The sequence below is a fragment of the Eumetopias jubatus genome, unplaced genomic scaffold (assembly GCF_037043125.1).
Source record: "Eumetopias jubatus isolate StellerSeaLion01/CBP00866 unplaced genomic scaffold, mEumJub1_p1.0 scaffold_10, whole genome shotgun sequence".
NCBI lineage: Eukaryota > Metazoa > Chordata > Mammalia > Carnivora > Otariidae > Eumetopias > Eumetopias jubatus.
In genome coordinates this window covers 53035383-53142774 of record NW_028274816.1, presented here as the reverse complement: position 1 = coordinate 53142774, position 107392 = coordinate 53035383, and the positions used below count along the sequence as shown (strand labels likewise).

General features: G+C 57.9%; 6 protein-coding genes across 13 annotated transcripts; 2 read left to right on the top strand and 4 right to left on the bottom strand.

Annotated features, from left to right (window-relative positions):
* Positions 1–22931: 22931 nt before the first annotated feature.
* DEDD2 (death effector domain containing 2) lies at positions 22932–38472 on the bottom strand. Its single transcript, XM_028087887.2, has 5 exons — positions 38365–38472; positions 37380–37749; positions 35748–35870; positions 32369–32509; positions 22932–24138 (listed from the first exon to the last, which is right to left on the bottom strand). Exons 2-5 carry the CDS (start codon positions 37705–37707, stop codon positions 23747–23749), a joined length of 984 nt encoding a protein of 327 aa, XP_027943688.1. The 5' UTR covers positions 37708–37749; positions 38365–38472; the 3' UTR covers positions 22932–23746.
* A 1696-nt stretch (positions 38473–40168) lies between these two features.
* On the top strand, positions 40169–45013 carry ZNF526 (zinc finger protein 526). Of its 3 annotated transcripts, XM_028088161.2 has the most exons (3): positions 40169–40253; positions 42145–42244; positions 42346–45013. In XM_028088161.2, exon 3 carries the CDS (start codon positions 42363–42365, stop codon positions 44382–44384), a length of 2022 nt encoding a protein of 673 aa, XP_027943962.1. In that variant the 5' UTR covers positions 40169–40253; positions 42145–42244; positions 42346–42362; the 3' UTR covers positions 44385–45013. The 3 variants fall into 3 exon arrangements, with proteins under 3 accessions (XP_027943962.1, XP_027943964.1, XP_027943963.1); XM_028088163.2 differs by lacking the exon at positions 42145–42244 and having other exon boundaries at positions 40175–40253; XM_028088162.2 differs by lacking the exon at positions 40169–40253 and having other exon boundaries at positions 40335–42244.
* Positions 45014–47276: 2263 nt separating this feature from the next.
* On the bottom strand, positions 47277–56815 carry GSK3A (glycogen synthase kinase 3 alpha). Its single transcript, XM_028087999.2, has 11 exons — positions 56430–56815; positions 54372–54559; positions 52893–52976; positions 52625–52735; positions 50923–51053; positions 50715–50821; positions 49641–49738; positions 49471–49566; positions 48934–49120; positions 48518–48610; positions 47277–47966 (listed from the first exon to the last, which is right to left on the bottom strand). Exons 1-11 carry the CDS (start codon positions 56710–56712, stop codon positions 47893–47895), a joined length of 1452 nt encoding a protein of 483 aa, XP_027943800.1. The 5' UTR covers positions 56713–56815; the 3' UTR covers positions 47277–47892.
* Positions 56816–61447: 4632 nt separating this feature from the next.
* ERF (ETS2 repressor factor) lies at positions 61448–71901 on the bottom strand. 2 transcript variants are annotated; one of them, XM_028088146.2, is made up of 4 exons: positions 71736–71901; positions 63572–63806; positions 63074–63189; positions 61448–62965 (listed from the first exon to the last, which is right to left on the bottom strand). In XM_028088146.2, the coding sequence occupies exons 2-4, from the start codon at positions 63601–63603 to the stop codon at positions 61680–61682; spliced, it is 1434 nt and encodes a 477-aa protein (XP_027943947.1). In that variant the 5' UTR covers positions 63604–63806; positions 71736–71901; the 3' UTR covers positions 61448–61679. The 2 variants fall into 2 exon arrangements, with proteins under 2 accessions (XP_027943947.1, XP_027943946.1); XM_028088145.2 differs by lacking the exon at positions 71736–71901 and adding an exon at positions 68209–68353.
* Positions 71902–76769: 4868 nt separating this feature from the next.
* CIC (capicua transcriptional repressor) lies at positions 76770–103383 on the top strand. Of its 5 annotated transcripts, none has more exons than XM_028087910.1 (21): positions 76770–76825; positions 80007–82820; positions 94418–94567; positions 94651–94885; positions 94979–95108; positions 95191–95373; positions 95462–95627; positions 96447–96649; positions 96732–96957; positions 97375–97478; positions 97727–98969; positions 99056–99243; positions 99619–99740; positions 99846–100012; positions 100119–100409; positions 100509–100831; positions 101147–101430; positions 101531–101685; positions 101770–101901; positions 102174–102305; positions 102389–103383. In XM_028087910.1, exons 2-21 carry the CDS (start codon positions 80018–80020, stop codon positions 102754–102756), a joined length of 7605 nt encoding a protein of 2534 aa, XP_027943711.1. In that variant the 5' UTR covers positions 76770–76825; positions 80007–80017; the 3' UTR covers positions 102757–103383. The 5 variants fall into 5 exon arrangements, with proteins under 5 accessions (XP_027943711.1, XP_027943712.1, XP_027943710.1 ...); XM_028087911.2 differs by lacking the exon at positions 76770–76825 and adding an exon at positions 77513–77611 and having other exon boundaries at positions 101534–101685; XM_028087909.2 differs by lacking the exon at positions 76770–76825 and adding an exon at positions 77513–77611.
* Positions 103384–104309: 926 nt separating this feature from the next.
* On the bottom strand, positions 104310–106699 carry PAFAH1B3 (platelet activating factor acetylhydrolase 1b catalytic subunit 3). Its single transcript, XM_028087987.2, has 5 exons — positions 106415–106699; positions 106143–106232; positions 105412–105528; positions 105211–105333; positions 104310–104634 (listed from the first exon to the last, which is right to left on the bottom strand). Exons 1-5 carry the CDS (start codon positions 106490–106492, stop codon positions 104347–104349), a joined length of 696 nt encoding a protein of 231 aa, XP_027943788.1. The 5' UTR covers positions 106493–106699; the 3' UTR covers positions 104310–104346.
* Between the last annotated feature and the right edge of the window lie 693 nt (positions 106700–107392).

The window sequence follows — 107392 nt, the reverse complement described above, 5'->3', positions numbered from 1 at the left end:
AGATATTCCAACTCTGGAGCAGGCAAGCACACAAGCCCACGCCCGCCCATATCCAGACAGAGGCTCAAGCGGATGCACAAAGACAGCCTCGTGAGCCACCAGATACACAGATAGCTGGGAGCCCAGAGCCAGACCCACAGCCTTTCTTCCTCACCAACCCATCACCCCAATGCCAAAAAAATACAAGCCCACAAGAGTGCAGAGCATCTCACAATAAGAAAAGTCCCCAAGCACTCAACCAACACACGCACACTTGAGCACAAAGGTGCACGGGGCCCAACGAGAAAGGTGCCCGGACACTTTGTGGATGTGCATGTACACACACAAGCAGGTGGACACACAAAGGTGCGCACACAAATGCATACCAAGAGTCCTGAAGACACAAAGTTCTATGCAGGTAGATGCACACTGACAGTCGCAGATAAACGCGCGTGCGCACACACACACATCCACAAGCACACGCTCATGCGCGCACACAAACACATACAAAGACCCCAAAACCCACACACCAGGCAAGACGCGTGGCGAAGCCAGGCTGGGAAACCCACCCTGCTGCGGCACAGCCCGCACTGGCCCTTTCCCCACTGAGGTGAGAATGGCCACCTGGTCTCGGGTCTCTGGCCCCCTGGCCAGCTCCAGCCAAATGCGCCATCATTTGTCCAGCCCGGATCACATCAATTGTTGAGCGTCCCCTCCTCGCTGACCAGCCATCTCGGCCATCAGCGGCCTCGGCCATTAGCCGGCTCCCGCCTCTGGCCTGAATGTGTTGAATCTCCCTTACCTGGCAGACCCGTCCAGACCAATGGAGCCCTTCCAGGGTGGTCTCCCTGACCCTTTCCTCAAGGGAGGCTGAGGTCCCTGTTGTGTGACCCACGGCCCCTGGCTCAGCGCGACCCCCCCCTCGGCACACTGCTCATGCTGTCATTCTTCAATGACTGCTGGCCACGGTGGTTCTGGTGGATCGGGAGGCTGTGTGTTTGAGTGTGTGTGTGAGAGTCCGCTTGCAGGCATGTGTGTATGGGTGATGGGATGGTTACAGCTGTGCTTTAAGTCAAAAGGAGTGTGTGTGCGTGCATGCGTGCGTGTGTGTGTGAGTGTGTGAGTAAGGGGTTAGGACACCAGCAGCTGTGCTTAAAGTCAAAGAGTGTCTGAGTGTGGTTGTGCATATGGGGAGTTGGGACGTCAGGGGCCAGGCTTCACATGTGTGCACACGCATGTGCGCACGGGTGTGTGCTTTAATGCAGGGAGTGACTCTGTGGATAGGGCTAGCCTTGGCACGGGGGGCCAAGAGGGGCTGTCTTGGGCACGGGGGGCAGCACAGCACAGGGGTCTGCTTCTCAAGCGCTTGGGAGCAAGTGGAGTATGTCTCTCTCAGACTCCGTTGCCTGTGTTTGTGAAAGTGACAGATGCTGCCTCCCTGGCCTCACTGCAGCGGATTAAGTCTGTGAATGCCACATGAGTCCGCACCCCAGTGGGGGAGGGTCCCCCGCCTGCTCTTCCGCGCAAATGTGTGGCCACAGCCCTGGACAGTATAGGATCCTGGAGAAAAGGGCTAAAGTTGGTTGCTGCGAGGGAAACTGTGTCTGCATGGATGCCAGGGCAAAGGGCTCTGCGTGTGTGTGCGGGCGCCTGCGCTCATGCTCACGTATGAGTCCACGTTGTCCAAGACACATTGTCGCGAGACACACACATGTGCCTGGGATCGCACTAGCGCTAGCTCTTCACAGCTGGCCAGATCAAGTCCAAACTTCCCAGAGCCTCCACAGAGGGGCCCTGCAACGCTTGTGCCAACCTCTGCTCCTTGGGCCACACGCCCAACCTGGGCTGTGTCCTCCCAGGTCCCCTCGGCCAGCGTTCTGTCCTCCCACCTCTCCCACTTCCTTCGTGCCTGAGCATCCTCAAAGACCCACCTCCCTGTTTAAACCCATGCCTCCCTCCTTGTCCAGATTCCCAGTGGCCTGGAAACTCCCTCCAATCTCACAATCCAGGCACCAGAATCTTGTCTGAGGCTGGGATGGAGTCCACTTCAGAGTCTATGGTTGGTGTCCAATAATTGCTTGGAGGAAGGAATGATGGTACCATCATCACCTGAATCCCCCAGGGAACTGTACTTCATTTTCTCAGTGACTCACACTGCTCAATAAATACCCATCGAATGAGAGGACCTAGTATGTGGGGCCACCACCTCCAGCCTCCTTCTGACTGTGTCAGAGCTGGAAAAGCTGCCTGCTCTGAGTCTCTAATGAAAGTGGGGCTGTGGGCAAGTTAGGGAAGGTGCACCTGCCTTGTAAGGCCACCATGTGCATCAGGAAGGTAAGTGTGCAGCCTGGGGCTCACCAGCAGGGGTTGAGGGGGCAGTTAAGCTCATCTGTACCCAGGCCCAGCCCCAAACTGTCACCAACAGAATGGGCTCTTGACCTTGCTCATTTGCCAACTTTCCCTTCAGGATACAAAGCAAGACCCAGGTCCTCGACGCCCTCACTGAGCCACGTAAGGCATCCATCCACCTGACAGGTCCTGGGAGACAGGTCTGTGGATGGACGTCTCAGCTGGCAGGGAGTAAGCGGGGAAGGGGCTGAACCCAAGAAAGGACATGGTGCTGGCACAGCTAAAGGGAGGGGGACAGACCTCTAAGGACAGACCAAGTTTGGTACCAGGAGTCCAAAGGCCTCGGTGCTAGCACTGCTTGGTAGCTTACAGACAGTAGGACGGTATGGACTGCAAACCCTCATCTGTGAAAGGGGCACCACCAGGGTTGCTATAAGAGCTAGGTGGATGTAAGAGCCATATCATCATCATCATCATCATCATCATCATTATTAGATCAGGAGGTGTTGGGCCCAAGGGGAAAATGATGAATGATATATATATTTAGAAGAAAGAACAGACCCCAGTCTGAGGAGAGCCCACACTCACTCTCTCCTCGAACAATTCTCCATACCTGGGTTTCTCAAGCATTTCAATCCTGAAAAGAAATCCTGGAAATTAACCAACACATCAGACACGGAAACTGCTCCTTTTCCCCCATCGAGGTCCAAGCAGCCCCTGGCGTGGCCACCAGGCCTGCATCATGCCCCCCACATTAGGATTATAAGCCTGGGCTCTGACAAGCCCTAGCCAGTGGGGAGCTGAATTTGAGGCCCCTAGCTTGGCTGTCACACTAGGAGGAGAAGAGGTTCTGGCCTGTGGCCCCTATGCATAAGGAGCTACTGTGTATGAGCCCGAATGGAGGTGGCCTGAGGTGGCCACTGATGGATCCACTGGAAAAAAAATCTGGCCAGCATGCTGTCTAGGATATATAGGCTAACCTCTATGACACACACAGCATGGGTGTGGGCACGCACACCACACACACACACACACACACACACACACACACACACACACTGTGGCCAAGTTCTTTCCCTACCACGGCCCCTGTCGCAGACACCCTCCATTTTCCCTGCAAAGACTGACAGAGGGTAGTGAGGGTAACCAAGGCCCTCAAGAACGGCACTGCAACCAACCAGAGGGTTGGCCAGTAGCTCAGGGGAAATGAGGATGGGGATCTGGACCTCTCGATGGACACAAATGGGCCTCTGTCCAGCGTCACCCAGAAATCAGGAAGTAGACACAGAACTGCATTAGCAGCAACTAGAGATGCAGACTGCAGCCTTGATCTGCTTCCCTTCTGGCCTGCCTGCCACCCCCTTACACGGGACGCTTTGTTACCAGGGAAGAGCCAGGGAAGATTTCTGTGGGCTGGCTGACTTCTGGGAGGGGGCATCTTTTCTTGTTTGTTTTCTTGAACCCAGCTTCAAGGTTGCTATGCAAGCATGCCAAGCCCACCCATACGCCTGTGACCTCTGCACGCATCTTTCATCACTGTACCCAGACCCTGCTTCGTAAGCCCACCCTCTCCCTGACCCAGGACCCACAGAGACACCTAACAAAAACAACAGTAATAATAACAATAATAATAACAGCTCTGTCCAGCAACAGTACTTTCACATGTGACTTTATTTAACACGGATCCTCGTGTGCACGCACCACCTTCGGACCTAGTACACACACGCAGAACCTCTACTCCAACCACGCTGCGCGTACGCGCTGACGCACCCACTGCCAATGGCAGACTTGGCACACAGAGCTGCACACGCGTGGATGGCTGCCGTGCACAGAGCCAGCGAGTGCCTCCCAAGTGCACACTCAGCAAGGGGCCCCTGAATGTCCAGACAAGGGAAGAACTATGATAAATGCATATACTGCCCACAATGGGGACCCCCGGTACCCAGCTCCCTGCTGAACACACATGTCGTGATTCTACACCTTTGGCTCCTCACTCTGCCCAGGCTCCCGAGCCCTGCACATAGTCAGTCCAACCACACGGGCCTTGTACACACACACACACACACACACACACACACACACACGCAGCCGCCATGGTCTGAGTCCATACACACCAGCCCCCCATTGCGCAATGACGCTATAGTCTCATGCCCTGGGGGAGGGGGGCAAATTCACCACACAAGATGGCAAGAGACTAAAATCTACGGACTTAAGCAGCTCATGGGTTTTTTCTCTAAATCTAGGACTTGCTCCCCAACTCCGCAGGCCCCAGGAGCTAGGGAGAAAGTGGGGAGTGGTCAGCAGGCCAGAGGCTTTCTCTTAGGACCTTTTACTTGGGACTCAGAAGCTCTAAAGACCCTCTCAGATGGTCCACCCCACCTCAATTTTCTCCCCTTTTCACTTCCCACTAGCCATCCGTGTAATTTTCTTCTCTGTCCACACCCTTCTCTCTCAGTGGGGCTGAGTCCACAGCCATGAGCCCTCACTTAGGGACTTCTCTGGGAAGCCAGAGGAAATAGGGGGTGGCGCTAGAACCCCAGGGCAGACCCAGGCCCCCAGCAGGGAAAAAAGACAGGAGAAATACCTGGGGGGTATGGAATGGGGTTAGACCGTGGTGGGAACTCAGGGGATTGTCTTTGCACAGGGCCCCTCTCCCTGGCACCCAGCTCAAGGCCAACGCTACCAAAGTGATGCACAAATGAAACTGAGGGGGGGGCACAGAAAGGACAGGGCAACAGGGAGAATGAGTGGCAGGGAGGAAGAATGAAAGAAAAGCGGAAAGGGGGGAGGGAAAAGGGAGAGAAAAAGAAAGGAAGGGGTGGAGAGAAAGAAGATAAGGAAAAAAGAAAAACTGAGTGGGGAGGAGAAAGCTTTTATTGAGAGGAGGAAGAGACAAACTGGAAAACAGGGAGAAAGAGAACCGGCAAGGAGATGGGGGGAAAGCAGGCAGAGAGAGGACAGGAGAGGAAGAAAAGAGAAGGGGGCACAGAGGCAGCAGGAGGCCGCCAGAGGGGTTCCCCAAGTTACAGACTTTGCCCAGAGAGCTGAGGGGTGCACCCTAGCTCCCCAACATCACTCCGTGGCCCTGGAGCTCCGCTCCCACCTCTCCTCCTACCAGAAACGCCGCCGCCTCTCCGCGCCCCATCCCAGCTGCTCCCTCTCCCATCTTCCACCCTGCCGGCAGTCCAGCGCACCCCGTTTCCTTCTCTCGCCCCTCCTTTCCACCCCCAGCCCGTTCTGGTCCCCCATGCCCTCTTACCTCACCCCCCCATGCACCCTGCTTGCTTCGGAGCTTCAGACAGCATCAGCAACCAATATCCTCACCATCATCACACTAAACCGGCCCCCACACCCCCAGGAAAGGAAAAAAAAAAAAAAAAGAAAAGAAAAGAAAGCAGGCGGTACCACCACCAGCCCTGACCCCCTCTCGCCTCATTTTCTCCACAGTCGCCCCTTCCCCAAATGCAGGGTCAAAAATGGGGATCCCGCCCAGCCTGGGGAGCCTCTCCAAAGCGCCCAAGCCAGCCAGGAGCGGATGCCACCTCGCCTCTCTTCTCTGCACTCGCTCCTTTTTGTATACGACGGCCCCGGCTGCGATGTGTTTTATTTTCATCGGCTTTTTATTGGTATTAGTGTTTTTCTCTTTTTCTTTATTTTTTGCCTGGAGGCGGTAGCGACGAAGCGCCCACCGCCTGGTCTCCGTCGCCAGCTCCCGGCCGTCGGCTCTTTCTCTCTCTCGGCGCTGCTCTCGCCTCCCTCCTTTCTCTTCTCTGTCTCCGCTCGCTCCTTCGTCCTCTCGGCTCCGTCCTCAGTCACTGGGCTCTCTCCTCTCTACGGCCTCCCGCCTCACGCCTCTCCTTTCCCGATCCTTCTTGCCCCTTCTCCCCTTTTTCTCTCCCTCTTCACCTCCTCTCCGTCCCCATTTCTTCCCATCCCTCCCCCCCCCCCACCAACCACCCACATCTCCTTTGGTTCCCTCGCCGCCACCGACAGCAAGCCACCCCCCTCGCCCCCAAATAATAAAAATATCCAGCCGGGGGCAAAGCCCCGACGCCGGGCGCCCGGAGGGAGGTGAGAGGGCCGGGGCCGCAGCGGCGGCGGGCAGACCGAGCGCGGTGCGGAGCGAGAGGCGCCCGCCCGGCTCCCGCCCGGAGAGCTCTCTGCAATAGGCCGAGCCGGCTGCATTAAGCTTCTTGCAATCAATAAAGCGCGGGTCAGATTATGCAAAGCGCAGATATTAATATGCAAAGTTTTAAAGATTTTTAAATGGAAGGGCGAGCGCGGCGCGGGCGGGCGGGCAGGGGCTGCGAGGGGAGAGGGAGGAAGGGAGGGCGGGCGGGCGGGCGCGCAGGCGAGCTGGGGAGAGGAGGAGGCTGCCCGCCGCCCGCCCGCCCGCCCGCCCGCCCGGCTGCGCCGCGCCGCCTTGCCTTACCGCTGCTCCCATCGGTAGGCGCCGCTGTCTTCGCCATGCGCGTCAGCTGCACGGCTCCGAGGGGATGGCCGAGGAGGAGCCGCCGCCGCCAACGCTACCCCCGCTCCCGCTCCCGCTCCCGCGCCCGCTCGCTGCCTGCTGCTGGCGCTGCTCTGGCCGCTGCTCCTCGCCTGAGCTGCCGGCGCGAGCCCAGGCGCGCGCCATCCCCGGCTCCCACCTTGTCCCCATGGCAACCCCGGGCCCAAGGATGCTCAGAGAGAGAGCGCGAGCGAGAGAGCGAGGGGGGAGAGAGGGAGAGGGAGAGGGCGGGGAGCGCAGGGGACACGGAGGCAGGGAGAGGCCCGAGACCCACAGAGACACAGAGACACGCAGAGACGGAGCGACTCAGAGATACGCAGAGATGGGCTGAGACAGACAGAGACGCAGTGACAGAGAGAGGGGAGACGGGCAGGGAGCAGAGGGGGACACCGAGACAAGGAGAAGCCCAGAGACGCACAGAGATACACAGAGACACAACAGAGACACAGAAAGAGACAGAGGGGAAAGGGAGAGGGCGGGGAGCAGAGGGGGACTCAAAGGCAGAGAGAGACCCTGAGGCACAGAGACACCCACGGATTGAGAGACATCCAGAGACAGAGATAAAAGGGAGAGGGAAGAGGGCCAGGAGCACAGAGGACACAGAGGCAGGGAAAGACTCATAGAGACAAAGAGATGCCCAGAGACAGAGACACAGAGACACACAGAGACACACAGAAACATATAGACCCAGGGACAGAGAGAGAGGGATGCGGAGCAGAGAGAGACTCAAAGGCAGGGAGAGGCTTCAAAGAGACCCCAAAGAGACACAGGAGACACAGAGACAGGGAGGAAAGCAAGAGGGGAGAGACAGTGGTACAGGAGACATGGAGGCAGGCAGAGACTAACAGAGGCAGAGAGATGTCAGAGATACACGGAAACATAGACACAGGCTCAGTGCAGGGGGTGAGAAAGAGAGGTGGGGAGCGGCAAACGGGGGCACGAAAGCAGAGAGGCACCAGGAATTACAGAGACACTCAGAGACAAAGAGATAAGGAGAAGAGGTCCATGCAGAGAGAAAAGAGATGAAGGACCAGAAAGACACCACAGAGAAGCAGACACACAGACAGGAGATAGAGTTATATATCTATATCTATAGACACAGACATATAAAGAAAGAGTCAAAGAGATAGATGCAGAGATAAGAGACCCAGACATGCAAGAATCAGAGATAGGAGAAAGAGCTGCACTCAGAGTTGGAGAGATACAGAGACAGGAAGACAGAGACAGAGAGACAGACACGGAGATAAGAGAGACATGCAGAATCAGGGAGTATGAAGACAGAGCCTTTGGGGGGATGAGCAAAGCCAGAAAGACATGGGCAGAGACCGAAAGATACAGGGATAGAGGCAGGGAAGAAGGCACAGAGACAGAGACACAGAGACACAGAGGCAGACAAGAGACAGATTAGTGAGAGGTGGGCAGAAACACAGAGAAATAGGGATTTTGAAAGAGAAACTAAGAAACAGAAATAAAGAAGGAAATGTGCAAAAAGAGACACAGAGGCCAAGACAGAAAAACAGACAGAGACAGTGAGAGACAGAAAGCAAAGACAGAGATTTTGAGAGTCAAAGTGCTGAGCAGAGAAACACTGACAGACAGGGACAGAGGCTGCAGGAGACAGGGAAGGAGACACCAAAGGAGGCAGAGAAATGGTGACACGGAGACAGACAGACACCAGAAGAGGCTCTCTGGTGGACAGAGATCCATGGGGAGATACAAGACAGAGACAGCAAGAGACAAATGAAGAATCAGAAATTGAAACTAAGACCTGGAAGAGGAGGGGGGACAAAGAGACAGAGCCTAGGGAAGGCAGAATGGGGCAGGCTGGGGGGAGAGCAGAGACCAGGAGAGTGACAACTGGGTCTAGAGGAGCACCCACAGGGAGGGGGGGGAACCCATGAGAACAGGGGGGATAAAGAGGGGAGGGGAGGACGGAGGGCAGTATTCGCTCAGTGAGCACCTCCCCTGTGCCAGGCACAGTAAGGCCCAGAGGGAGAGGAAGGAAAGGGGGACTGAGGGGTAAGGAACCCTGGGCAAGGGAAGGTCGGCTCTGGGTCTGGGGAGGGCACGTGGCTCCCGCCCCAAGTCAGAGGGGGGCGCTGTGCTGCGGGGAGGAGGATGGGGCTGCGAGTGGTACCTAGACCTGACGGGGCTTGGGGGAGGGAGGAGGAGGAGGAGCATCGCGGAGTCTCGGCTCCGCGGCCGCAGCTGCCCGACGCTGCTTTGTTACCCACCCTGCTGCTGCCCCGCGAGGACTGCGTGGGCACGCGGGACCCTGGTGACATGTGTGTGAGAGAAACACGAGAATCACTAACTGCCCACGTGTACAGAGAAGGCTCCAGGGACCTACACTGCAAGCGCAGAACAGAAATAAATACAGGAAACACCTACCCCGCGGGCGTACAAAGTAAGTACACGGGACATGTGCGGCGCAGAACAGACTCGGAACTACCTCCTAACCCCCATACTCCGCAGCCTCTTGGGACCCACACTGTGTGAACAACACAGGTAAATGCAAGAAATACCTATCCCGTGTGCATACAAAGTAGGCACGGGGACTTAGGCAGAACATGCATGAGCAGTGGAACCACTTAATAATATCCCCAGACAGAGCAGGGCCCCAGACTCCACATGCTTGTGCACAACACAAATCAATACAGGAAACGCCTGTCCCACCTGACAAACTAGGCACACAGGACCTATAGGGCATGAACATAAGGGACATGGAACCACATAACAAGCAACTGCCCGGGACCCACACTGTGTGTGCACCACGTAAATAAACACAGGAAGTAGCCTATGGCTTGTGCCTAGAAAGTAGGCGCACACCTAAATATTAGGACCTCCCTGGTGTGAACATGACAGACACCATGAGCAGGTTCTGGAGACCCACAGAGTGCATAGTACACAAATAAATATAACAAATACCCATCCTGTTTGCCTACAAAGGCACAGGGGCCCCACTAATGAGGAGGGAACTCAAAAGGGGTGTGTGTAATGATAACACAGGAGCAGCCCACCCTGGAAGGACCAAGAAGGACCAGTGGAGCCTGCGATGAGTGTACCCAACAGAGTCCGGAGCACCCCATTGTGTGTGCACGGACACCCCAACGCCTGTTAGAAGGGAAGCTCTGGGCCAGGAGTAAGGCCAAGGAGATCCCGTTCTCTAGCTCACCCCCAGCACCTAAAAGGACCCGAACGTGGTGGGAGCTTCTCCCCTCCAAGAATGAGCAAGTAGGCAATAATTATATATATGATGAGTTCACATTAAAGTACTGATGTTAATGATCCAAAAACGTTGACTGGATACATGTGAAGTCCTTATCAGACGCTTACTGGACAGTATGCCGAGCGAGGGTGGTCTGCTGCCGATATATGAAAGGCACCTTTTAATTATCCAGAATACCCCTATGAAGCAGCGGACGCCGCTGACACACCACAGGCAGATCCAGAAGGAGTCTCAAGTGAGCCATGGGGGCAGGTTGCCCTAACTGCTCTCAAGGGTTCCACACGCAGCTCTAAGTCAGGACCCCACAAGGCTTGAGGCAGCCACCAAGCACACACAAAGATGTACACAGTACACTGCACACAACACGGGGAGAATGTGCATATTCTCCCTGCTTCTGAAGGAGCCCCAATTCCAGAAGTACTGGATTCCTGTGAGGACCGTGCGGGCATGTGGGTCTAGGTGAGGCCATATCTGGGGATGGGTGTGCAGCATGTGTACAAATAACAGTACCTGGTGTATACTAAGTGCAATATATTGTAAGCTATCGGGGCGCCTGGGTGGCTCCATCGGTTAAGCGTCTGCCTTTGGCTCAGGTCATGATCGTGGGGTCCTGGGATCAAGACCCATGTCGGGCTCCCTGCCCAGTGGGGAGCTTGCTTCTCCCTCTCCCTCTGCACCTGTTCCTTCCCTCTCTCACTCTCTCTCACTCTCAAATAAAATCTTAAAAAATATATTGTAAGCTATGGATACTCTTAATCGTGTGTGTACATCTGAATGCACGTCTAGATGGATGCACGTGTTCACTCATGCAATGTGTCTGTCCATGCGTCTGTGGCCACCTCTCTGTGTGAGTTTGCGTGTGTAGACATCTTTGTGTCTGGGTACCCAGTCTTGCATCTCCCTTACAACCTGAGGATAAAGGGGGTAAGGTAAGGGAAATTGAGGCACACAGAGGGGGAGGAGCACACTGGGAGAAGGAGGAGGGAAGTGGACAAGAAGAGGGAAAGAAAAAAAAGACTCAGCGCTGTAATAGGGCCTAGGGAACGAGGAAAGGGGGCCCAAGGATGGAAGCAGTGGGAGAGGGTATGTGAGGAAGGAGGAGAATGGGTTGGGAGGAAGAGGGAGACCGGCAGAAGGAGAAAGGGAGGCGAGTGGGACCCACTGGAGAAAGAAGAAGAATACGGAGGAAGGTGCCCAGAAAAGGAAGGGGCCCAGGGATGGAGGGAGGGAGGCAAGGGAAGGAAATAAGAGAGAGAGGTTTTTCTGGTCTGTACAAAATTTAGAGATTCCCCCAAGGGTATCTCAGGGAAGGTGTCTGAGTGGGGGATGAAGGGGAATGGCAGGAAACGGAGGAGGAAAGGGAAGAGAAACCATATGTAGCTCCCTAGAATGGGACAGCCAGCTGCCACCAGCATCCTAAAAGGCGCTCAGGAGAGAGGGGCCCCTGAGGCCCAGAGAAAGAGGTACACAGAACATGTCAGGCCAAGGCTTAGAGGCATCTGAAGGGGGTGGGTCCCACAGGAGGTGGGAGGAGAGTTGAGGGGCTGGCAGACTCAGGGAGGCCAGGGCTCAATGGTGGAGACTTCCAAAGGCCAGAAGAAAGCTGGGGTGGGCAGGAGAGGGGGACAGAGGACCAGGTGGAGGCACGAAGCAAGGGGCAGAGGAGCAAGGACTTATAGACTAGAAAAGCCTAGGGCAAGTGGAGGAGCAGCTGGAGGGCAACTTGAAGACCAGAAGGCCACGGACACCTGGCAGATGAGCCCTGCCTTATGTGCATCCAAGGTCCAGAGGCTCTCCTAGGTGGTCTCTCCCGGAACATTCGATTGAGTTCCATTTAAGAAAACATCTACCAAGTGCTCGTGTGTCCTAGTACTCTACTGTGAGTTGAAGATACAGAGATGACCGAGGCACAACTCTGCCTCACAGAGACCTGGTCTGGGGGGAGATAGACAATAAACGTGCAGTTACCAATAGAGGCAGCAACACAGATAAATCCCAGAGCAAAGGGAGAGAAGCTGGACACAGAGGAGTACATACTGTAGGATCCCAGAAATTCTACCCAGAGCAAAACTATAGCAACCAAAAAGCAGATCAGTGGTTGGAAATGCTGCGAGTAGGGGGGGACTTATGGGGTAATGGGCAGTTTTGCATCACGACTGTGGTAGTGGTTACATGACTGTGTGTGTGTGTGTGTGTGTGTGTGTGTGTGTGTGTGTGTGTGTTGGGCGGTGGGGAGGGGGGCTCATCATACACTCAGAACTAGTCAATGCTGTATTTAAATTATACCGCAATAAAACTGGCCAAAAATAAGTAAATAAATAAGTAATTATAAGCCAGAACATTAAGACTCAAGATAGGGAACACTCAGTACTCTGCAGGAACCAAGAGAAGCTAGAGGGGGCAGTGAGAGAGGGCTTCCAGGAGGAGGTGATGCCTAAGACCTGAAGGATAGCAGTGAGTGGCGAGACATTTCCATGGAGGAGGGACTTTCACATGAAAGCAGGTGAGAACTGGAAAAAGTTCAGTATGTCCTTTTTTTTTTTTTTTAAGATTCTTTTTTTAAGTAATCTCTACACCCGACGTGGGGCTCAAACTCACAACCTGGCGTTCGAGAATCATGCGCTCCACGGACTGCGCCAGCCGGGAGTCCCAAAACTTCGGTATGTCTTCAGCCCAGAATGCAAAGTGGAACTAATGAGAGTAGAGAAAATCGAGGTCCCAAATACAAACCCCACGACTGCTGGGAGTTGAATAAGCTCCCCTGGAGCCCCAAAGGCCCACAAGAGGGAAACTGCAACACAGGACTGGGGATTGTGAATCTGCCGGTCTACCTCACAAAAAGGACTTCCTTCCTCTGCCCTTCCAGAACTTCTTTCCTACTCCCTTCACATCAGGACCTCCCTCCTCCTAGGAAACAGCCTCTGCAATGGGTCAACCCCCTAATCTCTGCCACAGCCCACAACAACCCCACAAGCTGGCTGGTCACAGTAAATCGCTCCAACCGGGATTCCGTGTGGCCACTGCCCCCTGGTGGCTAGAGCCATGCATTACTGAGGATGAAGGGACAGTCCCAAAGCCAGGCCTAGTCTCTGCCCCTCCAGGGCCCATCCAGGCCACTCCCATCCACTCCCTTCACTGTCCCCTTCCCTGACTGCCTCCTTAGTAAATCCAACAGGCGCTTCTCAGTCAGTCCTATATGACTTGCCTTGTCCACAGCACATGGGCACAACCGTCTTTTAAAAATCCTCTTTTCATCTAAGAAACCTCACTCTCTTGGTTCTCCTGCTCTGTCGCAGCTGCTCTCTCAGGGTGAATCTTCCCCTCCCACAACTGCCTTCTCTAAGCTGGTAAACCCAAATATTTCTCCATCTTATCCTTCTTGCCTAAGCTTCAGACCCAGATATCCAGCCACCTCCTGGAGGTCTCAAAGGCACCTCAAAATCAAAATGTCCAACCTGAACACACAGCCTTCCCCACCATGCCCCACCCCCACCCTCATGTGGTTTTCCTCTCCCCATACTTGCACCTCCATCCGATCCAGCAATCAAGTCAGAAAAATGGCCCCCAGCCTTGACAGCCTCTTTGTCACGTTCACCTCCAAGTCAGACTCAAAGTCCCATCCAGTTCATTTACCTTCTTAATATTAAGATGAGCCATATAAAAATTGCCAGTAGTCAATACTGGCTTTTTCTTACAAAACAGCAATTTCGTAGGTTTCAACCTATTTCTCAAATCTATCCCCTCTTCTCTTCCAGTGACCCCCGCCTCCAGGTCCTCATTCAGGCCTCCACGACTCCTCCTCGGCCCGATGCACCTGCTTCCCACCTGGCCTCCCAGCCTCCAGTCCTGCCCTTTCTAGTCCATCTTCCACAACTGGCCACTGGGGCGATCTTTCTACAACACGGCTTTGATGAAATCACTCCCTGCTTCAAACTCTTTCAGGGCTCCCTGTTGCCAACAGGATGAAAGCCAAAACCTTCCTAAGCCAGTTTTTCAGGGCTCCCCTCCTGCTCCAGTCAGCACCCACTACGCACTGTATACGCCAACCAAACCAGACCAGCACCACTTCCTTGAATTGGCTTCCTCCAACTTCCTACCCTTTGCACATTCAGTTCTCTGTGACTGGAATGTCCTTCCCCCTCTTCTCCCCGTGGCTAACTTCAATTTGACTTCAAGAACCATTTCATAGGGGGTGCCTGGCTGGCTCAGCCGGTAGAGCATGCGACTCTTGATCTCCGAGTTCAAGCCCACGTTGGGTGTACAGGATTACTTTTAAAAAATAACGCTTTTTTTTTTTTAGAAAGAACCATTTCATATATCCTAGGCTATCGTAAGTCTCCCGTTTATACATTCATGCATTTAATACACACAGCTGGAGTACCAATATAAGTACGACCTCCATGGAAGGTGCTAGGGAGCCAAGGGGGAAAGAATACAATTCCTGCCCTCAAGAGTTCATGGTCCAGTAGGAGAGACAAGCACATCAATAAATCAAAACAATGTGGTGTGCTGGGACACAATACCAGCCTGGGAAATTTTTCTTGAGTCTTAAAGGGGAAATAGTTCTCCTGAAGTTGGAGGGGCATTAAAATCAGATAGGACAGTATGAGCAAAAGCCTGCATGTGAGGAAGAGCAGGTGGTATGCAGGCAGGCAGTGGGTTTGCTAACGTATAAACTGTGACAGAAAGATGCTGCTGGAAAGGCTGGATGGGGCCCTATCATTGAGCATCTTTTGATCTCAGAGGCCATGGGGGTTTTCATCAAGGGCAGCTCTGTGTTTTTGAGAGGGCAAGAGTAGAGGCAAGAAACACCAGGAAGCTGTTGCAATAACCGAAGCAAGAGGAGCTAAAGGCTGATATTGTGACATTGTTATTAGCAATACAGAGCAGGTGACTGGTTTGAAAAACCTTGAGGTAAATCAAGTCAGCAAGGCTTTATGTTTGGATGCGAGGGGGAGGGAGAGGGTGGTGTCAAGGGTGATGGCCATGTTTCTCCCCTGGATGACTGGGTGGATGGAGGTGCCATTCATTGAGACAGGAGAAAATACGAGGAGGCACAGAGCTTATTCAAAAAGGTTCTTTTCAGAACCTCTGATGTCTGAGGTGCCCATGGGACATGTGCTGGATCCAGCAGTCTCTATTGGCTCTGCAGTCGATATTAGGATATATTCATGTGCAGTATCACGGAGAGAGCCTGGGCTGAAGGTTTGGACATCATCAGCATACTGGTGATAGCTAAAATCATGTGGGTGGATGATGTCTCTCAGGAAGACCGTGCAGAATGAGAAGAGCTATGGGCCAAGAAAGGAGCCTGGGGAAGAGCCACATTTCAAAGATGTGCAGAGGAAGAGGAGTCCCTATACGGACCAGAGAAGAAGCAGTCAGGGAGGAAGAAGAACAACGAATATGCTAGGTCATGGAAGCTGTGGTAGGCAGCCTCTAAGAGGCACCCAGTGACCCCTGACTCCTGCCTTGTGTTATCCCCTCCCCGTGAGTGAGGCCTGGACTTAGCGACTCACTTCTCATGAACAGACTATGGCAGAAGTGATGGGTTGTAACTTCCAAGATTAGGTTATAAAAAGACCACAACTTCTGTGCGTGCTTGCACATCTTTTTTCCCTTCTCTCTTCTCTCTCTCCTTCCCTTCCCTAATCCCTTTGTTGGATCACCCACCCTGGGGAAACTATGGCATGCTATATCCCCCCACACACACAACCCGAGCCTTCAGACAAGATCACTACCCCTCCGCTAAGCCGCTCACGGATTCCGGACACACAGAAACTATGAGATAATAAATGTCTGTCGTTCTTGAAACACTAAGTTTTGCAGATCGATTTGTTACACAGAAGCCAAGGGAGGAAAGATTTTCCAAGAGAGAGGTACTGGTCAGTGGAGTCAGATAAAGACTGAAAAATGTCCTTGGATTTGGCAAAAGGAGGTCACCCACAAGCTCAGTGCAAATGGTTTCAGTGAGTTAAGGCTCAGATAGGAGATGAAGGGTGGGCTGGTGAGCAGGAGTGCTCCTCATCGCAGACATCCATTGTTTCTGCCTGCCCAGCATCCATTTCCCCCTCGTCTATGACAGCTCCCTGATCTTTCTCTGAGTAACCACCCTTGGCCTCCCAGATACGATTCCATCAGACTGTCCGTCAGGATGCCCAGCTGTCCACAGGCCAAGAGGAGGCCACGTGACTCAAGCCGCACCAATCAGAGGCTCTCCCTGGAATTTGAATCGTGAGCTTACGTGACCTGCTGCTGGAACCTGGTTGGAGCTGATTCATGCGGCAGCCAGGGCCCTGAGGAAACTGTTATTCCTTCCTGCTGTCTCCATCCCTGCCACTGCCCTGGTTCAAGTCCTTTCAGAAGCGGGGCTCTTCAGTCTCTCCCTCCATCTTGTGAGCCACCCTCATTTCCTTCTAATCAATTTCTTTCTTGCTTAAGATCACAAGTCAGTCTCTGTTGCTTGCAGCCAAAGAACCCTAACTCATACATATCTTTTCAAGAATTTTGGATGGGATGAGGAGGAGAAAAAAGGACAAGCACTAGAGGTAGAAGGAGGTAGAGGCTCTTTGTTAGTTTTTAAGGCAGTAGAAACTTGGACATATGAATAGGCAAAGAGGGAAGAGAGAGCAGGAAGGACTGTCGAAACAGAGAAGGGAAGGATGATGGAGTGATGCTCTGGGAGTCATGATGGGCTGGGCGATGCATGGGTGGAGAGGCCGGCCTGCAACACAGCCTGGAGAAGTGAAGTAAATCTGGGTGTGGATACCTATAGGTTTGAATAGGAAGCTGCAGGAAATCACGACTGATTCGCCTTAACTGTATTTGTTGAGACTGAAAAGGTAGTGTCAGGGGTTCCTTGTGGGAGAGTGGTGACAGAGAGAGGCTGGCCAAGAAGTTGGCCTACTTTGCCACCATCCTTCTCTGAACAGGTCACAACCACCTGGACTGAGGCTAGGGATATGCTGCTAGATGAGGCAGAAGGCCCCCACGTAAAGCAGTCAAGAGTGTGCTGGTCATTTTCCCTTTGCCCTTCCAGGTCCACTCTCCACCCTTCTCTACCCATATGGACAACATCCTCTGGGGTCCCTTGCCCTCTGACATCTAGCTGGGACCTCCACAGAGGCACCAGCAAGATGTTAAGAGTGGGAGAAGAAAGCACCGTTCTGGATATTTCTTCTTCTACTCCCAGCTCTGTGTCAGTACCGTGGTTCTGGCCGTAGCTGTACCTTTCACAACTTCAGTGCCTCTCAGGCATGTCCCATGGCTCTTGCTGGGCTCCAGTAGTACCATTTCCTTTCCTCACCCCTGCAGACCTAAGGGTGGTCACAGCTTCCTGTTGCTTTCACCTCCCTTGTTGGTTCCCTCAACCCTGCCCACACCTCTGCAAATAGTTCCTTCATTAAATTATCTTCGAAATCCCAGCTGTGATGCCCTCTGTTTCCTGCTGGGACCCTAACTATTAGAGAGCTAGCAAGAAAGATCAGATAGTCTAATATGAAGCTCTGGCTGGGCAGGGAAGGGAGAGAAGCCAGGAGGGGTCTGGCCAACTGGCCCCATAATCTACAGGTGTGATGGCAGTGGGGGCCTGGAAGGCAGGTGCTGGGATCAGAGTGCAAGATACTGGATTTCAGGCATGGAAATAGTAATGGGTTGTGGTTAAAACAAGGGCTTTTTTTGTTTTGTTTTAAAGATTTTATTTGTTTTTAAGTAATCTCCACATCCAACCATGGGGCTTGAACTTACAACCCCAAGATCAAGAGTCATATGTTCTACCAACTGAGCCAGCCAGGCACCCCTAAAACCAGGGCTTTTTAATGTGAGACCCAGAGAATCCTGTGTAGCATCCTAGCCCTGCCGCTTCACTGTGCGTCAGCCGGGGAAGTGACTTCACCTTCCTTAGTGTGCATCCTCACCTTTAAAATGAGGCTACTAATACCAACCTTGCAGGTTTTTGTGAGGGTAAACCCATGTAAACCATTTGGCGCTGTGCCTGACATGTGGTATGAATGCTCAGCAAATGTTTGCTATGTGCGCTGCACTTCCAAGTAATGACTAAGTCCAAGGTGTGGTCACGGGAATGAATGGCTAGAGTGGGATGAAGGTCAACAGAGATGAGGTGGAAGGAGACCAAGAGGCTAGATAATTGGAAGACTGAGTCATCAACCTCCCTCCAACCAGGGAGGTTAAGTATTTCAGTAGGACAGTGGAATGGGATGCAGTCTGTGAGGAGGTGCTAGAGTCTTCAGGAATGAGGGCAAGTGACCAGAGAGTCAACAGATGTCAATGAGGAAGTGGCATTGAGGGTTGTAGAACCTGAAGACATAAGCCTCAAGGAAGCCCGAGTTCCGTGAAGCCAGATTAGAGTCAGTGTGTGCCCCTTCTGAGCTTCCACAGCCCCTTGTATGTCCCTTTGAGATGCCCCCAGTGATCATGTCCCCCACCAAGCCAGAGCCTGTCAAGGGAGGGGTTGGATCTGACCCATCCTGTAGTAGCCAGAACAGACGACGGGCAAATGATTGTTGAATGATTTGGGAGGTCAGGAAAGGAGCACAGTTCCGGGTGACATTTAGTAAAGTGGTAGGGCCAGGATGCTAATGCAGGACTCTCTGGGTCCCAAATCAAAAAGCCCTGGTTTTAACCACAACCCATTACTGTTTTGCGAGCTCAAAATCCGGTATCTTGAGCTCTGATCCCAGCACCTGCCTTCCAGGCCCCCAGGTCCCCACTGCCATCACACCTGTAGATTAGCTCACAGAGAGCTCCACTCCCCTGATCTCTCTGTTTGGGGCCAGTTGGCCAGACCCCTCCTGGCTTCTCTCCCTTCCCTACCCAGCCAGAGCCTCATATTGGACCATCTTATTTAGGTTTGACTTTGTCCCATTTATCTCTCTGCATTCTCTTTTAATAACCTAGTGCCTTAAAAAAGACCTCTTATTCAATTTAAACAAATGTTCCCTGAGGGGGACCTGGGTGGCTCAGTTGGTTGAACATCCGACTCTTGATTTCGGCTCAGGTCATGATCTCAGGGTCAAGATCGAGCCCCACATCGGGCTCCGCACTGGGTGTCTCCCCTCTCCCTTTGCCTCCACCCCTCACTCGCTCTCTCAAATAAGAAAAGAAACAAAACGAAAAGAAAAGAAGACAAGGGGCACCTGGGTGGCTCAGCTGTTAAGCGTCTGCCTTCGGCTCAGGTCATGGTCCCAGGGTCCTGGGATCGAGCCCCACATCGGGCTCCCTGCTCAGTGGGGAGCCTGCTTCTCCCTCTCCCACTCCCCCTATTTGTGCTCTCTCTCTTGCTGTGTCTCTCTCTGTCAAATAAATAAATAAACTCTTTAAAAAAAAAAAGACAAATGTTCCCTGAGATCTCATACATTCTATTCCACCTATCTGTAATACCCTTGCCCATTCTATCCACCCAAAGACTTCCTACTCGTCATTCAAGAATGAGCAGAAATTAATCATCAGGGAGAAGAAAAATAAACCACAATGATACCACACATTCATCAGATTGGCAAAATTAGTGTCTGACAATACCAAGTGTTGATGACGATGTGTAAAGAGAGGTTGCAAAAAGAATTCTCATTCAGTGCTGGTGGGAGAGTAACCTGGTACACTTTAGAAAAATAGTTTGGCAATGTGGCAGTCTGCAAAATGTCCCCCAAAAGGTGTCTACGGCTTAATCCCTGGAATCTGTGAATGTGATCATGGATGGCAAAAAAAAAAACTCTGCAGATGTGGTTAAAGTAAGGATTTTGAGATGAGGAGATTATTCTGATTATTCGGGTGGTCCCTAAATGCCATCACATGCATCCTTATAAGAGGGAGGTCGACAAAGGAGATGTGACTCAGTCAGAAGAGGAGGCAATGTGATCACAGAGGCAGAGATTGGAGGGATGTGGCTGCAAGCCAAGGGATGCTGGCAGCCACCAGAAGTTGGAAGAGGCAAAAAGCAAAATCTTCCCTAGAGCCTCTGGAGGGAGTGTGGGTCTGCTGACACCTTGATTCTAGCCCAGGGAAATTTTTAGATTTCTGGCCTTCAGAACTACAGAGAATACGTTTCTTTTGTATTAAGCCATCAAATTTGTGGTAATTTATTACATCAGCCACAGGAAAGTAACATAGGCAGTATCTACCTGAACATATGCATGTCCACCAGTTTCCCTTCCAGGTATATCCCAACAGAAATGTAGGCATTCATTCACCAAAAACCGTGCACAACAATGATCGCAGCAGCCTTATTTATAACAGCCGCAAACTGGAAACAACCTAAATGTCCACCAACAGTGCAATGCGTGAAGTATTTGGGGGATGTTCATAAAAATGAGTTAACTACTAACAGACATGTGGAGGAACCTCACAAACACACCACTGAGCAAAAGAAAGCAGACACAACAGAAGATATATTGTACGATTCCATTTATATCAAGCGCAAGAAGAGAAAAAATGAACTACATCATTGAGGAACATAAAACTAGCAAAAAAAAAAAAAAAGCAAGGAATTATTACTGTAAAATGTGGGATAGTGTTCCCAGCTAGGGGAAGCAGTGGTGGGGGGGGGAGGGGGCTGTGGTCAGGAGGGAGCACATGACAGCCAGGTGTGGGGTGGTGAGGGGCTTCTGGGGTGTGGTAAGGTATTAATGTGGGAGGCACAGGTGTTTCACAACGCACTAACACCATCTATCCGTTGTCCGAACTTTTCGGAATGTTCTATTTCGCAGTTGAAACGTACGATGGTGGTGTTGATTCTAAACAGAATGAACAGGGGTCCGATCCACGAGGCCTTCCTGGGGCCCTCCATTCATGTCCTCTGGGCTCCCCCAGCCTCTGCTGCTTCTTCAGGCACCGCCCACCCCGGGCTGAGACCCGCGGGGGGCCCGGGGGCCCGGCGTCGCCCGCCAGCACAGGAGCTGCGGACCCGGGGCCCGCCTCACTCTACCACCTTCTAGCGTAATCGTACTGTCACTGTCATCGTGGCCAGCCCGAGGGGGGGGGCAGATGGCCGCTGTGCCAACGAGGGGGTGTCTGACTCCGCACCGCCACTTACCTCTGACTCTGCCTGTCCATCCGTCTCTCTGCACCCCGTTCGGTCACGTTCCCTAAGGCCTTCCAGGGAGCCGTTCTCTCTGCTGGAGGACCCCCTCTCTGTCACTCTGTTGAACTCCTACTCATCCTTCAAGAGCCAGCTCGGGGCTCCTCTCCTCTGTGAAACCTGCCTTCCCCTAAGCTCCCACAGGCCCCCAGTTCGCCTGGCCGCAGCCTGTCCATGCCCGGCCCCACAGAATCCTTCTCGACTCCTGAAGCTCTTGGATCTCCCTGGCTTGTCCTCATGGCTTGGGTCTGACCCACTTCTGGGCCTCAGGAGTGTGTCGGTCACCTCGGTGTCCGGCGCGGGCTCTGGCAAGTCCAGGCCAGCTCCACAGCGCACGCGCTCACGGAGGCTCTGGAGGCGAGAGACATCTCCTCAAGGTTCCCGCCACAGCCGACTCCTGGCACGCACTGCGCCTGCGCGGGATCCGCTGCCTCGCGGTTAGGCGTCTCCACTTCCGGCACGCGCGTGCCGGCAAGAGACGCCGACCCCCTGCTGAAGAGGGCGGGGTGGGCGAGGCGGGCGGGGCCTCGAGGATGGGGGAGGGCGGGCCATGGGCGGGGCCCGTGTCACGGAACTGACGCGAGGACAGGGCCTGAATCTCTCCCCGCAAGGGGGCGGGGCCCCTCATTCATAAGGGGCGGAGAGACAAGCCTCAAAGCCTGAGGATGAGGCCGACTCCGCAATTCAGCCCGGCGGAGGCAGGACCAGCAGCAGCTCCCACCCCCAAGGATGGAAAGCCCCAAACCTTGAAGAGAAAACCTACTCCCGCCCAGACCAATCTCCCCAATCGGAGGGAAGGGGCGTGGAAACCCCCCACCTGCCTCCCCAACCTGCGTCCACTAGGGGAGAGAGGCTCTGGAGCTCAGTGCTGCTCTATCCACCAGGCAAGTCACCTCCCCCCTCTGAAGCCCATTTCCTGTCAAAAATGGGGGTAGAATCCCTACTTCACACAAGCTAAGCATTAAATAGATCTTGAGGAGGTGCCCAGCGGACCTTAGCTCCCCTCCAGAGAGAGTAAAGGTATAGTCTGAAGTCAAAAGCAACTAGCTAGACCAGGTCTTGACTCCAGTACAGGACTCAACCCCTAGACTTGCCACAGTGTCCCTCTACACCAACACCGGCCAGGGGTCTAGGTTCCCAGATGTGGGCAGGAACACCCGGAAAGGCCAAAGTCCCTGCCCACCCCCTCTCACCCACCTCCATTCCCCAGCCCGGCTCTCTTCCCCCACAGGAAGGAAAACCTTGGTTATTGTGTAAGAAACCTGAGTTCCTAAGCCCTTAAACAAGGGGTGGGGAAAGGGGCCACAACCTCCGGTAGCCACAAGGCAGCGGGAAGCAGTGTTGGGCTCGGGAGGAAGAATGCAGGTCCAGATTTAAGACGTGACTGTCCAGAAGGCATGAGGAGCCATCTGGGGAGGGATTCCAGGCAGAGAACTGTGGCTCATGACCAGTGTGGTTTCCAAAGCTTTGGGCTAGACAGCTGGCACCTCAGGGAATAAAATCAAAACACTAGTACTCTCAAGAACCTAACAAGAGCAAAGTATGTGCAAATGGGGTTGGGACAGGTTATGACTCCAAGGCAGTATTTCAACAGATGAGGAAACTGAGGCCCAGAGAGGAGGGGAGGCCTGTGGTAGCAGTGGCAGATGATGCTCCAGCATCCTGCCCTTCCTCTAGCCGGATACTGGGCCAGGAACCCCAGGATTGGTAATGGGCCCAGGTCATCAGATCCTTCCTCCAGCCCATAAAGAGAGAGTCCTAGGGAGCCTTAATGCCCACCCTAAGCCCCAATCCAGGGCCGTTTTATTGGCGCCACTTATAAAAGACCTTTCTCATCAGCCCCAAGCCTTTGCCTTCCCTTTCCGAGAAGGAAGTTGGTTTCTGATCCTGGCCCCATGGGCAACAACACACTTGGTCTGATGCTGCTGCAATGCACGTGTGACACTCCGGGTGCAGGTCCTTGTGCAAGTCTGTGTCCAACCGTGGAGAGCAGGAGAATGTGGAGAGCCAGGTCTGTGTATGGAAGCTGGGCAGAGAGCCCTGGCTGGCTAGAGAGATGAGTGGGCAAGGTGAGCAGGCCCCGTGTGCACCCTAGCCCCAGTGCCCAGCGTGGCTGAGGTCCAGGGTTGGGGGAAGTAAAATCAGAGATCCTGAGAGAGAAGCCCTTAGGCCAAAGACATGTGTGGAGCAGGCCAGGGCAGGAGCCCAGGGCAGATTCCAGGGGGGGCAGTGTGCATGTGTGCACGCAGCCCACAGTCAGGAACACGGTGTGCAGGGGGCCTTTGGTGAATGTGTAGCTATGCCTCCCTCCCGTTCTGATCTGCATGCCTGAGTCCCTGGCCTCCTGAAGCTGAGGGAACACACCAGAGGGTAGGGTTGGGAGGAGGCTGGGAAGGAAACTCAGGTGGAAGTGGTTTGGGCCTCAGAGCCCACATCCTGTGGCAGAGTCTGTCAAGGGGCCAGGACATCTGTCCCAGTCCTCAGGGCTGCTGGAGTGACAGTCTTCTAGGGGCAGAGATGGATGTCCTCCGGGGGGAAAAAGTGGCCCGGAGGCTAGGAGGTGGGTTCAGTCCTGCCAGGTCCGGAATCAGGAGGCCTCAGTTGGGCGTCGTCCTCCCTCCTCCTCCATCAGCAGCAGGCGGCGCCGGCCAGCCTCGTAGTCGGCCTCGTCCACACTGACCAGCAGGCGGACAGCCTCCCGGCCCACGGCCTCGCGAAGGGCCTCAGTCAGGAACACGCCCCGCAGGGCCTGCAGCAGGGCGCCACTCAGGTAGTCGCCCCAGAAGGCGTCCAGATAGGAGAGCTCGGAGAACTTGATGTCGCACACCACGGAGCCCAGGTCCCGGGAGCGCAGCACCGCCGTGGCCTGCCCAAACACGTCCAGCTGCCGGGCCAGCGCCTGGGGCCGCCGGGAGGCCACACCCTGCTCCAAGGCAGGCCCGTGCTCACAGTACTCTGCTCGCACCCTGAGCCGGATGTCTGCGGAGAAGGAGGGACTGGTCAGGGAGGGGCCAGCACTCCACACACGGCGGCGCAAGGGACCGGCGCAAGGGACCAGGGCCCGCAACCCCTTCCTCCCAGCCCGAGCGTCCTCCCACAGGCTCCTCCCCCTGCCCCATGGGTTGCACTGCACCTACCCACATCCTTCCCCCTTGTGGTAACCACACCCAAGTACAGTGACACCCTCCCGTGGCTTCTCTCCTGGGGCCTGGTCTCTGTTACCTCCTGACCCGGCGACCTTGGCGACCTCCTCTCCCCTCACGTGCTGCCCTCCAGCCTCAGCACCCTGCTGCACCCCTACCCACCAGGCAGGTTCTGCTCAGCCCTGCCTCTCCTTCAGCTGGGGATGCTCTGGCCCGCCCCGCAGCACTTGCTCCCTCACTTCCTCCAAATGCCACCTTCCTAATGAGGCCTCCCCTAACCTCCCGATTTAAAACGTCACCACCACCACCCCAGCCCCCGGCACTCCCAGTCCCCCAGACCCTGCTCCCTTTCTTCCCAGGGCACTTACCACCTTCTAATCTCGGTGCTTTCCCTTATACTGTCAGGCTTATCACCTGTCTCCCTGGGTGAGCCCCCTGAAGGGACTGTTTTATTCAGTGGCGTAGCCCTGTGGCACACAGTAGGCGCTCGATATATATTTGTGCAAGAACCCATGCCTGGACTGATGGACTTGCCTTGTGGCAACCAGGCTCCTCGTCCTGCCCTCAGTGAGACTCCTGTGGGGCCACCACACCCAGCACGCGAGCGCCGCCCAGGGGTCTCAAGGCTGGGACCAGGCCAGCTCTGCTGGCAGCAGGTGCCCTCTTCCCTCAGAGGTCGCTAAGATGATGGACCCTAAGCCCGGAGCTGCTGGGGGCACTTGGCCACCAAGAGGGGAGAGCATGAGGCCTACCCGGAGTCAAGACAGAGAGGAAAAAAATGAAGTTCCTCACACGAGCCCTGGAACATCCAGATTCTCAGCCAAGATCAATTCCCTTTTTGCTCAGGCCAGTCTGAGCTGAGTTTCTGCTACTTACGACCCTGCCCACACCTGCCCAAATGAGGGGGCAGCTCTGCACAGGGCACAGGACCCAGGACTTCCTAGACTGTCCCTGTAAGTGTGACCTCGGGCGGATCACCTCCGTGTGGGATTACTAAAGCTCCACCTGTGACTCAGGCTAACAGAACCTCCTCTCAACACCACACCGGCTGTGAGGGTCAGCTACAAGCTGGAAAGGACAACAGACACTACCCACATATGAACTCATTTAATCCACGACCGCCCCGTCAGACAGGCCCTACTATCACCCCAATTTACAGGTGAGCAAATGGAGGCAAAGAGAAGGGAAGGGATCTGCCCAAGGTTGCGCGGTCAGGGTGTGGTGAAGCTCCACAGACGTCACTGAGCGTCCTGTGCCCCAGGGGGCAGCTTTGGGCCAGTGGAGACGATTCTAACCCAGGAGACTTTGGGCACTGCTGTGTGACCTGGCACAAGTCAGCACCTCTCTGAGCCCAGGTTCTTGCTGGAACCTGGGAATTCCACTCTGAAAGGCTGTTGAAAGGATTAAAGCGAGAGCAATGGACGGAAAAGACGTGGCTAGCACTGCAAACAGCGCCCAATGGGTGCTCCAAGAAGGGCCGCCGCCAACAGCTCCGATGTGCCAAATGCTTCACCCCCGCCATTCAGCCAGACCAGCCCTGAGGGGGCGGGGGCCACAAGCAACCCAGTGGACAGATGAGGAAACAAGCTCGGGAAGGGGAAGTGCCAAGTGCCTGACTCCCTTTGCCTTCCACACACGGTGTCAGCAGCAGAGCACAAGGTGGAAGGCAGGTCCCCACTCTCCCAGATGACTTCTCAGTACCACCCACTTCCTCCTCCCACCCCAAACCCTTCCTCTTTCTGCGAGGGAACCTCACCCTCTCCACTTGAGGCCCAGGGAACCCAACCTGGCCTTGGTGCCCAGGACTTCCCGTGGCACTCAGGCCTGGCTCCCTTCGTGTTAGGAACTACACAAGACCTTCAGGCCCACAGCCTAGACTCCCCTGAGTGTCTGACCATGCCCTCAAGTGGTGTGGACCAGGGAGCAGGGAATTGGGAGGGGCAGCACCTGTCCAAGGCCACACGGGGCAGCTCAGTGGCAGAGGCACAGAGCCAGGTGGCGGAGTCCGACAGACCTTGAGGCGAGTCCCGGCTCTGCCACTCTCTAGCTGTGGGGCCTTGGGCATGTGACCTCACCTCTCTGAGCCTCAGTTTCCCCATCTGAAAAACATAAACAGACAAACAAGAGGTCCCTGCTGCATGGTGCGGTCATGAGAATTCAAAAAAGCAACTCATGAAGCACTCGCCAGGTCCTAGGACACAGAAGGCACCCAGAAACAGGAACTGCGATTTAGACACCCATCTCTCTACCCCATGGCCCCTGCCCAGGCCTGACCCTCTCTCACTTGGGCCCCTGAGTCAACCTCCTCCCTCAGTCCCGGCTGCGTTCTCCCCTGCCCTGCCTCCAGTCACAAGGGCAGCACCCCCAGCACAAGCCTTACTCACTCACACGATGACCTGTCCACCTCCTCTGTCCAGAGCAGCCCCACTCAGTCACCAAGGCCCAGCTCACAGGACCACACAGCCCGAGCGGGTGAAACCCCCCCCAGATGGCCTTCCTCCTCGGCACAGGTAGGTACTCAACCTGTGGCAGAAACTGTTCAGAGCCTACCCCCAACATGGGGGTGGAAGAACGAAAGGACCAGAATGGACTGGTGTGTGTCCCATCCATTCTTTCATCTAACAGATCTATTTACGAGGTGCCAGGAATGTGGGGTGACATGCGTGCCCCGCCACCAGTGGGCCTGCAATATACGGAACCCCAGTTAGGGAACACCTCTCATGGGCTAGGCCCTACCCAAGGGCTCTCCCGACCTTCGGCCCTAAATCCCCACAGCACTTTCCTTATCCCCATCGACAAATGAGGAACTCCTTCCCCAGACCACAGTCCAACCTCGGGTCGGGAACACAACAGCGTGGCATACACAGAAAGAGCAAGGAACTCCGTGAGGGAAGAGGAGAAGACCTGTGTTACTTGAAGCCACCCCGCCACCCCTGGCCAGGAATCAGGGGCACCAAGCCCCATCTCTCCTTTAGTCCTCAACAAAATGACCAAAGAATAGGTGACAGATATAGAGTATTTACTGGAGACTGGCACACACGTCACATTTATTGACCCCTTGATTCTCCCTGCAACCTTCTAAGGCAATGCTATTACCTCCTTTCTGCAGATGGGGAAACTGAGGCACAGGATGAGTCACCTGCCCAAGGGCACACAGGCAGGAAATGGCAGAGGTGGAATTCCAACCGGGGTGCCTGGCTCCCCCATCCTGTTTGCTGCCTGTCACACACACAATCACAGAAACCTATCATTAAAAGAAATCCCAAGGGCCACAGGAGAAAATTAGAGACAGCGAGGTGTAATTTAGATTTCAACGATGAGACGGAACCTCTCTAGGAATGACACTGGAAGTAAAATGTGAAGAACAAGTAGGTCGAAAGAGAAAAACAAGAAGGAAGAGCAGCCTTCCCAGAAAAGAGAACAGCCCGCATGGAAGTCCAGAAGTAGAAAATGAACTTGAGGCATTCACAGGCTAGGGGCCAGGGTGGCCGGACCACGTGGAGGAGAAGGGCATCAGGGGATGACTGGAGGTACAGGGCCTCACGAGGCAACCACACCCCCGCCCCCGCACCTCAACAGCCTCCTTCGTAAAACCTCACCCCAGGACCTGCTCTCAAGGGGTCACTTTGGGGATTACACCGCTGGCTGCAAGTAAAGAGCAAAGGCCAGTGCCTGGCATATAACGAGCCCTCCGAGGGCCTCAGGAAGGACGTGAGCTCATGCCGAGGTGACTCGGGCTGCACGGCGGAAGCGGCAAGGCGGCAGGAACAGAGTCAAGGCAGGGGTCAGGGAAGGTCAAGGGGCCAGGACAGATGCAGCAAACATGGAGACAAGTGGACGGACTGGCCCACGTGTGTCCGTGAGGAGCAAGGCGGGAAGAGCGTCTGGCCCCCGTGTGACCCGGGCTGGGGGCTGGCTGAACTGCTTCCTCTGGCCAGGAACACCAAGCATTTAGCAACAGTCCCTCCTCCACCTGGGCAGCTGTGTGGAAAGGCTCCCTGTCCCCAGGACATAGGGTTTGGCGATGCCTTCCTAGTGAGGACAGCTGTTCTTGCTCCTGCACGCAGTTCGGCCCCAGCACCCTCTTGTGCCCCAACCCCACACACCTCATCCCTCTCTCTTCTAGGGCAGAATGAGAGGCAGAGGGAAATGGGCAGGGGTCCCCAGTGGGGGGTCAGGGAAGGGACAGGGACAGGCACAAGGGGAAGAGAGGCAGCCAGAATGCTCTGACGGAAAGACCCCTGCCCCTCCAGGGCCAGCACCACCCTCCTCTGGACAACAGCGGCACCCAACCCCTGCTTTAGTCTCTTCCCCGGGACGCGGCCAGCGTCGTCATGTCAAATATAAGGTTCGACTGAACTAAAAGATAGAGGCAAAGAGGAGACGCTGCCACCAACGTCAGAGAAAAATAAGCAGCCACTCGCTACCTGCTTCCCGATGGAAAGCCACAATACCACCTGGGAAGTGAGCTTGAAAATAAAACATCACACCAGAATCTGATCAAGCCTCTCCAGACCAACCACTGATTTTCAGGAAACATGGATAATAGGGGACCATATCAATCAACTTGACTGTAGGATGCAATTGGCAAAATCAGTTTTTAGGAAACGCTACATGGGGCGCCTGGGTGGCTCAGCCGTTAAGCGTCTGCCTTCGGCTCAGGTCATGATCCTGGGGTCCTGGGATCGAGTCCCGCATGGGGCGCACTGCTCCGCGGGAAGCCTGCTTCTCCCTCTCCCACTCCCCTTGCTTGTGTCCCCTCTCTCGCTGTGTCTCCCTCTGTCAGATAAATAAATAAAATCTTAAAATAAAAACTACAGGACAACTACTTTCAACAAATACAAAGCCACGGGGATAGGGGAAGGAGAGCCGACATGGCGGGGGAAATCTCAGAGATCAGGAGACTTACGAGAGCCAGCACTGCGGAGCGTGGGTGGCTCAGTCAGTTAAGCGTCAGACTTCCACTCAGGTCATGATTCCAGGACCCGGGGATCAAGCCCAGCATTGGGCTCCTTACTCAGCGGAGAGTCTGCTTGTTCCTTTACCCCTCCCCCTGCTCGTGCACTTTCTCTCTCCCTCTCAAATAAATTTAAAAAGAGAGAGCCAGCACTTTTTTTTTAAGTTAATTTCTTTTTTATTCTTTTTCTTTAAAGATTTTATTTATTTGACACAGAGAAAAAAAGAGAGCATGCACAAGCAGGGGGAGCAGCAGTCAGAGGAAGAGGGAGAAGCAGGCTCCCCGAGGAGCAGAGAGCCTGACCCACCCCAGGACCCAGGGATCATGCCCTGAGCCGAAGGCAGATGCTTAACTGACTGAGCCACCCAGGCGCCCCATAGAGAGCCAGCACTTCTGAGACAATGGGACAACATTAGAGCATTAACTGGACATTTGACAGGAAGAACTTAATGTTTTCAGTGCGGTAATTTTTCCAAGAATTCTGATCTTTTAGAGGTACACAGTGAAAAATCCACAGACGACATAACAGGATCCCTGAAAGTGACTCCAAGACACCGTGGATGGTCCAACAGGATCACCCACAAGCTGCCAAGGGCTGAGGCACAGTGAAGGGGGGACCGGGTCATCACGCTGGTGTGCCTGCCTCTGTCCCTCCTCCAGAGAAACAAGGAGAAAAGCAAAGCTCATCCTGTCACTCAAATCCTCTGGCTGCTTTCCGTCACGTAAAGCAGTGAAAGCCCTGGTCCCCCGGCCCACAGGACGGGCCCCCCACCTCTCCTGCGCTCACCTCCCAGCAGCCCCCTTGCTCGGCCAGCTTCCTCACCAGCCCTTCATCACCACTGGCTCACTCCTACTTGACCTTGGCAGCTGCTGTCCCCAGATCTAGAACACTCTTCCCCAGCCAACCACACACTTGTTCTGTCTCTTCCAAGAGGGCTTCTGAGACCACTCTACCTTGAAAATACATCCAAAACTGCATTTTCCCTCACTCCCTCCCCCCTTGCCCTGCCTTCTCTTCTCAGCTGCCCTCTGAAGTTTCTGTCCACTTTCTCCTCCCACCAAAACACCTGCTCCGTGAGGACAAGCGTCTCCCATCCCTGCTGTGCCTAGCGCATAGTAAGCGCTCTAAGAACACGCGTGGAGTAACAGCATGAACCAAGCCTGCCACTCTGCACAGTGGGGGCTGTCACCCCTACCTCAGGGCTGTCTTGAAAACTCTGGGCCAGGCGAGTAGTGTGCCCAGCACAGGGCCCGGTGGATGGCCCTGAAAGGGATGGGGAAACTCAAGAGGCCCTGTGTCCAAACCCGGGGTACTCCGGACACCCTTCCCCTTCGGAAACCCAGAGTTTGGTCCAATTCTTCCCCTCTGGGGAGGGCAGTTGACTAGGGGTTAAGCCCCACAGCTATCACACACGAGGGAGCAAGAATGGCAGGTCACTCCGGTCTGAAGGAGCCTCCTTCCACCTCTGGTCTTGGGCCTCATCAAAGGTGAGGCATCCTGGCTTTCAGAGGGAACCACCAGGGCCCTACTGGGGAGAGCCTCCCTCCAGCCCCACCCTGCCTAGTGAGTCAGCAGTCAGACCTGCTTACAGTCCTCCCAGCAAGACCCAGGCACACCCTGCGTAACAACCTCCCTGCCACAGCCCTGCCCTCGGGGAAGAGACCTGAAGCCTCCACAGGCAACAAGACCCCTCCCCAGCCTCAGCTCAGCAGGCTCCCTAGGGAGGCAGGGACTCCCTCTGCTGCCCAGCCAGCCCCGTGGCTCTGCTCATGACTGCCTGCCTGGGGGAGAGTCACACCGGGCAGCTGAGGGTTGTCAGAGGACATCTGCCGGCCCTATTGGTCTGTTCCTCCCGGCAGCACCAAGCGGCTATCTGCAGCCTCATTGGTGGAGTGGATGGGACACTCAGAGGAGAGGGAGCCAAAGAGGTGTGGGCTGAGTGAGAGTGCACCCACCCATGCCCGTCTATGACCCTCAGGGCCACGTGGAATTTCCCAAAGGCAAGGTCAAAGCACGAATCTCTAAAGCAGAGCCCACAATCCACCTGGCCTACCACACGTGCAGGCCCAGGCAGCCCTGTTAGTCCCCACCTTCTCCCCAACAGAACTTTCCCGGGCCAGACCTCCAGCCTCTCCTGCTCGGGCTGTCCAGCCTCTTCGCTCCGTTCCCCGCTTCCTTTTTGTTTACTTACACACACACCAGGCATGGCACATACTACATAAATACATATACCTAGCGCAGTTCTACGTACTTTATAAATCATCATTAACTAATTTTCCAGATGAAGTCAGAGTTCCATCAAAAGCAGGTGTCAGATCAACCTTGTTCCCCTGCTGAAAACCCGAGGTAACACTTGCCATATGGAATAAAATCCACGCTCCCATCCACTCCAAGGTCTGCCAGGCCCAGTGGTTTGGCTCCTGCCGGGCTCCTCCACCCACTCCCCACCCTCTGTTCATGGCACTATCTAAAGCGAGCTTCAGTTTCACTGATCTGTCACCCTACTAGAAGGTCGCCGCCTCCCCAAGGGCAGGGCCCCCACTGCTATTCCTGTCCCAAGCACACTGCACAGTAACAGCAAGAAGACGCACCAACTGGTACGTAGCACATAGCATAGGCCTCAGGCCAGGCACTGGGGCAAACATATTACCAGGCTAATTCATTTTCTCTCTCAACAACCCCACGTGGGACGCGCCCTATCAGCCTCCTTTTACACCAGAAGGGTTCAGTCACCTGCCCAAGGTCAGACAACCTATCTAAATGCCAAGGCTAAGGGGTGAATCTGGCAGCCTGCCCCAGGATCCTCGTTTTTTACCCACACGTTACTCCACTACAGAGTAAGTAAACCTATAAAAACGTTTACTGAAAAAAATAGACAAAACTGAGAGCAAGAAGTCATCAGGAAAAGCTTCCTGGAGGAGGTCGCACACGTGATCCTTCCACGACACGCAGGACGGAGACAAGCAAGAGAGGATGATGAATGGAAGCTGCCGCCTCCCCACTGGGTGTGCCACACTGCGCGCACGAGTGTCCGCGTCTGCCCCCCTCAGGCTCAGCAGCCGGCTGCGGGCACCATCCAGGCATTCGCTGAGGCCCACAGACACCTACCACAGGTCACTTTGCCTTCTGAGGCAGGTCTGGCTGGCTCCTGCGGCTGCTGGGGGGCGGCGGGGGCCCCTCTCCGCCGCCGTCGGGCACCACCACTCGGCCGGCCCCGACTCCGCCGCTGCCGCTTGGTCGGTGGGGAGCCTGAGGAGAGAAAGATGGGGCACACTGAGGACCAGGATAACAGGTAGAGCACGGAGGCAGGGGCCTGCAGAAGAGCTCAAGGCTGGTCCCCATGCCATGAGACCTGGGTGAGCCCCTCTGCTTCCTGGGCCTCAGTGGCCTGGTCCATAGGATGAGTGGTGAGTAGAACCTAGCGTCATCTAGAAGAGCACACCCCACCACCCAGCAGCCCCACTCCCAGGTCTGACCCTGAAGAAAGCCCTGCACAGCCACGCCAGGAAACAAGCATGACAACAGACCACTGGGGCATTGTTCATAACTGTCTAAATGTGAACACAATGTAAATACCTGGCAAGCAGTACACAGGGTAATTCCCAGAGTAGACTGTTTAGTGAAGTAAAAGCAAGGTGCAAAACAAGTGTCTATGATTTGCTACATCTTGCGTTAAAAAAAAAAGAATATATACAAACTTGCTATTTTTGCAAGACAAAACACTGTAAAGACAAATAGGAAATGAACGAAATTAGTTACCTACTCACTAGGGATTGGGGACCAGTGGAAATGATCCTTCTAAGAACATCCTTCTTACATATGGTAGTTTTGACTTTTGAGTCATAAAACTGCTTTACATACTCAAAAAATTAAAGAGACAAAAAAACACACCAACTATAGAATTAAACAGAAACAAACGAACCTAGCTGTATATAAAATTGGTAACGCGAACTAGAGAAGAATTATTTCAAGTAACTTGGAAGAACATTCTGACTGTAAACTCTCGGTGGGATACACCCCTAGGACAGGAAGAACCACAAATAAATGGTATGCTTCATTCAGTAGATAGTCGGCAGCGGTACTGAACTTTCAAAGCTACAACTGTCATAAAACGAAGCAAATAAATCTGTTATCTCAAAATTTTTAATAAACGTTTTTAGTGTACAAGAAACACATCTTTGTATATTAATTTTGAAAACACTAAGACGAATTTTTTTTGGGGGGGGGATAGAGGAAGTGCGTGCAAGAGCAGGAAGGACAGAGGGAGAAGGCTCAAGAGAATCCCAAGCAAGCTCCACGCCCAGCACAGAGCCCGACACGGGGCTTGATCGGAGATCATGAGATGAGAAAGATGGGGCACAATGAGATTACGACCTAAGCTGAAATCAAGAGTTGGATACTTAACCAACTGAGCCACCCAGGTGCCCCAAAAAACTAATATGAATTTTTTTAAAGCAATTTCTAGGTCTGTTCACTAAAAGAGCTCAGGAACCACACACATGCAGCACCCAGAGCTTGGTCTCTAAATGTCAGTGCCTCTAAAAGGAACCAGGCTTCCTCTGGAAATAGCTGATTCCAGGGCTGGGGAAGGAAAAGTACAAGTTGAGTGCAGGACATCTTGCAGTGCCCCAGAGCAGGAAGCCCAAAGAATGATGGAGCCACATCAAAAAGACAGTAGGAGCTAGTCAATTCGAACCTCAGGAAGAATGACTAATGGATTCTAACACAGTAAATAAATAATTATACAGGAATCCATAGTGCTGCTCCCCCTCCTCCCAAGGAGAGAGAGGGAAAAAAAAGAAAAGTCTCGAAAGAATGCCAGCTAATAGACACTGGAAAAGAATAAGAAAATCACCATTTTGTGAACACCAATGTCATCACTGGTTCAGGAAGAGATGACCGATGCCTGCTAAACCCACTGGGGATGCTGTTGGGGAACAGTACGTGCCAAGTGTCATCCCACAGATTGACTAACCATTAAAGGAGGAAATGTCCCTTTACGGAGGACAAATATGGCAGACACCACCTTAACCAAGTGTTCAAACTTGCCCACTCACAGCAAGAAAACGAGACCGTCAGCCTCTTGATGTGCTCCAATGCGAAGCACACAGCATCAACCAAGGAACATTCCTGCCAAAACATGTAACCTGAATCTCATCAAACCTCCTGACCCACTTTTTATTGTACCTTACTCTACTTCACTCAACTCTCAGTCCTGGAAATTACTCTCTTCTGGCCACACGTTTACAGGGTTTTTGAGTTTCGAGTCATAAATTAGAAACAACACCCAGTGGCTGCTACCGTGCTTGTCTCTTAGGGTGAGGGTGTGGGGGCTCCCCACTTCACGGGAGATACACCCATTCCAGGACCCCATGAGGAAATGATCGGACACTTCCAAAACAATCGTGACATTCTACAAAACAAGTGGCCCGACAGAGTCAATAAGTCAACGTCATGGTAAGAAAAGAAACAAATTTGGGGCAGGGGAGGAGTTTGGGTTCTCAAGTAAGAGGTTAAGGAGACATAATAAATGAACACAGGAATGCTGGGTGGCTCAGTCGGTTAAGCATCTCCCTTCGGCTCAGGTCATGATCCCAGGATCCTGGGATCGAGTCCCACGTTGGACTCCTTGCTAGGCGGGGAGCCCACTTCTCCCTCTCCCTCTGCCTGCCACTTCCCCTGCTTGTGCTCTCTCTCTCAGACAAGTAAATAAATAAAATCTTTTTAAAAAAACCAAGATGCAGAGAAACTCAACTATGAGTGGATCCTGAGAGTGGAGACCATCTTGGGGAAACGTGAAAATGAAGCGTTAGGGTATCAGAGGATTAGTATTCATTTTCTTAGGTATGATAATGGTCTGGAGATGATCTAGGAGAATCTTCTCATTCTCAGGAAATGCCTGATGATTTAGGGATAAAGTATCCTGATGGGTGTAACTTACTTTCAAAGAGTTCAACCGAAAATCCATTGTTACATATACGCACACAAGTAACAACCAAAAATCCATTGTTAAGTACATACACAGTAAAGCAAAAGTGGCAAAATGTTAAAATTACTGAATCAAGGTGGAAAATAGGAGCATGCTCACTGCACTTATCTTTCAACTGCTCTGTATGTTTGAAATTATGTTTGAATAATTTAGGAACTAGGGACAAGAAAACAGCCTAAATGAACTGGCAGGGCAATTAAAAGAAACAAATTAAAGGTACCTGACGTGAATAAATCTCAGAAACGTGTCCAGCAAAGCCAGCCACGTGAAGACTACCCACCGTGTGATGTCATTCAGATGCCCTATAAAACCACCACAAACAATTCCATTCGTTGCTTCCGGACACATGCTTTTGTAGAATAAACACCACACATAAAGGAATGTGGACACAGAATAACCCCTCAGGCCCCTTCCTTGATGGGCCGGGATGGAGAGGGTTCATCAGGGCTCAGGAGGAAGAAAGGGACGCTGCCATCACGCCCACGCAGCGAGGCTCACCTGTCTCCCACTGACCCTGCTGCGTGTCTGAAGTACTGCTTGACTGCCGGCGGCGGCGGCGACTGCCTTCAGTCCTTTTGGAAGAAGAGCTGGAGGTGCCGTAGTTGTAGCGTTCCGGAGACACTTCAGAAGGAGAAAAACGGAAAGAAGTATTCCCAGCCTCCAGCCCCTCCCCAGCCCAGCCTCAATTCCCAGCTGGAGATGGACTCCGGCCCCACTAGGTGCCCGAGTTCCCCAGAGCCCAGAGCCCAGATAGCTGCTCTCTCTCAAACGCCTCCTGCCCAATGGTGGTTGTATGCCTACAGAGAGATAGGGACTTGTGACCTCCTGGGGCTGTCCAAACCATGTCTACAGCAGCTCCAACTGTCAGGATTGGAGTCTGTAAGCCGAGTCATGGTCAGGATCCCTGCAATGTTGCCCACCCCCCAACCCCGGCCGCCTCGAACTGCCCCCAACGCTCCCTGAGCCCCCAAGGGGTAAGCAGGCTCCCCCAAACCTCCCTTCCATAGCCTAACCTCCACGTATATTCTTCCAAAAACACGGCCGGTTCTTCTCTAGTGATGCCCCTCTCCTGGTTATCCAATTGCCAAGGGCTTCCTCTGGGCAAGGGAAGTTCGGAATCCCCCTCCAAAACCAGCCACTGCACCACTAATGACCCAGCCAAGGCCTCAACAGCTCGAGGCCTAAGCACGCACAGGATTCCTGTCCCTTAAACCCCGGGGTTCCTCACCTCAGAACTGCTCCCCCAGGAGTACTTCCCTCACAGGACTAGGGGCATCAGCTCGGAGCCAAACTTTCTACCTGGGTCATCTGCAAGCCCCTGTGTGAAGTGGCTTCTTACCTCCCTCTCTGCTCTTGCTTTGTCAGTCTCCCCTGCTCCTGCCACACTGGTCTCTGATGATACCAAACTCATTACTGACTCAGGGCTCGAAAAGCTTGTCTTTCCCTCTGCCTGGCATTTTCTCCGCTGAGATCTATGCACAGCAGGAGTAGAACCTCCGTTTAAACATGGCTTTTTCAGAAAGGTTTTGACTGGTTATCCAATGGGGGGGGGGTTCCTTCACTATGAAGCGCTCCCTACTCTCTGTATTCTCTTAACTTTGCTTTAGTCTTTCTATAACCCTATACAAAAGTAAGCTATCTGCCCCAATGGCTACGTCCTCCCCACTAAACATAAGCTTCATGAACAAACACTCTGTCAATCCCAACACCTTGTATCTCCTGTGAGCAACACGCAAGATTCAGTTCTTACGTGTGGACAAGCTGCTTAACTTCTCTTAACCCTATTCTTTTCCCTGTAAGATGAGAACACTAACAGGACTACCTCACAGGATTACTGGGAAGATATAAGGCGACAGTTCACACGAAGGGCTTACCGCTGTGCCTCACATGAAATAAGCCCTCCATAAACAGTGGCCACAAACACCACTGATGTGGCCAAATTCCACAAGCTCACCTCTCCCAAAGCCATGCCTCCTCCCTGTTGTGTTCCTCATTGATACTGAGAGAAGGGGAGGAGCGAGTTGGGACACAGGCTGATACGGTGCTGTCTGTATCAGGCCACCATGGAGGCCCAGCCAGGACAAGGCCCCGTCCCCACCGGAAGTCTGTCACCCTCCCATTCAACCATACCTGGCCGGCGCCTCTTGCGCGCCAGGTGCGGCAGCAGGTCGTGGCGTGCCAGCACGCGCAGGAGTTGCCCCAGCAGCCGAAGGTTGCTCTCGTCGCACTGCCCGCGGCGCTCCAGCTCCAGCAGCAGCTCCAGGCCGCTTCGCGCGCGAGCCAGACCGCCGGCCGCGCCGGGGGCCTCGTCGAGCAGGAAGGCCAGCAGCTCCAGCTCGCACTCGGTCAGCTGCCCGCCCACCACCTCGAACATACGGTGAAGCGACAGCATCCCGTAGTAGTCCAGGCATTCATCCTCCTCCCAGCTCGGGGCCGGGGTCAACCCGGACAGCGCCATACCCAGGGGAGGGAGGGGGCGGCACAAGCTCTGAACCAGGGCCTAGAACCCACACAGCGGGGAGGGGGCAATGGTCAGTGACGCGGGGACCCGGACCCCGCCCCCGCCGGTGCGTCTCCCCCGCCCCGTCCTGCCGGGCAGGGCCACCTTCGCACCCCAGGCTTCTCTGCCTCTCCCCTTCCCTCAAAAAGGAATGGTACCGCCCGAGGTCCCCTAGTAACAGGTCGAGACGCTAGACCCCGTTCGTCCTCCCAAGAGTCGGGCCGACCCAGCCCGAACGCCCCTCCCCAGGTGGTATGCCCCGAACCAGCCTCCGGACCCGACCAAGTGATTCGGTCCGAACCAGCGTGGGGGCCCGTCCCGGGGAACCCTGCCAACTGCCCTCTGACTCTGGGCAGCACTGACCGGACGTGCCCCTTGGCTCCGTCCACTGGTACTGTCCGATCAGCGCCGCGGCTCCACCCAAATGGTAGCGTCCGAAAGTGACCCTCTGCCCCCCACAAGTGGAACCGACCAAAGCAGCCCGTCGCCCCACACAGGTGGTGCTGTCCGATCCCGACCCCCTCGCCCTGTTAGGGCGGTACCGCCCTCCCCCCAACACCCAAGTGGTTCCGTCTACCCGCCACCAGCCGCCCTCAGGCCTCTCTGGATCCTCACCGGATTCCGGCGTCTGACGACTCCTGGGCGACGGCCGCAGCCACTTGTTTTGGATCTTTCTGGCACCTTCTCTATTATTACGCCTGCGTCACCTCGCCCCTCCTCCTTCCCCCAACTCGCGCAGGTGCGACCGCCACGCCCCTTAGGCGCAAGCGCAGAGTGAAGCTTCCAAGCCCCACCCCTCCGGGCCCGCCCCCAACCGTAGCGTCTTGCCCGCCAGTGCTGCGCCTGCGCAAAGCGAGAGTGATTTCCGCGTCTGAGTTGGATCTGTTACCTGGTGGCATGCAGGGTTGCTTCTGTCCGCCCGTGACTTAAGCCGCTGGATCCTTGTTGCCGCACGTCAAGCCCTGTTGGAAATACTCATCTCATGGACTACAGCCCCATCCTAGACATGATTTAGACGCCCACATTACCACTGCTCCCAGCTGCCCAAGGCAAAGGACCACAATAGCAACCGTCCTGGCTTCAAATAGCTCCCAGACCCCTTATGATCGGGACTTGGACGCTCCTCCGTCAGCCTGCCCCTTACTCCTCATGGCAACCAGGAACCTACGTCACAACCGTGCCATCTCATGACCCCAACTGGAATCTCCTTTCACCCAACAGAAGCCCCATCTCTAAGTTCCTTCCCCTGATCAAGACCAGGAAGCTCCCCCATCTCATGTTAGGAACCAATACCTCCTTCCCGATTGCAATAGGCCCCTCCATCCTGACTGTTCACTACCTGATGGCATCCATCACAGTCTCCTATTACAGACAGCCTCTTCCTGTCTCAAATGCCCCCCACCCACCCAACAACCCTTTCCAATCTCTGCCCTCCAAAGTCAAGGAGCCTCCCAATACCCCCTCTCTAACCTGCACCTACAAGTTTTCATTCTTGCGAGGGCAGGTCCCTATCAAGAGAGCTGGAGCCCAGGCTGCGTATCTGAGCAGCTCCCCTGAGGCGGAGCCTTGGGCATGGTGGCCACCCCCCCCAACACACACACTTAGGTGACTCAAGGTCAGGGCTCGCACATACCTTGAAACAAGTCTCCCCGGAGTGGTTCCCACCCTTGAATTATCTCCCCTTGAAAGGTGGGGGGGACCTAGGTCCTGCTTGGCACTGCCTCAGCACTGGCTCTGCCTCAGCACTGGCTCTGCTTGGGCTGCAGCAGTGACCTTGGAAGACTCCCTCTCTCTAATGTCAATTGTCACCTATTGAGACCTACTCCTGGGCCAGACACACAGTAGGCGCCCGATACGTGATTACCGTTAAATCAAGTGAAGAGTGGGAGGGAAGGGAAAGCAATTTTACAAACTGGGAAGGACTACGTCCATGTTAGATGGTTTATAGTGAGCATCCACAGTGTATCAGTGCTGAGCGCTTTTACGTGTCTGATTTCATTCAATCCCCTCAACAGCCTTCGAGATGGATGTGATTCAAGCCCATTTTACACAGGAGTAAAAGGCCCTGAGAGAAGTACCCCAAGTATGTCTGGCTCCAAAGCTATTCTCTCAGAGATGCTCAGCCTTTTCAGCTACAAAATAACACCTCCGTCAAGGCCTCCCGCCACCCAGTTCACTCCTCGCCTTCCAAAGATGCCCACTTCTCACCACTTAACTCATGTTTGGCAGGGCAGCCCAGAAGAACTGCGCAGGCGCTTGCCTGAGCCGCACCCCCAAGCTCCGCCCACAGGGAACAGTTGTGTGCGTGGAGAAACTCGCCGAGCCCCGCCTGAGCGTCAACACGCAGGCGCAAGGGCGCGTGCCCTTCGCTGACGGCTCTGATTGGCTGCCACGGGTAAGGGCAACGCCCAATGGGAGGCGTGGATAGTGAGGGGTCCCGCACGCCTGGAGCAGAGAGGGTCTGTGTCAAGAGCGGCGGGGGCTGCAGGAGGCGAGAGAGACGGGTGAGGGCGCCGCGGGGCGGGCGGGGGAAGAGAGCGCTGGGCGTAGGGAGAGGGCGGAGGGAGAACGAAGGGGACACCGGGGGACGAAGAGCCCTGGGGCCTGCGCTAGGGCGGGAGCGGCGTGGAGTGGGAGGAGAGCGCTCCTTCCTCTGTGCCCTAGAGCATTGATTGCACTCGTGCGGCGTGCAGGACTCTACCCTGGAGCCCGCCGCCCCCACCCCTTGCAGGGTGCTCTAATGCAGCGGAGTTGCTAAGTCTGGTCGGTGAAAAGGGACGTGTAGCGGAAAAGTTGAACTTCCAGGCCCCTGGTGGGTTCTTTCCTGGAAGGATTTATTGGTCTACCGTGTAAAAAGCCCCTATCTCCTCCCCACCAATGGTACACAATCCCACAATTGGGAAAGGAGGAATGTAGACAAAAAGTCCAAATTTTAGATTGCCTGGGTCACCTTCCAGAGGGACATATACTGGGTGCCTACTTTGTGTGTAAGCCTTACACCAGGCCTTGGGCCTCGCCCGATGGGAGTTCTGTTTGGAGTGCGGCTGTAAACAAGAAAAAACTGAACTCTGGGGATCCGGGCTGACTCCTTCTAGGAAGATCCTTTATTGGGTGGCTGTTGTGTGCAGGGCCATGGCAATTCAAATATTAGTGAGGGAGTAGGAATAGGTAGTTAGGAAAAGGTAAGTCCTGGGCTTTTAGTAAATCATTTATTCAGGGAGCATGTATCGGGCATCATGAAAACAAGGTCATGTGCTGGGCTGTGTTATTGTGGGAGTTCACTGTCCATGGGGAAAGTTGGTCTGGTGGGAGAAGTGGAATGGGCACAGGGAGAGTTAGACTCTCATGGCCTCACTTCCTGGAGGGAGCATTTTTCATTCACAGCATATCTACTGAGTACCTGTTGTGGGCTAATCATTGTTCTTGGTGCTAGAAATATATCAGTGATGAAAAAACTAACTTCCCTGCTCTCTGGGAGCTTAGTATGAGCAACTTTGCCTGCCTGGATGTAAGCTGAGCTCCACCTGCCCTCTGGCACTAACAGATGAGTTAAAAAAGAGATGGAGACAGTGGAAGTTGGATTCAGAGACTAGGTTGTAAGGGGTGCAGTTGTTTGCTCAAGTGGCTCAGAGGCCTGGGTTGTGTTGAGCCCACACATGTAGAAAGGGAGATGGGGGCATGTAGAGGGAAGTTCAGAAGTTTTAAGATCCCCGTCCCAGGTCCGTGGTTTTGTTGGTGACATCAGCACCTACAGTGAATCAGACCTGCCATGCCTGCATGCTCAGTCTGAAGAGGAGCACAGACTGCATCCCAGGCTCGTGATATTGGCTTTGCCAGAGGTGGCACAGATTACCATAGGAACCCCAAGGAGGCAGGAGTGGACATCCCCCTGAGGATGTAGAGATGTTGTCAGAAAAGGCTTCACAAAGGAAATGCTGGGTACGGTTTTGCTAGACCAGAAAAGGAGAGAACTTTCTCGGCAGAAGGAATAGCAACAGGAAAGACTTTGGGCTCGGGAACAACATTTCTGGAGAACCACAAGTCATGGTTCTGTCTGACCTTTCTCGGGCACCGGGGCCTTCGTGGTCAGCACTACTTTTACTCCCTTTCACGGGTGACAAAACAATGTCAGAGAGAGGAAGTTAATAACGTGCTGGTGCTCAGATTCAAGCCAAGGGCAGTCTCGTCCAGAAGCCTGTGCTCTTGAACCCTTTGCTGCTCTGTATGTGTCCATATAGTAGGAGGAAAGGTGGTGCCCAGTGAGGAAACCATCCAGGCAAATGTCAAGAGGCATAAAGAGACACATGTTCTTAGAAAGGGTGCGGGTGGACCTCTGGGTAAGGAGGGATGGTAGCATCGGGGGCCAGACGGAAGGGGGATGTCGCTGTCTTACAGATGTCTGGCACCATGGGGCATGCATCCGCTTCGGAGTCACATGTTCATTGAAAACTGAGGCACCAGCACTTGATCCAGGCTTGCTGATTGATAGAGGCTGGTGAGTGAGGGGACGAGCGGGGAAGCTCCTGAGCCGCCCCCCACCCCGCCACCACGCCCCTGGGTTCCTGATGTCTCACCAGCTCCCCCTTCTTTTTCCAGGCACTGCCCCCCCCACCATGGCAGAGGTGGCGGCTGAGGTGGCTGAGCTGCCCGCACAGATGTCGCCAGGGGCGGTGGAGATGTCAACACCGATGTTCGGGGAGATGTCAACAGAGGTGACCGAGATGACACCTGGGGAGGCGCTGGCCTCATCCCTTTTCTTCCAGCATCACCAGTTCATGTGCTCTGAGTGTGGCAGCCTCTACAACACGCTGGAGGAAGTCCTCTCGCACCAGGAACAGCATGTGCCCACTGTCACCGAGGATGAGGCACTGGCCGCCCAGGATCCTGGCCTGGAGCCAGAGCTCATGGCAGGGCCTGAGGAAGGGCCTTTCCAGTGTGGGGAGTGCAACCAGCTCATCCTGTCCCCCGGCGAGCTCCTGGCCCACCAGGACGCCCACCTCCGGGAGTCTGCAAGCCAGATCCAGTACCAGTGCGGGGACTGCCAGGAGCTCTTCCCCTCGCCTGAGCTGTGGGTGGCTCATCGCAAGGCCCGGCACCTTTCTGCTGCAGCCACCGAGCCGCCAGGGCCGCCCCCGCTGCCCCCGCCGGCACCGCCCCCTCCACCCCCCGCTCCACCTGAAGTTAAGATGGAGCCCTACGAGTGTCCCGAGTGCTCTACTCTCTGTGCCACTCCCGAGGAGTTCTTGGAGCATCAGGGCACCCACTTTGACTCCCTGGAGAAAGAAGAGCGCAATGGGCTAGAGGAGGAGGAGGAAGAGGAGGAGGAGGAAGACACAGAGGAAGACACAGAGGAGGAAGAGGAGGTGGCGGCAGAGGTCGGTGAGGATGCTGCGGGAGGCGACAGGTCCACAGCCGCCCGGGCCCAGGGCTGTGCGGATTGTCCCCAACCCTGGACGGCCGCGGAGGCACGCCGGCGACACCGGCGGGCCTCCCGCGGCCCGGCATCGGCAGCCCACCCCTTCCACTGCAGCCAGTGCCAGCGCAGCTTCAGCTCGGCCAACCGGCTGCTGGCGCACGGGCGGGCCCACGTCGGGGGTACACACGAGTGTACCACCTGCTCCAAGGTCTTCAAGAAAGCCGCTTCCCTGGAGCAGCACCTGCGGCTGCACCGCGGCGAGGCGCGCTACCTCTGCGTGGACTGCGGCCGCGGCTTCGGCACGGAGCTCACGTTGGTGGCCCACCGGCGGGCTCACACTGCCAACCCGCTGCATCGCTGCCGCTGCGGCAAGACATTCAGCAACATGACCAAGTTTCTCTACCACCGGCGCACACACGCCGGCAAGAGCGGGGCGCCCCCCTCGGCGGCGGCCTCCCCAGTGCCTGCCGAGCCCGCGCCCCCACCGCCGCCGCCGCCGCCCGCCCCGCCTGCCCAGCTGCCCTGCCCACAGTGCTCCAAGTCCTTCGCCTCGGCCTCCCGGCTCTCGCGGCACCGGCGCGCCGTCCACGGGCCCCCCGAGCGGCGGCACCGCTGCGGCGTCTGCGGCAAGGGCTTCAAGAAGCTGGTCCACGTGCGCAACCACCTGAGGACGCACACGGGCGAGAGGCCCTTCCAGTGCCACTCGTGTGGCAAGACCTTCGCTTCCCTGGCCAACCTCAGCCGCCACCAGCTGACCCACACGGGCGTGCGGCCCTACCAGTGCCTGGACTGTGGCAAGCGCTTCACGCAGAGCTCCAACCTGCAGCAGCACCGGAGGCTGCACCTGCGGCCTGTGGCCTTCGCCCGCGCACCCCGCCTGCCCATCACCGGCCTGTACAACAAGAGCCCCTACTACTGCGGGACCTGCGGCCGCTGGTTCCACGCCCTGGCCGGCCTGCGGCTGCACCAGCGCGTCCACGCCCGCGCCCGCCCCGGGCCCCCGCCACCGCCACCGCCACCACGATCCCCACCCCCTGCCCCGCCGCCGCCGCCCCCCGAGCCTCAGCAGACTATCATGTGCACCGAGCTCGGGGAAACAATCGCCATCATCGAGACGTCCCAGCCGCTGGCACTTGAGGACACGCTGCAGCTGTGCCAGGCGGCACTGGGGGCCAGTGAGGCAGGCGGGCTCCTGCAGTTGGACACGGCCTTCGTGTGACACAGCTGAGGAGCAGCAGTAAAGGAGTTGGGTTGCGACAGCCGTTGTGGGCCCCTCTGGGGAGCAAGGGGAGCCCCACCCCCACCCCCGCAAGCCGCTCTGGCACCCACTGGGTGCCAGGATCCACCCTGGCCTCTTACCCACGGACTCCTCACAAGAGCCCTGTCCAGGTGTCTCTTGCCACTTTTCTCTGCCTATGGGGAAACTGAAGCTCTGAGGCCTGATGTGATCCGTCCCAGGTCACCCCACTGCGTTGCAGAACAGGGCTTGCCAAGACTCTTGGCTCTGCATCCATCACCCTGGTGCCCAGCAACCCCGACCACGTGCCAGATCGGTGCTGGGCACTGTTGTATACCTCTTCAGGCTCTTGCTCGTCCCCAAGCCCTCCTCTCCCCTGGACCCCGGGGCACCCGGGACTTGGCTCTGCCTGGTAGAGAAAGGTACTTGAGTTCTCTGGGCTTCCTTAAGCTCCCTTCTGACAACGTCGAAGGAACTCTATAGGTACCCAGGTACTCCGCTGCGCGCTGAGTGATGCCAGAGCCCCAGGAATGACTCAGAGCCAGGCGCTGCCCCAGGAGGCACACGGTGGGGTAGGAGGAACACCCAAGTACAGATGGCCTTGCTCTCTTTGAGTGTGTCTTGTTGATTCATTCAGCCTGGGAGTCCTCAGGCCTCCCTCACACATGCTGGGCGATGCTGGGGGCTGGAGAGGAGTCAGGCCTCTGCCCTGCCCCTGGGGAGCAGGCAGATCTCAGCCCCGGGATCCTCAGGGCTGTGATGGGGATGTGTAGGGACAGTGGGATCCCAGAGCAGGGAACAACCCCTCCTCTCCCCTGCCCCCGCCCCAAAGGAAGTAGTCCTTGAGGAAAAACTAGGAATCTGCTAGCGACAGAGGAGGAGAACATAGGCAGAGACAGCACTGCAGAGGAGGGTGAGTTCTTGGTCGGCTTGGAGACCGTCCAGTTATTCACAGCTACAGTAACCGCGAACGCGGCTGCCTAGCCGTGGCAGGCACGCGGTTAGCACTGTACGTGGATTGTGACCCAGCAGGCCTGTGAAGTGATCTCAGTGTTAGCTCTGTTGTACGGATGAGAAACCAGGGACAGAGACTCACCCAAGGTCTCACATTAGGCAGCGGTGTCACGGAGATTTGAATCCCGGGGGTCCGTTGAGCCCATGTCTCTAAGCAGTACTGTTGAGCGAGTGTGACCTGAGACTGGGGGGAGGGGGGCAGCGTCCAGAGGAGGATTTGCTATGGCTGGAAGAAAAGTGAGCTGGTGTCACAGAGCAGTTGGGGTTTGTTGGGGCCCCCGAAAGATCAAAGGTCTTAGGAACAGGAAGGGATCCCCAGCCTTTTCAAAGGTTACCTAAGGTGGCAGTCCTACCTTCTCCAAACAGAAGCAGATGATTTATGGCAGGTCCCTGGGGCAAGCTCCCGCCAAGCCTCTACAGACCAAGGTGTTCAGGCAGGGGAGGCTATGGCTGAGAGTTGTCTGGGAGGGAGGCAGGCCCAGACCTGGGAAGGCAGGGAGAGCCTGCCCCAGAGGTTGGGGCAGCGGGGGATAGGGGGAAGAGAGGGTCGAAAGTGGGGCTTCGGGCTTCCTGGCATGAAGGTGGGGCCAGGGGGAGGCCGGAGATGGTCTAGGAGGGGAAGCATGGGACCAGACTAGGGCAGAAGCCACAGGAGTGGGAGGGAGGGTGAGCGACCACCTCAGCGACCTCGTGGCTGAACAGTTGTGAGCAGCAAGGGAGGCAGGGGGACCAACCCTGCTCCCGTCTCTGGTCTCCTTGCTCTACGTATTCATCTTACAAGGTGGTATCCAGAGGGTATTAAGCAGGGAAGGCGAGGGATTGTTCTGGGCAGTATACAGATACCCCTGGGGCTGGCCTAAGCAGACTGGAGAGTCCAGATACCACAGGAACAGGCCCTGAACTCTTGGGACATGTTCAGAATTCCCCCTTTTGGGGCCCCTGGCTGGCTCGGTCAGTAGAGCATGGAACTCTTGATCTCGGGGGTTGTGAGTTCAAGCCAAGTGCGCCGCCCTCCCCCCCCCGCCGCAATGGACGTAGAGCTTACTTGAAACGACAAACTCATTCCCTTTTTCTTCACAATTGAAGTCCAGTGGAGGACATATCATTTGCTCCTCCCCAGGCCTCCTTCCACTTCTGGGGCCTCCTGCCCTCACATACCATTGGCACCACATGTAGGAGATGCCATTTCCCTCTGCCCGTGGCCCCACCATCTGGCCCCAGCATGTTTTTGAAGCAAGGGAAGAAGCCAAGTTCTCTGCACCAACCTTCCCAGGCTTGTCACTTCTCAGCATCCCTAGATAGGGGCCAGGTACGTGCCCTGTTTGAAACAGAAATGAAAGCTTGGACATCTGTTAGGGTTTAGGGACCGCTTCTCTGCCCACGTCCGTGCCCACTAAGAGTCTACATCCAGGCTGTTTTGGCCTGAGTGACTACGTGTCATCCGGTGTCCCGTGAAGCAGCAGGTAGCTCGGGCTGTGGGACACAGAGCCCTCTGTTCAAGTCTTGACTCTGCCACTTTCTGTCTGTGGCCTTGATCCCTGATCCCCAGTTCTCAACTGTCACCTGGGGAGGACAGTGCCTGCCTCCCTCCTGAGGCAGAAGAGGACAATGGCCGGGTCCATGAGGCCGGCTCCCCTGAGGCCTCTGCAGCGGATAAGCCAGACTCTGTTCATCACATGTGTGAAGGAGAGCGGAGGCCCGGGGAGGCTGGGCACGTGAGCCAGGGCCAGGACCCAGGCCTCTGGCAGCCCAGCCTGGCTTCACTCTCAGCGGTGCCCCTGCCTGAGAGGTCCTGTCCCAGCACAGCCCCTCAGGGCAACCTCCCTCACCTCCACTGAAACAAGGCAGCCAAACAGGAAGCAGGTTTTCATGCCAATAATTTATTGAACGGAGGTCTGTACACAGGCAAACCTTACTGTGGAAACTAAGACATCGGGAGCTCCCCCACCCCCAACCCCTCAGCCCTCCAGGGTGGGGAGAGGAGGGAGGAGACCTTAGGGGCAGAGGACAGGAGGGGGGACACAGTTGTAGAAGGGGGACGGGCCAGGTTGGACGGTGTGAATCGACGTTTTCTTTAAGAAAAAAATTATAACAATCTATTTACACCCGGGGGGGGGGGCAGGGAAGGGAAGAGCAGACGGGCTGGTCTGGTTCTATTTACAAGGGACACAGGAAGGGAGAGGGGTTGGAGGAGTGTAGGCCCGGGAGGAGGGGAGGGGGCCGAGGGGGTAGGAGGTCCTCATGCCTCCAACCCCCTGTCCTTCCTTCTCTTCCCTCCCCACAACCAGTTAAAATCCTCTTAAAAAGCCCACCACAGGGTGAGGCTGGTGAGGGAGGGACTGGAGGTAGGGACAGGGACTCATTTACCTCTGCCCTCTAGTCTAGGGGCCCAGCCAGGTCAGGAGCTTGATGGGCTATGGTCCCCCTTCCCAGCCCCACTGGGGGCTCCCAGATGGAAGAGTAGTTGGCGGAGCCCTCAGGAAGAGTTAGTGAGGGGAGCTGTGGCGTCGGGTGACTGCCAGTCCGAGCCGGTCTGAGCCTCACTTAAAGCTGAGGGGGAGGAAAAAGCAGACAGTTACCCTTTGCCTCTCAGACCTCCCCCAAGGGCAGGAACCCGGTGGGGGATGCTACATCAGAAACGGACAGCTGCCACTCTAGGTCCGGCGCTGCGTACTCGAACGCCAAAGGGCCAGGCTGGTCACTGGGTGACTCACCCGACAGCCGGGCCCCACAGGAAAGGGGGGCGGCTAGAACTTGGCCGCAACTCACAGCACTGCCCTGAGGAAAGGCAGGCCCAATGCTGCCCAGTCAGATTTTCTTCCCCAAGAGACACAGGAAAGCTGGATTTGTAACACGCAATGGCCTCAATTTTTAAATACGGGCAACAAATTTAACGTTTTGTTTGTTTGTGCATGCCAAACATAGGTCTTTGGTTTTCCAGTTGGCACTTAAACACAAATATAGACAATCAGACCCGATAAAGGTGGCTGTTCACACGTACGCTATCAGATGTCAACAACTTCCACACCCGTGCGGGGAGCTCGGGGGCTGTAGGCACAGGCTGGCCTCCCAGGCTGAGAAGCAGAGGGCCCTCAACTTACCTTGTGAGGATGGAGTGAGGGAGGCAGTGCCCGCTGGGGACCTCAAGTGAGGAGGGATGAGAATGGCGTTGAGAGATGGTTGGATGGAGAGTTCTAGAGACAGGATTGGACATGCCCAGTCAGCAGGCGGGGTGTTGGGAGACGGGGTCGGGGTTAGAAAGGGGCACCAGGTAGCGACCCAGCTCTTGGCAAGGCCAGCTGACACGTGTAGCTCCTGAATGCTTTAAATGACAAACCAGAAGGGGCCCAGCACAGGTGACCGCAAAGCACAGGTGAAGCAGCTTCGGGGCTCCTGTACTGGGGGCATCTCCCGAGCGCCCCTCCCTCAGCATCCCGCTCCTATCTCTAACACCAAGCCCTCCTCCACAATCTTTGCCTGCCCTTCCGGCTCCCTGCCTCCCAAGCTGTGCCCTCACCTCCAGGACTGAAATTGAAGAGCGGGGGAAGCGGGCGGTTGTTGGGGAGCTGGGTTCCGTGACATCGCAGTTCATCAAAGAAGCTGTGGGCGCAGGCTTCCAGAGGGGAGAGCCTTGAGGACGGTGTGTACTCCAGCAGGCTCGAGCAGAGTGCGATGGCCTCCGGCGGCGTTCGAGATTTGAACACCTTAGGGGGTGGTCAGGAGGGTGAGCCGCCCAGGTACTATGGACTCCCGCACCCCCACTTCCCATACGAGGCACAACCACTGAGGGGAAACCACGTTCTTTGGGGTGAGCAGCTCGCGCGGGTCCCATCGTGGTACAGGCCCCGCAGGGAGCCTGTTTCCCCAGCAGAGAAATGGCACTCAAACTTACCATGGACCCTCAACTTCCAGAGGATGGGAGATGCCATAAACTTTGAAATCTGATGAGTTACGGCCCCATTCCCAAGCCCTGACTCTATAGCCAGGTCCCCAGACCAGCTGGCCTCCAAAGGGGACCTCGGCCATGCTGCCTGAGCCCCTAGCCCCGTCCCACCTTTGTCCAGGGGTGAGCTTTAATCTGGGGAAACTTGAACTCCGTGTAGTTGGGGTTCATCTCTCGGATCTGTTCCCGGGTTGGTGTTCCCAGCACCTGGAGAAGGGACAGGTCTGAGCCAAAGCCCCTATCCCTCAGCCCCATCCCTGCCCACCCCGCCGTGCCCTCACCTTGATGATCTCCACCAGCTGGTCTACCCCACTGTCCCCGGGGAAGATGGGCTGGCCCAGGAGCAGCTCGGCCAGTACGCAGCCAGCTGACCACACATCTGAAGGGGAATGCGGGGAGGGTCAGGGCTGCCCCACCCACCCCCTCACAAACGCTTCCCTACCCCCGCAATCATCCTGAGGGTGCCAGGAGGGAGCCCCATTTTCACTCGGCCCCAAGAAGCAGCACCCTGCTCAAGGTCCTGCAGGGTTTAGGGACACGGGAGCCCGCTGTTGAACCTCCAGGTCTGCCTGACAGCGCCACACTCTGCAATCCAAGTGTTTGCCACCTTCGTTGCCTCTCTCCCCTCAGCGACCCCAGGAAGCCCCTGCTCTACCCCTAGCCTCCAGACAGCCCAACGTACCTAGCACAGGCCTCTGTGTTCTTTGGGCCTCGAGAAGTTCCAGCCTGAAGTCCTGGGCCCAGGCTCTACCCTGCCCACGGGAACGGCTACAGGCTGGTACTCTCACCCCGACCCTGGCTTGTACCTCGACCCCCCGAGGCACAAGTTCACCCCTAAGGACCACACAGTTCACACTGCCGATGAGTGTTCTCTCCCAACCCCTTCACGCCCTCTCCTCAAGCCTGGAAGGTAGCACCGTCATCCCCACCAACAAGGAACGCCCCCCCCCCCCAGAAGGCCCGAGCATGTCACACCTTCAGGCTGGCAAGCCTCCGCTCCAAGGTCACCGGCAGCCCCTCCCCCCCGGGGCTCAGCCCATCCCCCCAGGCCGAGAGGAGAGGGCAGACTGGGAGATTCCAGAGCCCAAGTGGACTCTGGAGTCAGGTCAGCTTTCAAAGCCCAGCCCTGCCCAGCCCCAGCGGTGCGAATGCAGGCAGGCGGCCTCAACCGCTCTCCGCCTCAGCCTGCTCGTCTGTGAAGCGAGCAGACGCCAGCATCGCCCTCCAAAGTTTGGGAGGACTGGGTAAAAGAACACAGGTTAAGCTTGTATCACCGAGCGCGGCCCACAGCCCACAGAAAACGCAAAAGCTGCCGCGCCGGCCGCTCCCCACCCCCGCCCTCCTGTAAGTCTGACCAATGGATGAGGTGTAATCAGTGGCTCCAAAGATCAGCTCCGGGGCCCGGTAGTAGCGAGAACAGATGTACGAGACGTTGGGCTCCCCGCGGACCAACTGCTTTGCACTGTGGGAAGAGAGGGGCAGGAGTAAACAGAAGGCAAGGGTTGGGGTTGCCCTCCCCCCGCCGCCCCTTCGGCCAACCAGCGCACTCCAGGTCAGGCCCACCTGCCAAAATCGCAGAGCTTGAGGACAGCAGTGTCGGGGTCCACCAGCAGGTTCTGGGGCTTGATGTCGCGGTGACACACACCCTGGGAGTGGATGTAGGCCAAGCTCCGGAAGAGCTGGTACATGTACACCTGGGAGGGGCAGCGGACGGCACAGATGCAGCCCGGCTCCGCCTGCCTGGCCTCCAGGGCCCTCCCGCACTCCTCTCCCTGGCTCAAAACCTCTCCTGCTGCCCCTGGGCCCTCAAGCTTTAGTATGTGCCAGAATCACTGCAAGAGCTTGTTGAAACAGGGACCCCTGGGTCCCCCTCCCAGAGTTTCCCCCTCCCGTTAAGTTCAGGATGGGGCATCTGCAACATCCGGGCCGCTGCCACTCCCCACTTCGAGAATGCTACCTCGGCCACACACCTCAGCAGAAGCCTGACGTCAGGAAGGCCTTGTGGGAGCCAGTCACTCAGCTCCAAAACCACCGGCTATAGGAAGGGCTCAGCCTCCTTCATCTGCCAGTCAAAACCACCCACGGACTAGCCTCTCTCCGGCTGGATTTTCCTGCCACTCTCCCTCCCACTGATTACAACATAAGTGCCAAGAGAGCAGGGATCTTGGTGTGTTCATCTCCGCCGCCGCGTCCCCCAGGGCCTAGACCAGTGCCCAGCACGTAGTAACTGCTCAGGCCAGCTTCCCGGGCCCCCCTCCTCCTCTGTTTCTGCTGCCCTTGGCTAGAGATGCCGCTTCCTCACCCTGCACCTGATGAGCTCCGGGAAGCCTTCCTTGATCCTTCTTATCCCCCAAAGCAGGCAGGCCTGGGGGCCTGTTTCCAGAATTCCCTGTGCTCCTTCTAATATGGCAGTTGCTAGTCGTTTTATAGTTCTTTGTGACAACAGCTGTCCGCTTGGCTAAACAGAGCTCTCCCGGAACAAAGTCTGGGTCTCAGTCATCTGGGCGTCTGGAATCGCTCGGTGCTGGGTTCAGCACACAGGCAGCCATGGTAGGGATTCACCAAACCAGGGGACTCCCCTCCCGGGAAGCAGGGTCCCCCAACACCAGCCACCGGTAGAGCTCTGTGGCCCACCTGGGCCCAGGGTTCTTAAGGCCGGCAGGAGGAACGACCTTCATCAAACCTGAACCCACCCACCTCCTCCCGATGCTGAAGGTAGCTGCAGCCTCTACGCTCCACATCAGCCCTCGGCTCACTGATCCATTCACCCATTCATTCAAACACCGGCTAGGATAGTAACACCGGGGCCACAGCACCAGGCCCTGCGGAATGAGCCTGCACAGATGATGGAGAGGCATGCTTTCCTCCAGCCCTGCCTCCTCCCCACCCCCTTCTGCCAAGGCTCCGAAGGCCAGGACTCGGACCTCAGTGTCTCTCCCTTGGCATTCTCAGGCCCCAGCCCAATTCCGCGCTAACTCCACCAACACCAGTGGTGCCCCCGGGCTCCCAGCATGGACCCGAGCAGGTCCCTTGCAGTCTCCCCAGACCCCAGTCAGCCTGCCTCCCTGATTCAGTCAGGCCTCAGGGTGGCCTGCCCAGCACTGGGCAAGCTCCATCTAGGGCAGTTACGGAGACAAGGACAGGCAACACAAAGCCTGTAGACGGCAACATAAATCTGGAGAATGAGGGAACCCACAGAAGACAGGAGGATCCAGGGTCCCTGGCTTTGTAGGCCTGGGTCCCAACAGCCTGCCTGCCTGCCCACCTTGACATAGATGATAGGGATGGTCAACTTGGCCTTGGTGAAATGGCGGGCCACCCGGTACACTGTCTCGGGCACGTATTCCAGCACCAGATTTAGATAAAGCTCGTCTTTCTGCAGAGTGCAAAGGAGAGATGTGAGGCACTGTGAGGAACGGGGCGGGGAAGGGGAGGGAAGGCTTGTGGGGGTAATGGGGGAAGGACTAGCAGTCACAGGGAAAAGGCAGGCAGGAACATGGGTGGAGGACTCCCCCGCACACCCAAGGTCTCACCTTCTCCCCACTGGAGTAGAAGAAGTATCTCAGCCTCACGATATTGCAGTGGTCCAGCTTACGCATAATCTGAAGCTCTCGGTTCTTGGAAGCAAAGGGAAAGCGCCTCAGACAACAGCTGACTCTCCCTGCCGCCCCTTGCCACAGCCCTGCTCCTCCACTCCTGCCAACAGAGCCAGGCACTGACTCCTTGCATCCCAGCTCCAGAGCCCCTCTGGGGCAGCCCCGAATTCCTCACCCCAACCCATGCCCCTCACACACACGCTGGAGGCCTATGGGCTAAACCCAACCTACAGATGGGTTTTTTTTTTTTTTTCAGCCCACCATTCAAAAGTGTCCAATTTATTGCTGACCTTTGAAAATCAAATGTCTTCATATATAAATTCAGTTTTCCAGCTTGTCTTGAATAATCAGATGACATGGCCACACAAGGCCTGAGTGACAAAAGACAAGTACTGGCCACCCAATTCACCCTGGTCCCCACTCCTCTCTATTGCTTCCCCTAGAGGCATCTGGGCCCTTGAACCCTGACTTGATCCTGAGTCCCAGGCTCCAGACTTCCATCTTCCCATAGGGGGTCCGGCCTCAGCCTCTTCTCCGAGACACGGTCCTGGTCTCCTCCCTATTCTCTGCTCCCCTGAGTTCTGGCCTTGGGAACTCCTGCCCTCAGATCCCTCTCACTTCTGGGACTCAACACTAATCAAATTCTGACCCACACTCTGGAGCTCCTCCTGCCCGAGGGTTCTCACTGCCAAGGCCCAGGCCCTGACCTGGTTCCCTCCCAGCTTAGGCTTGGGTCCTTTATATCCAGACTAGCCTAACGCTCCAAAACGCCAGTCCTTGCAACGCCAAGTAGCCCTCAACCTCCACCTTTTCCGTCTCCTCCTTGCTCCCTGGGCTTCCGCTAGGTTACAGGGCACAGCTGTATAAAGGAGGAAAGGGCGCCCCTTCCTTAGGGAGACACAGCCCCACACCAAGGCACAGTGGTTTGGTGAGCATAGGGCGGGCTGGATTTCACCCTGCACTTGCCAAGCACCTGGGTCAGAGCATGACCTTCACAAACACACTCATTACCTCTACCAGCATCCTTCCCTCTCTGTGCAGAAGGGTAACTTAGTGGGTAAGGTGGGAGGCTTCAGGATCAGACAAGCCAGAGTCTAGTCTTGCCCTCAAGTTAATTCTCTAATCCGAATCTCAGTCTTAGCAATACACCAATACCTACCCTCAAAGAACCTTCACGTGAATTAAACATGAACTTGCCTACAAAGCACTTCACACCAACCCAAAGCCCAATAAACATCAGCTCTGGGCTCTCTTGGAACCCGTACCCCCATCTTCCACACAATTCACTCCCTTCTCCTTCCATTCTCTGGCCTATGTTCAGAGCCCTGTGGAAACCCAAGTCCAGCACTCTCACTAGGGCCCCCTCGCCCATCATGCCTGGTCACACTTCCTTGTCCCCATTCGCCCCCAAGCTACCTTGAACCTCTTGTCCTGGAGAACCTTCTTGATGGCCACCAGTTCCCTGGTCTCAGCCAGCCGTGCCTGGTACACGACCCCAAAGGAGCCATTGCCAATCACTTTGATGTCTGTGTAAGCCACCTCCTGGGAGCGTTCCGGGCCTTGGCCTAGAGTGGCTACCACTGTGGTCACCTTCCCGCTGTCACCTGGGGAACAAAGGGGACACACGATCCACTGACCTTCCCCTTCTTGCCACCACCCGATCACAGGGCTGTGGGAGGGAGGGAAATCACTACAGGATGCTCACTGGGGGCCTCCTTGTCCCTTCCTTGTCTTTGAGCAAAGGTGGGTGTTGGATGCCTCCAGGCGCCCTTTCTCCTCTTCCCTTCAGGGAACCCTAAATCCTGCCTCTTCTCATGTGGGAAGACAATGACAAGTAAACCTCTTGCTGCTCAAGTGTTGATAAGCCGTAATTTCTATCTCTAGTAAGCAGTAAATCACTGGTCCCTCTTGGTTTGAGGACATCCTCACACTCCATCCACTCTTGAGCTTACTGGCTGCTGGGGCCCCCTCCTGACTGGGGAAAGCCTGACCCAGTCTCTTCCACTTACCGGAGCAGTAACCCTGAGATACTTTTGCTTTAGGAGAGCACTAACCCTTCTGACAACTTGGGGGAGAGTGACCTCTAAGTCCTACTTGGTAGAGCTGGTAACCGCCACTGGGTTTTGGTGGCAGAAAGGACTCCTCCAGGTGTGAGTGCCCAGGGCCATGGCTCTCACTTCTGGGGGACAGTTAGCCCCTCCCCCAAATACTTCAGGGTTAGAAAAGGTGCTGACCTGACCTCATCGGTGCGGTCCAGAGCCCCAGACCCCTTCATGTATTTGGGTGGCCCCCAATGGACAAGTACTAAGTGGTGGGAATGGTGAACCTGACCTCCGTTAACAAGGGGCTATCCAGGCCTCAGGCATTTGAAGGAAAGTTGTAATTCCCAGTTCCATTCTCTAGACAGCAGCAAACCTTTATGGCATTCTTGGGGAGGAGTGATCCCTTTTCTTTGGGGAACCTTTCATCAGTTCCCCAAAGAAAAGGGGTCACTGATAAATCAAATCTGTTTTGAGGGGATCACTATCACCTTCTTTTGGAAAGAGACTACCCTCCGTAGCTATTCTTCCAGAGCCAGTGACACCATATCTCTGGATAACGAAGGGAATTTAACCTCAGATCCATATTCTATGGGGAACTGTAACCCTTCCTGATTCTGTTCCATTTTTGTGGAAAAAGACCCACCATGACAAGTTTTTTTTGTTTGTTTTTTAATAAATTCTACCCCAAACGTGGGTCTCGAACTCATGACCCCAAGATCAAGAGTTGCATACTCTACCGACTGAACCAGCCAGGTGCCCCAAGCCAAAGAAAAGTGACTATGGACTTGATCTGCAGGATGCACTGATTCCCAGTTTGTCCTTATTTCTAAGAAGCAGCAACCATTAATTCCTACCACTGGGGATACAGTTCTGTTATAGATGGGTGATGGTAACAGATCTTGCGTTTTAAAAATCACAGGTTGCCTGGATACCAGGTTTGGGAAGCCGTGACCCTATCTTTTAGGGACAGAGTAAGGCCAAATCCGTTTCTATGTGATATTCATTCCAAATCCCCATCCTCTAAAGGGAAGCAAATTTAGATCCCCCTCCTTTTGGGGAGATGGTGATCTTATTCTTTTTGGGAACAATAACTCTCTAGCCCCATTTGCAAGCGACGATGACTCCTGATCCTGTTGTCTAATGGATGGCAACATCAGATTCCTATTTTGGAGGCTCAAGCACCCAAAACCTCGGTACTGGAAGAACAGGAACCTGTGACCTCTGTTTTTTGAGGATTACTAATTCTAATCCTAAACTCCAATTGATGGTAACCCCTCAATCCCTTTCTCTGGGAGGGGGACAGCTCAGATCCCATGTTTGGGAAGCACAGTGAGCTGGAGCTCCTATCTGGGCATATGGAAGAACCAGATCGACGTCTGAAGGGCTTCAGGAACCCTGATCTCCAGCCCCCACGGACGCCGCTAATACTCACGGCCCAGCTTCACTCCCGGCGGCGGGAAGCTAGTGCCCGCACCGGGGCCGCCGCTGCCTCCTCCGCCGCTGCCGCTGGGGCCGCCCCCGGAACTCGAGGCCCCCACGCCCCCACCCATGGCTCCGACCGACGCCTTCCCACCGCCGCTGCCGCCGGGGCCGGAGGCCGAGCCCCCGGGGCCGCCGCCGCCACCGCCTCCGCCGCCGCCTGGCTCCGCGAACGAGCTGGTCCGCGCCCGGCCCGAGCCCCCAGGGCCGCCCCCTGAAGGCGCGCCGCCGCTCATGGCGCCGAGCGCAGGCCCAGGCCGCGGGGCTCGGGCTGCCCGGGCTGCCCCCGCCGCCGCCGCTGCCGCCGCCTCCCCCTGGCTCTGGCCTCTTCCAGGCCGCGCCGCTCGGGCTCCGGCTCCGGCCCAGCGCCCGCCGCGGGGCACGCCGGGAGTTGTAGTCCGCCTGCCCTACGCCCCGCCGTCGCCGCCCTCGCTCCGCACAGAGAACCGCGTGGCACGCCGGGAAATGGAGTCTGCAAAGGCCTCAGAGCCGACCACGGGGAATGACGGGTCGCGCTGCACGTCAGGAAATAAATCAGGGGAATGTGTCGACGGCGGACTCTGAAGCACTTTGGAAAGTGGAGTCAGAGTCACACACTCACTCCACTGCAGCAACTGCAAGCCCTAGGTGTGTTTCAGAAATGTAGTTGCAGCCACTCTTTCGGTGAGCTTTGTAGGCCTGATGCCCGCCGGGAAACAGAGTCCAGACGCTCATTTAGTCTATTGGCTATGTATGTCGATCGGCGCCAGGTGCACTGTGGGAAATTGAGTCGGCGCCGGTGTATCCGCAGATATAGGGCCGTGAGGCAAGCCGGGAAATGGAGTCGTCGCCACGCCCTCACCGCATTGCAGGTGTAACGCGACTTCCAAAGCACGCCGGGAAATGGAGTCCCATGTGCTCCCCCAGCCCCAAGTAGACACTGCAATTACGGAGATAGGCTAGAAAATAGAATAGGTAGGTACGGCGTTCTTCTGTCCTCCTGTGCTAGGCCGCAGTCCCTGCCGGGAAATGTAGTCAACACCAAGGCTTCAGAGTAGTTGCTACAGAGAGCCTTTGTATCTTCTGGGAAATGGAGTCCAAGGCAGGCTCTCCGTTTGAGGGGGAGGGATCTACCGGGAGCCCGGAGCATGCTGGGTAATAGTCCAGACCGGATCCTGACCCTTTATGAGACGAGGCTGCAGAGGCTTGCTGGGAAGTGAAGTCCAATCGGTACTTTTGGGAAAGCGAGAGCCAAAAGGTGAGAAAGACATCACTCCCTTGGGGTAGACTGCGGAGTGTTCAACGCCTCCTTCCCCTCCCCAGGCCCCAAGAAAGAGCTGAAGTTGATCAGGGGCTGCAGGAAAATGGGAGTTCAGACATTCCAAATTCCAAGTTTCCACAAATCAGGAAGGAAAAATCCCCCTCAAACAATTTGGGGAACAAAGTTACCGGTGGTCTCTCAGAACGATAGTCCTCAAATACATTTTAGCTTTTTCTACCAACGTGGGTTGCACCAAGAGGCTGAGACGAGCATTAAAACAGGTGAAAACAATTTCTGTTTTGAATCCCGTTTCAGCTTTTTGCGTCCTCCCGCTTCCTAAGTTTACAGGATCCAGGAGGGCCCCAAACGAGGAAGCCGGCTGTAAGGAGTAGCCTCGGGTTTTGTGCATGGACTAGGTCGCCCTATTTATCGATTAATACCCGGAAAGACACTATCCTCAAAGGACGCTGGGAAACGGAGTTCGTGTGAGCGAGCGTGTGTGTGTGTGTGTGTGTGCGCGCGCGCGCGTGTGCGAGTGTGTGTGTCCCGGAAATACTTGGAACTAGATTGAAATCCTCAGCCCCTCCTACCTCGTAGAATAATGGGAAATGGAGTCTCTAGACTTTCCCTTAATCTGAGTCTATGTTCATACTAACTGTCCTGCCCTTTCCGAAGCCTCAAGAAAGTCTCGTCCACTCGGCCTGACTGCAATTCCCAACGGACCCACAAACCCCTGGGGCCGGACAGTCTCGCCGAAGCCTTCTCGGACTACAGTAACCAAAAGGCAAAGCGCGGACATACTTCCGCTCCCTTTTCAATGAAGGCTGCTGCGTTGTGAACAGTCCAGAGCGGGTGTTTCTGGGAGCTGTAGTTTTTCAGCCAAATGGTGGTTACTGCCCTCTGACGGCAGCTCAGGGATGAAAAGCAAAGATCTTAGTCAATCCCCAAGGCTGGGAAATCCTACACTGGACCAACAAGGCCCAAAAGAGCAGCGGAGCGGGGGCGGGATGGGGGCGGTTACTTAACGGACAGAACTCATGGCACACGCGCAGTGGACGGCTCGTGGGCAACCGCCAAGAGGGGACTGGGGTCCGTGGGAGTCTGAGGGCGACCATCTGAGGGAATCTTACCAGGATGTTTGCAGGGGCGAGAACGTTTGTTGAGGAGTGCTAGGGCAGATAGTAAGTGTCTATGAGGGGCCTGTGGGTGTCTGGAGGTGCTCAGGGGAGTCCGTGGAGAGGTAAGGGGTCTTACTGGGGTCCAGTGGAGAAGTGACTGGGGATTTGGAGCGTTTTTAAAAGGTCTGTGGGATACCAAGAAACTACTGCTGATTGAGGGGATCTCTGAGGGACCCGAAGGGGTGAGCGATGTTTAAGAAGCATCAGGGAGGAGCTTCGGAGGCCTGGGGGGGCTGGGGGAGGGGAGTGCTGGGGGTTATAGGCATGAAGAGAGTCTCTGAAAGGATGAATTAATTGATGAAGTGTTGTGAGCTCTATAAAGGGCTTTCTGTTTGGAATCCGAGATCCTGGGATGTAGAAGGGAGCAAGGGTGTGGTCTTGCAGAAACTGAATAGGCTTAGGTGAGTCATTAAAGATTAGAGGAGCCGCTGGAGTTTTCAAGACGGGGGAGATGCCACCTGTGACATCCCACTGGGTCAAAATTGGGGGCAACAAGTCTGGCTGGGCTGTGGTCTGACCTGGAGAGCAGTTCTGGAGCTGAGCACTTTTTAATCCGCATTAGACCTGGTTAGAGGTGCTCTGAAGGCACTGGAATCGGGCTGAGACTCCTAGTCTGGGTCCTCCCTCCTCCCCCCAGTGATAACATCCCCCTTTCTCCATCACACCACCAACCACCAACTCCGTTGCATCTATGTTGCCAGGAGACATGCCTCATCCCAACTTCCAGAAATAGCCCAGTGGCCCCCACCCCAGGGAGTGACTTACATCACCCAGGAGAGGGAGCAGTTGCCCGCAGCCTGCCAAGGGAGCCTCGGTTTCCTGCCAGTACCCCAGCCCTGGATCCTCTCTTCACTGCCAATCGACATCATCTGGGACCACCCACCCTGGGCTGGCAGGAAATGAGGGTGAAGCCTGAGTAGATAGGAGCTGCCAGTTTCTTCCCCCTCAGACTTGTGCAGGGTGGAGTTTCTCCGTGAAGCCAGTCCAACAGGCCTGAGTCCTCAATTCCCACTCCATTTCTTCACTGTGTGGCCTTAGGGAAACTCCTTCCTCTATCTGGGCCTCTGGCACCTCACCTGCTCTGAAGGGGTTGGGCTGTCCCTAAGGACACTTTCGGCTTGAATTCCTCCTGATTCTTTCACCCCTGAAATCAAGCTCTCCAACCTGCGCTGCTAGCTTTAGGAGCTCACCTTTCAGAGCCTATGATCTGGAGACCTTTGTCTAGATCCAACCATACTGGCCTTAGGAGGAACATGGGCTTTAGAAACAGACCTCATTTCGAGTCCTGCCTGCGCATAGGGCCTTGGACAAGTCACTTAACGGAGCCACTTGCCCCCACCTTGCTGGATGTGGGAGATAAGGCGCTGCAGCTAACTAGGTGTCAGGCACTGGGCACACAGCAAGTCAATCAGTAGCAACTAGGATTAAACCTGTCCCTTCTCAATTTGCTGGCGGACGACGTTCCCTCGGTTTGACAGAAAGACGACTAAGGAACGGTGGAAGCTCTACATTTCAAGAGACCCTGCAGGCCTGTTGGCCGAAGTCCCACTCCAAGCCACAGGGACACAGACAGGAATACACAGCAGCAGAAAGGAAAGGCAGTTCAGGTGATCGGAAGAGCAAGGGCAATAGCGTGGTTTCAAGGACCAGGAGATCCCCACAGAATACGGGAGTGGTGAGAGGGCCAGAGGATGCCTGAGACCTTTATCATCAGGCCCTGGGGGTTATGTGCCTCTGGGGTCAGATCATTTCCCAGGCCTGGATTGGACCCATTCAGATGGGGTTAGACCCTCTGGCCATAGATCCCCTGGAGGGCCAGTCTAGACTCCTGTCTCTGAATCAAAGGCTGAGACCTCGTGGTGATTGTACCCAGCACCCAGGACAGATCACCTCATCCAAAGGTCCAAAGTTTTATTGTTTTGAATACATTCTCCAGCAGCCCCCCAACTTCCCTCCCCCCCACCCTCCATCCCCAATACAGAATAAGGCTTGACCACAGACCCCCACCCCAGGGGCCCCAGCTAGGAGGCAGAGGGGGCTTCCAGTTTGGTTTCAGGGCACCCCCTTCTCACCCCCCCCCACCCGCCTGCCTGTGGGCTAGTCCTAGGAGCAGCTGGGGGTGAAGGGGTTGGACCAGTGCTGGGGTAGGGGGTGGGAGAGGAATAGCAGGCACTTGTAGAGATTTGTGGCCTATGGGCGGCACCCCTCCCCCTCCTCTACCCCCCACCCCCCAACATGGAATTTTTGGTTCATCATAAAATGTCCCTCCCTCCCCTGCTGCAACCCTGTGGGGTATGAGAAACCCAGGCACTCAGGGCCCCTGGAGGGGCAGGGAAGGCAGGATCGGGGCTGAGGATGGCCGGGAGTAGACAGGGACAGGAACAGGGACAGGAGGCAGAAAACAGGGAGGGAGACAAGGCTTTTACTTCCTAAGCGATTGTAATAAAAAACGTTCCTGGGCATCGAGGCCAGGGCCTCAGTTCAAATATAAATTCCCCAGAATGGAGGTGGCCCCCTCAACTCCCCCCCCAACCCCCCACCACCACTTTGCCTGGAGCTTAGAAACCCACAGATAGGGGAAAGCCCCCAGCCCTGGGCACCCACCCACCCTCACCATTAAAAAAAAGAAAATTAAAAGTTTTATACAAAACGTGGGGGCAGGAAAGGGGAGGAGGCAGGGAAGACACCAGAGCTGTCCTCACCTCCAGGGCTTGGGGGGGGGGGTGGTTAAGGCAGCAAAAGAAGCATGGGAGGTGGGGGGACCCGGGCCCCCTGCCCACAGCCCTCAGGAATCTCGATGCTCCAGAGAGAGCTGGGCTGTAGCATGCTGGAGGTCAGAGCTCACTCGCCTCGGGGTGAGGGGTCCCCCGGCCTCCCCGGGCCCCTCCCCACGCACCTTCTTGTCCTCACCCTCATCCTCCAGGCCCCCAGTGGGGCCCCCACCCCCCTCCAGGCGACAGTCTTCGCTCCAGCGCCGCTTAAAGCGCAGCTTGAGGGGCATGCACTGTGCTGCCCCGGGTGCCTCGCCAGGCTCGGGCTTGGGGGGTGCAGGTGGGGCACGAGGGGTCTTGAACACCTCCCCATCTTCCTCATCTTCGTCGCTGATGTCAGTCACCTCCACTTCCTCCGACTCGCCTTCCGAGATGGGCTCCACCTTGATCTGCGGCGGCGGCGGGGCCAGCGCCCCCGCCCCGGCACCCTCGGCCAGCCCGCCCGCGCTGCCGCCACCGCCGCCGCCACTCTTGTCAGCACCCACCGGAGCCTTCTCCCCGGCCGCCCGCTGCCGCCGTCCCAGCGGGGGTGGCTGGAGCTTAAACTTGAATGGGGAGGAAGAGGAGGAAGAGGAGGACGAGGCTGAGGAGGGGACCGGTGGGGTCTCGGGCGCCATGGGCGGCAGCGGGCACTTGTCAGGGCGCTGGGGCTGGGGCACCACCAGCCCAGGGTAGTGCAGGAAGGCGCGGGGACTGAGGTGGTAGTTGTAGACGCTTTGGGTGTGGGCCTGCAGGTACCGTTTCATGTCCTCAGGGCTAAAGGAGAAGTGGGAGCCTCCCCCTGAGCCGCTGGGGCCCCCGCCACCACTGGGGTACATAGGGCTCAGCGTGGGTGAGGGAGTGTAGGCCAGGTGAGTGGGTGTCATGGGCAGAGCCGGTGAGAGCTGAGGGGGAAGCAGGGAGCCAGGCCCAGCCAGAGGCGACACAGGGAAGGGACTCAGGGGCTCGGGGCCACCCCGGGGCCGGGGGTAGACGCGGAAGACGCCAGGGTCATGGGGCAGGCGTGCCAGCGGGGGCCCGCGGAAGGCCCCCAGCTCCGGAGGGCCTGGCGGCCGGGCCCGGGGGTCCTCTCCCAGCGGCTCTTCCAGCTCTGACGTGCCATCGCTACAGTCACTGACGGAGCCCCGGCCCAGGCGCCGGGCCACCACAGCCGAGAAGAGGGAAGATGAGGAGGAAGAGCAGGCCGGTGGTGAGCGGGGGTCCTCGGTGGGGGACAGCACCTCGGAGGGCGTTGAGGGAGGGAAGCGGAAGTGGCTGCCACCCGACGGCACTGGCGGGGCACTCTGGGGCACTGCCCCCCCTGCGGGAGAGGGGAGACGTCGTTGTCAAGGCCCGTGGCCCAGCCTGGACCCAGAGGCACATCCCCTTCTCCCTCTGAGGCCCAGCACACCTGCCCTAGTTAACTCACCAGCCAACCCCACATCGATGAAAGGGTAGTTAACCAGCACCAGTTTGTTGAAGTTGAACTTGTAGGTGAACCGTTTCCCCTTGGTCTTGTGCAGAATGCGTTTGTTGTAGTAATAGCTGTGGGCACAGAAACACATCGGATGACTGGTCACACCGGACCCCAGTCTAGACCTCATTCCTTGACCCGGGTCAGGTGCTGCTCACAGAGAGGGACCAAGAAACCTGGGCCACGCAAGAGAAACCAAGGACCTGGAGGAACGGACCTAGCTCTCCCCTCAGGTCTGGGACCAGACCAGAGGCCACACCCAGGACTGCAGCCTCTCCTCAGGACACCTCTATGGGACAGAGGTGCTCAGAGGAGGCTTAGGACTTGCCCATCCATGGTCACACAGCTATGATTTGGCAGAGGATCAAACCCAGAGCCTCTTCCCATGGGTTACAGGCTCCCCAACCAGTGAGGGCTACCCGCAGCTGCCCAGGGGCTTCGGCCCCTCCTCACCGCAGGGCCCGGCTCAGCTTGTCATAATTCATCTGAGGCTTGCACTTGCGGACGCCCCAGAGCCGAGCCACTTCATCGGGGTCCTTGATGACGAATTCCCCGTAGTCCCCCTGCCAGGCGATGACCCCCTGGTACTCCTCCTTCCGCAGCAGCTCCAGGATAAAGTGCCACAGCTGGATCTGCCTCGAGCCAGGGGACGACTCCGGCTTGTAGGCCCAATCCGGGAAGGCAAACCCTGGGGACAGGAGGCAGGGGAGTGGCCCCGGGTCAGGACGCCAAGTCCAACGCTCCGGGTCCCCTCCCAGGGTCCACCCTCCTACCCCGCCCTCCACATGGGGAAATCCGTCTCCCCTCCGCCAAGTCAGGACCTGAAGTTAGAGGGAGACAGTGTGTGTCTGTGTGTGAGGGGGCTAGACAGGAGCTGGGGGGGAAGGGAAGCTGGAGCCTGCTCCAGCGACACCGGGAGAAACAGGAAACCGTCGGCGGCGGGTCCCGGGGCCAGTGCCAGGGGGCCAGGCACCAAGCCAGGCCGGCGGGCAGGCCTGCCAGTGGGGGAGGGGCAGGAAGGGGCACACGTGGCCAGCCGGGTTGGGGTGCACCCCCCCAACCCCCCCAACTCCCATTCAGGGCCAGTTATACCCCTCCCCCAACTCACCCCACAGCTCCAGTCCCCTCCTGGGAACATAACACTGTCTCCTTCCCAAAACCTACCAGAGCCCTACTCCCACCCCAGGACCCAATGATTTTTTTTTTTTTTCTTAAAAGGACCAGGAGGGGTGGGGTGGTTGGTTGACGATGAGGTCAGCGCTTGCACACACAGAGGCTTCTGTCTTCCCTGGAGAGTGAAACCCAGACTGTCTGAGTACAGCCCCCCCCCCCAAGCCCTAGACCCTCTGTGCAGCACTGCCCTCCCCGGACCCAGGCACATGGACACAACCTGGCTGGAAGGCCCCAGCCCAGGCCTGGAGACTGAGCAGGCAAATGATGCAGCCTGTTCCCCCCTTCCGCCTTCTCATTCTCAGCTTCTTCCCTGCCCACCTGCCTACCCGCCCCCAGCATTAACCTTGGGTAGAGGTTGGTGGTGGGCTGGCTGGTCCCTGGAGGGGGTGGGCAGCCTGGGGTGGGGGGGCTGCGGTTGTCATTTCCCAAACCCCCGGGTAATCAGGGGCCATCAATAATTCAGCACTAGGCAGCCGGTAATGGAGGGGTGGGAGGAGGGAAGGGGAGGAAGAGAAGGAGGGGGAGGCAGGGCAGGGGCCCTGGTGCCACCAGAGGGAGAAGGCCAAGGTGGACAGCTAAGGATGGGCGGGGTCCCTAGTCCCAGTCAGGCTGCACGGTGAGCCTCTGGCCCCTGGCCCTGGCTCAAGCCCCAGCTCAAGCAGGTACCAACCAGGCCTGGGGCAATGCTAAGCCTCCCTCAAAGACTCCACCACAGTCTCAACTCCCAACAGGGGATCCTTCCCCTTGGGGACATGGGTTCAGCAGTTCTTACTGCCATAGGGACGACTCCTTCTAAATCCAGAGCTGACTCTCCCCTACAGTGACCCAGCTTCCTGAGCCCTGGCCTTGGGTAGAATGGGATGGCCAGCATTCCCCACATAGTCCCTGCCCAATTCAGAAATCCCAGCCTCAAACCAGCCCCTTAGGGCTCCAAGGATATGACCTCCAGCTGGTCACAGACCCAGAGTCCCACACCAGCAGCCCCTGTTCCATTCAGAAGTGACAGCCCCCAACAATGCCTTTCATAGATCCCAGCATCCGAAGCCCCATCCCTCTCACAGGAATCCAGGTGTTCACCCCATTATCCTCACCCTGCTCGAGAATCCAGGTCCCAGGGTCTTCCTCAGAGCTCAGAGGCCCTTGGGAATCCAAGTTACCAAGTCACTAGCTCCATGTACCCTCTGAACCCTCCAAAAAGCTCCTACCCCCCACCGAGGGCACCAAGCTCTGTGCTTCTCCCACCTAAGCCCCAATCTGGCTCTCAGACCCAGGAGTGTGTGTGTTGGGGGGGGGGGAGGCGAAGCCCCCGAGACAGCAGTCTGGAGTTGGGGGGGGTATACTGACTTCCATCCTCCCCCCCCAAAATTAAAGCCACCCTTCCCAGCCCACCCGCCCCAGCCTCCTTGTCCCGGTAACCAGGCAACGTGTGTGCAGCGACAGTCCTGGGAGCGGGGGAGCAGGAGGCTAAAAATAAACTTTGCAGAAGAGAAGGAGTGAGAGAGACTACATGCAACACAAAGGGAACTCGAAAGGGAGGTGGGGGGCTCTGGAAAGGCCTCACGCTGCATTCCGGGGGCTGTCCCAGGCCACCTTGTTAACCCCCCCTCCCTAAGGGAGACCCCCTTCAGGGCTACGACCCTGGATCCCACTCCAGGCAGGGACCCTCGCCACTCCCAGGTCCACCCCAACCCAGCTTTCCTCATCGGACATGGCATACATGAGGGCCTGTTCCTGGCTTTGGGGGGAGAAGAGCGGGGGTGACGTCAGGGTGTCTCAATGGGGCTCTGTTCCCCAGGCCTTGGAGCCAGGAGCCAGGCACGGGCAAGGGGAGCATGTGTGAGTGTGTTGTGTATGGGTCCACGTGCTTAAACAGGGAACCACCGGGCCTGCACCAAGAAAGCTTGGGGGAGCAGGACCTCTGGAGCATGGGGGGACGGTGAAACAGGGAGCAGGCAGCTGACACAGAGAGGTCCTCAGGACATTTTGAGACAGGGTGGAGAGGCGGCAGCAGACAGACAGGAAGGGTTGGGATGGCAGGGTCCCAGAAGGCACACCTGGGTCCCAGAGGCGGGGTAGGGATTCTCCCAGACAGACTGGAAATGAGGGGGGGGCAGAACTCCTGGGCACCCCCCAAATTCACATAACTGGCCAAACTTTTTTTAAAGAGACTATGGGGGTCGGAAGGGAGGGGTGGTGGTAGAGGAAGAACACGCCGACCTCCTGGGGGGCCCTACCACCTCCCCCACTCCAGGCAGCCCTCGGTGGCGCCAGAGCCGGGAAGAAAACAGGAAGTGGGAAACAGCCGCGGCAGAGAGGAGAGGGGCCGGGATGGAGGATCGGATGGAGGGGCGTGCGGACGGACAGACGCACCGATGGGTCGATCGGGAAGCCATTCCAGGCCCCCGCCCCTTCCCCCAGCCGGAGAACCCACACGCGGCTCGGCCCCAAGACAGGGTTAGGGGAGCGGCCCAGCCGGTCCCACCAGGCGAAGGCCCGTAGCAGGGAGGGAAGACGAGGCGGGGTTGTCTGGGCGCCTAGGCCCCCTCCCCGGGCGAGGGGAGGCTCCTGCTGCCCCCAAGGCCCAGGGGCCCTGGAGCCTGTGGGAGCCAGAGAGTATGTGGGACGCACGTGACTGACCCTACAGCACTCCGCACCCCTGCCCCACCCCCCTGCCCCCCTCCTCGGCCCCAATCCCCAGGCGCCGGAGCACGGCTCCGAGCCCTTTAAGAGCCGCCCCCACCCGCCGAGCGGAGGGGGGGCGGGGTGGGTGGGCCGGTCGGGGCACACACCCGCACACAGGAGCCCTAGCCGCGGCCGCCGCCGGGGGAAGGAAACAAGTTTGAACAGCGGCGCCCGGCCCCCTTCCCCCTCCCCCGTCCCCGCCCCGGGCCGGATTCCGACGGGGTAGACGGGCAGGGGGCGGCTGGGACCCCTCCCCCCAGCGCGCCCGGGCGCAAAGTCCAGCCCGCGCGAGCCCGGGGGCGGCGGGGGAGGGGTGGGGGGAAAGTCCGAGTGGGAGGGGGGTTAATCCCGCTGCCCCCCGCCCGCCGACGGAGGGGGGGAGGGGAACCTTGGCCCCTTAAGGAGGAGCAAGTTGGCGGGGAAGAGGGGGGGCGGAGAGAAAAGACGGCCGGTTGAAAGACAAGCGCTGGATGAGGAAGGGGGGGTGAAGGGGGAGCCTCCGCGTCCCCCCCCCACCTTCCCCACCCTCCTCAACCCCGGGGCCCCGGCGGCGCGGGTGGAGGGTACCCTGGTCTCCCCGGAGCCACCTTAAAGCCGCGCGTTCTAAGGTCGGAAACAAAAAGTTCCTTTTTCGAACGTTCGGGCTGCGCTTTGGAACTTTGCGACTCGGCGCGGGCGGGGGAGCGAGGAGTCGGCGGAGACGGGCGGGGGAGGGGCGGCGCAGCCCGGACCCCGAGTCTTGGGCTCCCCAATCACGCCCTCCTCCTAGAAGCCATCCCGTATCCCCTTCTAAGCCGGTGCGGGGCACGCGCCGCCGTGAAGGTCATGGGCCGGACCACGCAGCGCGGAACCGGGAATAGCGGGCCCCGTGGACAGGCCCCCCCACACGCCCCACACACGTCCCGGCCCCCAGAGTGCAACGTGACAGAGCGGCGGGGAGGGACCCCGCCACCCCCGTGATCCCGGGAGTGGGGGAGAACCCAGCTTTCGGGATCCAGCAGGGAGAGGACCAGGACTCGTTGCACCCACACCACTCCTCCCGGACCCAGAAATTGGGGGTCCCGTGCAGCACCCCTCGCTTGCGCCACGAGAAGCAACAGGTCTCGAGTGCTCGGGGGTCCCCCGGAACTGGGGATCACTCGGGCTACCCCGGAACCCCCCAGCCCCCCCAAAGTTTCTCCGCCTGGTTTCCCGGGGCAACAAGTCTCCCCCACACGTGCTGCCCCCGCCCCCACCTGTGTCCGCCGGGGTCTTCATGCTGGGGGGCCCGGGGCGAGGCGCCCCGACTCCGGGCCGCAGCTCCCGGCGCCCGCGCTGCCCCGTCCCGTCCCGCGCCCGTCGGGCCGCCCTCGGCGCTTCACCCGGCCTCGCCTCTCAGAGCCTCTCCCCTCCCCGCCGCCGCCTCCCGGGTTAATATCGCACTCCGGGGCCGGGACGCCCACGCCCCCCGGCCGGCGACGTCACCGCCGCGTCGCCATGGAGACACTGCGCCCGCCCCCTCCCCGCGCACTCACACACACACTTGCCGGCGCGCAGCCACTGAGGACCGGCCGGCTCCGGGCTTAAAGGGGCCGCGCGGCGGGGGAGGAAGGAAGGAGGGGGCGGGGGTGGGATGGGGTCCTGGGGGTCATGACCCTTTTCCGAGGCTCCAAGTCTGCAGATAACTTAAGTCCTTGGCACTCGCGACCTGCCGCCCCTCCTCCTCTCCTGCCCACTGCAGAATCCAGAGTTTCTTTTGGGAGCCTGTAAGAGGGCGGGGTGGGGGGGCACATGGAGGGGGGTCAGAAACTTTTGAAAGGCCTGGACCTTTCGGGAGGGGGCAGAATCTTCACTGCAAGGGGGCGGGGTCAAGACCTTGGGGGTTGATCAAGACCACAACATTTCCCACCCTGGCCTTACCCTACTGCGCCCCCCCATAGCCCTTAGCCTGAATGGGGGCAGCTGTCCAGGGGTGGGGTGGAATGGGTGGGAGGCATTTCCCAGAATCGGAAATGGGGAGGCGGCTGTGCCCTCCGTTCCTCCGGGGATGGGGTCTTGGCCTTCCAGATATCCCCAGTCCCAGCTGCGGAGGAAGTGACCTGAGAGAATGCATTCGGTAGCATCCCCCCACTCCATCCCCAGGCTGCAGCTGTTCTAAGGACGCGGCTGGCGTCAGAGGTACCCCCACCTCCACCACCAGCGCAGGGGTTCCGGAGGTGGGGCCAGGATGCGAGGGGGCGACCAAAGTCTGAACAAATGTGCTCCCAAGGGGCACTGGGGGGTCGCCAGGAGAGAGGAAGGTAGGGCTTAAGGATGAAGGCCAGTGCGTAGGGCAGTGTTAAGTCTGTTCTCCGCAGCAGGGAGGGATGGAAGAAGGAGCCTGAGGCTTCAGGAAACAGGAAATCAGCGCTGATCAGATGGCTAGTTGGAGCCGGCAGCAGGGTAGAGAGGGCAAATAGAAGCAATATCCACAGACCGAGCGTGGAGACAGTTTCAGAGAAGACTCCGAGGTACCAAAGGAGGGGAATATTGCAGGGGTTGGGGGGTGATGCTCAGAGAAACTGAAACTGAGAAGATGGGCCGGGAGAGACAAGCCACAGGGAGGGAAAGCCAGCAGGGTCAGACTCTATCTTCTTAGGGCTCTAACCCACGGCGGGTTCCTAGATGCATTAGAACAGTCTCTCACCATCGCCTCAGAAGAAGTCTCTAGACTCTTCCTCTGTGGAGACCAAAGCCTCCAGAGAAGCATCACCTCCCTGGGGAATTATGTAACCTTGCCTACGGACAGTGCAGCTCCCCCACGGATATTGTAACCCTCTGGGAGCACTGTGGTCCAGCAATAATAATCACCATCATTGTTATTATAACAGCTCCCGAATTCCTAGGGCTCACGATGTGCCAGGCACTGGGCCAAGCATTGTATGGGGCATCTTGTCATTTGATGCTCACAAAACCCCAAAGAGGGAAGTTACTATTGTTATCCCCATTTACAGATTAAGAAGGTGAGGCTCAGAGGGGAAATCAGTCTGCCAAAGTCCTACAGCCAGGAAGTGTTGGGAGTCAGGATTCAAACCCGACCTATCCCATTTGAAACCACCACCCTTCGCCACTATGCTTTACTAACACCTCTACTGTCCCCCCCCCCAAGAAAAAGACAATGCAGAGTTTCAAAGATAATAGGTCTGTAACAACTTCAGTGATCCCACACTCCCACCGACAAGAGAGACCTGTGTTGCAACCCTAACTTTGCTATTTCCTGTCTGTGACATAGAGCAAGGGAGTTTGCCTCTTTGAGCCTCAATTTCCTCATCTATAAAACGGGAATATTATTAGATCCTACATGACCTTTTTTTTTTTAAGAAATTGGGGATGTGAAGTAAGTATGCAGTAAATACTGGTAATAATTAGTAGCAGAGGGCGCCTGGGTGGCTCAGTTGGTTAAGCGACTGCTTTCGGCTTGGGTCATGATCCTGGAATCCTGGGATCGAGTCCCGCATCGGGCTCCCTGCTTGGCGGGGAGTCTGCTTCTCCCTCTGACCCTCTTCCCCCTCGTACTCTCTATCTCTCATTCTCTCTCTCTCAAATAAATAAATAAAATCTTTAAAAAAATTAGTAGCAGAATGAACCATATACCCCATGGATAATGTAAGCACGACTCACCGTATAGAGACTCCCAACTGTACACAATAAACAGGGTACGGACAGTGTGAAATGGCTTCATCCCACCCTGACCCAGTCAGATAATTCAATCCTATTGTTTCTATGAAGTACAATCATGGATGGTGGGCATGCCTGGTGGTAGAGTCTGAGCCATCACAGAGAATGGGCATCCCTGGTGAAAATGTCCCTTGGGTTGTGTGACCTCTGGTGGTTTGTGAAAACCTATCCACAGATAGTGTAACCAACTGAGCGATTGATGATGCGACGCTACCACAGAAATGTGGACCCTTTTGGATAGTTCACTTGCCTCGTGAATGCTGAGAGCAATCCTCAGGGAAGGTGGACCCATCACCACTGGTCATTCCTTAAAGATATGCCATCCAACCAAGGCCATATCAATTCCAATGAACAAAGGGACACTCCACTCCCTGCTCCCGTTCACTGTGAAAAATCTCCACAGATCCCCCCTGGGGCTTGTGAAAAGTGCAGTCTCTCACGAAGACCTAAGACATGCCTACAGTAAACAGTGTCATGCTCCGGGGAGAAAAGAACTCTTTCTAGACAGTGAAGGCACCCTTGCTCCCATGGACCTAGCACTTCTTGTTCCAGTTTACCATCCTGACACAGATAACACTTATCCTGTTGCTGTCAGGCTAAGGCATGGACAGAACCTGTCCCCAGAGAAGTCCCAACACTCCACAGACCTCACTCCTGGAAAGGAAACTGTACGGATGATGAAAATCATAGTTGCAACCTACCTATCACCTATAATAAGCAACACTGAGCCATCACTACTGCGTAGTGATGTATTGTAGTCCCCTTCGAAATAACATGAATCACCCTATATAGAGAGTGTAGCCACCTAAATAGAGTGACTGCCCCCAAACAAAAATGTAACCCCATTAGAGAGTACCACCCCTCTTCAGCTCCCTGACTTGAACTGCCAAAGGGCTCCCGGGCTCAGACCTGGGTCCTCCTCTCTCCTCCATCTATTGCTCATTCCCTTGGTGATCTCCACCAGCGCCATGTTTTCACATGCCATCTCCATGCTGATTCCACCCAAATTTCTCTCCAGCATAGGACTCACCCCTGGTCTCCAACCTCACACATCAGACTGACTCACCGGTGTCTCCATTGGGATTTCTCAAGCTTGCCAAGTCAAAACGGTTTTCCTCAGCTCCCCCAAACTGTCCCCACCTCAGTCTTCCCCATTTTGGGCGCCTGCAGCGCCATCTTGCAAGTTGCTCAGGCTGAATTCCCTGGAGTCCTCCTTGACTTTCCCTCACCCGTCATCTGATCAGAAAGGAACTCCCATGTACTCTACTTTTCAGCTGCTTCAGAATCAAGTTCCTCTTCACCACCACCACCACACCCCTGGTCTGGGGACTCCTCACTCTCTCCTGGCTGCCACCAGCCCCTATGGTTTGAGCCCCACCCACAGCCAAAGGGGTTCTAGTAAATCACATGATGTCCCTGTGCTGCCCCAAATCCTCTGTTCCCTGGGAGTAAAAGCCAACTCCCTGTAGTGACCAGCAGGGCCCTTCCTCCCTGACTTCACTTCCCACCTTTCCCCTCCATTTCTGTGCCAGCTTCACTCCAGCCTCTTTGCAATTCCTTGAACAGGCCAGGCAGATGCCTGCCTCAGGGATTTTGCCAGGGCTGTTCCATCTGCTCAGAAGGCTCCCCCTCACCCCAGAAGTATCCATAGCTCTGCCCTTCATCCCCTTCAGGTTTTTACTCAGAAACCACCTTCCCAATACCTGACCACTCTGTTTTAAATTGGAGCCCCCTTCCTTGACCCCTCTGTCCTTTCTATGCACTGTTTTTCTCCATAGCACTTTTTCTCAAGTGATATATATTACTGTAATGTATTAGCTAGTCATCTGAATCCCTCCTCCATCCCTGCTTTATCACCGGAGCCTACACCGGGGTGGGTCATAGAACAGTCTGGTAATATGTATCTGCTGAAATGAACTGAGTCCCTGTGCAGCTGGTATAACCCCACAATCAGAACCCATCAGACAGACAGAACAATGTCCATAACTGATAGAAACTCCCATTTGCAATGTGGCTCTCATATGGACAGTGGAAACCCCAAATAGTGCAATGCTCAAAAACAGCGTGAACCCCAGTAGAGGCAGCACGACCCTCATAAACCTCATACAGACAGGGTAACCCTCATAAATGATAGGAGCCCCATTCAAACAGCCCAGCCTTCATAAACTTTGTGAGCCTCGTATAAAAGGGCAACCCACATAAATGGTGTAAACCTCATATTGCCAGTGTAACTCTCATAAACAGCGTGAGCCCCATATACATGGTGAGGCAGCAAATAAACAGTGTGGGTCCCCCTACAAATAGCGTATAGTCTCATTAGTGTGCCCCACCATAGAGGCAGCGTGGCTTGTTGAACATGTGAATTCCTCTATCGACAGGGTCAACTTGTACAACCTGGGTAAACCCATATGCACAGTGAAGACAAGCATATAAATAGGGTCGTTTCTATAACCAGTGTGGCTTTTCATGTGAACAGTGTAGCCCCATAGTCACATGGCCTCATGCAGTGTAACCCATGGGCACTGTGCCCTCACGTGGACAGTGCCGCCTGCCTCAGTGGACCACTCAGTGAACAGTGTAGATTTCACAAGGATTGCAGTAGGGGTGCCTGGGTGGCTCAGCTGGTTAAGCGTCTGACTTCAGCTGAGGTCATGATCTCAGGGTCCTGGGATCGAGCCCCATATCAGGGTCCTGGGATTCAGCCCCACATCGGGGTCCACGTGGGGGGTGTCTGTGCTCAGCGGGGAGTCTGCCTCTCCCTCTCCCTCTGCCCTGCCCCCTGCTTGTGCAGGCACCCATGCACTCTCTCTCTCTCTCTCTCTCTCTCTCTCAAATAAATAAAATCTTTTAAAAAATCCAATGGCTGCAATAAACCTCAATGTCACTATGTCAGTTTTCAGTCATTGATAATGTAGCCCTTTTCCATAAACAGGGAGAAAACCCATATTCCATTTAAGCCCCCTAGGCCTTTGTAACCTTCATAAAATTATATTATCCACCCCCCTCCCCAAAGTCCTAATTCTCCCATTAAAAGTTACCCAACTGTCCTTCAACATACACATGTATTAAGACAGTAGGAGTCCCTGAAGGGTGGAGTAACCTGTCACAGGACAAAGAGGTCCCAAATAAAGACAAAGAAATGGTGAATTCGTGAATGGCAAGGATTTTCCAGGGCCCAACACAGGATAAGCCACATAAAAAGCGCCCGTCTGGGACGCCTGGGTAGCTCAGTGAGCTGAGCATCTGTCTTCGGCTCAGGTCATGATCCCAGGATCCTGGGACCAAGCCCCGCATCGGGCTCCCTGCTCGGCGGGGAGTCTGCTTCTCCCTCTCCCTCTGCTCCTTCCCCTGCTTGTGCTCTCTCTCTCTCCCTCTCTGTCAAATAAATAAATACAATCTTAAAAAAAAAAGCACCCCTCCTATTTAATGAGCACTTACTATATGCAAGGCTCTGGATTCAACATCTGATTTCATTGTCACCTCAACTTTATCAGGTAGGTACTCCAATGATCCGCATTTTTCAGAGGAGGAGAGTGAAAGTTAGGTTCCAGGCAACACAGTTAACTATGGTGACAGCTGGGACATCAAGTACTGGACCGTAATGCTTCCCGATAGACTGACAAATGCCCCAAAGATATGCTGAACCCTGAAAAACCTCCCCAAAACACTGCCGCCGCCACCAGCAGCACCACCAGCCTACAAACTGCGGACAAGGTGACCAGTAAGACTGAGACAGCATAAACTCTTCAGGCAAGGATAACCTCCTGAATACTAACGATCACACTAATAGCCAAGATTCTCTGCTGGAGACAGTCTTAAATGCTTTGCACATATTAATTCATTACAACCCTATGCCGAGGTGGGTTGTTTTTTCTTTTTTTTCCCAATTATCCCTGTACAGATGTAGAAATGGAAGCACAGAGGGATGAAATGACTCACCCAAAGTCACACAGCTGGGGAAGAAGCCCACCTAGCTGGGTTTGACCCCAGCAGCCTGGCTAAGCCTGTACTATCCTGCTTCCTGCAACATCACCCCCCACCCCCGCCCGCCGCTTCGCGGGACAGTGTAATTGCAGTGAACTGTAGAACTAAGTTAACTACAGTTTATGTAATTCTCCCAGGGGCAGGGCACGGCTCACTGTGCACACCTTTCCTTGATGACAGGGAAAATAGGCCTTAGACAGTATGAATTCCCATGGACAGGTCTCCTTCAGGCATGGTGTAACTCCAATAAACAGTGAGGATTCCTCTGTGGACACTGGTTTTTGTGGGGTTTTTTGGTAGATTTTATTTATTTACGAGAGAGAAAAAGTGAGAGAGAGGAGCAGAGGGAGAGGGACAAGCAGGCTCCTCACAGAGCATGGAGCCAGATGTGGGGCTCGATGCCATGACCGTGAGATCGTGACCTGAGTGGAAACCAAGGGACAGACAACCGACTGAGCCACCCAGGCGCCCCTCCTCTGTGAACATTGTAAACGCACCATAGCCAAGACGTTCCTGAATGGGACAGCAGAGGCCCCTCTCACTACAGCAGAAAATACTCCCTGGGCAGGGTGAGTTCCTTCATGGCCAGTACACACCTCCCCACCGACAGTCTGATTCTCCCTCACACCCGATGTGAACTGACTGCGGACCGTGAAACACCATCCCCATCAATGGAAGTCTCCCTCTAACGCAATAGAATCTCCTATGGGCAATGAGAACTCCCACCCAGTATGTGGTTCCGGTGGACAGTATGATGTCTCATATCCATGACAAAGTTAACAAGGACAGGGCACATCGCCACGTATGGGCAACCTTCTGCAGCTGCGGTGAACCCCTTTTGTGACAGTGTGAACCACTCTCCAAGGGTCTACCTACATAGGCAATGGGAACTCTCTGATGAGTATAAACTTCCCTCAGACCCAGCATCTGCCCAACGTACCCAGTCTAAACTGCCCTGTGAAAGTTCCCTCAGAGCCCAATGTTTAAATGCAAACTCTTCTAGAATGTCATTAAAACAGTATAAAATAGGATGGTTATAAAATAGTACGTGCAAGTCATAATCTAATACTGTAATTGTGTAAGATTCCTTCCCAGTGGAACTTGCAGACAGTGAAATTTCCCCCTCTCTCAAAGCAAATCTCCCGTGGACCGTGGACAGTGCATAACGCGTATCACCTTCAAACTCAGTGAACCCCACTGGACAACTGACATTTCTTCCCCGCCCCGCGGTGAACTGGCCATATGTCACAGGTCGTGGGAACGTTGCACAGCATATGCACCTGCAATAGGCTGGGTGTGTTTGCTCCACAACTGGCGTGAATCCTGTGTGCATACTGGGAACCCATCACAGGCAGCGGACGCCTCGGCTGAGGCCAGTGTTCACTGCTCCCCATTACCCTCAATCTAGGGCAAATCCAACGGGGAGAGTATGGAGGCACTGCAGACAGCTTCACACCTGGTGTAAACCCCGTGTCTGGGCGGCAGGAATCTACGACTGGCAGGGCATATCGCTCTCCTCCCTACCCTGTGCGAACACCCCCCCACACACACACCCCGAGACCTTAAAAATGTCTCGCTCCCGCCAAGTGCGAACACCCACAAAGTAGCTCCCCACAGAATGTAGTGTGAAGGGAATGTGGTGTGAAGCGCCGCCTTTTCCCATCTTGTGCCCCGACAAGCCTGGGGGGGCTGTCAGAAAACTGCATCGCCCTACATGTCAAAGTCTTGGAAGAGAGGACTGGTCCCCAGGGTCCCCAAGCCCCAGGCCGCGCGCGTTCACTCCACGGCAGCGCGCGCCTCCCCACACGCGCACGTTCTCTCCCCTCCCGGTGGCAACAGGGCTTTCCGCGGGGCCGCGCCGGACTTTCTGAGGCTGTTGATTGGTCATAGTCCCGGCCACCCTACAGCCAATCAAGCGGGGGAAAGGTGACATCACTCGTTCTCCTCCCCTCCCCCCCACCCCAAACTTCCCTACTCCCGGCTACCGACAGCAACAACCACGTGGGGGAGGGGTAACAGAGTAGAACCCGGTGAGGTCATTGCACCGCCCCGGCCGCTGCTGATTGGCTGTGGGGCTTGCGGGTGGCGGTTGGCTGCTCCTCGCACCTCCCCCTCGTGCCGCTACCGCCGCCACTGAGAGGAGCCACGGCGACGCCAGAGCCGGGAATCCGGGTGAGTCGGGGCCCTAGGTCTAAGATGCTCCCGGTGTGCAGGGAGACTTACAGGAACTGCTCTGTCCGACTTTTTCTCCTCGCCCGGGTTCTTTGGTGCTCCAGCACTCTGTCACATGGGAGTTGTAGTCTGCTTTTTACTATCGACTATGGGCCGGAGACGTAAGAAGACTACCGTTCCCAGCAGGAATTGCGACTAGCCGGTCAACAAACGCTCAGGCCACGCCTTCTCAGCCTGCTTATTGGACAGCCTGTCCCTTAGCCCTTCCTTCTTGCACCTCATTGGCTACTGTCCCTCACAGAGGCTGGGTTCCGGCCTAGAGTGCAGGGCGACTGGGTACTGTATTCGTCAGTCTGCACTAAGACGGCCTGCAATTGGTCAAGGCTGATGCCCATCACTTGTTGTGGGGCAGGGCCCTAGGCAGATCAGGCGGTCGTAGGCTCAGGTTGGTGTCGGTCCCAGAGGGAGGCCGGTCTTGGACTTTGGCCCCTCCCCCTGGCGCTGCCGGGTGGGCGGGATTGGTCCTGGCGAATGTCGCTCGTCGTGGAGAGGCGGAGCCGGCCAGGCTGCGGATATCTATTGGTCTAGGACGGCGCCGGTCAGCGGGGTTGTGGCCGGTGATTGGCTGGCTGCTCCAGCTGTTGCAGGTCCATTCACCATTTTGTGTGTTGGAGTAAAAAAAAAAAGGGAGAATCGAGAGGGAGAGCCGGAGGGGGGGCGGGGAGGGACCGGACCGGACCGAGCCGGGGCCACGGCCCCCCGCCCCGAAACCCCGCCGAGCCCGAGGTGAGGGGCGGGGCCAGGGATGACACGGGCAGGGGGGATTTGGGGTGCTGGGGGCCGAGAGGGGACAGGTGGCAGGGACGGGGAGGGGGTACAGGGGGAAAAAAGGTGGGTTGAATGGTGGGAAAGGGGGGTAGAGTGGACGAAGTGGTGGGGAGAAAGAGTGACAGAAAAGGGGTGACGGAGAGGGGATGGTGGGCAGAGAATGGGTAACAGGAATGGAGGGGTTACAGGACTAGATCAGGGTGACAGGGAGAGGGAGGGGACAGAGTTGGAGGGGTGACAAGGAGAGGTGATGGAGAGAAAAGGTGACAGGTCCAGAGATGGCTGACAGGAGAGTGACTGGGAGGAAGGGGTGACAGAGAGAGATGAGGGGGACAAGGATGGGGTGGCTGAGGAGGGGGCCTAGGGCCTGTGAGGAGAGAGGCAGAGGTAGAGGTGGTGACAGGACGAGAGAGAGAGTGGCAGAGAAGCTGGTGCCAGGAGGGCTGATGGGAGCAGAGGGCACGAGACCCTGAAGAACCAGGGCCTGGGCTTCAGGAGTTACTGCTTGGATTCTGAAGGAGGTGAGGGCCCACAGGGCCTTGGGTGGGAGTTATCCAAAGTGGGGTGGACAGGAAGGGAGTAGGCCCCAGGGGAAAGAAAAAGGCTTGGCTTCTGGGGTGAAGAGGCAGGACCAGTCGGCAGGGTCCAGGGGTGCCAGGCCATATGGTTGTAGGCCCTGGGTGGGGTATGCAAAGGTTTGTGTTTGGGCAGGACTGGGGCCGGATCTCAGTCCCCAGGACGGTGGCCCAGCGGGTCAGTGGGGAGAAGGTGGTGGCAGCTGCCCAACTCCTGGGCACTTGGATGCCTGCCCCAGTGTGGGAAGCCCCGGGCCCTACAGGCTCTGCCCGCGAGGACCCCAGGACTGGCCCAGAGAAGGAGCAGCCTGGGATTGGAGGGTCCACGGGAGGAGCAGGCCCCAAGTAGGAGAACACAGGACCAGGGGTCCTGGGGGAGCTTGCAGACTGAGTCAGGGGTGTCTCTGATTGTGTTTGGGTTATGGCCCTGGGTATCCGCACCCTCCCAGAGGCCCCCTTTTGGCCTCTCAGCTTCTCTTAGTCACTTCAGAGTAAAGTTTTTTCCCTTTTCTTTTCTCAGGGCAGCTTGAAAGGGGGCGGGCAGTAATGACTGTTCAGGAAGTGGGTGAGGTTGGCCTGCTGGGCTTGCCCTGCTTTCTTTGACCTTCTCCCACTTACCCCCACCTGGAGTCGGAGGGCATATTTGGGGGCCCCAGGGGGCCGGGCCATCTCAGCCACCCTGCCAGAGGCAGCCCAGTCAGGGCGGGGGAGGCGTGCAGGCCAGAAGGGGGGCTGGGCTTGCTGGGATCACGCTGGGTGCTGTGGGGGGAGGGGCAGGCTCCCATCCAGTGGGACAGCGAAACCCTGGGGTGTAGCTCCATGTCCCACTGTGTGATGACGTGTGTGTGCCTCTGTGTGTGTTTTTGTGCGCGTGCGTGTGCTCATGCACGGCCCCGTGGCAGCACTGGGTATCAGCTCTTGCCCCAGACGTGCCCCTGCCTGCTCCCTGCCAGGATCTGGGGAGATGGCTATACCTGGCAGGCCTGGGGTGCAGAGCAAGAGTGGGCAGCCGTCCCTCAGGACTTTCAGCTGCCCACTCCTTCCCTCAATGTCTGGCCATGCCAGGCGGCCCAGAGGGGGTGGGGGTGGGGGTGGAGAGAGGCTCCCATCATAGCCCAGTCACCTCCTTTTCTGTGACTGTGTTCCTGTGCATGTGTGTGTATGAGTGTGTGTGCTCTCTGGACAGTGACAGTGCAAGGAAGCGTGCCCTCTGGATCATGTGACAGGCGGCACACTGAAATGGTTAGGAGCACAGACTCTGGAGCGGCCAGATTGCCTGGGTTCAGACCCTAGCGCTGCCATTTCGTAGCTGGATGAGTTTGAACAAAGTTGCTTGAGCTCTCTGTGCCTCAGTTTCCTCAAGTAGGGCTGTTGGTCGCACCTGCCTCTTAGGGCTGTCGTCAGGATGAAATGGGTTAATAAAATCAAGTTCGGCCCACAGTTTGGCACAAAGTGCATGCTCCACACGCGTGAACTGTCACTGCCTTTTTGTGTCCCCTTGGGCAGTTACACTCACATGCTGTGGCCTGTGTAGAGGAAACAGATCTGTGTCAGTGGCCCCAAGGAGCCAGAGCACATAACTCAGGGGACATGAGTGCCAGTCTGTCTGGGTGCCGGTCAGGGGCCCCCATGAGTTGAGGACAGCCAGGAAAGAGCCTTCAGGTATCATGGAGCTGAGGCGGTGGCCTTGGCAAGTGGGAAGTCTTGGGGGACACTGGCTATTGGGGGGAGGTTCATGAGTTGCTCCCGATGATCCCTGTCTGCCCTCCCACCTGCAGGTGGACAAAAGATGAAGCCAATGAAGAAGGCATGTGTCGGCCTCCCAGGTTCTGGCAGTGGTGGCAAGTCCCCACCGGCCACCCGGGCCAAGGCCCTGAGACGGCGAGGGGCTGGGGAGGGCGACAAGCCGGAGGAGGAAGACGAAATGGTGCAGCAGCAGCCGCCGCCACCTCCGGGGCCAGAAGAGGCTGAGGAGGGTGAGGAGGAGGAGTCTGAGCGGGGCCCTGGGGCTGAGGGGCTGCCCCCGGAGCTGCCCCCTGAGGACCCGGCGGCCCCAGGCCCTGCTGAGGACCCCAAGGTGGAGGGGGAGGCGAGCCGCTGGGAGCCATCACTCAGCCGTAAGACGGCCACGTTCAAGTCTCGAGCGCCCAAGAAGAAGTATGTGGAGGAGCATGGAGCTGGCAGCGGTAGCAGTGGGCCGGCCGGGGCCCCTGAAGAGCGGGCACGGACCCCTGAGGAGGCCGGCGCCCTGGGTGTCCCTCCACGGCCACCCACCTCCACCCGTTCCTCTTCCACTGACACAGCCAGTGAGCACTCAGCCGACCTGGAGGATGAGGCAGCCGAAGCTTGTGGGCCGGGCCCCTGGCCCCCAAGTGGCACCAGCGGCGGATATGACCTGCGGCAGCTGAGGTCCCAGCGGGTGCTGGCTCGGCGGGGAGACGGCCTCTTCCTGCCGGCCGTGGTGCGCCAGGTGCGCCGAAGCCAGGACCTGGGGGTACAGTTCCCCGGGGACCGGGCCCTGACGTTCTACGAGGGGGCACCCGGCGGCGGTGTTGATGTGGTTTTGGACGCCACGCCACCGCCGGGTGCCCTGGCGGTGGGCACAGCTGTCTGTACCTGCGTGGAGCCCGGCGTGGCTGCCTACCGTGAGGGTGTGGTGGTGGAGGTGGCCACCAAGCCCGCTGCCTACAAGGTCCGCCTGAGTCCCGGCCCCAACTCGCAGCCGGGCCTGCCGGCCGCCCCACCACAGCCCCCACAGCTGCCACACCGTGAGCCCGAGGAGGCCGTGTGGGTGGCTCGCTCCAGCTTGCGCCTGCTGCGGCCCCCCTGGGAACCTGAGGCGCTGCCAAGGAAGCCCCCTGTGGGCCCCGAAGAGGAGCAGGCTGAGCCAGGGGGTGTCCTGCCCCCCTGCCCTACTGCCCTGGACCCCAAGCAGCCTGAGGATGCGGAGGTGTCGAAGATCAGCTTTGGTGGCAACCTGGGGACTTGTGAGGAGGGCGAGGAGAAGCACCCGCCAGCCCTGGGCACCCCGGCCCTGCTCCCACTGCCCCCGCCCCAGCTCCTGTCTCCCCCGCCCAAGTCCCCAGCTTTCGCGGGCCCCGGCCGCCCTGGCGAGCAGCCGTCGCCGTGCCAGGAGGGGAGTCAGGCTGGCAGCCGGAGCAGCAGCGTGGCCTCTCTGGAGAAGGGGGCTGCGCCAGCCGCCCGGGCCCGCACGCCACTGACAGCCGCCCAGCAGAAGTATAAGAAGGGGGACGTGGTCTGCACGCCCAACGGAATCCGCAAGAAATTCAATGGCAAGCAGTGGCGCCGGCTGTGCTCCCGAGACGGCTGCATGAAGGAGTCGCAGCGGCGGGGCTACTGCTCGCGCCACCTGTCCATGCGAACCAAGGAGATGGAGGGCCTGGCGGACAGTGGCCCTGGTGGGGCCGGGCGGCCGGCGGGCGTGGCGGCGCGTGAGGGCAGCACCGAGTTTGACTGGGGTGACGAAACATCGCGGGACAGTGAGGCCAGCAGCGTGGCGGCCCGCGGGGACTCGCGCCCACGCCTGGTGGCTCCTGCTGACCTGTCGCGCTTTGAGTTCGATGAGTGTGAGGCGGCCGTGATGCTGGTGTCGTTGGGCAGCTCTCGCTCTGGCACGCCCTCCTTCTCTCCCGTGTCCACGCAGTCGCCCTTCTCACCGGCCCCATCGCCCTCCCCCTCGCCGCTCTTTGGTTTCCGCCCCGCCAACTTCAGCCCCATCAACGCCTCACCAGTCATCCAACGCACTGCCGTTCGCAGCCGCCACCTGAGCGCCAGCACCCCGAAGGGGGGCGTGCTGACACCACCGGACCTGGGCCCCCACCCACCGCCGCCTGCCCCCAGAGAGCGCCACTCTTCTGGCATCCTACCCACCTTCCAGACCAACCTGACCTTCACCGTGCCCATCAGCCCCGGGCGGAGGAAGACAGAGCTGCTGCCCCACCCAGGGGCCTTGGGGGCGCCCGGTGCGGGCGGCGGAGGAGCCACCCCGGACTTCCCCAAGAGCGACAGCCTAGACTCCGGTGTGGACTCGGTGTCCCACACGCCTACACCCTCCACACCGGCTGGCTTCCGGGCTGTGTCACCCGCCGTGCCCTTCTCCCGCTCCCGCCAGCCCTCGCCATTGCTGCTGTTGCCCCCGCCTGCTGGCCTGACCTCGGACCCTGGGCCCTCTGTGCGCAGGGTTCCTGCTGTGCAGCGGGACTCACCCGTCATTGTTCGCAACCCCGACGTGCCGCTGCCCTCCAAATTCCCTGGGGAGGTGAGCACTGCTGGCGAGGCGCGGGCAGTGGGACCTGGGCGGGGCTGCCGAGAGACCCCAGTGCCCCCTGGGGTGGCCAGTGGGAAGCCTGGCCTGCCCCCACCTCTGCCAGCCCCCGTGCCCATCACCGTGCCTCCAGCCGCGCCGACTGCCGTGGCCCAGCCGATGCCCACCTTCGGCCTGGCTTCTTCACCCTTCCAGCCGGTGGCCTTCCACCCCTCACCTGCTGCCCTATTGCCCGTCCTGGTGCCCAGCAGCTACACCAGCCATCCTGCCCCCAAAAAGGAAGTCATCATGGGCCGACCTGGGACAGGTAAGAGACGGTGGAATGGCTGGGTGAGGGCTCATGTGGGACGGGGCCACTTGCAAACTGGCTCTCGAGAGAGGTGAAGCTCCCCACCTTGGGAGGGGCTCAAGGGGAGATTAGCCTCCCCTCTGCATAGATGTTTCAGCGGGAATTCACATGCCAGGCAAGGGACTGGACTTGGAAGGCTGAGTGCAGTGTTTCCAGAGACCTCCTGTTGGGAATGCACTCTCAAGCGCTCTGTCAGTCAGCAGACCTTTCCTGAGCTTCGGAAGCCAGGCCCCCACCATCCTGATGGGGTAACAGAGGAACAGAGTTGATAATCGTGATGACAGCTGCCGTGTTTGGAGGGCCGGTGGGGGCATCACCATGATAATAAGCATCGTGTGCGTTACCTCGCGGAACCCTGAGACACACCCCGTACTGTACCCAGGGCCTGTTCTCAGCCCTTTGGAAATATCCGCTCATTTCGTCTCCATGAACCTAACAGGCAGGGGCTAGGATTATGCTCATTTAAAGGCAACTGAGGCCAGGTTAGTAACTTGCCCTGGATCCCACGGCTAGTAAATCCTGGAGCCAGCCTGCAAAGCCAGGCAGGCTGGCTCGTCCCCGCTGGGCCACAGTGCCGGGTCGCAGATGGGAAGATGGAGGCTCCAACGGCGCCTTCTGCCTCGGGGTGGCAGGATCGGGACTGGAGCGCTCACCTCACGCCTGTGCCCAGTAAATACCACAGGTGCAGTCAGTGCCGTGGAGGGGAGCTGGGGGTGTGCTGGGCAGGCCTCCAGGTGTGAAATCCAGTCTGGCTGCCCTCAGGAAAGGGCGTGTAAGCCAAGAGTTGAAGGATGAGTTGGAACCAGCAACCTTGGGCTGGAAGAGCCTCCTAGGAGGCCAGAAGGAGCACAGCTGAGGGAAGCTGTTATGTCCAGAGGGCTGAGGCCGGAGGCCGGGAGAGCCAGAGGCCAGGCCAGGTTGGGCCTTGTCAGAGCAACTGTCAGGGAGGGCGACCAGTCACCAGCTCCTTCCCTAGCACCTTTTTCTTCTTCATTTATTAATCCACTGTTGACTGAGTACCCTGACTCTTTGCTAGTTGGTGCTGAGGACACAGCCCTACCCTCACAGGGCTCACAGTCCTGGGATAGACAGATCTGTCCCCAGACAGTGAGCATCCGGAGCAGTCCGGGCTGGGATGGGGGAAGCCCAGGAGGCGGGGGGGTAGGGGGGAGTCAGGGAGGGCTTCTTGGAGCAGGGGCCAGGGTCTCTAAAGTGAGATGTGCGGGGTGTGCAGAAGCGGGCCTGGGTAGGCTGGCAGGAGGGCCGTCAGGTGGAGGGAAGAGCTTGGGCAAAGGCCTCGAGGCCAAAGTAGGTAGTTGAAGGAAGTGGAATCTGCAAAATCAAGGGCTCTAGATGATGGGCGAGTGTGGGAATGTGCGGCTGTATTGATGAGCAAGGGTTAGATCCCTGAGGGCCCTCAGGAGACTTGGGAACTTTATCTTGAGGGCATTAGGGAGCCATGGAAGGCTTTGAGCTGATCTGACCCACACTTGTACTGTGGAGGGTGAGTTGCTGTGCCTGAGACCAGAGACAGGGAGACCAGGGAGGAAGGAGACCGGATCTCAGGAGGTGGGGATCTGGGTGGGAGCTGGGACTGGGGCAGAGACTGTGGCAGGAGGGAGCCCAGGCCCTGACCTTACGGAGCTCCAGCCCAGATCCAGGACACAGGGACACAGGGGCTGTGCTTGCCTCTCAGACTTATATGCTGAGGTTGTGAGTTGTGTTTTTTGCCGGGCCCCCAGCATCTTTTACATTTGTTAGTATAGTTGATAGGAGCAAAATTCCACAGAGAGGGGCACAGCAGGGATTTCTGTCCTTAGCCAGATGAAGAAAGTGAAGCAGAAGGACCCCATCGAGAACTGTCCTCCTCTGCCCCCACCCCACATGCCTACAGCCCCCGACATTGCCTTCATAGCATTATGTCACGTGACCGTCGCTGCTGGCGCTTGGAGGAGGATGGCACCAATGCGGGTGACCCGAGGCCTACCAGGGCTCACCCAACAGGGGTACCTGCCACCATTTTCCTGATGAGGAAAAGCGACAGAAGAAGAGTCCTGATTGAGGTCACCCAGCCAGGGAGGGTCAGGACTGGGCCTTGAACCAGGTCTCCCAATCTCCAGATCCTGGGTCTCTCACTGCCGGAAGCTACAGCAGTCCTAATTTCTGGAGCACCGCCCGTGTGTGTGCGCGGTACACGGCTCTGTAAGCGCCGCCTGAGCGTTTACTCACCGAATCCTCACAACACCCCAGGAGGCCAGCACCATTAGGATTTCCAGTGTTCAGAGGGGGAAACCGCACCCCAAGAGGTTAAGTGACTTGCCCAAAGTCACCCAGCTAGGAAGAGGGAGAGCCAGGATTTGAACCCAGGCTGTCTAACTCCAGAGGCCAGGCCCTTAAGTACTCTCGATAACGACGGTAACAGTAATAGTAACCCGTCTTTTGTTAAGCATTTACCACGTGCCCAGCCCCAGGTGTGGGGCCATCTCATGGAATCCACCTGATGCTATGCAGTAGGGATTATCAGCTCCGGTTTGGGGGGTGGGGGGTGGGGCCTGAGGTTCAGGGAAGGGAGGCTGCAGGCTGTCTGGTCGTCAGAACTTGTCCGGTGCCTGTCCTGGCGGTTCTGAGCAGCGCCTCCCTAACAACACCCATGCTGAGGTATCCCGGCTGCCCTCAGATTCCCAGCCAGCAGGTCCTTTTGTTCTTCTCCCAGAGGCCTCCCCAAGCCCTTGGGAGGCAGGCACCCTGGGGCCTTCTGCCTCTGAGGCCCAGGTAGGGCAGATCCTGCCCAGTGGCATAGTGAGGCCGTGGTCTTGTCCCTTTCTGCCCGCTCATGCCAAGGCCTGACCCTCACTCAGGGCAGCAGGTGTGAGGGGGCGGCCTGGGACAGCTCGTCTGCTCCTGCCCCCCGCCAGGCATTTGCTTCCGCTGGGGGACGTGCTGGGGCAGGCGGCCGGCATTCTCCACATTCTGTGCATGGCCGGGCCAGCCAGCTGCCACTGCCACCTCCCTCTGACTCTTCCCGCCTGCTCCCCAGGAGAGGAAGCTGCCCCAGGGCCTGCAGCCCCAGCCCAGGAGGCCAGATGTCTCAGCCCCATTCCTGGCACGGCCTCCTTTCCAGCTCCCAGCTTCCGCCTGGCTTCCCTGTACTGACAGGCAGTGCCCCCTCTCCGCGGCCTCGGTCTGCCTGCCTTTGAGCCCCTGTGTCTCTCTCTGTTTCTCCCTTGGGTCCCTGCATCTGTCTGTCTAGGTCTCTATTTCTGGGCCTGAGTCTCTCTCTCTGGACTTTTGTCTCTCTCTCTCTCTGTCTGCCTCTCTATATCTTTCTTGGTTTGTCCCTCCCTAGACATCAGTCCTTGCCTAAGCTTTCATCCCACCTCTCTTCTGTTTTGGCCCCCTATCTTGGGATCCTGTGTCTCTGGGCCTTCCCTGGCCCTCCTCCCCCTCCTCAGACAGACTTGCTGCCCGCCTCCTAGCCCCTCACCTCCACCCTGTGCACATCAGGTGCTCCATCCCTTTGAATCAGTGGACAGTTGCTAAGCACTAGGTCCCTCAGTCCCCTTCTTGGGGAGTGGTGGGAGGTTGTACAGGCCTGGGAGCCCCTTGTTCCTTGACAAATTAACTGCCCACCACTGTCCCTGAAACGTGCTGAGAGGTGTCAGAAGCCATCTACATCCAAGCACCTGTTCCCAAGTCAGGCAGGAAGGCGGGGGCTGCATGGGCAAAGCTAGGAGATCCGGCTGTAGGGGAACAACAGGAAGGCAGCTCCTGTGCCCACCCACCTGCTAGAGGGCATGACCCAGATCACCCCAACTACCCCCTCAGTGCCTTGCAGGAGACACGTTTGGTGCCAGCTCCATGTAATGGAGTCCCACATGTAGTAGGACTTCAGAGACCGTGCTTGGCCAGGTGGGGAAAATAAGGCCCAAAGAGGGGCCTAGGTTCTCCTCACTCCCCAAATCCAGATTCTGCCCACCAGAGTTCCTGTTTTGTCTCAAACGGTGAACCCCTTCTCTCCCGCCAGAAGTCCCTCCTCATCTCTCCCAGGCCCAGGCTGAGCAGCCCTGGGGGAAGTGGGTGGGCAAGGCAGACCTGGAAGCAGGCACAGGCAAGGATGAGCAGAGGGAGGTACAGAGTCTGGGGAAGCCAGAGGACAGAGACAACTCTGGCTCGATGCAGGGTGATGAGGGAGGTACAGGTATGCTGCTCAGTGGAAGTGACATTTGAACTGAAGCATGAGGAATGAGTGGATTTCGGGAGAGTGAAAGAAAGGGGTGTTCCTGGCCAAGGCAGCCACAGCAACAAAGGCCAGGAGGGGTCAAAGTGCATGACCTCTCAGTGGCTTAGTGGAAGCTGGAGCTGATACTAGAGCCCAGGATTGGCAGAAGCGTGCCAAGGAGCAGTTCTAGCCAAGCCAGCTTGAATGCCGGTGGGTGAAGAGGCAAAAGTTTAGAGCAGGAGAGGGAAAAGGTTAGATTTGGATGTCAGAGATCTCTGGAGACTCTCCTGGAGAGGGAGGAGGCCTAGGCTGGGAAGAAGAGGATGACCTGCCCAGGAGAGAAAAGAGAAGGGCCGTTTTTGAGGTAGCGGGAGTCAGTCTTAAGGACTTCGCAGAAGAGACCCCAGCACCAGGAGCTGCAAGGGGTCAGGCTGCCTCCTGGCGGCGGCGGCGGCGCGGCGGCGTCCGGCGGGCGCATGCGCGAGGCGGTGGGCGGGGGGGGGGGGTTGCGGCGGCCCGGAGCCCCCGGCGCCCGGGCATTAATGGCTCCATTAGTGGCCGGGAGGGAGGCGCATTAGCGGCGGCGACGGCGTCTGGCTCCCATTACCACCGGCGGCAGCGGCTGCACCGCAGGCGGCTGGACCCTAGCCCGCCGCGCCGCCTCCTCCGCCCGCACCCCGTCCCCTGTTCCCGCTCCCCACGGGGGCCTGGGCCAGGGAACCCCCGTCTCCCTGTTTCCGCAGAAAAGCTGATTGTGAGGCCAGGCAGACCTGGGTTCAAATCCCGACCCTGCCACCTCTTGATTGCAAGAGCCTGTCCCCCTCTGAACCTTTTTCTTGCGAAGCAGCCGGGGAAACAGGGTGCACCCGGGGCTTTGCAGATCCGGACCGGTACCCTGAGGGCCGCGCCCAGCCCCGGTCCGTACCGAGGGGCGCGGATTCCCGCGCCCCAGGGGTAGGCCCTGAGCGTCGGGCCTCCGTCTTTCCCATTGGCCGCCTACGCGCCTCCCGGCGCTGATTGGCCGAGACCACCCCCCCCACGCCGTTGCGCCATTAACCCTTAAGCGGCCGCGCCCTCGGGCTGGGTGGGGGGGCCCCCCCGCAGACAGCTCGGGTGCCAGCTGGCCCGTGCCCCGCCGCGGCCCGCGTGGGTGTCAGGCCGGCCGGGCGCCCGCCCGCCCTCCCAGCACAAAGCGGCTTTGTGGGGCCCGCCGGGGGCTGGCTGGGGGCCAGGCGGCGAGTGGAAAATCTCGTGAGCGCGGGGAGGGTTGGAGAACGCAGGGCGGCGCCCCCTCCTCCGCCCGGGTGGGGGCGCCTCCCTCACTCCGCGCCGACCAGCCCTCTCAAGCTCGGGTGCCTGTACATTCCCCCACCCCACCCCCGCCCCTTTCCACCCCCAAACCCACATTCCCCCTCCTCCGTCCTATCCCGTCCGTCTCCCAATCCCTGGGGACCCTCCCCCACACCTCTCGGCTGCCTCTTTCCCTCCTAGTCCCCCTGCCTACCCCAGCCCCACTCACACTGACTCACCCCGGCGCTATTTTTAGGCCCCCATCCCTCCCGAGCCTCACAGCCCAATCCTGGGCTCGTTCCCCAGGCAACCCTGGCCGTCGCCGACGCCGCCCGGGGTGGGTGGGTGTGTATGTGGAGAGCGGGTGAGGGGAGCTGGGGACACCGGGGTGGTGAGCCAAGGCGGGGACCCGGGCCTGTAGAGCTGGGTGGGGAGCCGCGGGCGACAGGGGCGCGGTGCCTCTTGGGCTCAATAAATGGGCCCGTGAGTTCAGAGTGTGTCTGCCTGTCCCTCAGTCTGTCAGCATCCCTGGCTGTACGCCCCAGGCCTCTGGGCAGGCCTCAGCCTGTGCCACCCTGGGTGGCAGTTGGTGTCTCTGTCTGGGCTCCCTGTCCCCGGGCTGGGGGTGGGGTAGTGCTTCCGGCGATGTTTGGCGCCAGACCTTTTGGGGAATTGGTGATGGGGTGGTGCAGGGGGTGGCTGCACCATAGTTCCGTCAGGTACCTGCCTTGAGTGAAAGATGGTGTTGCACCACCTCTCAGATGGGACTGGGGCCCCGGCTTGGGAAACCCCCTCAGCCTTTTCCAATTAGGGAGGCCCCAGTTAGGGTTGAGGATGGCTGGAGAGATGGAGCTGTCTGGGGTTAGGACCTGCTCCCTCTTCTAATCACCCCCACCCAGGGTTGCTCCACTCTGAACAATGGAAGCTAAGTATAGGGCTGGCCCAGTGCCCAGGGCAGGGGGGCCCTTCCCACCCGGATTCCGGCCCCTCCCTGCCAGGCTGGGTCCCCACTTGGCTGTACCCTACCCTGTAAGGGGCCTCTTCCCATCCCTCCTATGTGGGCACTGTGTCTTCTACCAGATGTGCAACCCTCCCAGATGTGTGGGGCCCTCTTTCCCTGCTGTGCCAGGCCTAGCTCTTTTTCTCACCCCACAGAAGTGGGGGAGCTGGGGGCAATGTTGCTCCGAGCTCTGTCCTGGGCTGCATTGTAGTAGGGAAGGGGTTAACTTGCCAGTAGGTGACTCACCGGTGGGGAGAGGAGGGGGCAGTGGTGGGGAGATAGCGGGCCACATTGATTTCAGCCTTGATTTCTGCCTCACATTGCAGTCCCTGGGGCAGTGAGGTAATGGAGGGTCTGAGTCTGGGGCTGCATAGGGAGGAGGGGGCAGTCACCTAATAGTCCCTCCAGTGGCCCCCTCCAGGCTCACAGCCAAGTGTCTGGCCCTGCACTCTCTGGAGGTCAGAGGGCTATGGACCTTCCCTTCCCCTCTGGGCCCAGATTACAGGTTTCTGTCCCCTTTCCATGCCTTCGGCTCTGTCAGTGGATGGAATAGGCTGGGAAAGGGATTTGTTTGTGCTTGTCACTGACTCCACCTGTGTAGGAGCCCACTCTTTGTCCATCTGGGCTTGTGCAACCTTTAAAACCTGCCCGGGGTGTGACCCCAGGCCTCTGCCTCTACTGGATGTGACCCCAGGGCCCATCTTGGGTGATCCAAGGCCTCTGCCTCTCTCCCTGGTGGGCCCCAGACCTTTGCATGTGTCTCTGTGTGTGCTCTCTGGCCTTTCTGTAGTTCTTTCTGTATCACTGTCTGACCATATTCCTGGACGTCTGGGAGTGTCTGCCTGGGTCCACCCCGAGGTTAAATTTTCAGTAGTGGAAAGAGCAGCTGAGTTGGAGCACTGGGGTGTTACGTTCTGGAGGCATGATCTTGCACAATTTATTCAGTTTCTCTGAGTCTCATTTTCTCATCTGAACAATGGGCATAATAAAGTGTACCTCCCTGAGTGGCTGTGAGGATTCAATGAGCAGTATAATACATATAAGCTCCCAGCACGCTGAAGCCTGTGTTTGTTTCCTTTCTGCCTCCTGGCCCCTTTCTGGAAGGGGTGGCTCCCAGCCTAGAGTGGTAGGGCCAGCCCACAGTGGTGCTCTGTGCCCCCCCCCGCCCCCCACCGCATTATACTGTGAGGTAGGGGGTCCCAGGTGGCTGCTAAGTGTCAGGCCAGTGAATGGCCATGGCGCTCTGTATTCCTGGGGGGCCAGGGTACTGAAGTAGTGCTCACTGGGGTAAGCTTATATAGTGTGCGGGGGTCAGTACAATGGCATCTGTAAGAGTTAGCCTGTGTTGGGGATGGGAGGTGCCAGGAAGGCCCCATGAGAGTGTGTGAAGATGGAAGAGTGTGTGTGGTTGTGTGGGAGGGATGTGGGTGTGTGTGTGTGTGTGTGTGTGTGATGGACAAGCAGCGGTTGTGATGAGATGTGTGAGATAATGCTGCCTGTTTGATATGTTGTTTGTATGATGATTCATGTGGGCTGGCAATGAGATTATGTGTTGGTGAAGCATGTATGACAAGGCGTGCATGAAATGGGTGATGTGGAGGATGGGTGAGAACGAGTGTGTATGATGATGGGTGGGGAGTGATGGACCAGGAGTGTGGGAGGTAGTACATGCATGTGAGCAGGTGTTCAAGGTGTGTGACTTCGTGTGTGACAGTGTGAGTGTAAGGCCAAAGGGTGCATGTGACGGTGGGGTGTGTATGAAATAATGGGTGTGGCAGGAAAAGTCTGTCTGTGAGAAGGGTGTGTGTGTGTGTGTGTGAGTGTGTGTGAGTGTGTGTGGTGGGGGAAGAGTCGGCTGGCGTTAGCGTTGGTGAGGGCTCGGGGTGGCTCGCGTAGCCCTACCGCGCAGTTCGTCTGCCCTGCGGAGCCGTGCGCGCTCAGGCGGGCGTGAGGGAGGTGGGCCAAGCCGCGCGTGAGCGTGTTCCTCGCGTGGACTGGACACACGTAGCACCACACACAACCCCGGGGCCTCCGCAGCGCGGTGCCGCGAACCGCCCCTCTGGCTCGCTGCCTTTACTGCAGTGCGCCCTCCCTGCCACCCTCCTCCCGCGGTCCCGCCCCGGGCCGGCTTGGGGCCAACCGGAGCCCGCCCCGCCCTTCCCCTATTTGCATATGACTGACGTTCCCCCGGGGCGGCCAATGGGGGCGGGCGCGGCGGGGCCTGACCCGCGCGCGGCGGCGGCAGCCAATGGACTCACGCGCGGGGGGCCGGGCTTGCGCGGAAGGCCGCGGGGGAAGCGGGGAAGGGGCGGGGGGAGGTGCGGCGGGGGGAGGGGAGCGCGTAGTAGTGGCGGGGCGGGGAGGCGGCGGTGGCTCTGCGCGGGGCTCGCTCGGAGCGCACGGACGCACGCACGCTTGTCCGTCTGCCCGCCCGGAGCCGAAGGTCGACCCGGCGCTGAGCCGCGGGCCCGGAGCCCGGAAAGGCGGGGCGGCGGCACCGGCAGCCGGGGCGCGCGGGGCCAGAGCCGTTACCCGCCGGAGCTGCGAGGGAGGGAGGGAGCGAGCCAGCGAGAGGAGAAGGGAGGGGGCCGCCCCCGCGCACGCGCGCCGCGCCCCGCCCCGCCTGCCCCGCCCGCCAGGCACCGCGCGGGAGGAGGGAGAGGGAGAGGGAGGGGGCGGCGCCGATGGCCCCTGTGCCGCGCGCCCCGTGACGGCCCCCGCGCGCGCCGGGGGGCGGGGCGGGGCCGGCGCGCTCTGACCTCCCCCGCCCCCCGGGCGGCGGGAGGCAGGCGGCGCTGTGCGCAGGCGCGCCCGGCAGAGACCCCCCGAGTGGGGCGGCCGGTGGGGGGCGGCGGGGGGGGGGCATGCGGCGACGGCCTCCAGCTCCCCCCGGGCCCGAGCGGCGACGGCCGAGGAGCCGGCGGCGGGCGGAGTGGCGGCGGCCGCTGAGGAGGCGCGAGCCCCGGCCGGGCCCCCCCGCGCCGGACCATGTACTCAGCCCACAGGCCCCTGGTGCCCGCGTCCGGCGCGGCCTCCCGTGGCCTCGGCATGTTCGGTCAGTAGTGCCTGGGCCCTGCGACTGCAGGGGTCAAGGTGTCGGGGTGCTAAGTGCGGCGTAATGGTGTTAGGGGTATAGTACGAGAGTGATAGAGGCGGAGTACAGAGGTGACGGGAAAGTTACAGAGCTCAGCTGGGCCAAGCGGTTAGTGACGGCAGGTGGGAGTGTAGCGGGAGTGATGGGAGAGAGGCGAGGGGAGTAGCTGGGGACAGCTGTGGTGTTTGGGTGATGGGGTGGCACGGTCCGTTGTCATTGGAGGTGAGGTGTGCAGAGTAACTGGCTTGGGAGCATGGATTAGGATAGGGGCAGCGTGAGACCTGCTGGCTTTAGGTGTGGAAGAGAGGGGGAAGGGAGTGTGATCGAGTAGTGGGGCTAAGAACAGGGCTTGAGAAGTGAGCGAGGCGCTGCTTGCTTAGAACAGAGTGATGGGCTGGAGTGTATGTGGTGTGCTGGGCAGAGACGGAGGGGCCCAAGAACCTGGATGGGAGTGCACTGAGGAGGACTTGAGGAGGGGCAGGACCAAAGGACTCTTCCCCCATTGTCTGCTGGTCCCCTTCTTCCCCACCCAGCAGATGAGGAGGCCCGATGGGAAAGATCTTGGTGAAGAGAGGGACCGGTCTAGATCCTTGGGGTTGGAGGGCCGAGCAGGCTTTTGCGGTCCCCAGTGTCCCAGGGATCGGGGACAGGGTCCTCAGAGCATCTTGAGACCCCCTCTGGTGCTGGCTTCCTTATTTCTGTTCTGTTGACTTGATGTCTACTTTTTCTTTTGTCAGCCCCTTGCAGAATTAGGTCTCGAGGCCAATGTCTCCTATAGAGCTTTCTTAGTCCAGGCTTTTGAGGGCATAGAGGGGTCACCCCAGGTCAGATTGATCTGGATCAGGGGGAGGCTTGGAATGATGGAGACCAAGGCTAGGGCGTTTCCCTTCTCTCTTCATCGTCTTCCCTCGCAGGGGCCTCTTCAGCTGGTTCCACTTCCCCCAGGGAGCCAGCAGTGAGAGGGCAGCCCACTCCTAGGCTAGGCCTGCCCCAGGAGTCCTGCCAGGAATGGGTCCCAGCCCAGGGCTTACCCTGCTACCCCCCAGCTCCTGGGGCAGAAGGTTGGACCCCTGGGACTGGCCCCCTGGGAGGGAAGTGCCTTGCTGTGCATATTTTCAAGAAAACACCTGGCACTTTTGTCTTCCTTGGGCATAGACTTAATAACAGTTCCCTTGTTTGCCCCATTGTCTGTGCCTTTTCTTCTAAGGAGTTTACCACACCCTCCCCTTTTTGGGCAAGGGGGATGGATGCTGCACCCAGGATAAGCTCCAAGGTTGAGAGGCAGCGGGGCTGGGAGACCTCTTCGTGGGCAGTAGATTCTCTTAGGGGGTGGGGGGAGACGCTGGAGCCACCTGTGCCCAGCCCAGGAAAGGCGGGTCTGGCTCCTTGGGGTTTGTGGTACAGGGAGGGAGGCAAGGAGAAAGACTTAAGATCCCACACCCTGTGGGTAATGGAGAGGGAAGAGAAGGGGAAACCAAGCCATGGTCTCCTCAAGGGAGAGAAAGGGAGTGCGAGGTGAAGATGAGGGGCCATGTCAGATAGCAACCTGGGTGCTGGAAATGTGGCATGACTGGGGAGGGTTCCTAGCCCTGCTGAGGTCTTGGGGCCTTGGGAGTATGAGATGGCAGTCGAACATGGCCTGGTTTGTGACAGGAGCCAGTCATTCCTCTGGCCTGGTCTCTGGTGGCCGGGCTGGTGGCGGTGGGGGAGGGAATGGGGCGTGAGGCCTATTTCCCTTCCCAGCTTCTGTTTTCTTTTGTATAAACCTCGAAATCTTTCAGGGAGGAGTGTTTCCTGAGTGATGTTGTACGCACAAGCCCATGAGGCTCTCGGATAGTGGAAGGGGGTGTGAAGGAGGCGTGGAGCCACCTCATCCAGGGTGGAAAAGAGCTTGAGTTGGGGGTCAAGGCCAGGGACTCCTGCTGCATAGCTTAGCTGGCTTCTTCCCACAGTGTGGACAAATGTGGAACCTCGCTCTGTTGCCGTGTTCCCCTGGCACTCCTTAGTCCCCTTTCTGGCCCCCAGCCAGCCCGACCCCTCTGTGCAGCCAAGTGAGGCCCAGCAACCTGCCAGCCACCCAGTGGCCTCCACCCAGAGCAAAGGTGAGGAGTGGGGGGGCCATGGAAGGCATGGGGATAGGGTCCGGGCAGCCCAAGAGCCCTCTGACCTGCTCCTCTGCCCCCAGAACCTGCTGAGTCCGCGGCTGTCGCTCACGAGCAGCCACCAGGTGGTACAGGGAATGCTGATCCCGGGCGGCCCCCTGGAGCCACCTGCCCTGAGAGCCCAGGGCCTGGACCACCCCACACTTTGGGGGTGGTGGAACCTGGAAAGGGTCCCCCTCCTACTGCTGAGGAGGAGGCCCCTGGCCCTCCAGGAGAGCCCCGGCTGGACAGCGAGACAGAGAGTGACCATGATGATGCGTGAGTACCATGAGGTTTGGGACTGGGCGTCGGGGGGGTGGGGGGGTGGGGCCAGAGATGTGGCCCTCACTTTTCCTGCCACTCCCACCACAGCTTCCTGTCCATCATGTCTCCTGAGATCCAGTTGCCCCTGCCACCCGGGAAACGCCGGACGCAGTCCCTCAGTGCGCTGCCAAAGGAACGAGACTCCTCTTCAGAGAAGGATGGACGCAGCCCCAACAAGGTGCCTCATCTCTACCTGTCCCTAGCTCACCCTGTGGCTGCCCAAATCTTCTCCTGGTTTTAACCGTCTCACTCTGCTGCAGCGGGAGAAGGACCATATCCGGCGGCCCATGAACGCCTTCATGATCTTCAGCAAGCGGCACCGGGCCCTGGTCCACCAGCGTCACCCCAACCAGGACAACCGGACCGTCAGCAAGATCCTGGGCGAGTGGTGGTATGCCCTGGGGCCCAAGGAGAAGCAGAAGTACCATGACCTGGCCTTCCAGGTAATGACTCTTCCTCTTGGCTCCTCCCCAGCTTCCTCTGGTGGGGTGGGTGGTAAGTGAAGGGTCCCTCCTCTCTCTCTCCTGCCAGGTGAAAGAGGCCCACTTTAAGGCTCATCCAGACTGGAAGTGGTGCAACAAGGACCGGAAGAAGTCCAGCTCAGAGGCCAAGCCCACGAGCCTGGGGCTGGCAGGCGGGCACAAGGAGACCCGGGAGCGGAGCATGTCAGAGACAGGGACTGCCGCTGCCCCTGGAGGTTGGTCGGCTCCTTGGTTGACTCGTCCTGCCCCCTTCCTCCCTGAGAGGTGCCAGCTACCCCCTTGTTTGCTCAGCCCCTGCTCCAGAAGGCTCTGTCTGTTCTCTCATTTCATTTGAGGACTTTTAGCCATAAAGGTACTGGTAGTTGTTTTGTATGAAGGAGTCAGGGAGGTCCAGACAGGTAGAGTCTCCAGGCAGTTGTTTCCTTGTCACATGTCATTTACTGAGCTTGTAGTACATGCTGGGTACCAAGAGGGGTATAACCTCTACTTCTGAAAGCTATACCCCCATTTTTAGATGAGGAGACTGAGACTCAGGTAAAAATCACTTGTCGGAAGTTATAGAAGACTAGTAAATGGTAGAGCCAGAGCTTAAACCCCAGCTTGGGTGATTTCCAGAATCATAGTTGGAAACCCCTCATTGGCTGCATATACTGACAGCGTCAGTAGGTGTGCATAGCGCCTTTCTGAGGCGCTTTTTTAGAGTGATCTGTGGGTACGGGCCTGCAATTCTCTGAAGGTGGGATTGCTTTCTCTCTGAGATAGGAGAATGGAGACTCAGGCCCATGGTTATTAGCTAGTAAGCACCACACTACCTGTTTTCAGCTTTCTATACTCAAGAAGGCCTACCTCCCGGGGAGCAATCCATTAGGAAATGCTGGGCTGGTGGCTGGTATCTCTTCTGCCAGGTAGCCCGGGAGTTTCAGATTTCCTTTTGCTTCTCCAGTACGTAGACACATCTGTGGATGTCTTGGCCAGTCTAGGTGCCGCTAAGGGGCTTCTTGACTCTGTGACACCTCTCTCCTTACACTCTGCAGTGTCCTCGGAACTCCTGTCCGTTGCAGCCCAGACACTCTTGAGCTCGGATACCAAGGCTCCGGGGAGCGGCTCCTGTGGAACAGAGCGTCTGCATGCAGTGGGGGGACCTGGCTCAGCCCGGCCCCGAGCCTTCTCCCACAGTGGGGTCCACAGCCTGGATGGTGGGGAAGTAGATAGCCAGGCACTACAGGAACTGACTCAGGTCCGGGGGCAGGGGAGATGGGCAGGGAGGGCTGCCCCAAGGTGATGGCCCCAGCTGAACTCTCCCGGTACCTGCCCTGCAGATGGTGTCTGGCCCTGCATCCTATTCTGGTCCAAAGACTTCCACCCAGTATGGGGCTCCAGGCCCCTTCTCAGCCTCCAGTGAGGGAGGTGCCCTGGCGGCCAGTGGGCGACCCCCGCTGCTGCCCACCCGGGCCTCCCGTTCCCAGCGTGCAGCCAGTGAGGACATGACCAGTGACGAGGAACGCATGGTCATCTGTGAGGAGGAGGGAGACGATGATGTCATTGGTGAGCAGTTGCAGGGCCCAGAATCCTGCCCAGAGAGCAGTAGGCTAAGGTTTGGGGGGGTGGGTAAAGATTTGATCTAGGACTCAGGCTCTTATCGTTTTGCATGTTTGTTTAAGATTGCAGGCATGTTCAGCTCAGGTCCTACTGAGTAAACCCAGCCCTGCCCTTGGGAAGCTTCTGGTCAGGCAGGAAACCAGGAGCACAGGGGCATGGATGGCCGGGCCATGGGGCCTAGTGTTAGGTGGTAGTACCTGCATGTTCTTAGGTTCTCCTGGGCAGGTGGTCGCACCCTAGGCTGCGATCTTGGACAACAGTTACTGCTGGCTTAGGGGGCTGAGGCCAGAGCCCGGGCTCCGTGCTGCCCCTGCCGGGCACTCCTGCACCCAGCCCTTTTGCCAATACCGTTCGCTCCCTCAGCTGACGACGGCTTTGGCGCCACTGATATTGACCTCAAGTGCAAGGAGCGGGTGACTGACAGCGAGAGCGGAGATAGCTCTGGGGAGGACCCAGAGGGCAGCAAGGTGAGAGCTGGGGTATTGGCGCTGTCTGGTGACGGTCCTGGGAAGGGGAGATAGCTGTTCTGGTGCGCATTGCCACAGAGGAAGATGAAGGCCCAAAGAGGGCAAGCTGCTCGCCCCATGGCGAATTGGGTCACAGCCTGGATGAATTGAGGCCTTTAGCTGGCCTTGCTGCCAGGCAGGACAGGGACGGGCAGGGTGTGGGTGTCCAGGCTCCCTTGATGTGGTTGCGTCTCCTCCTTTCCACCTAGGGCTTTGGCCGGAAGGTGTTCTCGCCTGTGATCCGTTCCTCCTTTACCCACTGCCGCCCACCGCTGGACCCTGAGCCCCCAGGGCCCCCGGATCCACCAGCTCCAGCCTTTGGCAAAGGCTACGGGCCCACCCCATCCTCCTCCTCCTCCTCGTCCTCACCTGCCTCCTCCTCAGCCTCTGCCGCCACCTCCTTCCCCCTGGGCTCAGGGACCTTCAAGGCCCAGGAGTCAGGGCAGGGCGGCAGGGAAGGCCCACTACGGCCCCCACCTCCTGGGGCTGGGGGTCCGGTGACACCTTCCAAGGCCACCCGGTTCCTCCCAACGGATCCTGTTGCCTTCCGGCGCAAGAGACCTGAAAGTGTGGGAGGCCTGGAGCCACCGGGCCCCTCGGTCATTGCGGCACCTCCTGGCGGGGGAGGAAGTGTCCTGCAGACGCTGGTCCTGCCCCCAAATAAGGAGGAACGGGAAGGCGGCGGAACCCGCATGCCCCCGGCCCCAGCCCCATCACTGGCCTATGGGGCCCCAGCAGCCCCCCTGTCCCGCCCAGCTGCTACCATGGTCACCAACGTGGTGCGGCCTGTCAGTAGCACTCCTGTGCCCATCGCCTCTAAGCCCTTCCCCACCGCTGGCCGGGCCGAGGCATCTCCAAATGACACAGCAGGTGCCAGGACTGAGCCGGTCACAGGGTCCCGGGCACCTGGGAGCTCCCCGCTGGGCGTAAGCTTAGTGTATTCGGACAAGAAGTCGGCAGCAGCCACCTCGCCGGCCCCACATCTGGTGGCTGGGCCCCTCCTGGGCACTGTGGGGAAGGCCCCTGCCACAGTCACCAACCTGCTGGTGGGCACACCCGGTTATGGGGCCCCGGCGCCCCCTGCTGTTCAGTTCATAGCCCAGGGGGCCCCTGGCAGTGGGGCCACCACAGGCTCAGGAGCAGGTGCTGGGAGTGGCCCCAATGGGCCAGTGCCCCTGGGCATCCTGCAGCCAGGTGCCTTGGGCAAGGCTGGGGGAATCACCCAGGTGCAGTACATCCTGCCCACGCTGCCCCAGCAGCTTCAGGTGGCGCCTGCCCCAGCACCAGCCCCTGGGACCAAGGCAGCAGCTCCTGGTGGCCCCGCACCCACCACCAGCATCCGTTTCACCCTCCCACCGGGCACCTCCACCAACGGCAAGGTTCTGGCGGCCACCGCGCCCACTCCTGGCATCCCCATCCTGCAATCTGTACCCTCCGCCCCGCCCCCCAAAGGTGAGGTCTGGGTTCAGCGGCGGCGAGGGAGAGGGGCCCCAGGCCCCTTGTGGCTCTCTGGCAACTTCTCCTCTTTCCACTTGCAGCCCAATCGGTTTCTCCTGTGCAGGCCCCACCCCCGGGCGGCTCAGCCCAGCTGCTACCTGGGAAGGTCCTGGTGCCCCTGGCGGCCCCTAGCATGTCGGTGCGGGGCGGAGGGGCTGGCCAGCCACTGCCCCTGGTGAGCCCGCCGTTCTCGGTACCTGTGCAGAATGGGGCCCAGCCACCCAGCAAGGTAAGGGCATCCTGGCTCCACCTGTTTCCCGTTCCCTCCCCTCCTGGGTGTTGGTTTCTGTGCCACGATTTCTGTCTGCCTTTTCTTTGGTCTCGTGCTTTTTTCCCTTTTTATTTGTCTTCCGGGAACCTTGTCTCTAGGATCGTGTCTTTCCGCGCGCTTCGATGTCTGTGCGCGTCTCGATTCTGCCGTCAGCATCTGCATCTTGTTCCTTTGTGTGAAACACCCTTTGCTGTTTTCTTTGTTTCTTTCTGTCTTGATTCCAAATTTTGTGTTCCTTGTCTTCGCTGAGACCCACCTTTCTAGGTCTGGGTCTGCCCCTGCTCCAGCCTGAGTCCCCAGCTCACCCCAGCCTGTGGGTGCCCTTGCCCACAGATCATCCAGCTGACTCCGGTGCCCGTGAGCACACCCAGCGGCCTGGTGCCGCCCCTCAGCCCAGCCACACTCTCTGGACCCACCTCGCAGCCTCAGAAGGTCCTGCTACCCTCCTCCACCAGGTAATGGCAGCTGAGCCCACACCTGGAGGCCAGCCCGGAGAAGGGCCTGGGGGTGGGGGGGTGGGCAGCTCACCTCACTCCTCCCCCTTCCTCTCCCTGCGGCAGAATCACCTACGTGCAGTCGGCGGGTGGGCACGCGTTGCCCCTGGGCACCAGCCCTACGTCCAGCCAGGCTGGAACAGTCACCTCGTATGGGCCCACAAGCTCGGTAGCCCTAGGCTTCACCTCGCTGGGGCCCAGCGGACCCGCCTTTGTGCAGCCCCTACTTTCAGGTGAGGGGCAGTGTGGCAGGCAGAGATGGGGACCCAGGGTGGTGCAGAGGTGGCCCAGGCCCTAATTGGGGCCCCTGCCTCTCTTCTTCTGTCTCCATCCCTGCAGGCCAAGCCCCGCTGCTGGCTCCTGGCCAGGTGGGCGTGTCACCCGTGCCCAGTCCCCAGCTGCCGCCCACCTGCACGGCCCCCGGAGGTCCCGTTATCACGGCGTTTTACCCTGGCAGCCCTGCACCCACCTCCTCAGCACCCCTGGCCCAGCCATCCCAGGCGCCCCCAGGCCTGGTCTACACTGTGGCCACTAGCACCACCCCACCTGCTGCCACCATCCTGCCCAAGGGCCCACCAGCCCCTGCCACTGCCACCCCGGCCCCCACCAGCCCTTTCCCTAATGCCACAGGTGGGTGTCGGGCCATCCCAGGGTGGGGTGAGTTGGGAGACCCAGGAGAAGGGCTCCAGACAGGCCTGGCTCAGCAAATGCTCTTCTCTCCACCGGCAGGCTCCATGACCTACAGCTTAGTGGCCCCCAAGGCCCAGCGGCCCACCCCCAAGGCCCCCCAGAAAGTGAAGGCGGCCATCGCCAGCATTCCCGTGGGTTCCTTTGAGGCAGGTGCCCCTGGGCGGTCAGGCCCTGCAGCCCGGCAGCCCTTGGAGCCTGGCCCAGCCCGGGAGCCCCCTACCCCCGAATCTGAGCTCGAGGGGCAGCCTACGACACCGGCCCCTCCACCACCCCCAGAGACCTGGCCTCCCACAGCCCGGAGCAGCCCCCCGCCGCCCCCACCTGCTGAGGAGCGAACAAGCACCAAGGGCCCTGAGGGCATGGTGAGTGCACAGCAGGCCCAGGGCCTCCTGTTGCTGCCTGGCTCTGTGCGTCAGTCCGCCGTGTGCCTTTCTGCTCCATCCCTCTTTCCCGCACATCTGTCTGACCTGTATCCTTGTTTGTGGGGCTGGGGCGGGGGGGTGGGGGGGGTGGGGGGGGGGAGGAGGCTCTTCTGTTCCTCTTGCTTGTCCGTATGACCGGGTCTTTTTCAAGACTCTACACCTGGGGCAGTCAGCTTCTGTCTCTTTGCTGTTCTGGCTTTTGCACCAGTGAGTCTGAACCCAGTGTCCTCCGTCTCTCTGCCATCCCTACCCCAGGCCAGCAAATTCCCCGGCTCGTCTTCAGACTGGCGAGTCCCAGGGCTGGGTCTGGAGAGCCGCGGGGAGCCTCCCACCCCTCCCAGCCCAGCGCCAGCTCCAGCCCCAGCCCCTGGCGGCGGCGGTGGCGGCGGCAGCGGCGGCGGCGGCGGCGGCAGCAGCAGTGAGGGCAGCAGTGGGAGGGCAGCTGGGGACACCCCCGAGCGCAAGGAGGCCGCTGGTGCCGGCAAGAAGGTGAAGGTGCGGCCCCCGCCCCTGAAGAAGACCTTTGACTCTGTGGACAAGTGAGCACGGGCTGGGGTCTGCGGCAGCATGTGCGGGGCTGGCAGGAGAGGGGGGCAGCTCCAGTCTGGGACGGGGGAGGTGACCCTGCCGGCTCTCCAGCAGGGTCCTGTCGGAGGTGGACTTCGAAGAGCGCTTTGCTGAGCTGCCTGAGTTCCGGCCTGAGGAGGTGCTGCCCTCGCCGACCCTGCAGTCTCTGGCCACGTCGCCCCGGGCCATCCTGGGCTCCTACCGCAAGAAGAGGAAGAACTCCACCGGTAGGCGAGTGTGGGGCACCCGGGGAAGGCGGGGGACAGACTGGGGCCGCCACTGCTGAGCCTGCTTGCTTCCCGTTGGACCAGACCTGGACTCAGCCCCCGAGGACCCCACCTCGCCCAAGCGCAAGATGAGGAGACGCTCCAGTTGCAGCTCCGAGCCCAACACCCCTAAGAGTGCCAAGTGCGAGGGGGACATCTTCACCTTTGACCGCACAGGTGCCGGCGCCGAGGCAGGCGGAGCTGTGGGGACCCGGGACCTGCAAGAAGGGTGGGGTCTAGGGAGTGGGGTTACAGATGAGAGGTGGGATGGCAGGTCAGGGATGGGGGGGTGGGGCCTGGAGCCTGATAGGGTCCGGAGGCGGGTGCTGTCTTTGGAACTCTGCTGTGGAATAGAATTCGGTGAGGGCTGGGAGGACGCTTTAGGCGGGGGGTGGAGGCAGGCTGCTGCAGGCCCCTTGACCAGACCATGCCGCCTGCGCTGCTCCCAGGTACGGAAGCCGAGGATGTGCTCGGGGAACTGGAGTACGAGAAGGTGCCATACTCCTCACTGCGGCGCACCCTGGACCAGCGCCGTGCCCTGGTCATGCAGCTCTTCCAGGACCATGGCTTCTTCCCATCAGGTGAGCCTAGCTCAGCGTCTTGGGTAGGCACTTGGAGAGGACCTGCCTGCTCCTCTCACCCTCCTCTCATCCTCTGTCCCCAGCCCAGGCCACGGCAGCCTTCCAGGCCCGCTACGCAGACATTTTCCCCTCCAAGGTCTGTCTGCAGTTGAAGATCCGCGAGGTGCGCCAGAAGATCATGCAGGCGGCCACTCCCACGGAGCAGCCCCCTGGAGCCGAGGCCCCCCTCCCCGGACCGCCCCCCACTGGCACTGCTGCTGCCCCTGTCCCCACTCCCAGCCCTGCTGGGGGCCCTGACCCCACCTCACCTGGCTCGGACTCTGGCACAGCTCCGGCTGCCCCGCCACTGCCCCCACCTCCAGAGCCGGGTCCCGGACAGCCTGGCTGGGAGGGGCCCCCGCAGCCCTCCCCCCCACCCCCCGGCCCCTCCCCAGCTGCCACAGGCAGGTGAGGGGTCTGAGAAGATCCCAGGACCCACAGTACCCCCCTCAGGACACGGACAGTATGTAGGTGGCAGGAATGGGGGGGCAGGATGGTTACGTCCTCCCCACTAAAGCCATTTCGTCCTTTCTAGTTTGGGGCGGAATGAGGCCTGCTCCTCCTGTCTATCCCCCCTCCCCCCACAGCTTTCTCCCTGTGATGGGGGGCAGCTGAGGGGAAGCAGGGGCACAGTCTCCCTCCACCGAGCCCCTGTATATAACCTGGAGTGTGTTACCTTCAGACCTTTTCACTTGTACTTTATGCAAAATGGCTCATGTGAGGGCTACAAGCTGGAGGGTAGTGCGGGCCTTGGGCCACAGGGAGGTGCCTGTGGAGTAGGGGGGAGTTCATGCACCCCTTTTTTCCCCAGAGGGGCTGGACTCAGGTTAGTTTGGGGTGGGGGCTCCTGCACTTTGCCACAGGCATGGGGAGGGTTCTCTCCCCACCCCCTCTGCCCTCCCAACTTGGGTTGTACTTTCTAAGAAGGTGATTCCCCCTACCCTTGTCCCCGTCCCCAGAACAAAACATGTTGATCATGTGCAATATTTCTTACTGTGCCGAGAAGCTGAAATGACCGAAATTAAAGCTGTTTAACACACCTGTGTGGCTGCCCACTCTCAAGGGAGATGGGGTGTGGGTTGTGCTGGTCCTGTCCCCAGATGGGCAAGGAGCTATACACTAGCTATATGCTCCCCCCGCACCTCACTGCGGGGCGCAATTCCAGGACCCACCCTCCCGACACTGTGGGCCGAGGACCCGGACTCGCCGTGGACCGAGCAGCCTCTCTCCAGCCCTGGTGCTTGGGGCTCACTATGCCTACTCTCTTTCACAGCCATCCAACAGGAGGCCGTTTGGGGAAGGGGTCAGGTGAGGTGCTACAAGAAGGGCGGTTCACCCTTGAAGTTCCAGCTGGACCTGAGAGGTCTGAGCCTCGGTGGTGCGGGGCAAGGGACAGTGCTCTTCTCGGTGATTCCTGCTGCCCCCACGTGGCCCGAGCCAGCACTGCAGCCAGGCCCACTGGAGCTTCTCCCGGGTCACATCCCTTGTGGCCAGCCTGAGGACCGTGCCCCTCTGGCGAGACAAATACCCATGCCCTGTGTAGAGGGAAGGCTGCTTGGGATGGGAGGGTCAGGAAGCTTCTACAGGAAGTGGCATCTAAGCTAAGACCAGAGCACCAGAAGTTCCAGCCAGGGGAGGATCTGCAGCAAAATGGGGAGGGCAGCTTCGGATGGGCTTTGACTGCTGGGTCACTATGTTCCCAGAATTCTTACTTAACCTCGACGGTCTAGGGTGGCGTTGACAAACTGGTTTCGCCGAGTGTCTTACTGATGGGCAGTGCCTGTGTGCAGCGTTCCCAATAGTAGAAACCTGCCAGATTCTGTAAGAACCAGAGTGCCTTGATGGATCAGCAGATGCCTGCTTCAGGCAGAAACAGGACACCCTCCAGAGCGTCAGGGTCACAGAGGTCAAAGCTGAGGTGGAGGGACCCAGAAGGGCTGGGCCATAAAGCAAGAAACGGGAGACTGAGGAACGAGAATTTAATGTCGGGGAAGGAGGATGCTTAGGGTGCAGCCTCTGGCAGGGGGACTCCCTGGCCCTGGTCTTGGGCCAGCAGACGCAGAAGCAGGGAGTGCAGGGCCCGACAGACAGGTGTGTAGCCCAGGCGGCTCAGATGCAGGTAATCGTACATATCATGGTGACTTATGGTACCGTCTGAGTGCACAAAGCCAGGGTCGGCATCCAGGAAGTGGGCCCGTGGGTGGCCAGCCAGTGCTGCTCGGACCAGCTCGTTCACCCGTTGGTTTTTCTCACGAAGTGGGTTAGGGTGCTGGCCCCTCGGAAGCAGGCCCTGAGGAAGGGCACCAAGAGTTGTGAGGAGCCATCCTACCGGCATCTGGGTATCCTGTGCTCTGGGCCAAACCGTTCACCCTCACCAAGGAGTGGTGAATACCCTGTGGAATACACTAGGGATGGGAAAGCGGGGGGGATTGGCAGGATGATTCCCGATACCGTGTCTGAGACTCCAGTTCAGCAAGAACCTTCTGGGTGCCAGCCCCTTGCCAAGTATCAGTCCTAAAAATGTCAACAGCGTGGCAAAGGGTCAATCCCTCTTTCTGAGGAGGGAAGGTTCTGGCCGGAAGTGATGGAGCCTGGATCCACCCTGGGAATGCCTGACGACTTCTGGCTAATTGTTTTGAGTTTTGCAACACCCCCAGAACCTTCAGCAGTTTCTTGGGCAAAAGAGGCTAACTGGTCCCTGAACGTGACTTTAACTACAGCCGCTGGGTGTGTAGCAAGCCTCGATGTGAGCTTTTGCCTGAAAGCCACTTCTCTGCCACCATGCTGCCCAGAACCTGCTGCGGCTGCACCTGAGGGGGTCCCGGACCACTGCCATTCTTTCTTCCCTGACCTCCCACCATCTCACCAGCACCACGACCCGGGCCTGGGGCTGCCGTTGGTTCACCAGTTGCACAATGGCCTTGATGCCACCAGTCACTTGCTCCGCTGTGTGCCCGTGGTTGTTGGTACCCACCCAGACCACCACGATCTGTGGAAAGAGAGGCAGGAAGCAGTGGTAAAGGGGGAGGCCTAGGGTGCTTTCGCTGCCCACCCAAGCTCCGCTCACCTTGGGCCGGATGTGTTCCAGCTCTCCATTCTCCAGCCGCCAAAGCACATGTTGCGTGCTATCATTGCCAATGCCAAAGTTAAGTGCGTGCAGGGGAGAGAAGAGCTCCCGCCAGATCTGTAGACAAGAAGTGGTGTGGGCACAGGGGCGTTGGCAGCAGGGACCACGGCCCTCTGAGCGTGCACCAAATGTCAGCACGGAAGAGCCCTGTCTTACGGAAGGAGTCTGGTCAAAACCTCACTTTATGCAAACCTAGTATAGTCTCCCTTTCACAGAGCCCCACAGAAGCCAGACTCACTTTATGGAAACCCACTGGGCTTGAGTCACGCATTGAACCACTAGCCTTACAGTTGATGAAAGCCATTACGGTTTGACCTCACTCAGTGGAAAGATAACATAATTGAGCCCCCTTTGTGGAGAGCTATTACGGCGGACTTTTCACTCTGGGGAAACGCTGCAGCTGTGCGGCCATTCAGTAGGGCTGTGCACTCCCTGAAGCCAACAATAGAGTCTCACCTCAGGCAATCTCGCAAGAAAGCCTCAATCTGACAAAGATTGGTCACACAGTTCCTTCTCAGTACAATGTTGCCCCTTACACCAAGATTTGGGGTGTGGGGTGCTGCCCGAGGCTACTCCGGGAACCTCATACTCTGTCTGGGCTGGGGTCTGATCCAGGCGTGTCAGTGAGGGCACAGGCCCGGGTGGGGCAGGGGGACGGGGACGGGCCTCACCTCGCACTGGTGCATTAGCTGGACCAAGGAGTCCCCGATGAAGACCACTTCGGGTTCCTTATCTTTGCTGTCGGCCACGAACCGATGGTGCTTTGGGGACGTACAAGGGGGAGTGAATGGCACGCGCGCTCCTGGGCCCGCCCCGCTCCGCTCCCTTAGGCAGCACCCACCCGACTGCCCGGTTTCCTAATCATGTACAGAGAGCGGGGCCGCACAGCTGCTCTCCTGAGGCCCCTCCCGGACTCCTGAGTATCGCGGGCCGGGTCGCTCACCAGGGACATCCAGCGTCCGTCGCCCTGCACGTCCTGCACCGGCGTGGGCTTGCTGGCTGGATTCTCCTCTCCGCTCATCTTGGCGCCGCAGCTCCTGCAGGATGGGCGAGCGAGGCCGACCCGGGAGAGTTGGCCGAGGAGGTGGCTTCGCCACGCCCACCCCTCCCTTCCCGGCAACAATGGACGGTCCCGACGCCCGCACTCCAGCGGGGACGACGGCCGATCCCGGGCGCCGCCTCCTCTGCAGGAGCGGAAACGTTCACTTCGAAGGGGAGGCGGAATCGGGAACACATGCTTCCCCCGCGGCGGCCGCGCAGTGGACTCGCCCAGCGCTTCCCGCCCGGGCCTCCCTCTCCCTCTCCCTCTCGCGCTCTCTCTCTCTCTCCCTCCCTCTCTCTCTCTCTCTCGGGCGGCGGCCGCTAGCGCACCGGGGCACCTGGGGACGGGGAGGCGAGACCATCCAGCACCCGTGGGGGAGGGAGAAAGGACCACACCGGTGTCAGGGGGAGGGGCGAACTACCTGAAAGGCCGAGAGTGGGGGAGGGGGAATCTAGAGCTTTTTCTGTGTGTGTGTGTGTGTGTGTGAGAGAGAGAGAGAGAGAGACGGGATCACCAGGTGTGTGTGTGTGTGTGTGTGTGTGAGATCACCAGCTGTGTGTGTCTCATTCACGTGGTGGGGGAGGGGAGTGAGTGGAGGGACGGGATCACCAGGTGTGTGTGTGTGTGTGTGTGTGTGTGTGTGTGTGTGTGTGTGATCACCAGCTGTGTGTGTGTCTCATTCATGTGGTGGGGGGGACGGGAATGAGTGGAGGAGTCCATTCCTGGATCGCTTGAGGGGGTGGCTCGCACGCACCTGGCTAGGAGGGGACGCTCCCATTTTCTACCGAGGTGGGGAGAAAAAAGGAAGATGGCAAAATGTGAAAAAAGAGCCTCAGTTGTAAGGCTTAAGGCAGCACCAGGACTTTAGTGAGCCTACCT

Coding starts and splice junctions, on each gene's coding strand:
- GSK3A (XM_028087999.2), bottom strand. CDS start 56,712: ATGAGCGGCGGCGCGCCTTCAGGGGGCGGCCCTGGGGGCTCGGGCCGG. Junction 52,736..52,892: donor TCTACTCCAGTGGGGAGAAG/GTGAGACCTTGG, acceptor TGCACTCTGCAG/AAAGACGAGCTTTATCTAAA. Junction 50,822..50,922: donor AAGCTCTGCGATTTTGGCAG/GTGGGCCTGACC, acceptor CTCTTCCCACAG/TGCAAAGCAGTTGGTCCGCG.
- PAFAH1B3 (XM_028087987.2), bottom strand. CDS start 106,492: ATGAGCGGAGAGGAGAATCCAGCCAGCAAGCCCACGCCGGTGCAGGAC. Junction 105,529..106,142: donor AGCTAATGCACCAGTGCGAG/GTGAGGCCCGTC, acceptor TCTTGTCTACAG/ATCTGGCGGGAGCTCTTCTC. Junction 104,635..105,210: donor AGGCCCGGGTCGTGGTGCTG/GTGAGATGGTGG, acceptor GCCCTTCCTCAG/GGCCTGCTTCCGAGGGGCCA.
- DEDD2 (XM_028087887.2), bottom strand. CDS start 37,707: ATGGCGCTGTCCGGGTTGACCCCGGCCCCGAGCTGGGAGGAGGATGAA. Junction 35,871..37,379: donor GCGCAAGAGGCGCCGGCCAG/GTATGGTTGAAT, acceptor CTCCTTCTGAAG/TGTCTCCGGAACGCTACAAC. Junction 24,139..32,368: donor AGAAGGCAAAGTGACCTGTG/GTAGGTGTCTGT, acceptor CCTTCTCCGCAG/ACATCCGGCTCAGGGTGCGA.
- ERF (XM_028088145.2), bottom strand. CDS start 68,230: ATGAAGACCCCGGCGGACACAG. Junction 63,807..68,208: donor GAAGACCCCGGCGGACACAG/GTGGGGGCGGGG, acceptor TCCTGTCCCCAG/GGTTTGCCTTCCCGGATTGG. Junction 62,966..63,073: donor CATCGATGTGGGGTTGGCTG/GTGAGTTAACTA, acceptor CCTCTCCCGCAG/GGGGGGCAGTGCCCCAGAGT.
- CIC (XM_028087910.1), top strand. CDS start 80,018: ATGAAGCCAATGAAGAAGGCATGTGTCGGCCTCCCAGGTTCTGGCAGT. Junction 100,832..101,146: donor CCAAGGGCCCTGAGGGCATG/GTGAGTGCACAG, acceptor TCCCTACCCCAG/GCCAGCAAATTCCCCGGCTC. Junction 101,902..102,173: donor CTTCACCTTTGACCGCACAG/GTGCCGGCGCCG, acceptor CGCTGCTCCCAG/GTACGGAAGCCGAGGATGTG.
- ZNF526 (XM_028088161.2), top strand. CDS start 42,363: ATGGCAGAGGTGGCGGCTGAGGTGGCTGAGCTGCCCGCACAGATGTCG.